This window comes from Physcomitrium patens, chromosome 11, assembly GCF_059467195.1.
Source record: "Physcomitrium patens ecotype Gransden chromosome 11, ASM5946719v1, whole genome shotgun sequence".
NCBI classification, from domain to species: Eukaryota; Viridiplantae; Streptophyta; class Bryopsida; order Funariales; family Funariaceae; genus Physcomitrium; species Physcomitrium patens.
This window is the reverse complement of record NC_143420.1, coordinates 15100421-15244599: the sequence shown is the minus strand read 5'-3', so window position 1 is coordinate 15244599 and position 144179 is coordinate 15100421. Positions and strand designations below refer to the sequence as shown.

General features: G+C 35.1%; 8 protein-coding genes, 1 long non-coding RNA gene and 1 pseudogene across 14 annotated transcripts; 2 read left to right on the top strand and 8 right to left on the bottom strand.

Annotated features, from left to right (window-relative positions):
- Positions 1-11260: 11260 nt before the first annotated feature.
- On the bottom strand, positions 11261-20888 carry LOC112288963 (exocyst complex component SEC3A). Of its 2 annotated transcripts, XM_024533760.3 has the most exons (23): positions 20276-20888; positions 19446-19519; positions 19098-19178; positions 18596-18663; positions 18112-18214; positions 17718-17860; positions 17402-17519; positions 17002-17106; positions 16246-16347; positions 15892-16029; positions 15344-15472; positions 15126-15206; positions 14908-14982; positions 14564-14740; positions 14134-14263; positions 13799-14037; positions 13560-13639; positions 13176-13257; positions 12881-12978; positions 12560-12668; positions 12320-12454; positions 11996-12085; positions 11261-11663 (listed from the first exon to the last, which is right to left on the bottom strand). In XM_024533760.3, exons 1-23 carry the CDS (start codon positions 20469-20471, stop codon positions 11544-11546), a joined length of 2673 nt encoding a protein of 890 aa, XP_024389528.1. In that variant the 5' UTR covers positions 20472-20888; the 3' UTR covers positions 11261-11543. The 2 variants fall into 2 exon arrangements, with proteins under 2 accessions (XP_024389528.1, XP_090110525.1); XM_090254399.1 differs by lacking the exons at positions 18112-18214; positions 18596-18663; positions 19098-19178; positions 19446-19519; positions 20276-20888 and adding an exon at positions 17967-18023.
- Positions 20889-38265: 17377 nt separating this feature from the next.
- Positions 38266-40501, bottom strand: LOC112289106 (metal tolerance protein 7-like; annotated as a pseudogene). The gene is made up of 2 exons (XR_016505608.1): positions 39964-40501; positions 38266-39578 (listed from the first exon to the last, which is right to left on the bottom strand). The product of XR_016505608.1 is annotated as a metal tolerance protein 7-like (transcript).
- A 136-nt stretch (positions 40502-40637) lies between these two features.
- LOC141044462 (uncharacterized) lies at positions 40638-43588 on the bottom strand. Of its 2 annotated transcripts, none has more exons than XR_012218589.2 (3): positions 41851-43588; positions 41427-41539; positions 40638-41177 (listed from the first exon to the last, which is right to left on the bottom strand). It is a non-coding gene; the product is annotated as an uncharacterized LOC141044462 (long non-coding RNA). The 2 variants fall into 2 exon arrangements; XR_012218588.2 differs by having other exon boundaries at positions 41449-41539.
- A 1000-nt stretch (positions 43589-44588) lies between these two features.
- Positions 44589-50179, bottom strand: LOC112288225 (condensin complex subunit 2). The gene is made up of 13 exons (XM_024532210.3): positions 49799-50179; positions 49078-49179; positions 48690-48804; positions 48446-48525; positions 48193-48256; positions 47814-48020; positions 47328-47668; positions 46824-46971; positions 46187-46434; positions 46012-46042; positions 45738-45910; positions 45521-45631; positions 44589-45253 (listed from the first exon to the last, which is right to left on the bottom strand). The coding sequence occupies exons 1-13, from the start codon at positions 50045-50047 to the stop codon at positions 45056-45058; spliced, it is 2067 nt and encodes a 688-aa protein (XP_024387978.1). The 5' UTR covers positions 50048-50179; the 3' UTR covers positions 44589-45055.
- A 2748-nt stretch (positions 50180-52927) lies between these two features.
- On the bottom strand, positions 52928-62527 carry LOC112288838 (K(+) efflux antiporter 2, chloroplastic). 2 transcript variants are annotated; one of them, XM_024533474.3, is made up of 22 exons: positions 61175-62527; positions 59522-60612; positions 59033-59406; positions 58725-58890; positions 58430-58520; positions 57770-57906; positions 57493-57552; positions 57210-57329; positions 57042-57110; positions 56710-56775; positions 56375-56464; positions 56061-56165; positions 55813-55941; positions 55405-55614; positions 54902-55051; positions 54755-54808; positions 54558-54616; positions 54272-54338; positions 53949-54125; positions 53736-53792; positions 53431-53505; positions 52928-53320 (listed from the first exon to the last, which is right to left on the bottom strand). In XM_024533474.3, exons 1-22 carry the CDS (start codon positions 61824-61826, stop codon positions 53174-53176), a joined length of 4146 nt encoding a protein of 1381 aa, XP_024389242.1. In that variant the 5' UTR covers positions 61827-62527; the 3' UTR covers positions 52928-53173. The 2 variants fall into 2 exon arrangements, with proteins under 2 accessions (XP_024389242.1, XP_073393167.1); XM_073537066.2 differs by having other exon boundaries at positions 59033-59385; positions 61175-62504.
- Positions 62528-66461: 3934 nt separating this feature from the next.
- On the bottom strand, positions 66462-73352 carry LOC112288839 (sodium/hydrogen exchanger 1). The gene is made up of 15 exons (XM_073537067.2): positions 73016-73352; positions 72046-72351; positions 70942-71047; positions 70666-70763; positions 70293-70352; positions 70128-70174; positions 69727-69921; positions 69331-69377; positions 69105-69171; positions 68827-68927; positions 68432-68533; positions 68156-68294; positions 67870-67932; positions 67579-67662; positions 66462-67277 (listed from the first exon to the last, which is right to left on the bottom strand). The coding sequence occupies exons 1-15, from the start codon at positions 73350-73352 to the stop codon at positions 66912-66914; spliced, it is 2118 nt and encodes a 705-aa protein (XP_073393168.1). The 3' UTR covers positions 66462-66911.
- A 1468-nt stretch (positions 73353-74820) lies between these two features.
- On the top strand, positions 74821-82437 carry LOC112288246 (uncharacterized). Its single transcript, XM_024532250.3, has 14 exons — positions 74821-76465; positions 76991-77100; positions 77265-77436; positions 77560-77663; positions 77862-77934; positions 78187-78325; positions 78485-78645; positions 78739-78863; positions 79012-79203; positions 79345-80331; positions 80461-80724; positions 80935-81063; positions 81185-81457; positions 81557-82437. Exons 1-14 carry the CDS (start codon positions 75541-75543, stop codon positions 81836-81838), a joined length of 3936 nt encoding a protein of 1311 aa, XP_024388018.1. The 5' UTR covers positions 74821-75540; the 3' UTR covers positions 81839-82437.
- An 11508-nt stretch (positions 82438-93945) lies between these two features.
- Positions 93946-97323, bottom strand: LOC112288433 (uncharacterized). Its single transcript, XM_024532588.3, has 5 exons — positions 96540-97323; positions 96043-96410; positions 95285-95631; positions 94643-95078; positions 93946-94488 (listed from the first exon to the last, which is right to left on the bottom strand). The coding sequence occupies exons 1-5, from the start codon at positions 97043-97045 to the stop codon at positions 94397-94399; spliced, it is 1749 nt and encodes a 582-aa protein (XP_024388356.1). The 5' UTR covers positions 97046-97323; the 3' UTR covers positions 93946-94396.
- A 13952-nt stretch (positions 97324-111275) lies between these two features.
- Positions 111276-113203, bottom strand: LOC112288467 (early nodulin-like protein 14). Of its 2 annotated transcripts, none has more exons than XM_073537162.2 (3): positions 112792-113203; positions 112089-112299; positions 111276-111903 (listed from the first exon to the last, which is right to left on the bottom strand). In XM_073537162.2, the coding sequence occupies exons 2-3, from the start codon at positions 112294-112296 to the stop codon at positions 111392-111394; spliced, it is 720 nt and encodes a 239-aa protein (XP_073393263.1). In that variant the 5' UTR covers positions 112297-112299; positions 112792-113203; the 3' UTR covers positions 111276-111391. The 2 variants fall into 2 exon arrangements, with proteins under 2 accessions (XP_073393263.1, XP_024388430.1); XM_024532662.3 differs by having other exon boundaries at positions 112759-113199.
- A 1932-nt stretch (positions 113204-115135) lies between these two features.
- Positions 115136-135356, top strand: LOC112288993 (auxin transport protein BIG). Its single transcript, XM_024533846.3, has 18 exons — positions 115136-115381; positions 115660-115838; positions 116422-116602; positions 117008-123222; positions 123379-124002; positions 124267-124447; positions 124623-124866; positions 125137-126878; positions 127008-128995; positions 129239-130107; positions 130360-130573; positions 130818-131090; positions 131382-131510; positions 131612-131755; positions 132031-132640; positions 133040-133416; positions 133579-134082; positions 134285-135356. Exons 1-18 carry the CDS (start codon positions 115147-115149, stop codon positions 135173-135175), a joined length of 15600 nt encoding a protein of 5199 aa, XP_024389614.1. The 5' UTR covers positions 115136-115146; the 3' UTR covers positions 135176-135356.
- Positions 135357-144179: the final 8823 nt, after the last annotated feature.

Below are 144179 nucleotides of genomic sequence, written 5' to 3'. Positions count from 1 at the left end.
ATTTTATTGATTGTAATACAAATTACATCATATTTTTCATATATGGATCAATACTTTGTTAAAAAAGTTTCAAAATTATCTAATATTAGATCAAATTATTCAAAAAAAGATAAAAATTATAATAAAATATATCTTAAAAATAATACATCATTAAATCTAACCTGTAATTCCAAAATTTGATAGTTTTAAAGTTGAAATTTAAACACCAATTTTACTTCATTGATGAATCTTCAAAAAAAATATTTTCTATCAATATATTTTTTATGCAAGGCAACTTTTAGTTTTCAAGGACTTCAACAATATTCAATTATAAAAGAAATAATATAATTTAATACAAATATTGAAGTATCTCCAATTATTCCTATATCTTCACTTATCAATCTTATTACTCCTTGTGGTAGTTAATTGAGTTGATATATTAGAAGTATTAATTCTTTCATTTTCTCTATAATTTATATTATTGTAGGTTTTATTTTAACAATCTTTGCCAAGATAATATCACTCAAAAAAAATAAAAGACATGACTTAAGAATTAAAAAAATATCAATTTAGAAGTGGATAATGCACTTCTAATATGCTTATGTTTTATTAAAAAAAATCCACTTTTAATGAAGAAGAGTTAAAGCTCTCATGAGTGAGTGTATTTAGAAGTGAGTATATTCTTGTCAATTTACCAAAGTCAAGTAATTGAAGAATATAAATTATCAAATAAAATATACCTAAAAATAGATGATAAAAAAAGAAATAAATATGGATATTTAAAAAGAAATTGCAATAGTTGTTGTCAAAGATTAGAAAGCTAAAGTCTCTTGAAATTAGATTAAAAAAAAAAAAGTTGATAAGAAAAAAAAAAAAAAAAAAAAAAGCCTTACTCTTGCCTTTGTATATACTATCTAACTAAGAACTTTGTGGCAACGTTCTTTAAAACCTCTAATATGTGTCTAACTTGCATAACATATGTCTAATTTACAAGATAAGTTTCTTATGTGTATGCAATATGGACAATTTGTACCATAAGTAGTATTCATATGCAACACATGGCCAATTTGTTGGCTAATTTTAAATCTATTAATCACCTACATACACATATAAAGACAAATCTACATTTATGAAGTTTCTAAGAAGCTTTTTTACAAGATATTATTAAATTTATCTACTTTTATATATTTCTATTTATTCATATTATATAAATAAATATTAGAATAAATATATATGTCCATGATATAAACTAAATCTTAAGTTGCATCTTTCTTAATATTTTAAAAGATTCATTCAAATTGGATTCATTAATATATTTATACTTGGAAGTATTTTTTTATTTTTATTTTTATCTTTCATGAAAAAAGATTTACAACTTCTAAATTCATTCTTAGAAGTGTTTATGGCCATAATTAGAAAAAATAATCAAAAAATTATAGAAAATATTAAATTTCTATCTTTACAATAAAGACCATGTTTAGCTACTATATATGATGTTAAATTCCAAAATCTTACTTGCAACATAAATTGAAATGATAAAGCCTTTATCAATTTTGATATGAATTAAAAGATAATATCAAAGATTTATTATTGATAATTTTGAAAGCTAACTCATTGAAATAATTTATTGCTTAAGCCATTGCATGTGATAATTGACTTTCTAAAAGACTTTAAGAACAAAGATTTAGTTGAAAAAGAATAAGTCAAGTTATTACAACAATTTCTATGTTTTTAAAATTTTATTTATTAAGGCTTGAACTTGTGGAAATTGATATTATAATTTTTAAATCTTTCATTGAGCAAAAAAAAGTTTGACGTTGTTAAAAAGGATTGTGCTTAAATTGTGGAGATTCTAAATACATTGCATAACATAGTCCAAAGAAGTAGTACAATCACAAAACAAGGAATATGATTACCTAAGAAGACAACATATCAAAAACAAAATTTTTTCAACTATAATAAAAATCATATAGCTGAAATCACATGCAATACTTGATAAAGGACTTATTTTTTTTCAAATATGTCACCTTGCTTTATAATAAATATTTGTTTAAGGCCAAAATTTACAAAGTCTTTGACTTATTAGATTCAAGATCCTCACCTTATTTTATTAAAGAAGACTTTATTAAAAAATAGAAAATATCCTTAATTAAAAATATTAAGTTTATACATATAAAAGTTATGGATGGCTTGTTTTCTTTCAGAGATGTTGTCAATGAAATTATTTCTATAGAAGTAAAAACTAATGATCATAATAGAATATTAATAATTAATATTATTAGATCTTCTTTTAATTTAGCTTTTTTAGGTATATTAATATTAAAGAAGTATGATCTTTAAATAGAGAGGATTTTTTGTATTTTTTTAATATTTTTCTATAATATAACCTAGAAATTTGTTATTAAAGTAGAAAATATTAAGTTTTATACATCCAAATCTTTTTTGGTAAATGTAAGAAAATTTATGTATGTTACAAAAAAATGAACATCTTTTGTTATTTATGTCACATCTATTTTGAATGATTAATAGATTTCAAGTAGCATTTCAAGTTTATATCAAGCTTATTGAGACTTTTTTTAAAAAAAATAGATATATATTTTCAAAGCATTGTCTTTAGAATTATTCAATTAATCTTCAAAAAAAAACTAAACTATCATTTTGACCATTTTATAGCTTATCTCAAAAAAAATTAGATATACTCAAGAAATATATTAATAAAAATTTGGCCAAGAATTATTTTATACCATTTGAAATCTCTAGCAAGATCTTTTCTCTTATTTGTAAAGAAAAAAGATGGATCATTATGGATATGTTTAGATTATTAAAAATTAAATAAGATCACTATCAAAAATAGGTATTTCCTACTTTTAATATCAAGTCTTCTTAATCAATTGAATTAAGAAAAATCTCATAAAAAATATATGATTTGATATGCATCAAAGAAGGAGATGAAAAAAGATTGCATTATGAACCAAGTACAAGCATTTTGAATATAATATTATACCTTTTGGACTAATGAATATACTAATTTCTTTTTAATATCTAATAAATGATGTTTTTTGAGAATTTTAGATGATTTTATTGTTTTTTATCTATATAATAGTTTAATTTATTCTAAAAACAAAAAATATATATAAAATTTATTTTTGTTGTGTATTACAAAAACTTAATGGTAGACTATATGCCAAGATGGTGAAGTGTGTATTTTACACAACTTAGGATATATCATTTCAAATGTTGACCTTCTCATGGATCCTAAAAAAATTCAAACTATCATAAATTAAAAGTTTATAAGTATAATAAGAGATGTCCAATATTTTTTGAGATTTATCAATTATTGTTAGATCTTTATTAAGAATTTTTTTCAAATTATAGCTCTACTTACATGTTTGATTTATAATAAAAAAAACTTAAGTAAAATAAATTAACTAAAGTAGCATTTGAAGTTCTAAAGAAATCTTTTAATTTTCTATCAATCTTGTATTATATTAAATTTTTTATAGTATTTTTTTATTAAAAAAATAGAATTTACTTTAGATATAATATTTTTACCAATTGGAGTAAATAACAAACTGCATCTACTAGCTTTACATTCAAGAAATGTTTTAGCAATCAAGTTCAACTATAAGATGCATAATAAAGAATTTTTTATAATTTTTTATTTATTTAAAAATATTTCCATTATCTAAAAAGTGCTTTTAGTTTAATGATTTTATTTATAAATCACAAAAATCTTATTTATTTTATATCAACATATGTTAGATTTAGTAGATTAAAACCATTTCTATTTATAAATATATCAATTCAATTGCATATCAATTATATCTACTATAGTCTATTAAAATCTATCTTATATTTTAAATATATCTCCTTTAGCTATGTAAGATAGTGGATATATTGAAAACATGACTAATGCCATCTTTTTCTACAAAAGTAGACAATAATTAAGCTTTTGAAATTAAAAAATTTAGACTCAAGGTAGCACCAAAATAAATTGAAATATCTTGTATATTGGCATGGATATGAAATTAATGAATGCATATAAGAGCTTACAAAGAAACTTATAAATGCAGCAATGAAGATGGATATTTTTTATTGATAATATCTATCAAATTTTTTTTAAAAAAAAATGAAGATATAATCACTACTTATTGTGAAACTTGTCTTTAAAAAGGGAGGTAATGTCACAAATATAATCAATACTTATAGTTATCTGGATAAGTAGAGTTAAATAAAAATAGATAAAAGTAGATAAATTTGATAATATCTTGTGGAATAGCTTCTTAGAAGCTTCATAGATGCGGATTTGATTTTATAGGTGTTTGTAGGTGATTGGTAAGTTGAAAACTTGGCCACATGTTGCACATGTTGGCAACTTGTGGTACAAGTTGACAATGTGGTATATACATATAAAACTTGTTTTGTAAGTTAGATACATGCCAAAGATCCTATAGAATGCCACTATGTAGCTTTTAGTTAGATAGTATATATGGATGCAAGAATAAAACTTCCTTCATTCTTATCAACACATTTCTTATTCTTAGTCTTATTTCAAGAGTCTCTGGTCTATTTGTCTTTAGTAATAGTTATTCTAATTTTAATATTATACTATTTTTGAGTAAATATTTACTTTTTCAAATAATAGAAGAGTATATTGATATTTTGATTGTTTAAAATTCATGTCCTCAATAATTGTACATTTCAATTCAATAGCATAAAGATAATTTGAAATCTTGTATAATTTGTACTATACTCAATTTTTGTAAGATAAAATTTACTATTTATATATATTGAATTATAATAATTTATAATTTTTTTTGCTTATAATCTTATATAATCATTTTGAATATAATATTAATTTTATAAAAAAATTAGGACTTTAATATATATTTTGATGTAAAATAAATTATATCCTTATATTTTTGTTATCCATATAAAATTATATGTATATATTTTAAAAAATTCTTAAAAAAACTTATATACATACATGTACACATAGACACAAAAACATATATATATATATATATATATATATATATCCACATTAAATTAATATTAACTACTACATCCACATTTATTCAATCATTAGAATTTAATTTTAATATAAAAATATCATATAAAATACGATTTATAAAATTTTAACATTAAAATTTTAAAAAATAGCTATATATATATATATATATATATATATATATCTGTGTGTGTGTGTGTATATGTAATACTTCAAAATATTACAAAAATTTATTTTTTGTATAATTTATATATTTTAATTTCTTATTAATATATTAATTCTAATATTATAATAAACAACGATGTTCTTTATTTTAAAAATGAAAATCATTGTTTATTAAAGAAAACCATTGTTTATAAAAGAAAATCATTTTTTATTAAAAAAAATCATTGTTTATTTAGACAATTAAATTCATTTTTTATTAAAAAAAAATTGGACTTTTATAAAAGTATTCAAAAGATTATTTAAAAAGAATTGGAATTTTTGGATTGAATTTCCAGAGATAATTGGTTCAAAAGCCTTATCCAATAAAAAGCAAGATATCAAATTTTATTTATTTACCTATGTATGTGGCTTTTGCAAAAGTTGAAATTACTTTTAGATTTTAAAATATAAATTTATGATTTTATAAAATTAAAAACTAAGATATTTCATGTTTATATGATTCAAGTTATGAAATGTGATTGTGTTTAATATGAATTGATTAAAAAATTTGAAGATCAATGCATACACAAAATATGACTTATAAAATTTAACATTCTAATTTACATTAATAATATAATAAATTTATTTAAAATTTTAAGTATTTTTGAATATTCATAATTAGTTAAAAAAATATAAAAAACAAGTCCATAATCTTTTGGTTTGATTCTTTTTATTTTTAAAATTAAAGCACAATAATCATATTAAATAATTTTAATTAGATAAAAAATAATATAAATGTGGATTTACGTTTTAAAATTAACTTGAGAATATAGACTTATATATATATATATATATATATATATACACTAAAAAGGATTGTGTAGACAAATTATGCAATAGTTGATATGTTGATAAATTAGAGGTAAAACAGTACTCATAATATCAATTGAGTAACTATAAATTTTGATCTTTTTACATTTTACAAATTAACTCTCATGGAAATAATAAATCCTTACCATTTAAAACCTAAGCCCAAAATGTATCTTTAAAATGATCAAACGAGTTTATTTTAACAAAAGATTTTAGTATGTCTTAATTCTATATTAACCAATTTATTTTATCAACTAATATCTTTAAAAAAATCTCTTTAAACTATATTTATATTTACGAATTTAGCTTAGTTTTTTAACTGAAAGTAATAATTTTAATGTCTCTAATTTAAAATGCAAAACTAATTAATTTTATTAATATATAAAAAATAATAATCTTAAATCTCCAACCTTGTCAAAAATGCATGTATTTGACTCTACTAAAAAATTATGTTATTTATGGATATATTTAAAGTTATCAAATTTAAATTATTTTATTTATGGATATTCCCTCATTAAACAGATATTTTGTTTTTTAAGAAATTATTATATATTTATCTGTTTGAAGTTCAATGTTTCATGCATTTCCATAAATGTTATGTTTCTAACTTGAAGTGGTTTCATTACCACACTGAATGAAAATCTTGAGATTGTGGATCATGGGTTGATAAGGTTAGTTATAATGTAGTTACTAGCCAGTTCATAGTTAATTCAACCTTCTCAATTTGCCCATCTACAGTTTTATAAGTATCACCACAGAATTTCGTTAGTAAGCTCATCCATTTGGAATCGAAAATAGAGTTTACTGGAGTTTACTGGAGCTGGTTACACAACTCCAGTAAACTCTATTTGTTCCGACCTTTTGATAAAATTCACCGAAAGAGGAAAAAAGAAAACAAATTAAAAGAAAAATGCTGCACTGTAAACCAACCCCATCACTAAACAACTGAAAAAACCCATTTCATATGGAGTTTTGCTTGAGATCTGGAGTCTAGCAGACTGCGTTTCTACACCGTCATTTGCCTTCTTCACGCAATAAGTGACCCTATTTGAAATGTTTGCATGCTTTCTGAGCAATGTGTGATATGAAAATGCTTGGTCCACTATAGCAATACACTTTAACGTGGATACACATTCTGTGCACTTTGTTGCACTCGTTTAGATGTACTGTGAACTCTTCATATTGGAAATGGCATCGAATTACGATTTCACATCCACACTGTTATTACAGCATTACTGCTTTCAGTCCTGCAGCACCACACCATCTCACGTCGCAGCATTGTCGCCCACAAGTTTTATAAATTATTACCAACATAATCTCATCGGATAACCATGTGAAAATCATATTGGAGTGACCGACTTCCAGAAAAAAGGTAACACTGTAACCAAATCCTTTCTGGTCGCTTGTGAAGATCGTAAACAAGCAAAGACTCTACGACACTTGTGAGTGTGTAGAGGTAAGTCAGGCCATATATCGATTCCTGTTGCACTGAAAGCGAATTTAATACGTTGTTTGTGTGTCCGAAGTTGCTGACTGATCCAACTGAACCCACTTCCTACCGACTTGAACCTTCTTTCAATTTTCCCGCCTGGTTCGGTAACTCTCCCACACGCGTTACAATCAATGGACTTGATTCTCTTACTCGTCGTTACCATCACACCAATCTGCACATTTGAATCATACAACAGTTATATGCCCGACCAGTATAATGAGATCACACATGTTCAGAAACTGTGCATAGTGTCATCAACTAGAACGCTGGTCACGGTTCTATCACTGACATCTGGATCCTCATGCTGCTTGAGAAGAAACAAGAAAAAAAAACATTGAGCTCAAATGTGCAGCTTTGCTCATTGAGAATTACTAATTCTAGACTGTTGTTGACACTAGATTGAAGTACAACGGCCTATTCTTTCTATTCAATGTAATGTGCACCACTGAAAACAGTCGAAAGTGAGGCGTGAGAAGTGAACCCAAAAAGTCTATCATTGACAAGTGAAGCAAACACTAATTTAGACGTGGATCTCACATATTGTAATGGCGTCCACTTCTGTAATCCTGGAGGAGACCCCACTGGAAGTGAAACAGGCATTATAACTTCTAAGCGGGAAACCTGAGATTATTTCTCAAGATCTTGATATCACACGCAAGTGGTGGTTAATTAACGCCATTGTGGACACTAATTGAGAAGACATACTATGTCTACTTGGAATTACCGACAAATCTGTCTCCGAAATAGTATCTATGTCTAGTTGCTAAACCAAAAATGTATCCCTCTCCACCCTCAGTAATAGAAATTGTAGGACTTAAGGTCTTTTTGGTTTTCTTCTCATTTTCATTGATTAAGCAGCTTTTGTTCAACAAATCAGCTCTTCCAAAAATAATTCTAAAATCTGTCACAACTGTTTTTCTACCTTGCACAATGTGAAGTGAAGTAAATGTCGTGCAAATGAATAAAATTAGATCACTATTGTGTACTTGTAAAAAAATGACAAATATAAAATCTGAATCTTTTCATAAGATTCCAATAAATAAATATTATACAATTACTAAAATCATTAAAAATACATTAATTTAATTATCTTAAAACTAATTAAACTCTATTTTATATATATATATATATATATATAGTGTCACATATGTTTGTTGCAATTAAGCTTTTATTTTTGGCATTAAAAAGTTTAATATTAATCTTGAAAGTTAACAAAATAATTAATTATTTTCACTACTATATGCAACTTTAAAAATCGTTTGCATAAAACAAATCATTTTTGGATGTTATAATCAATTAATATATAGTAACAGTTAATTTTATAACATCTTATCATGGATTTGATCTTTGTACATCAACTTTGCAACAACAACTAAAATGCTATAGTATTTGAATCTAAATCATATACAAGACAACAATATCTTATATAGACACAGTTTTTGGCTTTTATTTACATCATTTGGAGTTTCTAAAATTACCATAAAAAATCTATAAGAAAAAGAGATGCAAATTACTTTGCATTATAAGTAGAAAGTGATTTGTTAAGAAGAAGTGCTGTTTATGTATTAAGAAAATTGAGTAATATAAAAAAATTGCATTTAATTCCATTTTTTTTATACCGCTTTAATAAAATACAATGAGAAAGTAAAAAAAAATTATAATCAAAATATTATAAAAACAGTTGCATATTATATAATACAAAGTTTTAGCAACAGTTGGAAACAAAGATATAATAAAAACATCTTTGCAATGGCTATACATTGTTAAAGAAGAATATTAGCTAATATCAAATTGAAACTTTACAAAAAAATAGTTGGAGGTGTATATTGTTAAGTTATTAAAAACAACAATTGTAATAGAAACTAGAGCATTAAATTGTATAATTGTTTTAGTAATACAATATCTTTTTAATAGGTGGATTAAAAATCTATGCTATAATCTTAGAGAGATGGATATTTTATGCCACTGATGTCACATTTTAATTTATTACTTTGAAGTATCATTTCTAAGACAAAAGATTTTAATAAAAATTAATGATTGATTATGGGATGTTTATTCACATGATTTACTAACATTAAAAAAAGTTAGTAGAATTATTTTTTTTAAACTAATTGGATTCAGGTTCTTCTAAATTAGACACTATTCTAAAATTAAATATTAATTAATTTACATATATTTTAGAGATTTAGTTTTAGTGTTTTTTTAATTTATTAAGTTGGTTTTGTTTAGTTGAGAAAAAACTGATGGCATTTTCATGTTCCAATGAATAGATTAGAATGAAATTGTATTGTTATATTATTTTTATTTTTATTTTTTAAAAAGAAGCTATTCATAGATCTAAATAAGCAAAAAATATATATATATATATATATATATATATATATTATGCATATATCCTATGATTGAGAGAAAATAAAAGTTGGTTGCTACAAGAAAATCAATTTTAAAATTTTAGAAATAAGAATATATATATATATACAAATTGTATGTTATATTCTTACATGCAACAATTCTTTTGATTTAGATAATTATTTACTTCAAAATTATATGTCCAATAAAGTTACACTTAAAGAAACATATTAAACATGTTTTTTGTCACACCTATCTAATCAAATAATTTTAAATAAAACTACATTGTTGTCTTTCTTCATCTAGATTTAGTCATAGGCTTCATAGACATTATGTTTTTCAGTCACTTAAACACTCTAAACACTCATGTAAGCCACTTAGACTTTTTTGTGTGGAACATACAAAGTCAAACTCAAATGTATAGTTTGTCTTCAAAACAACACCTAAATTTAAAACAAGACCATTTATTGTCATAAGCAAAAAATAAATTATATATAATGTTCATTATTTTAAAACAAGTAATTGAATTATTAAATCAATCCCATTACTCATTGAAATTCAAATCAAAAACTGTTTTATTTATTTATTATAGATACTATTTTTAAACGAATATACAAGAATATACACACCAAATACCATCATCTAATATTAAGATTATGACTAAATTTTATTCTAGGTAATTTCCACTAAAAAGGTTGACTTAATACAAAGAGTCTACATCCCACATAAAGTTTCACACACTCCAAATAATATCATAAATCTCCTCAGCACCTTCTTACTTTACTTAGGTTATAAGCAGAGGGCAAACAAGCATCCTAACGTATGTGTATGTATACATATATGTACACATAATTCTTGCATTAATATAGTTATTGTGTATATACATACATAAATCATGTATTACACTCTGTTAATTAACTATATATACAAAAACGTTTGAGTAGATGGATGACGATGTATTGTTGTATGTTACATGCCATGCTATCATATGGACTGATTACATGAGTATCCACACGTCAGTTGGATCTAGGCAAATGAACTAGTAATTAATGGGGTTACAGGAAAGAATCCATGTCAGTATACCATGATTTGTGTCTCAAGAAATTTAAAGCAAAGGATGCATCCAAGTAGTTAATTAGATTGAATTGCACTTACTTAAATAGTGAATCTAGACGTATCTGTGTCATCAAGCTTTTAGCTTGGCAATACACTTCTTCATATTTTCTTGCATGGAACTCAATAGAAGTTGAACACTACCGGCAGCCATCGAGGTAAGATGCGTTGAGCCGTGTGTAAGTAGTACTGTTCGGAAAATGTACACTTGTTTTAGGTAATCAAAGGAGAGGTTGTGACTTACTACATCAGTGGACCAAAACACACTTGTTCAAGGCGTCCACAGGTGAGAAAAGCAAGTGTGCTGATGAAGTGAAAAAATTATTGAAACTAGATTCTGTACATATTACAAAATCTCTGCGTTCAGGTCAACCTAGATTACACTATCAAGTTTCTCACTTCACTCCAGAGCCACTAAAAATCTGTAGAAACACTATGATGCAAATGCATTTAGTAACCTCCAAATGAAGGTGGCATTTTTAATTCACGCTGACCAGACTCAAAGAATCTTGGATTGAGAAAGATAAATGAACCGTTGCTACAAGTGCTTAAGTCTGAAATGACCATCATTCTACAACCTACCCCTTAGAAAATGAAGTTCTTGAAGATTTCTTTCATCTCAGCTGATGAAGGGGTCAGTGGTTCGGTTGGGTAGCACTTCGCTAATAATCCTTCTACCGACTCGTATTTGTCCATGAAATCTTCCTGGGTAATATTCCAAAACATGCTCATGTGAGTGCCAACGTGGTGAATAACAGTATGGATACTTTTTTCTGCTTAACATGCTTACTTTTTTCTATCCAGGTATTTCATGCAACCTCGATGCTGCTAAGAAAAACAAATCACAAAAAATATCCTACGAAATGTAGCTGCCACTCTAAAAGAATCATGTTTAACACAAATTTCTAGATTTGAGCACACTAAAACTTTAAGCATGCTAGCATTTTGGTAGTCAACGTGCACTAAATGGCAACATGACCCACAACGCAGAAAAAAGCATAAATGTCTCATCATGACAGTATGACAACGCTACGAACCTTAAACTTCTCCCACAGAGATGGAAGTAATTCCTCAGAGGTAAGATGCTTCTGCATACGCTTATACATCGCTGGTAAGGCCTTCTCTACCTGTAAAATTGCCATTGATTCCAGTTGAGTAAGCACTCAACACTCAGGGTCGAAGGCCAGGTTATTCTCAACGTCGTCAACAGGGTGACTGTTAAATACATAGACACCATGAGCTAGGATAGAAAAAAGGCTTTCGAAACAAATATGTTATTCGGAGCTGTTAAAGCAACTATTTCATATGCACTTTATGTAGACTAGTTGAAAATGCTTCAAGAACAACGTCAGCGTACGTACCCCAGAAAGACTAGCCTTCAATGTCTTTCGCAAGTCCATCTTTGTATATCCAATTTGAATCGGAACATCCTCGGGACTGATGGTATAAAGCAAAGTCTCCACTTTTTGAGCGAATTGAAACAATCTTTCGAATTGCTGTACATGAAAAACATTTGAGTAAGCAATAAATAGAGAAACTGTGTATTACAATACATCAAAATAATTCAATCAGCAAATTTGACTTCAGCACTTCAAACGTACGTAGTTAATGATTGAGTTGATATATCGAGTGCAAGCTTGTTCGTAGGCCTCGCTAGCTTGTTGATAGTAGCGAGCCAAAGTCGGAACCACATTTGCAAGGTCAAACATACTGCACCATAACCGAATTTGTAAAACCATTAGGTGCAACAATCCAACAGAATAGAAACATCAAATATACTAGGCAACGGCAATTAACTTTTACACGTCTGCAATATGATTTACACAATGATTTTTACCTCTAGGATTCAAGTCGATTGCTAAATTTTTAAGGTGGATCATAATAAGAAATGAGTCCCTCTTGAAAAAGCAAATGAAACTAACCTATTTTGAAAAGCTGCATAATTCTCCAACAGAAGAACATCTTGATACTTGGGATCAACTTGAGCAATCCGTTCCAATACAGCAAACATGGTATTCACCTAAAATCCATCCAAAACATCAGAAGTACCTTTTGCATAGCAGAATCCATAAAGAAACACATCGTGTACTAAGATATTCCAACTATAAATAGTCAGGTCATGAAGTATTCCAAAAAAGTTCAATTTGAATGCTGTCCAAGGATGGGCACGAAACTGAAGATCCCAAATTTAACTTGTAAAATGTGCGTCCAACTTACCAGCTTCATATAGGCCTGATCAACCACATCTCTCGAATTGCCTTGAATAAGATTCTCCATTCGACCTGCAAGGGCTGCAAACCTAATCCAACCAACAAATGAAACACATTTGCATGTCAATTTCAAGCGTTGTCCCTACAGCTCGGTTTGATACATAATCGATTAACAAGACTACCTCCATGTTCTTTTACCAAACAACTCTCAAAGTGAAAATTGAACAAAGTTGGACCAAAGCATTAATCTCACTGGTTAAAACACAAGTTCAATGCTAATAACACAGGGAATGCAGGCACTGATCTTCCAAAAAGCTATAAAGCTTACGAGTAGACAATCTTCAGGACATGAATGACAATTCATCAATGTGCAGAAATGGCTGAGTTTTACCTGGGGATGTACGAAAGAACGCCCATCTGCTTTACATTGCGATCATGTTTCTCAATTTGAAGATTTGCTTCATCTACAAACTATGACAATCAAACATGGTAATGTTAATCTCAGGCTGGAGCTACTTCAGTACAACGGAAACTTCGTATCAAGAAATATTTATGTCAATCTGAGAAATAGGAGTAATCGATGTTGAGCACTGAAAGTAAATAGTGGTTGCTTCAGGACAGCGAACATACTCGATTGAATTGTAAACTGATGCGGGATTGGAGATCAGCAAGCAAGCGCCTCACAAAGCCTGCAGCATCGGCTTTTTGGGCAGAAAGGTATCTTTCTGTCACACCCTGCATAGAGATGCACCGCAGAGGATCAATCTTGTACGCCCAATCCACCACTGCATAAAAGTCTTCCTGGATACCATCCAGAAGCTCTTGAAGGGATAGATTCAGTGACTCCAACTCTGCTGGATTTTGCTCGGCTGCATGCAAAAGTAAGTGGTCAGAAATCTTCAGAAGCAAGTAAATGCTAAGAGCTTGGAATTCAGGCATTGTAGCTGAGATTCGGATTTTCTTACTGGACTTTGTATCCGACCCGTTCGTCTCGGCAGCACTACCGCCATCTCCATCTTCGTCCTTGTCCTCATCAGCCCCATGAGGATTCAAAGGTAGTACCTCAAAACACATGAAGGAAGCGAAAAAAGAACTCTACACAAAAGAAGAAATGAGCCTTAGTCATTATAGATCAACATGAACCCTTAAAAAACAGCACAGAGGGGTAAAAGAGAGAGACATCGCTGTTTGACTTTGCTCTGTTACATGTAACAGATAGTGGATTTAATTGACACGGGGTTAATACATAATTAAATAAGTTCCAGTACGGTTACTAATTGAGAAGTTTGATAAATTGGAGAGAAGCAGAAATAATAGTTCACTTAAAAAGACAGATAAACTGCTACGTACAAATGAAACACGAAATAGATACATCTTCATAAAGAATTTTCGTACCTCATCTACTAGAAGTGGAATAAAGATCCGGAGCATTTTAGCATATGCATCAGACACTGTGGAGGTATCTGCACCCCCAGTGCCTTGTGCCACACCACCTTGTGAACTCTCCAGCCATGCCCCTGTGCTCCGTGATACTTTGGTACTAGCTCTAAGCTCATTTGCAAACTCTCGAGCCTGATCGTGAAAACATCACTTTTTAATTTCCTATATAACTTGAAGAATCGTAAAGCGATGAATTGCAACACAACCGGAAAGAGCAATACGATAAAGGAAGATACAAGTATTATAGCTGCACAGGTTCTTCATTTGAAGTGGATGCAGCATAATGACACATCACGCACCTCACGACGTAGTAAAAGGTTGAGCGAATGACAATATGCTTTGCGTAACGGTCCAAGCGAGCTCTTATCTAAATTCTGCAGATAAAAATACAGCCTAGTTGTCACTAAAGGCATATGACCTCAAGAGTGGTTCATGATATCCAGATAAGCGACGGGATTGAGTCTCCGCAGCCAGTAAAATGTAAAGGATAGTGTCTTAGTGTACATCAAGCAATTACCTTCAAATGCTGTAACATTCGAGCATAAGTTCGACATTTAAATCTCAAATCAGCATGATCCGGCCGTTTTAACTGTCCCCTCTGTATCATCCATCACTGGCATATTCGTTATACTCTGCAGTTAAGTTATGGACTTCTCCATAATAGCATCAGGATTTCAAATTTCCTACCAGTTACTGAAAATGCTTATAAACGGTGATTGTGCTGTAGAGTTAAACCTGTGAGAAATAAGTCTTGTCACTGATCATGAAATCAACCACGCTCGAAAAGTATTTTCTCAGAAAATCAGATGCTCTTCGCACAAAAGTAGCTTTAAGTTTTTCAAGCTCCAACCGTTTCTCCTTGACCTACATGCACGTAGATTCAGAGCTTAGATTCAGCTGCTGCAAAAAAAAAGAGAAAGCACGATGGTATTGAAGGAAATATGATTTTTTAGGTTTTTTTAATAACGATCACACAGAAAGAATGATTAGATAGGACAGCATTATTTTATCGATAATCTACGTCGACCATATTCTTGAGTAAAATCTATTGTAACATATTCCTCCTTAGTAAATGATTAACTACTTAGAACAGCTGAAAGGAGCATTTTACTGCCAAATGATAATTCATTCACCTTGTGGATTTGTTAATTATGTACATCAATTATTCTACAGTATTAAATCAGAGGTTTATTTAGACAATATATAAATGCACAATTTCAAGTCTAGTACCATTCCCAAGAAGGAATTCAAATAGCTATACTTTCAAGCATTAAGGAACTTACAGCACGCATGTTGACGTAATTAGCATCCAGATACGGTGCCTCAAGGCTTCTCAAAGAAGAAGCTAACCAATCACAAGCTTCTAAATTCTGAGGCATCCGTGCATCTTCAAAAGTTCCACTCTGCAGAACTGCTGCAAACTGCCATCCAAAATTTAATCAGCGAATCTAATGAAGGGTGAAAAATAAATAAATACAAGTGCACTTTATTCTGAAGTGAATGACTGAAGTCTACAAATAGTGATTAGATTCTACATTATAAAGAGCTACTAGAGGCAGGGTCATTAGTGTGCATGGAAACGATACAATTCTATGCACATCTTCAATCGAAATTATGAAGGTTAATCAATCCCGTACCTCAGGAGGGATGGACAACTTCTCCAGCAGCGAGTTCAATTCCTCTACTAAAGATGCATTGTTCTGAGCCTGCAACTCCAATTTGTTGTTCCTAGCTTCAATCTGCCACGCGAAGATAAATCAGGTGAAATCTTCTTAACTAAACTGGCCACATAAGAGTATCAAAACCATTTGGCGTTGGTAATAAGTCACCTAGCCAAACAGATCATCACAAACGCTAACTGGATGTCAATTAACCCCCAAAGCTCTGTTTACGGTCTATTGGAAACTTCGCAGCATACCTCTCGACTGAAGTTGCAGGCAATTATGAAACTGATTTGAAATTATTATTTTCTTAATTTGAAAAAAGTACATGTAGAAGTGAAAATTCTAAAGTTCTTAACCGTTCTATGCAATACACGATCTCAACGAATCATACCAAATCAAACATTCTAAAAGTAACATAACTGCTTCAAGCAAAACTTAGTAGTTTGAACTTATTAGTTGATTTGAAAATATAGATGATAATATTTCAACATGTCACCAGGTAATTTAACACCATCAAGTTTCACCTCTTTCTGTTTGAAGAAAACATTAAAAAGTAAAGTAAAATAATACAGATCTTCTAATTTGCAGAAAAATTGAAACTTTAGGGGTTAAATTAGGTCGATGCAAAACTCACTAAATATGCACTCAAAAATGAAGATAACCAGCAGATGTGAGTCTCCTACACGAGGCTTAATAAAAAGAGAAATAGGATTCTGAAAATATACGTACTGATTCAATATCTTCTCGCATGTGACGCAGCTTTACATTGAAAATACCAAGCCATTCGTCCATGTCTTCAACACTTCCTTGAGCAGCATCTAGCTGTTGCAGAACCTGATGACACATAAAACTTGGCACATGTTAAAGTGCTTAATTCGTCATTTAAGTTCTGGCGTTGTTCTCTGTTTAGTAAAACAAATCTCCTTAGCTATCTGCACCGCGCTATCCAATTTCTATTTCCTAAAACCAGTCACTTCTTTTTGCATGCATAATTATTTTGGTAAAAAATGATTCCATGACCATCATGTAGAATCCCTCCAAATATAGTCAGTAACCACATAGTCCAAACCAAGAAAGATTCCAATATAACATGGACTTCCTATGACAAAGCAACGAGATCTAAGCGCACCTCCTCTACAAGAGGCTGACTCTCTAGAATGGCATGAACATTCGCAGCTTCCAAAGCAGTAAGTTCCCGTTTCAGCCGCTCAGAGAATGCCTCTGCCTCATCTATACCAAGAACATATCTGTAAAGCCATTTTATACAGATGTCATGTGAACAATCGTACGAGGTCATACAGTCAAATTAGATGTGCAAAGAGAGCATACTCACGTGTGAACAGAATCCACTTGAGCATTAGGACAACTTACACAAACATTCGAATAGTAAAGATTTCACACAAGAGATGACAACATCGTGAAGACAAGAGAAAGAAGAGGCATACGTTCCAAGCAAGGCCTCCATATCTTCTTCTTCAGCTTTCGAAACAAGTTCACTTTCCACACTGACCTTTCCACCCTTCTCCACACCAGTATCAACAGAACCTTTTTCAACCCGTCCCTCACTTGGAAGGGTTTTCGCGTTTGCCTACAAAAATACAGAGGTAAAACGTAAATAAACGACCGTATAAAAACAAAGAAACACTCAAAAACTATTAATTAGTCAAACGTCTATTTTAGTCTATAATTAGTACCTTGAGGTGGAAAATGAATACCCTGGACCAGCACCAGCTCATCCCTGAAGTGTAAGAAAGCCAAGCTGAATGTAAGCGCAATGAGCTGAGCTATTCCTACAGGCAACTAAGTTATGCAGCCCATCCAAGGGATGAAGACCAATACCTGGGCCCAGAGCGCCATCTCCACTACGTCCATGCCAACAATCTTAGGCACCCGCCCAAGGTTCTCCTTACAGAGTTTCAAAATACCTGTAAGAAGGTGGTTTCTGAAATGCAGGAAAATTCATGATTCACATAAACTGTTTTCTTTGGTAATAAAATAATTGGCAGAAGCAAGTACCCCTACCGGAAGTTAAACATGAGATTCGAAGACGACTGCCATATTAGCAAAAGACGAAAAGAAATCATTCATAGATTACGAATTGACATAGTAGTTATAATTGATAACAAGAAACTGCTGCTATTACATACTATCCAAAAGTTCCGACGAGACAAAAATAAAATAATCATACATTAAAATTAAATATTTTAAAATGCAGGAGTAACATGGTTAACCTCTTCAAAAAATTAAATATCTTGCAGAAAACAAAACGAAAAATGAAAAAGATTCCAAAATATCCGCCTGAAAATGATGATGGGGAGTTCACCTATCATCACGTGTGCGCAAAGTCCATTGAGGAGGAGCAACTGGTTTGTTCTTCAAATTGTCGAAGCCCTAACATCACCACACACGCAAATTTATCACATGCAATACTTCAAAGCCGCTCTGAGAGGTTGAGAACATTGGTAATCAGTAATTTAAATTTAAAGACATCTACCACTCCTACATCCTCAAGAATAAGATGGTCCTCGAAATTCCAGAAAATGACTACAATATACGATTTTCGAGAAAACACAATTCATGAGGTCATTGCAATTGGCACAGCAGTCCAGCTCAAAGCGATAGGTGAAAAGAAGTTATTTCCAAACAGGACATCCACAGAAACATCTTGGGCATTTCAACTATGCGCTGCGAATTCTTGTACGTAGAAACAGCTAGACACTCCAAGACAGAGAACCGCAGCTTACGTCACGGAATTCAAGTATCTGAGAGGCTAAATATAAACTTCAGTTTCTTCAGAAGAGTGTGACAGAAGACAAGTTGCGAACCAGAACGAATGTACAGCCACTGTTGTCACTAGACACCGCTTCCACTTTGTTCAAGTTCTTCAGCTTATATATTTTTGCAGACTGCACATTTAACAAGAGAAACACATCAGTTGATCATTTGATTTAAAAGCCATAAGCGAACTAGCATTTATTATGTTACTCGTTACTCTATCTATCCTCTTTTAAACCGTATGTCAGGGTCCCGTAGGACCCACCAGCCCAAGGATGAACACTAGTTGTCATGTCAGAACAAGCACGCTGGCACTCTGCCCAGGGAAAGCTAAAACCAAGGGAAGAATGCGAGCGTCGTCTCGGATGGGATTGCTGCAGGGAACAGCTTTTTCATACCTGCATACCAGTTGGAGTCTGCTTCAAAACATGTAGTTTAACTTTGAACTTCTGCGTAGCTGCTGATCGCATTACTGCACAAAATTCAGTGTTCATAAACGAAAAGAGCATCAGTTCCAATCTCATGAACCATGAAGTCATCCAAAAGATAACCGGACAACTAGATGGAGCTTGAAAAGCCTTCCGAATTGTAATTAAAAGTCTGCGGGTAAAGCTTGGGTTTCTTTTTAAGAATTTACTGAGTTGGACGTTGCCAAATTTGGCAGGTGAAAAAACTAGAAAATTGGAATTAAAATTCACAAGGTTGACCACCCCAGGTCAGTCAAAACCGTGATCGAATTTTCCTTCAGCTCAGTTCTGAAAACATATTCAACTGGAGCTATTACATTTCACTCGCCAAAATAGGTCGCCTTCGTTACGGTATCCAGAACGCTATCGGCATTTACTACAGAAATGTACGTATTTGGTCGAGACGAACTTTCTACAGCAAAATATTTAGCAGCAGGTCCTTACATGAAGAGACTCACAGGACGGAGCGAGCTCCGACCTGAACTAAATCTCCGCGGAACGGATATGAGCAAGGTGGTAATATTAAAATGCTTCATAGCAACGCTTCTTCTGACGGCGAGAGATATCTAACGTTGTGTCAATAGAAGACCGAGAGCCACATTATTCTCTGAGACTTCATTGCAGGGTACTAAATGCCATATCGGCGTTCACCAGCATTGCAAAACCTACGATCCTAATCAAAATTTCGAGTAAAATCAGCGTGAAGCGTAATAAAAAAGAGAAACTTCGATCGATCGTGAGAAATCGACCACATTTCACACCTGTCAGCGCAAGAACACGCGGCTTAGTGCTATGGCGCGTCCGTCGCCCCGCCACGCTCCACGAGGCTTGACTCTTGGCCACACGGAACGCCATAACCACAGCATCCTCTGTATCAGAGAAGAACGCCTCCACAGCTTGCAGCAAGTCTCCGCCATCCTCCCCGCCCCCGCCGCCACCACCACCATTCGCTGCCATCGCTCAAACCTGTTCAAACCTGCTCAAACCGAGCTCCAGATCTCGCAGCACAGCACTCGTAACCCGCTCCTACTAAACCCTAACTCCCACACACAGCATGGCCACCTCGGCACAGAAACCAAATTCGAACACACTTCTCTCTCTCTCTCTCTCTCTCTCTCTCTGTGTGTGTGAGTCTCTATCTGTCTGTCTGTCCAGGTGCACAAAGTCCCGAGGGGGGCGTAGATCTATCTAGTTGGTGCTGCTCCTCCTCCTCCGCATGAATCTCCTCCTCCTCGGCCCTGCAGCAGAATGCAGTATCATAACATAATGTAATATAATATGTGTATATAATCCTGTGAGGGAGGAGAGAAGGTAGAAAACACACCAACGAAGTGAAGGGGAGGGGACTGTGAAGGGAAGAGAGGAAGGGTAGCGTCGCGGAGGAGCTGCGAGATGGGTCCTGGTCCTCCATCGTATCCCCCCCCCCCCAGGGAGCCCACCTCCCCCCCTCCTCCTCCTCCCCCCGTGTGAACGCAACCCCACCAACTCGTTGGACTCCGTGTCCTGCAGATCCATGTGATTGTTCCAGGTTCCCTTTTCCAGATTCCCATTCTAGGTCCATGTCCAGTTCCCTTTCAGGTTCCGTCTGATGTTCTTTTCTAGATTCTTTTTCAGATTCCCATTGTCAAAATTATATATATATATATATATATATAGGGAAATAAACATATATATATATGGGGAAATATTAAAATGATCCAGGGTTTTACTACATTTACTCATCCATCATCACAAAGCATATAGAATGTCAGCCTCATTTGCATCATCATTACTTCCATCTGCATTTGGATTGAAATAATAATAGTTTTTCTAAAATGGAATTAATACAATGATGGTCATATTATTAGCAATAATAACTAACTATCAATGGCTATAATTAATAGTCTCTTCCCTTTATCCTATATTATTAAAGGTATATCTTCTTATGTATTATGCTGGTTTGTTGCTAACTTTGCATTACACTATTGTAACATCTTTGACATTGTATCTAGTGTTTAAAAAGAAAGAGAGAGTGAAGTCTACTCTTAGGTTATTTGGATTTTATAATAGATATTGTATTGCATATATCTCTTCTAGTAGAAGGGATTTTTTATTCTTTTAAAGATATGAAAGAAAATATAGGTGAATTTGTCTATACTCATGGTTATGTCATTTCCAAACCACAATTTAACACAAATTGCATTGATTTTAAATGAGACAAAGAATAAGATTTATTGAGCAAAATAATCTTGTTTGTCAACAAAATATTGTAAGTGGATTAATTGGGTGTCCATTTGTATTGCATGCATAGTATATCCAAAATACTATACAATGGCATTTAATAGTACAAAATGGTGGATATAATTACAACTCTTCAATATCTCTTATAAAATATTTGATTGCACAAGAACTCCTACTAGCAATAAAAGAATTGACAACTTAGATGTTTGTAATAAGGGTACCACCAAAAAACCATTATGATTACTATATGTAAGAAAAATCTTAAAAGTCAAGTTATTACATTTATCATATACAATAAAATACCAACAATTGCATCAAAGTGTTCTTGATAGTCTTGCTACTATTGTTTCACTTATAAAAACTCTAAGAGATGGCATATATCAATTTACTTATTAATGTAATGATGAGAATAATATAAATTCTTTTTTGTTTTATAAATGTAAAATATGTTGAATTAGCAAAGAGATTTTTTTCTATTTTTATAGATTATATATAAAAAATAAATTTATTTAAAATGCCTATATTGCATATAGTAGAAACAACCAATTTTAATATCTCTTTTATAATTATAATTATTTTTTTTGAAGAAGAAACAACATTGTGCTTTTATTGGGCCTTAATTCAACTTATTCAATTATATAAAAATATCCAATCCATCTACATTGGATTTGATAAAGATTTTGGATTAATAAATATTTTTGAAAATATTTCTTATATTTCTATGGTCTTATTTTGCATATGGCTTATTCAAAAAATATATCTTGACAAACTACAAGAAGTATTTTGTAATTAAATAGGAAATAGGTTGGTATTTATTTCTTGCAGATTAAACCAATATAATAAATATTCCTTTTGAGGTACTTTATAATAAAGAATAGACTATCCTTTCTATTAAGTATACTCCTATAACTATCTATGTAGCTCTTGGATATTTGCAAAATACCTAGATATGACAAAAAAAACATGTTTTGTTGAAGCTTGGACAAATAATTATCTTCATTTTAAAAATGTGACTATATCTCAAATTAAGGATCAACATTCAACTCTAAAATTGCATCTATAAGTTTCCACCAAAAGTTTATAAGAGGTACAAATTTGTCTCTCTTATTATTTTGAAAATGCAACAAGAGAGATTAATGCACATAAAAGTTCAAAAAGAACTTATGTAATATTATCAATATATCATTTTTTTTTCAAAAATATTGTAAAAGAAGTATATGTATACACTCAGCCTTATTTTTGAATAGTTTAAATGTACAAAAGAGTTATTTTTTATTAATCCATACACAAGCACATTGATAAAGACATTAGAAATATCATGGAAGCATAAGATTCAAACTATGATACATAAGAAAGGTATTTTGAAAGTAGAAGATTTTTATCTTCAATATTATTTGGTAAATAATGTTACATTAAAACCTCCATTAGTACCACAAAACAAATTTGCATGTTTTAAAGACCATCATCTTATCTTCAATGTTGTTGGTCAAACATTTGAATTTTTATTTCCCTCCTTTTTCTCCCTTCCATCAACAAAAAAGAGCTTGTACTTAATTATTGAAGATGTAATGATATCTATGATATTAGAAGATCTAACAATTAGTTTTCCAAAGAGCCTACCATGTGGAGCACCTAATTGTACAAGCTAATTCGGTATCAAATCATCTACACAATGTATATCCTTACAATTTAAAGTTGTTGAAGTGGCAACAAATGTTTGGCTTTCCAAAATTGCAAAGAGCATTATCACAATATAAATATTTTTCCAACTTGAATTATTATGCATTCACAACTATCTATAAGTGCATTATAGATATAATAAAGTATATATGCTATGTACAGATGTTCATTTAATAAGAAGATTAGCTAGTATGTGAGTGGTGAGAAATAATTTTGTTGGATGATGTAAAAGGGGATTCATAATCATGATTGTGTAAGATATCTTCTTCCAGCTCTTGCACAAGTTTACAGATGTCTATATTTATTTGGAAAATTTAAATTTATTTGATGATTTTTATTATTTATTTCTTAAATACAATAAAATACAATATCAATCAATATGTCACCTTTAATGTCTATTGATTTTTATATGAATTTCACAACAATAAAAGTTAAAATATATATATAAAAGAAAAAAAAAACTTCTTATGTCAAATTATATGTTGGACATAAGATTATTACATTGTGTATAAAAAGATACAAGAACAAAATCAAGAAGCCACAAATATTATTGGTGAAAAGAGAGGTTTAGGAGCTTTAAAATATTTTAAATCAATCTTAATTATCCTCCTACCAGATAATTGCATTAAAAAGAAATCAAACACATAATATATCGAACTTAATGTAAGATAGTTGCAGTAAAAGATATGAGTTTATTGAAGATTCTAAGATTACTTTATATAATAAAGCTTCTCTTTAATCTCCATAACTATCTCAAAATCTATTGTCTTATTGAATGTATACTTAGAAATTATCAATAATAATTATCAAAATCCATTTAGATTTTTGATTGTATAATAGGACCACATTCATATAAAATAATACAAACTAGCTTCAAAAAAAAAAAAAAAAAAAAAACAAATCAAAAAAAAAAAATTATAAATTATTTCAAAAATAGTATTTCTATTCATCCATCAATATTCAAGAAAATAAGATCCATATGTGCCAAAGTATGAGATTGATGTAATGAGGGAATAAATATCTATCTATAACATAAAAATTAACATGATACCTTATAATATTAAATTGATTGATGTAATGAGGGAATAAATATCTATCTATTACCAATACTTATCTATGACATCACCAAGGTATTTGAATGAAAGTTAGTAAAATGAAAATTAAAATATGCTTAGAAAATAGTGTCACAAAAGACTTATCCAAATATGATTCATTTTAAAAACAAGTTGGGATATAGAATAAAACTGCACATCTTTGTCCTAAATAAATGAAGTGAAGTGAAATTAAAGTCTACCACATGCATAATGCCATTGCCGGAATTGACAACCAAGTTGACCAACAACCTTAGTATCAAAGCAATTTAAAGACATTTAATGATCAATATATACTTAATAAAGATCATTTTTACTTAAAAAATATCACAAAATCCAACACAAATATCAATACAATTGAATGGAAATTAGACATATTCCAATTATAAACTTGCCTTCTATGACTCCAAGTTCATTTTTAATTCATCATAATGTATATCTAGAACATCATGCTTCTTCTTAAATAAATAGTTGGATTGATACAAAGCTTCAATGGCACATACTTTTGCCTAAGACTTTAGCTCTTATTTGATTGCTATCATTTACAAACTTGCATCCATAACATATATAAGAATAATAAAGTTTTTCAAAATAAAATAATAATTGAATAACTTATAAAATATTCAATCAAAATTTTGAATGAAATCTTAAAATGTTGGAAAAGTTATATGTGTATATATATATCAATTGAAGAATTTACATGGCTCATAAGTAAGTAGATTATAGGGTTGAAAGTTATACCAATCCAACCCATTTCTATAAGCACTTATGTTGTATTAATAAACTTGGACGTTAATAGATAGAGACAAAATAAGTGCTAAAGGTATTGAGCAAGCATAATAAAATTCAATGCCTTTTTTGTCTTTAGTGCTCGAATTGAACTATTTTCATGGACATATATTTACTATAATTATTACCTAAGTGATATGAATAGGTAGAAGTAGATAAAGTAGATTAATTTCATAATATCTTCAAAAAAAAGCTTCCTAGAAGCTTTATAGATGCTACTTTGACTTTACATGTGTTTATACTTGATTGGTAAGTTAGAAACTTGGTTAACAAGTTAACCATGTACCACAAATATTGGTAGTTTATAAAACAAGCTAATTATGTGGCATCTACATAGAAAACTTGCCTTGCAAGTTAAGATACGTGTTGTGCAAAGTCAATATGTTTTTTGAGGTCCTATGGAACATCGCCACATAGCTCATAGGTAGATAGTATATATAGAGGCAAGAATGAAGCCTTCTTCACTCTTATCAACTCCTTTCTTGTTTCTAGTCTAGTTTCAAGGATCTCTAGTTTTTTTGTCTTTTGGCAATAGCCATTCCAGTTTCTTTCTTAATATACATATTTAGTTATTTCTATTTTGTCATCTTCCTTTGAAAAAAGTCTCACTTATTTATTTATTTTTATCAAATTCTTGTCATTGACAGATTGACAAGAGTACACTTATAATATCAGAGCTTTGTCTAGTTTTGATTAAAAGTAGATTATCATTTCTTTTAATAAGACATAAGCATATTAGAAGTTACAGATTACTCTTTTTCTTGAAAAGACATAAGCATATTATTCTCTTCTAAACTGATATTGTTCTTAGTATTCTCTTTGTTCTCGAGTCCTCTCTTTTATTTGTCTTGAGCGATATGGGACATCTTCTCTTTTTTAAGTGTTATCATGGTAGAACAAGCTGAAATGAAGAGTGCAATGGCACAAATATAAGAACAATTGAGGAAATTAATACTTGCAATGCATCAACTCAATTTACCACTATAAAAAATAATAAGATTGGCAAGAAGTGAAGACATAGAAATGATTGGAGCTGCTTCAACATTTGCACCAAATCATATCCCTTCTCCTACAGTGGAACACCCTCGAAGTGTTAGAAAACCAAGAATTGCTCTACCCAAGGAGTTTGATGAGACCAGTTCAAAGTTTAGAGGATTTATCAATCAAGTACAACTTGTGATTGAACTTCAATCCCAAAGCTATCTAACTCCAAGATTCCAAGTTAGATTCATTGGTACGCTTCTTTCACATTCAACATTATCATAGTTTTCATCTTTTCTTGAAAACGAGATCCAATATTGGATAATTTAGAGGCTTTTTTGGTAGAGTTTCGATCCATGTATGGAAAACATGATGTAATTCGTGTTGCAACCAACAAGATCCATATTTTATGATAAGGCAATCGATTAATAACGTTGTATGCTTCACAGTTTTGACAACTTACAATTAATATTAAGTAGGATGATGTTGCACTTATTAGCCAATTTCTCTAAAGATTACAATATGAGGTAAAAAAATTAATGCTCAAGTTACTTGATTCTCAAACATTGAGTCCAGCAATTGACTTTGCTGTGAAGTGTGACAATCGTCTTTTTAAATTTTGATCTAAAAACCACACAAGTAAACTTCAATATTACTATAATTCAATGGCAACACTAACATCTCTTTAAAAAATACATTCGAAAGTAGAGGATATATAAATTAATGTGGTATATTTCAAATCTCTTAATGAGCAAGAAAAGACTCGTCGTTGTCAAGAAGGATTGTGCTTATATTATGGAGAACCTAAATACATTGCTCAACATCGTTGAAAGAAGCAACGCAATCATAAAATGAGGAGTACGACTATCAAAGAAGATAGTATGTTAAAAAATGAATTTATCCAATTACAATAGGGATCTTGCGGCTAGAACCTTGTACAACACATAGTGAAGGTCATATACTTTCCCTAGAATCTTTTCTTTGCTTTACGATAAATGTTATTTTAGGACTTAAACATTACAAAGCCTCTCCTTGTCAAGGACAAGAACTCGATGAAAAAACAATTCAGACAAGTGAGCCTTCACTCAAAGAAAGATAACAAAATATAAATAAACAAGTATATATATTGAAAGAGAAACTAAAATCGCTATTGCCAAAAGACAAGAAAACTAGAGACCCTTGAAACTAGACTGAAAGCAAGAAATGAGTTGACAAGAGTGAAGAAGCCTTCACTCTTATCTCTATATATACTATCTAACTAGGGGCTACGTGGCGATGTTCTATAGGACCTCCAATATGTGTTGACTTTGTATAATACATGCCTTGACTTACAAGGCAAGTTTTTCTACGTGTGGGCCATATAGTTAGCTTGATCTTCAAGCTAACAACATGTGTGGCACATGGCCAACTTGTTCACCACATTTCTAATCCAAAAAGTCAATTAAAGACACCTATGAAGTCAAAGCATCGTCTATAAAGCTTCTAGGAAGCTTCCATATTAAATACTATAGAATTAACTTACTTTTACCTACTTTTACTTATTTCTACCTATTTGAATATGTAATTACTAGCTTACATGATTATGTCCGTGACATTACCTTCCATTCTAAGGATGAGTTCCATGAGGAGCGGTCATCATATGTTGAAGAAATCTATGATGCGACGAATTATATTTGCCACATACTCTAATCTTTGTTCTCTTCGAAGATGATTGATAGGGCCTCTCAACCATCGGTAGTATCCCATACCAGGGTGGGAAGACCACCCAGTTATTTGATCATTGTTGAGGCCTTCGTAACTTCCTTCGAATAGAATATTTAAAACACTATCAGGAGTTGTTCCTACCTCTAGAAAAATCACCAAACATCGGGAGTCCCTTTCCAAATCGTGATACCAAACGCATTATATCTCACCACCTATTCGAGGAAGAACGTGTCGTTCTTGAAGATCTTCATCTCGATTGCGTCGTCTTGAAGGTTATGACAATCGTAATGTCTCGTCCAGTAGATCAGCAAATGGAGGCTCTTGAGTTGAATCCGTTGGTTGTTGGTTCTCCATCTCCTGAGCGCCATTACTACAACGAAGCTATGAACAAGAATTGAAAGTAGAATGTTATCTTGCCTAGATGTTGTTTCTTTTATAAATAAGGTTTTCATCTTAATTTTCATGGATGTCGTCGATGAAAAGCCTCCACCGCCGTTGCTGTATTTGCAAGATTTTTTATTGGATCCCATGTGCATTCACTAATACCATATCCGTGCCAATGGACAAGATATTCTAATTTATTTCGTCGTCGCCTTGAATCTAAGACTTCTTCTACTTCAAACTCTTCATTATTGTCCACTTCTATAGAAGGAGGTGGAGTTTGTCGTCTTCTTGGTATATCCACTGTCTTGTATGATTCAAGAAGAGACACGTGGAATACTGGATGGATTTTCATTGACTCTTGTAGATGTAAACGATATGCAATTGGATTGATTTGGGCAGAAATAGAAAATGGTCCCAGCCTTCGATAGTCCAACTTGTTACAAGGATGAGTGGTCTTGATATTGTGATGAAGTAGCCATACCTTATCACCCAAGACGAATGATGGTTGTTCCTTTCGATAGACATCCGCATTGGCCTTTTGTTGTTCTTGAGCCTCTTTTAACTATGCCTTCATCGTTGCATGTAGCTCTGATAAATGAATTGCCAAATCTTTCGCAGCAGGATTATCAACTTTTGAAAAGTCAAAAGTATCAAGTCGTGGATGATAACCATAATTAGCAAAGAAAGGTGTTTTTTTTGTAGAAGAGTGTACCGTGTTATTGTAAGCAAACTTTGCCAATGGCAAAAGAGTTGTCCAATCATCTTATTGATAATTAATGGTACATCTTAAATATTGCTCCAAAACTTGATTAACACGCTCCATTTGTTCATCAGTTTGAGGATGGAATGCCGAAGATAGTTTTATATCCACTTTAAGAATCTTGAAAAGAGTCCGCCAAAATCTTGATACAAATTGAGTTCCCCTATCTGATATAATATCCTTGGGTAATCCATGATAGCGATAGATATTGTCAAGAAAAAGCTTAGCTATTTCTTCACATGTGATAGATTTTGTACATGGTACAAAATGTACCATCTTGGTAAAATGATCTACTATCACGAATATAGAGTCATAAGAACCTGAGATTGGAAGATCCGTGATGAAGTCCATAGAAACAGAAGACCATGGTTGTTTTGGAATGGATAATGGCTGAAGAAGACCAAAAGGTCGATGACGAGGAGTTTTCGATCTTGAGCAAACATCACATGATTGTACAAAGTCTTTAACTGCCTGCCACATTTGAGGCCACCAAAAATCCTTAGATATCACCTCTAAAGTCTTATTATATCCAAAATGTCCTGCTGCTGGGAAGTCGTGACGAGCTTGAAGAATACGTAAATGTGTTTCTCCTTCTGAAACATATAGGCGTCCTTCGAAATAGAGTAGGTTGTTCTTGATATCAAATTTAGAGGGATCATGAGATTTAGAAGAATTATTCTTGATATCATGAACAAGAGGATCTAAAGACATACTTAACTGGACTTGCTTAAGAAAAGTTAAATCAACAATCAATGTTGATTTTATTTCTCGAAGATGAAATTATTCTGGCTTCAAGAGAACCATTCTTTGTTGCTCAAAAGCTACATCTCCTTCTTTTGGTGCAAGATAAGAACATCTAGACAAGGCATCGGACAAACCTTGTTGTTTTCCTGGCCGATAAGTGATGATGAACTTGAATCTTGATAAAGACATACTCCAACGAGCTTGGCGACGATTTAATATATGTGTTGACATAAAATATTTGATGTTCTTGTGATCCGTATACACGGTGATTGGACTGGAAGCACCTTCTAGATAATGACGTCATTCTTGAAAAGAATCCACAATTGCAAGAAGTTCTTTGTCGTGGATCTCATAATTGATTTCTGCTGCTGAGAATTTTCTTGAATGAAAGGCTGCTGGATGAAGTTTGTCATCTGTTCCTATTTGTGATAAAATCGCATCCAAAGCAAAGTCCGATGCATCTGTTTCCATAAAGAATGCTTTGGAAAAATCAACACGATACAAGTTTGGTGCAGAAACAAACGCTGTCTTCAAAGATTCAAAAGCAACTTCCACTTCTTGATTCCATTGGAGTTTGTCTTTACAAGTAAATCGTGTACATGGAGCTGCAACTCGAGAGAAGTCTTTGATGAAGATCCGATAGTATTTGGCAAATTCCAAAAAACATTGGACATCTCTTACCGTTTTTGGGATCTTCCAATCTATAATAGTTTGAACTTTCTTAGGATCTATCATAAGTCCATCATTTGAAATGATGTAACCTAAGAAATCGACTTGAGTAGTGTGGAATACACACTTTTTTATCTTGGCATAGAGTCCTGTATCTCTTAATTTTTGTAACACATGACGAACATGAAGTTCATATTCTTCTAGATTCTTAGAATAGATCAAGATGTCGTCTAGATAACATACCACAAAATTGTCCAAAAACTCTCGAAAAACATCATTCATTAGATGTTGAAAAGCTGCTGGTGCATTTGTAAGTCCAAAAGGCATGACGTTGTATTCAAAATATCCATACCTAGTTTGAAACGCAGTCTTCCATTCATCTCCTTCTTTGATGCGTACTAGATTGTATGCTCTCCAAAGATCTATTTTTGTATAGATCTTAGCTTGATTCAGCTGATCAAGAAGTCCGGATATTAAAGATAGTGGATACCTGTTCTTGATGGTAATCTTATTGAGTCTTCGATAATCAACACACATCCGCAACGATCCATCTTTTTTCTTCACAAATAGAATAAGAGCTCCTGCTGGAGATTTAGAATGGCATATGAAATTCTTGGCTAGATTTTCTTCAATATACTCCTTGAGTTCAGCCAACTCATTTTGTGATAAACTATAGATTGGCCGAATAGCGGTTGTGCTCCTTCTTGAAGGTCAATTGAGCAATCATAGGAACGATGTTCTAGGAGTATATCCGCATTCTTTTTTTCAAATACATCTTGAAATTCTAGATATTGGCTTGGAATGCCACTTGAAGTCTTTTCACCAGTAGAAACGAGTGTGGCATAAATAATATATGGTGATTCTTTCATAGCAGCATGCAAGAAAGCTTTTACACCTATAAATACGAGTTTAATTGAATTGGACTTATGACTCTCTACTTGATTAACTACACTGTTAGTTATACTTTTAGAGAAAGTAAGAGTTCGAGAAATCCAATCTATTTGAGGGTTGTATTTTTTTAACCACTATAAACCTAAAATGACTGGATTAGAGGGAGATCTAATGATATTAAATACTACAAAACTATTATGACCATTGATTATTACTTCTATAGGAAGGATTTTGTGAGTAATATCTCCAGAAGACAATGGACGACCATCTATGACTTCTATATGAACAGTTTTGGTTTTCTTTACTAAAGATATGCTATGTCTTTTAGTAAATTCTTCATCTAAAAAACACGCTGAGGCTCCTGAATCTAACAAGGCAGAGACTTTGTAATGTTTAGGTCCTAAAATAACATTTAATGTAAAACAAGGAGAGGGCTCTAAGGAGAGAATAGGACCTTTACTAGATGTTGTGCAAGGTTCCAACCGCACGATCCCTATTATAGCTGGACAAACTCGTTTTTTGACATATTATCTTCTTTCACAGCCATACTCCTCATTTTGTGATTGCATCATTTCTTTGGACAATGTTGAACAGTGTGCTTTGGTTCTCCACAATATAAACATAATCCTTCTTGACGACGACGAGTCTTTTCTTGCTCAGTAAGAGGTTTGAAACATACTACATCAATTTACATATCCTCTACTTCCGAATGTATGTATTGAAGAGGTATTGGTATTGCCATTGAATTATAGTAACGTTGAGGTCGACTTGTATGGTTCTCAGATCGAAATTCAAAAAGGCGATTGTCACACTTCACAGCAAAGTCAATTGCTTGACTCAATGTTTGAGGATCAGGTAAGTTGAGCATTAATTTTTTAACCTCATATTGTAATCCGTAGAGAAATTGGCTAATAAGTGCAACATCATCCCACTTGATATCAGTTGCAAGTTGTCAAAATTATGAAGCGTATAATGTTACTGATTGATTGTCTTGTCGTAAAATAAGGATCTTATTGGTTACAACACAAATTGCATCATGTTCTCCATACATGGATCAAAACTCTACCAAAGAAGCCTCTAGATTATCTAATATTGGATCTCGTCATTCAAGAAAAGATGAAAACCACAATAGTACTGAACTTGAAAGAAGCGTACCAATAAATCTAACTTGTGATCCTGGAGTTGGATAGCTTTGGGGTTGAAGCTCAATCACAAGTTGCACTTGATTGATAAATCCTCGAAACTTGGATCTGGTGCCATCAAACTTCTTGGGTAGGGCCATTCTTGGTTCTTTAACATTTGAAGGGCGTTCCACTATAGGAGAAAGGACATGGTTTAGTGTAGATGTTGAAGCAGCTCCAACCATTTCTATATCTTCACTTCCTACCAATCTTGTTGCTCCTTGTGGTGGTAAATTGAATTGATGCATCGCAAGCATTAATTCCTTCAATTGCTCTTGTATTTGTGCCATTGCATTCTTTATTTCAACAAGTTCTACCATGATAACACTTAGAAGAGAGAAGATGTCTAATATCGCTCAAGATAAATAGAAGAGAGGACTTGAGAACAAAGAAAATACTAAAGACAATATCAATTTAGAAGAGGGTAATCCACAACTTCTAATATGCTTATATCTTATCAAGAAAAAGGGATAATCCACTCTTAATCAAGATTAGACAAAGCTCTGATATTATAGGTGTACTCTTGTCAATCTGTCAAGGACAAGAACTCGATGAAAAAACATTTCAGACAAGTGAGCCTTCACTCAAAGAAAGATAACAAAATATAAATAAACAAGTATATATATTGAAAGAGAAACTAAAATGGCTATTGCCAAAAGACAAGAAAACTAGAGACCCTTGAAACTAGACTGAAAGCAAGAAATGAGTTGACAAGAATGAAGAAGCCTTCACTCTTGTCTCTATATATACTATCTAACTAGGGGCTACGTGGCGATGTTCTATAGGACCTCCAATATGTATTGACTTTGTATAATACATGCTTTGACTTATAAGGCAAGTTTTTCTACGTGTGGGCCATATAGTTAGCTTGATCTTCAAGCTAACAACATGTGTGGCACATGGCCAACTTGTTCACCACATTTCTAATCCAAAAAGTCAATTAAAGACACCTATGAAGTCAAAGCATCGTCTATAAAGCTTCTAGGAAGCTTCCATATTAAATACTATAGAATTAACTTACTTTTACCTACTTTTACTTATTTCTACCTATTTGAATATGTAATTACTAGCTTACACGATTATGTCCGTGACACTGCCTTATTAGATTCAAGAGCCTCAGCATACTTCTTAGATGAAGAATTTGCTAAAATACATAGGATATTTTTAGTGAAGAAAACTAAATCTGTTCATGTAGAAATCATAGATGGTCGTCCATTGTTGTAGAATAGATATTAATTTGTTTTTGAAAGATATTGGTAGAATATATTAATAGTCCATATAATAGGAAATTCAGGAGGATGGATGAGTGATTTAGTTATTAAAAGTGGTTAATTACAGAATTACGGTTAGAATCTGGAGAATGAGGGAAAAATATATAGGAGTTGTAGAAGTTAATTAACGTGCCATCGCTGTGATAGTGTGAGCCGAGGTAAGCTTAGTGCTACCTCTTTTCTTTTGTTTGTTATTTTCTTTAAATAAGAGGATTGAGAGGTTCTGAATATTGTGAAGTGAAGTATAGAATGGAAATGTGATTGGTATTATTTGAGAAGAAGAAAGATTGAATGCTGAAATCTGATTGTAGTTGAGTAGAAAGAATGAGTCTGTGTTTGTGTGAAATATTGTAATATGAATGGCAGTTCTGTGTGAAGAATTCAGTGATTGGAACAAGGATAATTGTGTGATAAAAGCTGTGAGGGCGAAGTATTACAGTTGGAGATTATGAGGGTGAATATATTGGTAAAAATAGCAGTTATTGGTATACCTGAAGTGCTGTAACAAAGAGATCGATAAGGTGAAGGAGGAGATTATAGTTTCCTTGTGTGTTCAGATATTAGAAATAGAGACGATACATTCAAGAGGTAATTGATTGTGTGACCTTAACGTGAAGACTTAAGTAACTAGTCATTCCCCGTATTCGAATCTCCCTATATAAGTTTATGCTGGGAGGTTTCTTCCGAAATATGTAAAACGAGCAATCACAATTATCTTTACGAGATGTTATTCATGAAACTCTTCCTATAGAAGTAACAACTAATGATCACAGTAGCTTTGTATTATTTAATATTATTAGATCTTCTTCTAATCCAGTCATCTTAGGTTTATCATGGTTAGAAAAATATAACCCAAAAATAGATTGGACTTCTGATAGCCTTTACTTTTTTAAAAGTATAATTAAAGATGTGGTTAATCAAGTAGAGGGTCATAAGTCTAGTACAAGTAAACTTCTATTTGTGCAAGAGCTTTCTTGCATACTGCAAAAGAAAGATCACCTTGTGTCATTTATGTCATACATGTTTCTATTGGTGGAAAGACTTCAAGTGGCATTCCAAGCCAATATCAAGATTTTCAAGATGTATTTGAAGAAAAAAATGCAGATACTCTTCTGGAACATCATTCCTATGATTGTTCAATTGACCTTCAAGAAGGAGCACAACCGCCATTTGGACCAATCTACAATTTATCACAAAATGAGTTGGCTGAATTCAAGGAGTACATTAAAGAAAATTTGGCCAAAAACTTCATACGCCATTCCAAATCTCCAGCAAGAGCTCCAATTTTATTTGTAAAGAAAAAAGATGGATCAATGCAGATGTATGTCGATTATCAAGGACTCAACAAAATCACCATCAAAAACAGGTATCTACTATCTTTGATATCTAGACTCTTTGATCAGTTGAATCAAATTAAGATCTATACAAAAATAGATCTATGAGGAGCGTACAATCTGGTATACATCAAAGAAGGAAATGAATAGAAGTCTGCATTTTGAACAAGGTATGGACATTTCAAATTCAACATCATGCCTTTTGGACTTACAAATGAACTAGTAGCATTCCAACAACTAATGAATGATGTCTTTTGGGAGTTTTAAGATGATTTTATTGTTTGTTATCTAATCGACATCTTAATTTATTCTAAGAATACAAAAGAACTTGAACTTCATGTTTGTCTTGTGTTACAAAAACTAAGAGATGCGGGACTCTATGCCAAGATAGAAAAGTATGTATTCACACTACTCAAGTTCTTTGCATACATCATTTCAAATAGTGGACTTATGATGGATATTAAGAAAGTTTAAGATATTATAGATTGAAAGATCCCAAAAATGGTAAGAGATGTCTGATGCTTTTTGGGATTTGCCAACTACTATTGGATCTTCATCAAAGACTTCTCTCAAGTTGCAGCTCCACTTACACGATTGACTTGTAAAAACAAACTTCAATGGAATCAAGAAGTGGAGTAGCATTTGAAGCATTGAAGATAGCCTTTGTTTCTGCACCAATCTTGTATCACATTGATTTTTTTAAGCCATTTTTTTATGGAAACAGATCCATCAGATTTGAGTATCATGTATCACAAATCTTGTATCACATTTGTTTTGAGTGTTGTATTGTCACAAATGGGAACAGATGATAAACTTCATACAGTAGCTTTTCATTCTAGAAATTTTTTAGTAGCTGAGATCAATTACGAGATCTATGACAAAGAACTTCTTACAATCATGGATTTATTTCAAGAATGGTGCCATTATCTAGAAGGTGCTCCTAATCCAGTCACCGTATATACAAATCACAAGAACCTTGAATATTTTATGACAATACGTGTTTTGAATTGTTGCTAAGCCCGTTGGAGTATATCTTTGTTAAGATTTGAATTCAAGATGACTTATTGATAAAAAAACAACAAGGTTTGTCATATGCACTCTCTAGATAATCTTACCTTGTACCAAAAGAAGGAGATGTTACTTTTGATCAGCAATAGATAATTCTCTTGAAGCCAAAGCATCTTCATCTTCGAGCAATGAAATCAATACTAACTATTGATTCAACTTTTATTAACCAAATTCAGTCAAGTATATCTCCTAATCTTCTTATTCATGATATTAAGGAAAATCCTTCAAAGTCTGATGATACTTCTAACTTTGAATTCAAAAAAAATCTACTATATTTTGAGGGACGCATATATATTCCAAAAAGTGAAGCTCGATTATGTATTTTTCAAGCTTGTCATGACTTTCTAGTAGCATGATATTTTAGATATAATTAAATTTTAGAACTAATATCCAAAGATTTTTGGTGGCCTCAAATGTAGAAGGCAGTCAAAGATTTTGTACAATCTTGTGATGTTTGCTCAAGATCAAAAACTCCTTGTCATCAATCTTACAAACTTCTTCAGCCATTATCTATTCCAGAACAACCACAGTCTTCTGTTTCTATGGATTTCATCATGGATCTTCCAATCTCATGTTCTTATGACTCTATATTCATGATACTAGACTGTTTTACAAAGATGGCACATTTTGTACCATGTACAAAATCTATCACAGGTGAAGAAATAGCTAAGTTCTTTCTTGACAATATCTATCACTATTATGGATTACCCAAGGATATTATATCAGATAGGGGAACTATCTTCGGCATTCCATCCTCAAATTGATGGACAAACGAAGCGTGTTAATTAAGTTTTAGAGCAATATTTAAGATGTACCATCAACTACTAACAAGATGATTGGACAACTCTTTTGTCATTGGCAGAGTTAGCTTATAATAATACAATACATTCTTCTATAAAATAAACATTTTTTTTTTTACCAATTCTGGTTATCATCCACGACTTGATACTTTTGACTTTTCAAAAGTTGATAATCCTACGGCAAAAGATTTGGCAATTCATTTGTTAGAGCTACATGCAACAATGAAGGCGTATGTAAAAGAAGCTCAAGAATAACAAAAGATTAATGCGGATGTCTATATAAAGGAACAACCACCATTCTACATGGGTGATAAGGTATGGTTACTTCATCACAATTTTAAGACCACTCATCCTTACAATAAGTTGGACTATTGAAGGCTTCGACCATTTCTTATTTCTGTACAAATAAATCCAGTTGTATATCGTTTACACCTACTCGAGTCAATAAAAATCCATCTAGTATTTCACATGTCACTTCTTGAACCATACAAGACCATGGACATACCAAGAAGAAGACAAGCTCCACCTCATCCTATAGAAGTGGACAATAATGAAGAATTCGAAGAAGAAGAAGTTATAGTTTCAACGCGGCACCAACATAAATTGGAATATCTTGTCCATTCGTGCGGATATGATATTAGAGAATGCACATGGAAACTAGTAAAGAATCTTGCAAATGTACCAAAGGCGGTAGAGGCTTTTTATCAACAACATCCATCAAAATCGAGATAAAAACCTTCCTTATAAAAGAAAAAAGATCTAGGCAAGATAACATTCTATTTTCAATCTTTGTTTGTATCTTCTTTATAGTTGTGACATTGAGGAGATGGAAAACCAACAATTAGCGGATTTTACTCAAAAGCCTTGGTTTGTTGACCTGTCGGACAAGACATTATGATTGTCACAACCTTCAAGACGACGTGATCGAGATGAAGATCCTTAAGAACGACATGTTTTTCTTCAAATAGATGGCGAGATATAACGCATTTGATATCACGACCTTGGAAGGAACTCTCGATATTTAGTGATTTTACTAGAGGTAGGAACAATTCCTAATGGTATTTCGAATGTTTTGTTTGAAAGAAGTTATGAAGGCCTCAATAATGATCAAATAACTAGGTAGTCTTTCTGTCTTGGTATGGGACACTATCGATGGTTGAAAGGCCCTATGAATCATCTTTGAAGAGAATAAAGATTAGAGTATGTGGCAAGCACAATTTGTTGCATCTTAGACTTCCTCGACATGTGATCACTACTCCTCCTCAAACTTATCCATAGAAGGAGGGAGTAATGTCACGGACATATATTTACTGTAATTATTAACTAGGTGATATAAATAGGTTGAAATAGATAAAAGTAGATTAATTTCATAATATCTTTTAAAAAAGCTTCTTAGAAGCTTTATAGACGCTCCTTTGACTTTACATGTGTTTATACTTGATTGGTAGGTTAGAAACTTGATGAAGAAGTTAACCATGTCCCACACATATTAGTAGCTTGCAAAACAAGCTAACTTTGTGGCATCCACATAGAAAACTTGCCTTACAAGTTATGATACGTGTTGTGCAAAGTCAATACTATAAGACATCGCTCCATGTAGAACCACCATTTTACATGGATGACAGAACAGCAATGAGTTTGGATATTGTTTTCAATACATTCAAAATGTAGTGTTACTTTCAATTTTAACAATCAAATTCATATATTAATGTGTATTTAAATAAGTCAAAATCATGAATTATTAGATTTTTACTCACACAATCAAAAAATCTTGTTACTTTATAATGTGATGTAATTAGTAAGATTTTGTATTAACTTCAAAATCTTTCTTGTAATGTATAAATACAAGTCTTGTTTTATAATTATGTTTATTTTACTCTTGTATAATAATATTCAAACTAGTACAAATTTGAATATTTTAACAAATTTTGAGCTCAAAATCTTTCACATAGTACCTTTTTTTAAACAAAATCTAAAATAAGGTAAAAATAAAAAAGCTTATAAAACTTTGTGAAAGTAAAATAATAATTCAATTTTGTAAATAAATCAAGCATATCAATAAATTCATGCCATGATTGTATCCACTTGTGTTCATTTCAAAAAAATAAAACATACATCTATTAAAACTCAAATAAAAGACATAAATTCAATAATCCAAATATCCTAAATGTTCCATTATATTTTTTTCATCATAATGGAGATGAACAAATGCACGTTCAATCTCGGGTAATGTTTCAACTTAGTTTTGTAGTAATTCTCCAATATCATGTGCTTTCCATAATAGCATGTCTTTTGACAATACAATATCTATTTTTGCAAAATAATAATCTCCCAATGTGTAGGCATATATGGTCTTTATTTTGATGATGGCTCTATCATGGTTCCATACAAGATACGTCAATTTAGCTAAAAAATTAGAAGGAGCGCTTGTGCTCGATAAAGATTGAGCATTTTCAATTATCGTTCCGGCCCATATGTATATAGTGTAAAATGCAAGCTACAATTAATTGGATTATTAAAATTAGTACAACATGTAAAATCAATGCATATTCTAACTTATTAGTTGGTGTAAAATCCAAAAACTCATTCAAAATATATAATCTATGTATGAAAAAATCTATGTTTAAAGTTTTAAAAAATAATTCTAAAATTATTCATGTATATATATATATATATATATATATATATATATATATATTTGTAAATATGCTTTAATTGATCATGTATATTTTAAGAAAAAATGATAGAAGTATAAAATAAAATAAAAAAATCTATATAGAATTCAAGCATTGATATATTTGAATTTGAATTAAGGACGTAGCAAAATAAAAATTAAAGTCTTGTTTTATTAATTGTATTTGTAACTATATTGGGTGGCTTACCAAAATGGCACCAATAGGATCAAGCCACCAAACATAGGCTTTGGCAAGCAAAGTGGCACCTAGACTAACAAAATTAGTTATAACATCAAAGAAATGGTCTTGTGCATATGCTTTAACAATTTTATTATCAAATTGACGGCAAAATATAAACAATAGAAATTTGATGCCCGTGACTGTAAGCATGATGCCAACCACCCACAACCTTTTTGAGCCACTTTCAATGTCAAATACATGATCTTGCAAAACTTTCATTTTGGATGTGAAAACACAATTTTATAATTTAAATGATTGAAAATCTCTTAAATTTTATAAACTTAGTATAGGACTTTTAGAAATCTCAATTGAATTCTGGTGTTTTTTTAATAAAAAATAAAATATTTTATTTATTTGAAATATGAAATATTGTTGATTTTTTTTTTTTGAAAATTACTGATGATGACAGTTTGTAAGATGATTCAATGATTATTTCTAATCCCAACATGGTCATTACACAAGCAAATATCATGATTTCCTATACTACCAAATTAATATCATCACTATCAATACACACACATATATATATATATATATATATATCCATGAACAAGTCTTCTTACTTAACTTTAAAGACTAACTATCATAATTTTTAATATGAGATTTTATTTTTAAAATATATATATATATATATATATATATTTAGAGAAAAAAAAAAAAAAAAAAAAAAAAAAAAAAAAACTTTACAATTATTCTTGGATGACTAAATATTAATGTGACATGAATAATTTTAAGGGACGATTCAAATTAATTGTATTGGTATAATTTAGCTCAATGTATAATCAATGTTTTGATAATATATTTGTTTTGTAAAAAGATTGAATAAATGGCAACAAAACGCTTTAGTTAAGAAAAGATACATTAAGCCTAGATTTTTTTATATAATAAAACAACTCAAACTCTAAATGAAGATGGCTTATACATAATTTTCATACCAAAGGTTGTCTTCGTTTTTTACCAATAGGATATATGTATTTGTTCACTCTTTTCATGGACATAGCCGCCCACCATATAATAATTCCTGACAACAAATCAAGTAAAGAGTCCATAGTAGAGGCAATAATAGCAAGTGATAGGCTCACATAAGAAGCGTAAATCTTACTCAAAAGCAACACTACATTAGCAATGTTGGATAAACTAATTGCCCATTGCTCTCTTTGCCTTGTAAAATCTCTTTCTTCCTACACAAAATCAATTCAACTATATATTTCCTATAAATACTTTTTTTTGTTAAAACGTGTGAGTGTTTTATAATTTTATAATATAGAATATGAAAGAAGATAAAGATATATATATATATATATATATATATATACTAATTTTTAAGTATGACATTTGTAGGATTATGTTTGTTTACATGTATAAAGAACAATAGTGTCATTGTGATTTGTATACAAAATCTTATTAAACAAACAATTTAGAAGAATTACTTGAGACGAAGTTGGAATATACCCTTCATGTTTATTTACACCATCCATATCATAATACAACTGCAACAGTTCATATTGTTTGTTGTAATAATCATTAATTGGGTCCTTATATCCTAAAAAGTTTATACGTATCTTTGTCAGTAACAAATATTATTCTACAAAATATTATTATAAAATTAATATCAACCGAAATAAGCTATATATATATATATATATATATATATACACACACATATTCATATTCAAACATTCTTTTGTTACCTATAAATGTAAGTTCTGAGTTTGAGAAGTGGTATATAAGTTGAATACAAATCTCAACAACAATTCAGAAAGAGATTTATGATTTCTCTACAGATTTTTTATTATTTTTTTTATTTTAACATGAAATTATTAACTTGAGTTTAAAATGAAGATGAATTGTAACCTAAAAATTTCTTCAATTTTTACATGCGGTCTCTCATTTGAATGAGAGCATTAAGTCTAAAAGTAGAAGCCTTCAATTGCCAAGATTGGGTTTCTGACATATCCATTAATGGCATATTCCACTGAATAATTGAAGACGATGGTAGTTGATTTCTTTCAAAAAATCAATTGTTTTATAATTTTTTCAATATATATTTTTAATTCCATTTATTTTGATAAATATTGTTGAAAATTTGGCACAGATCCAATATAACTATTCCAGCAGAAAATTATGTATCATTTGTCAAAGTTTTCATTACGTTTCTCAAATGTATATATTGATATTTTTGCTTCAGTTTTGTAAAATAAAATAAAAAGTTAAAATAAATTGAAATTCAATACAAATTTAAATTTCTAAAAAACAAACTAAGAATATTTCACAGCTTAACAGCTCGCATTGGAGGCCCTTGCTTTGGTTCTTGAGGAATATATTAAAGCATGTTATTGGTATGAATTAATAAACAATACCAAAATGTATCACAATGCAAATTGTGTAATAAACAATTAAACAGCTCTATTTCATTAATGTCATGCAAATCAACTGTGAAAAATGATAAAAACTGATATACACAATTAAGGAAATCAACTAGATAGTATTATTATTTTTTTTTATTTTATTTTTTGCTAGTGAATGGAAGATAAAGGTAAAAATCTCCTAGGAAACAAATATAAATAAAACAACATTAATCTTCTAATTCTGAGTTGTATTGTGTTTTAAAGTTTTGTGACCGTAGTTCCTATTTTCAATTTTACCATCAATATTATAATGAGATGTCATAAATAATTCCAAAAAATACTTTTAATGAAATTTTATTTTTATTTGCAAATATCCATTTTTTTGAAATAATGAATCTTTTTATATAGAATAATATATCATTAATACAAAAAAATATAAATATAGATTTTTTATGAATAAAGTGAATGTTTATTTTTTTTCTTTTTTAATAATATTTTTGCTAATAAGACCATATCTTCCTTTGAAGTTTTGAAGATTTAAATTTCAAAGTAATTTTTGCAAGGGTTTGTTAATATCAAGATTCTAGAATTTAAACTAAAATATTATATTTGTGAGTCAACTTTTAGGACACTAAATAATGTTAAATTTGATATAAAATACTTTGTTATTGATAATGAGATAGTTATCCATTTCATAAATTTATTATTATAAATATGATTTTTTCAAATTTGGAAAGAAAATTCAATCATTAATAAACTTATACTTTAACATAACTACAAACAATTATCTAAATTATAGATTTCCTCTAGAAAGCTTTTTAATGATTTGAACAATAGATACCATATATTATTCTTTTAACAACATCTAAATTGTTGCTGAATTTATTTTCAGTTCAAATAAGGTGACATGAAAGTTGTTAAACTTTAAGCAAACTTAGATAACAACAAATATAAAATTTATTCAGATTTTAGATTTTTTTAATTATTTTAAATTTCTAAATATAATTATAAATGCCTTAACAAGTTCATCTAAGTAAAAAAATTCACATGAATTGTTTTCAATAAAAAGTCAAGACTACATAAAATAATACCAAGTCAAAAAACGTGTACAAATTTTATTCCAATGATGCCTGTAAATAACATAAAGAAGATTGAATCATATTAAAAAACTACAACATTTTTATTGATATTTTAATCAATGGTTTCTTGCATGCCACAGTTTGGTTTATTTGCATATGTTTCAAGATATCTTTAATATATATATTTTTTATTTGACTCATGAAATTTGCTTGTCTAGGTTATTGAACTTGTTGGCATAGATTTCATATTATATTATTAATTTTTTTAAATGATTTGGTGGTTTGTCTTTTAGTGTTACAAATTTTAAAACATAAGAAAATTATGTCAATAACATGTAAATTATATTCTTAGACTTGAAGATATTACAATTCTATTTGTCACTTGTTTCTTGTTGTAATAAGCAAATACAATTTTTAATACAAGAGTATGTTTACAATAATTTAAAATTAAAATTAACAATATCTACAAAGATCAGGAATAAAACACTAAAATTTAATTACAGAAGAACGAAATAATTCTGATTCAAATAACTTATTTATTTAGATAAAAAAAACACAAGATTTAATTATATAGTCAAATATTGATACGCCATTAAAATTCATTACTTCGTTTGTTACTAGTTATCTTTCAATTTCAAACTTTTTACAATTGAGTTTTACAATAGATTCATCTCTAAATATTTATTAGACAATTTGTTTGTACAAACAGATTGTCTACTTATCTAGTGTTTTTTCGTTCAATCCCAATTTTTTTGACTGTAATAAAACCTTTCCAATAATACTTGAAATCAAAAAAACCATTCCAGCTATAATGCAGTACTTTTCACCTGTGAAATTCTAATCTAAAAATACATGAATTTTGTTTGTTTTCTTCAGGTTCAACAACAGAAGTTAGACTAACCGAAAAGAAAGATTTCTTATAGAGGTTTTAGAATTGTTGATGAAAATTTCAGTTAAAATGTGAAAATCTATATGGAAATCAGAAAATGCTTTATTGTACAAATGACATACTAATAACAATATCAAAGAAGCAAGCGTTATTAGAAACTTAAATGATAACACCCTATGATAACACCATTAGTTTAGAAAATATGTTATAATTTCGAGGTATTCAAAACTAAATTGAACATAGATGAATTTTTTGAACATTAATACAACGAACAAATCCTTCACAAATCAAAGTTTTATTTTGTATTGTTTTATTACATTTCTCAGATAATTAAATAAAAATTTACAATTGTAAGTCTACCAAGTTCTGTTCGAGGCGATTACCATCACAGTGCAGTTTGGGAGATGCTTAATTAACTACTACCTTAAGAAAACAAGTTAATACTTTCGAGACCATAATACTCTCGCAATTTATTTCTGTTAACTAGAAACAAAATCAGTGTCAGGAGGAAGATTTTCCTAAACCTTAACATTAAAAACACTGCAGTGAGAAAGCGTACACATGGTACGCTTCAAGTTGGATGGTGGACTGCATCCAAATCCTATGAAAATTACACCATAATGAACATTTGCGAAAATCAGGGGTGTGTAGGGGATCACGAACACCTGATGCTCTGTACAGCTAAAAGTATCTGACAATTTGACACCCAATTTTAGAAGCACTCCTGAAAGCATGGCTCCGACTTAGGCTTGAAAAATCTGCAGATCGTCCATTGTAGGGCAATCCACGATGCGCAGATTATGCTCGTTTGCCAAGTGGAGAAGGCAAATGAAACACAATTGCACAGAAATATCCTCGCGCTCAGCAGCAGCACAGTCTTCAGGGATGACGTTCAGCAGATTTTGGAAAGGAACACCAGCGGGTTCCTTTTCAGGCTCATCCTGGTATTTACACAAATATAGAAAGCGTCAGCATCAGTTTCGTTCCTGAAAATTACCACCTCTGAAAACAGAACTTTCAAATTCGTCAGTTTCAGGTCGATGGTCTGCTGAAATTGTTCAAGCAGAGACCACGAGCTTCTAGCTACACTGTCTACCACAGAATTATAACCTTGGTCACCATAACACCATATGTATCAAAATCAATAGAAAGCCTTCAATAACACATAATGGAAACATTCTCATGTTCAAGCAATTCCAAGGACATACTTCGTCAGTGGCAGCCTGAATATCCTGAAGATGGGACCAAAGTGATTCTTTCAAAATACGCACGTCGACTTGTTTTGATGTTTTGTCGTAATTCACATCAACTTTCTGAATCTGTAACACGGAGCGGAGAGTATCAGTGTCTTTCTTGTAGCATAACATACAGGGTACAAAACTTAATTTCTACATTCTCAAATGTAACCGCATGTGAAAATTATACCTTGCGCGGAACAGCAACCAGATCAGTGCCAAACGGGTCCTCGACATCACCATCACCATCACCATCGTCACCAGGCCAGTCACCATGAAAACCGTCCATTCCACAGTCATTTCCAGAATCATATCCATAGTCCTGCCCGGACAGACCAGAAAGATCACTCTGTTTGTGTCCATCTGCACAGAAGATTCAAGTCAATGGTACTGCAAAACGGATATCGAGGAAATTGAACACAACAGCATTCAAGATATCACAAGCAGCGACAGGAAAAAATCACCTGTAATTTGATTTTCTCTCTTCCAGATACACTGCATAAACACAGTATTGCCTTCAGTATACATTTCACAAGCACAAGCACGCCTGCCGTACATTTTGAGTTCGAAAAAGTCCATACACAGATGAAAAGTTCATTATGATTTGATTAGCAAGGATACAGCAGAAATATCACTTACCAAAATAGAAGGGCGAAGAAAAAGGTGTACAAGATTCAAAGCTTCATAATGGACATCCTCTGGGAGAAGGCCATTGAAAGCAACACCGCGTTGCACGAGAAGCGTAGAACGAAGGTCCTGAGCACGATTGAAAAGTGACATGTCTATCTCCGGAGGATTCTCGAAATCAAGCACGAAAGGTTGGCGTTTCTTTCTTTTCACTTTAGTTGAGCTCGGATTTTCATCTCCAGTCTGTCCACGATGGCCGTCTGAAACCCACAAAGAGGCCAGACACTTTAAGATGCCGCAGGGTTAACTAGGATGTGGTTTGATTAGACACTTACTAACCATGTCATGTTAACAAGGAACCAAACATCACCACAGAATTATCAAAACGAATATCGACCTATTACTGAGCTGGATCAAAACCAACACAAGATACTGAAGCGTGAGTATGCTTACCTCATAGAAATGACTTACTTTTAAAAGGACGCAATAGCTTAAATTGCTAGGTTTAAAGGTCTAACCATAAATCCTCTTAGAATTTGCTTTGAAAACCATTTTTTAATGCCACCTAAATTTGTATCTACATGTAAGCAACAACTAACAGAAGACTACCAAACTTCAGGTTTATTCAGTTGTGAGGGATGTCGTGTACCTCGAGGGTTCCTGTATTTCCAATGATCAGGTCCGGCCCAAGCATTGGACTTGTCTAATAAGCCGAAGCCAGCGTTCATCCAATCAACAGCTGAGTGGCTGACGACATTCCCATCCTCAGTGTACTCCATTTCTCCTCCCGCAACTCCCTATAAATAGTTTCAAAACAACAAAAAGGTGAATTAGCTGAAAACACATTGAGTTGCTCAGGGAATGTATTCGAAGAAAAGATCTCAATAAAACTCATAGCGAAAACAGCGAGTGGATATCAGTCTAAACTGAGCACTAGTGGTTGACATGATGATCACATGTTTGGATCAGGTGCAAGTTAAAAAAAAACGATTCTTTTAGCTGGAAAACATAGTATCACACCAAGTCCAGGAAGAGATAAACTGTAAATAATATAACGTCTGATGGCGGTGGAGTTTATGAAGACAAAAACAAAGAGGATGATGTTGACGGGAAACTATTTGGGACATGCACTAAATAGGAGAATTGTGCTTACCTCCTCGTCTTCCAAGTCAGGACCTAACCCAGGCATTGGATCCACGCCAATGTCATCATCCACTGCATCAAACGCTCCATCCAGATAATTTCCTTCTTGGTACCCGTTAGAACCTCCAAGGTCAAAAGCTTCCTCAGCGTCGTTGTCATAATCTTCCCCGGCATCTCCATATTGCCAAGGTGAGTTTATTTCTTCATCCTCAGAAAAATCAGAGGACTGCTTGGAAGCTTCAGCCAGGGTTGACGTCCGATAGGGATCGTTTAACATTTTGACGATATCGTCTAAAGACGGCGAGATCTCTTTCTCCTCGAGTAAACGCTCCAGCATCGCATCAATACTATCTGTGAACCATGAAGTGTAGTACGGTTAAGGCATGAACAGATGAATGCATCGATTGGCACCAGAGAGCAACTTTAAGCAAAGTTCACTAGCACACAGACCTCGCAATGCAAAGACATGTCTCTTGTAAGGCACGGAACGACCTACCTTTCATGAACGATAGGTTTACAGAAGCGTGCCGCTCAGAATCATTCTTAGCTTGAGCCAACATGCTTTTCTCAGGTACCTCCCAAGAATCAAACACGATCTCACATCCTTGATACACGGAAAGTGTATTAAGAAGAAGACCTTTCGCTCCACCTTCATCAAATTGCGCTGATGTTTGCTGAAATAATGGGTCCACAGTAAAAGCCACTGCAAAAATCAATTAGGCAATTCACATAAGGCGGCTCTCTTGGCGACAAGCTGCATAACTTGGAAGAGCATTGAGATCAACATAACAACCCTACACCCTAGCCTACGCATATCAGCAACATTAAATCACGACACGTCATCCTAGGTCTGGAGAGCAGGAATAACTTCTTACCATCGAATTTCTTGATGTTGAGAGAATCAAATGATGCCTCCAACGTACTGGAATGGCTTCCACTCTAGAAAACCAACGTCGACCATTAACTTATACTGCAAAATATAATCTAATGTAAAATCTGGTAACGACGCAGCCTGAACCTGACTAACAGCAATGTACGAATTCACACCAATTAGCATCTTCACATCACTGAAATCTTTCTAGAAATCAGTAAATGCAGTGTCCAAGTACAAATAAGGTCTGTGTTTACTTTCTTGCTGGAACCCTTTCTGGGCTCCTCTCCGTTGTTTGCAGCTTGTTGACCATCTACATTCCCATCCTCAGCTTGACCTGTGGTACAAGATGTTTTGTAACAAAATCTTAGGTTTTGATTACCATGTCCACCTCGAGTCCAGCTTGATAACACTTACTATATTAGACGTACTTGAGTGTCTGTGAGGGTGAGAGAAAAAGACGAAATCATCAAACACAAAATGATATATGATCATGATTACCGTTATCATCTCCAGATGTACGGTTAAGACCACCCAGCACTTTGTATGTCTCGGAATGCACCGAATCCACTCTCGTAGAATAAATTTTGACACCTGCTTCCAACGTGCAGCTCGCCTGCAACAGTATCCAGGAATCACCTGTCAAAGCCTTATTCAGACTGTAATAGTAACATCACGTACATTGACCACTTGTTAAATATTTAAAATGCAAAGACAGGAATACAATTCCATAATGGACAAGTTATCACACTGGAGGGTCTGCTTCAAGTTAAGTTTAAGATCACCAACATCCCAATGCTCTCGACGAAAAGGTTAGAAATGCATTTTCTACACGCATCTCAAAATCATTGCAAAGAACGAAATGAAATTGTAAATGAGAAGAACTTGCCTTCTGAAAGTTGGTTTGATCATCTTCATCATCATCTCCTTGAACAAGAGCACTAAGGTGATCGATCAACTTCAGATCCCAGGTATTGCGCTGCGTGATTTTCTGCACGCATCCAAAAATCCAAACACCGGTTACCGGTGCTTAGTCGCCTCAGACCCAAAACAAGCAAAGGGTTGCCAATAATCTAATTAAATTCAACTCACACAACCTTGATCGCATAGCAACACACCGTTCAGGTCGGACCAAGCACCTGCCAAACTAATATCTCACACGCCCAAGAGAAAAAAAAATAATAATAATAAAATAAATAAATAAATAACATCACAAAGTAAACATGGGTGTGGCACTTCCTATATGCAGCTATAAGTGATTCCGTCAAAAAAGGCAACAACGGCCTCCACAATACGCACATCTGCTCTGAGGCAAATATCTAAGCATCAAAATAAAGACTAATCATTAACATGAAACTTTCCATTAAATATCAAGTTCATATACAAGCATAAAATAGTCCTAGAAGACATGATAGAGGTAATCCAGCAGAAAAACCAAACAGACCGACTTTTTAATTGATTTCCCCAGGCAGACACACATTGTGCGCGGCAGACTGAAGGCTCCGGTAGTGAAGCTTCAAGACGTGCTCTTAAAGAAGCGCATTGCAGGCACCATAATCAAACGGACAAATTTAACAGGACGACGGTGCATTTCACCAGGGGTTACATACATTCTCCGCGGCGAGCTTGATACAATTGTTGTGGAGCTCCAGGATATGCTCCCGACTGAGCACACTGGACTCCTCGGGTGCGGCCACGGAGGAGAAGGCCGCCAAGATGTCACCGCCGATGCCGGACTTGCGACGCAGCGCGGCTGCTCTGGCTCTGCGCACCTGCGCACGCTCCTCCTCATCGTCGTTGGGCGTGAGCAAAAGGGCGTACCCGGGCGACTGCACCCGATCCTTCAAAGGAGTCCTCATGGTGACCTCGCGCTTGAGCTCTTGTGCGCATTCAATCGTAAAGGGGATGATGCCCCAGCACACTGCGAGACGTTGGAATCGAAGCAAAAACGAAGCAGAGCAAATTCGAAGTCCAAAAAGCTCCACTCCCGCCTCTCGCTTTGCCGAAGCTGGCCCTGCTCCGGCGATGGCGGGCACTCTCCCCCCCCCAGTTTGAATTTCCCCGAACCTGAGGCTCGGTAAGGGAGGGCTACCGACCCTACGTGGCACCTAATGAAGGATGGTGAAGATGTTGCTACATCTACTCTTGTCGTAGATTCACATTTCTGGTGGAATGCTTCTCTGTGCCTGTGTTACGTTACTTTGCATACTTTGTGTGTTTTATTTTGGAGATATTCATTACTCAATAACTTTGTTGATAGAAGTCTAAATTGGTTATTATTTTATTTTATCTTATCATTAGCCCTTCTAATTAAAGACATCTTTAAAACAACATATATTTATTTTCTTCATAATGTCATTAAAAAATGTGTCCTATGTTATGGCAGTTAAGTTATGGTATGATAAGTTAATGTTCATTTCATATGTCAAGTTGAGATGTGTTCATGTACATGTTAGAATTTTTAAAATTATTATAAATATTATAGTCATATCTTATTTTTATTAATATTAATATTTTGAAATGATTATATTAATATTATAATATCATGTTCAACTTACTTATTAATATGTTGATATATTAATAGTAATAAGGATATGAGTAAAGCTAACTTATGATATTTAAGTTATGAACACAATTTCTCCTTGATAAGCTATTAATGAGACAAGACTACTGAAGTCCAACAAATTTCTTACTGGAGGCGGTGTAGCACTCCAAACAATATCATTGGCTTCAAAAAGCTTTTTGAATAGGAAACTACACATCTTCAATAGGAAAAAACATAAATTTTACTTTGCTATATTTTAACTTACCAAGTTTAAATGCATTGATTTTTACTTGTATGTTTAATAACTTTTATTAGTATATTTTTTTGGATACTTGATTAGTTAATATAAGACAAATACATGGGCGCCATACATTAAAAAAGCATATGTATTGATAAACTAAATGTGTGCGTGTATGTATATATATATATATATATATACTTTTTAATACACATGATATTTTTTAGCAACAAAAATATGTTTTTGTTCAATATATATCATTATTTTAACATAGTTTTAAACTTACAAGAACTTTGTGAAAAATCCGTTGTAATAGAATAGTTGTATATGAAAGAGGCCGATGTAAATTAGAAAAATAAATTTGGGAATATAATAAGTTGATTCTTTATAAATTTTAAATTTTATATTGATCATTTGTTAGATTTTTTAATAAAAATTACTCAATGAAAAAATATTGATTGATCAACTTACAAATAAATAAATAATTATTTGCTACTATATTTTTTAACTAAATAATAATGATAATTGAATCTAAAATTTGATTTAACTTATTAAATTTGGTTTTTTGTTTTTTTATAAAATTTATATATATATATATATATATATATATATTCATATTTTTTTACACATTCATTTAATAAATTTATTATTTAAATTTATTTTATCTTCAAATAAGTATGTAGCTAGTTTAATAAAACTATCCTTAGATTTATAATTTGTAGATAAATATTATCCAATGGATTATTATCTATTTGATGACATTTAGACAAACCACTACTTGTTTGTTTAATGAGTTTGAGAGATAATAAGCAATGTTAGAGTCTTTCTTTACATATTATATTAATAAAATTGGGGAGCATAACACAACATGGAGACTATTGCAAGAAACATGGGAGAGATTCTTACTATAGATGCCGATTTGGATTTGAATTAATATGGCAATATTGGTCAAGGCATTATAGCAAGCATCACATATCTAATCTCATTTTAAGGTAAAAATATGTAAACAAGCTCATTAGTTTTAGGCTACTAGAGTAAATAGGCTAAAACATTTGGAACTTATTTAAAGTCTTGAATTGTATAAACATATGTTATCTATATTCATCCTTCCCAAGTATAGTCATTATTGTGTAAAATGATATACCTATTATTGTTTTAAATTCCAACTAAAGTTTAATAAAATTTTCACAAATATATATTTTAAATTATTTTAAATCAGCTAAAACATGGTACAATGCTTGACTAAAATATGCAAATTAGAACTTATCTGAATAAATAATAAAATAATTAGAAAAAATTACACGCACACTTAGTTTTAGCTCAAATTGGTTATTTAAATTCTAAAAATTTATACAAAAAACGTAATGAATTTTTTCTCAGTAAAAAAAATCTCAAAAAATATAAAACATATCTAAAAGTCATACTTATCTATTTCACTAAAAAAAATGAAGAATAAAATTTAATATGGCACAAAAAATGCACAAATTAGATATAATATGATTTTTTAGGAAGTTCATACTTCACTTATCACATAATTTGTTAACACACAAGTTCTTAGAACAATTATTGTAGTTAATTAGCAATCTTCAATGATAGATTATAAAGACAAGCTAAATGTGTGTAATGTACAATAATTATGTGTATAGAACCAATTGTGAATATATTATTCAAAATGTATACCAAATTGTTGTACCTCAGCTAATTAAAAAAAATAATTATATATATATATATATATATAAACTTAAACATCATTTAATTTTTGCGATGCAACTTACTCATAATGTTAGTTAACTTTAGGCAGTTAAAAGTGCTTTGTGGTATGTAAGATTCAATAGATCAATTATGTCAATACAAGGCTCCTGCTAGTAGCCGATTCGTGAGATTTGTATTCGACATCATGATAAGTAGCACTTCATAATACACAGGCAATTGATAGAGCACAAAACACATAACGAATTTGAGGAGATATTGACTCATGTTATATGGCTGTAGACATCACCGTTGCATTTCTTATGGTGCACAGATCGTGGCAGAATATTCCTAGTCATATCATCTGTTGAATTACTTTGAAATAATTGGAAGGGTGAGATTTAACTCGAAAATTGAGCTCCTGTCTAATGGTACATTCTTAGGCCTGATGTAAAAAAAATTGTAATCATGATTCTAAGGTAATGGTCGAGGTCTAGACCTGTCGAAATTTTCTCATGGCAAAACACTACCCTCAGGTCTCCAGTCGCTTACTCCATCGTCTATCCCAAGTCTGGTTTGTACTTCAGGTGGCTGAATCTTACTTTTCATCATGATTCGAGAAAACCCATACCCTAGGGAGGTTCCCCTAGTCTCTGACAGCTGTTGAAATACATGAGCACAAATCATCAGCTTACGCACAAAGCACGTGATTTGTTTCCGCTTGATTAGAGGTCTCTGTTTGAGAGTAAAAGCAAGTAAAAGAAACACACCTCACTAAGTTCTGACAAGTGGTTGGACCGGAATTCGTCGATGGCTGCAGCGATTTCTGCGGCTGGCAACTTCACCTGCAAAGCCGTGCAGATGTTTAAAACCTCAGAATAAATTTAGATTGTGGAAATGGGGAGTCAAGTCCTGAAACTGCTAACAGATTTTCAATACACTGAATCGTCTTACATAGCTCACTCCATCAAGGAACAGCATCCACAAAATACACTTCAAATGAGGAAAAATGATCGAGTTTAAAATTAGAACAAGTAAAACATTTAGTTTTACAGCTGGATCCATGAATCAGCACCTGTGAAAGAACAGCAGCTGCAAGTTGTAAGCTGGGCTCCAAGGTTTCAGGAACAACCTGAAGCGCACAACCAGTGGTTTCAGTGAACCAACTTCGACATATCGTAACATAAATTGGAACGAAATTATAAGATCCACAACCTGGCAACTGCAAATCCTGAATAACAGAACTCTTCAGCTGCATAATGACTTTCGAAAGCTTTCAGCAACTTACCGCTGTAGCACCAGCCTTCTCAAGATTGAGTCCGTGCTCTACATCATGGGCACGTACGAAAGTTTTCACATGTGGAAAGTTCTTGGTCAATGCAAATACAGTTCGATAATTCGCTCCTGGAGTATCTAACGTAAGGACTGCGGCTGCAGCTCTTTCTGCACCGACTTTGTGTAAGACCTGCAGGCCAGAGTCCTCAGTAAGATATTTCCTTGGAGCAGAAAACGCAACTAAACAAACTTCAACACTTGTTACTAATTGTAAGAACGATCTTTCAAGCATCAAAATAGCTCTTTATCTCAGCCACACAAGAATCGAATTTGAACCTCTTTACTGCCGGCATCACCGAAGTACACGGGTAGATCGAGTGCACGCCCAACACTAACTCGTTCACTGCGCAGCAAAGCCACTTCACCAATATATGAGAGATTTCCAACCAAATCGTACGCAAAAATCAAACCCTAGTGTTGAGACCCAAAGCTACTATAATCCTGAACATGTTAAGAACACAAAGATTAATGATTCTAATTAAAACATTACTTCGTCTTTGTTCATTAATGGGACAAACTTTTGTGAAGAATCATCGACAAACAATTAGTCATTGAAATGCACCTTCGCACATCTAGAGCTACAAAAGGAATTAACCGTTCGGACAACAGCTGAGCAATAATCTGCAACACACAAAAAACAGAGAATGTGTAAATAGAACACATGTCAAAGGTGACCGTAATCCATCCAAGGTACCCAGAATATTTAATACAATTACGTTAGTCAACCTTGAAAACACCAGTGAAGTTCTCGTAATATACCTGACCAACCCGCCCGAATCCGCAAATGAGAATGTGACCTTGCAGATCATCCGTCTGCAAGCAACAAACGTTGGACATGTTAACAATGAACGTGCTATTAAATAATGTAGTTAAGGGTACGTAAATTTGAGAATTTGAGTAACCCACCTCACTCTCAGCTGGCAACAAACTACGAACATCTTGTTGATCAAACCGGGATGCAAGAAGCTGTCCACCAGCAGCTAACCATGGAGTGATGGCCATGGACAGACCCACGACTAGAAAGAGCAACGAAGATAGTTGATTACTCATGATACCCTGGAGAAAAACCAGAGATACTTCAGTTCCAGGAAATCACTGTTGATCCCATTCACATTCCAATACATAACAAAACCTCGAGATATGAGCTGAGATGACACCGTACAATTTGCTCAAATATATGTCGAGCATTCAACAAACAGACAGACACACACACACACACACATATATATATATATATATATATATATATATATGATCTGTTACAACAGTGAACAAGTTCAAACACTTGTAGAACAGGATGCGGATAACTGCAGAGAAAAAACGAACGATACTATCTTCAAAACGAAGTAGGTTGTACAAGAAAATTCATTTATGAATACAAGATTTAATTCCAGATTGCACAAACTTGCCTGATTCACAGCTTCTCCAAATGCTACAAACGCAAATTCACCACCTGGAGCAAGAAGCAACCCAGCCCTTGCAGCTGCTACAGTTGACAGTCCGAAAAATCGTCCGACACCAGTGACCAACAGTGTCTTGCCTCCTATAAGCAGCATAAGTGACCCTAAAATTGTTGGAAATCTGTTGATAAAGAGTTGTGAATCTATAGACATTCCAACCTGCAAAAGGTAGGTAGGCACTTGAGCTCTAGTGTTGCCATAACACTGCAGATACGGGTTAGATACTTGAAATAAGATGAATCCGGCCGATCGTTTAATTGCACGTGTTACCATATGTACTTAGAAGAAAAGACAAGAAACAGGAAATGAAACTCTCCATTCCTCTACTACCTCTACGTGCACCATGAGCATACTAACCGTCATAAAGAAGAGACCCAATAACAAGCCTCTATAAGGCGCAATGTCCGACTCCACTTGTAATGCAAATTCAGTTTCTGCCAGGAGTAAGCCCGCAAGGAAAGCCCCCAAAGCCATAGACAACCCAGCCTGCTCATGGAGAAAAGATTAGCATTGAATCAAAACCACACTGAATGAACATCACGAAAACGCTTTATGTGCCCTTGTGAACAAATTAACAAGCTAAGAAAGAAAACGTTGAAGTGTACCCGAGCTGTCATGACACTTGTGCCCAGCACCACCAAAAGAGTGTTGGCGGCAAATATTTCTGCATTGTGATTTTCTGCCATACGCTTATAAACGGGACGCAGCAGCTGCAATTTTCAAGAGGGACCACTGATCATGCCATGTACTAGTTCGCATTCAGTTTAAAACAATGATGCATGGGAAGCAGGGAGGCATTGATTTCTTGACAATCAAGAACTTCATGACTAAATTCAGATAATAGAAGGGAAGTCAAATGACATTAAAAACACAAAAATGCAAAAACGCAATCCCAATGGAAAGTATTATGTACACATACCAGGCGCCCACCAGCAATAATACCAGTGATAGCCACAACAGCCTTTACTGCTGCAATTCCTAAAGCCTCAGCAATAGCTTGGATGCCCACCTGCAACAAATCATAAACTGGTTAAGCCCTGTTGTATTTTGGGAACACAATACATGTTTAATCATATCAGAAGCATTCGAAAGGCCAGATGTAGATGTTCGCACAAACACAACGGTATTTTGAGAAATTGCGTGCAGGGAGACAAAAGGCGCTAACATTTCCCAGTTTGTTGAAATAAAAAACTTTGTTGACGCATATGATTAAAAATAACAGAAATTTATGTTTTAGAAAATGCTGACACTCACCCCTCCTTTAGAAGAGTTCGGTGACAGGAGAGGAATCAAGATGAGAAGAACCACCACCGCAAGGTCCTGTACAGTACAAAATCCATACTTAACGTCCAAGAGGAGGGGCATCAAACTCGAAATGACCAAATTCGTTAGAGCTGGAGCTCGAAATTGTGTTCACCAATTAGGAGCGTGGTAAAAAGAAACCTAAAATAACCATTTCAGCGATAAAAATTAAATATATCAAGTTGATGTTCTGTTAAATGAAACAGCTTGTTCAGCAAGCATCAACCTACAATGTACCGAGAAAATTTCAGACATTAAGTTCCATGAAGAAAAGAAATACGAACCTGGAAAAGTAGAACGGAGAAAGTAGCTCGTCCATGTCGAGATGTGTTCTCTCCTCGTTCTTGCAAAACCTAAACATCATACCACAAGGAGAATTAATCTTCCGTAAATGAGTACACATCCTTCATACCACACATTGAAAAGTTGATGGCTGAGTAAGGGTGTCAAACCTGAAGCACTACTGCTGTAGATGAGAGAGCCAAACCATTGCCAATGACTATTGCAGCTGGCCCTGAAAAACCACAAGCAACATGTGCGAAAGCTCCAATAACCAAAGCTGTAACCAGCACCTGTTTACATGTGAAGTGTCTCAACTTAGATTTGTTCGAGTTGAAACATCAAGTCATAGAATACAGAAATGGATAAAATACAAAACAGAGATTAGTGTCGCGATATGGTGTAGCAAAATCATAATCTCTCAGTGAAGGTAAAACAATAGGTATGGATGCTAACCTGGATAGATCCAAAACCAAAGACGTATTTCTTCATTGAAGTCAATCTCTCCACAGACAGCTGCATTTGATAGGTGAATAGTTAGAAACATATGCACCAAACATGAGCGCATGTACTTCTGCTGAAATTCCATCACTGAGGAGGCAACTTCAACCTCTACTTAGCTGACAATTCACAGTGGGTAGCTGGAATTTTCAAATAAAGCACCCAAAAAAATGCAAAAGACTTTAAATCACTTAAACATCGTGCAAACTTTGAGAAATGATAACATTAGTACCTCAAGCCCTATATTGAAGAGTAGGAACACAACTCCAAACTCGGCTATCATCCTTGTGCCGTGAATATTTTTGATGATCGACAGAGCATATGGTCCAATTAATACCCCAGCAGCAAGGTAACCAAGCACAGGACTACCTGCACTACCCAAATGCCGAGAAACGCTCAACAGCAAACAATAAAGTACGAATCTTTGTGCAAGTACTTCTAGGCTAATTTTCACTAAATAAGCATGGATATTTGTGCACAGGTAAAACTCATTAATGCATTCAACTAAGACTACTACCAACCTATCAGAATGCAATCTGAGGAGAAAGGATTTCACAAATCCGATGCTCTTGATGCTAAGCGGACTGAAAAGATCCTCTGGAATCCTTTTTGTGAGAGGAAGCATTCAGAAAAAAATGACCACAACTTCAGCAAGGATGAACAGACACCTAAGTCCTAATCCACATTGGATTTATTCCAACATCAGGACTGCGGCAAGAATAGTAATAATAGCAAACTAGTTCTCTAATCATATACCGATTACACAAGTATAAATCCCGCATCAAATCGCGAATATACATAACATGAACCAATCATGACGTTCTAACTAAAGTTTATGGTGATTCGTGATAGAGCATGAGGAGAATGAAGCTGTTGGAGGAACTCATCCCACCTCCTGGAAGTCTCTGGAAAATAGGTACAAATACAACACTCGCTAGGAGCAGCCACAGAACATCGAACAATGAAGCCTCATCCTCATTTACCTACAGCCAATTCAGTACAATGTCAACATCTCCTAGAAAACCCAGGGCCGTCACCATCTCCATATGTAGCGGTTAAAATGATCTTGAAACAAAGTACATGATTACTGGAGAGATTGAGGTGATGCTGAGTGTTCAAAGTCGTGTCCTTATGCACAAAGTGGGGATAATGAAGGGCGTGTAAACAATAACAAAACCATTATTCACCTCTTGATGAGGCAGTTTCAGTATCACTTGCTTCACTCGCCGAGAAATTTTCCGAATCTCAGAAACTAGAGGCTTCGTAGTTGTTTTGAGTTCTTGGGTGCTGGTTACTTCTGGTGGTTGCATCAGCAGCGCTCGCTTTTCCAATTGATTATTGAGATAGTATCCCCTGCGAGAGACAGCAAGGATAGCTGTAGTACTTCACGAATGCTTGACTATAACATGCCAATGGAAAGATGAAAAGAAGTCAGTGCGCTTGAACTTTCACAACATGGCAACAAATGAGGTAAATTTCAAAATTATATGCATACCCAGCAATCAGTAAAGCCATCCCAATCGTTACTTTCACAAGCTGTTCCTTCAACGCAGCCGCGAAATTAGAGAAGACCATCGATGGAGAAAACTCCGCTTCGTCACCAGAAGAAAAATAGGAAGCTGGAAAAAAACGGGAAGATTTCTTTGTTAAAGACTTTGGCCCCGAGGATTCATTGGTTGTGCTCTCTGCTCTTTTAGTTGGTGAAGATTTCGGTTCCTCATGTTTGGGATTCACATCGACCAACATTTGATCGGGTTGAGGTTCTTTGTCCAATTTTTCCGATTCAATGGAAGACTCCATTGCATTCTCTCGCTTCAAGAAGTCAGTCCCTGCGTCTGTATCTCCCATCTGGTCTGACACCTCCACAAACTGTAAACAGAGTGGAGCATCTTAATATAAAAATAAGAACTTGTAAACGAAGTCAAATCCAAAATATTGATGCAAGTGGCAAGGATTATGAATGCATGCACTTGTGGAGGCCCACCTCTTCTCCTGATTTCTCTGGAGCTATTTTCTCTTCTTCTACACTGATCCAGGATTCCGATGTAACGGACGTTTCATCGTTTGCCTGAGCAACTTGAAAATCAAGCTGTTCAGTTCCAGCAGCTGCAAGTTCAGGCGTCTGCGAAGCCTCTTCGCCTGACGTTTCTGCGTTCTGATGTGTTTTAAAAACTTCTTCTCCCGACGCTTCGGTCTTGGTAAGTGCCCTAGCAGCTTCTTCTGCAAACGCCTCTACCTTACGAAGGACGATCTCAGCATCACTCACACGTTTTAAGGCTTCCATCTCCAAAGCAACGGCTTCTTCTGCACTAGTCATAGCAGAAGCCACATCTTCATCTGCTAATACTGCAGCATCTTCAGCCACTTGGGATAGCTCACTTCTACGCAATGCTTCTTTTTGAAGCTCCATCTTCACTGTCTGAATTTGGGCAAGCTCTGCTTCACATTCGGCAAGGGCAGCTTCACTAGCGACAAAGTCCATCCTTGCAGACTCCATGGCTAGATATTCTTTGCGAGCGTCAGTCTCCCTCACACTTTTACCTTTGTTGTTACCCTCTCTCGGTTTCTTCTCATCACCTTCACAGCTAACTAGCTTAGAATTCTCGAGCAGTTCAGCTTCCGATGAAGCAGAACTTGCTTGATCATTCACTTCATCATTAGTGGGTTCTACTTGCAGCTGCAAATACTCCTCTGGAATCTCTAAAGACAAGTCGTCAAGAGAGGTACCTGGCGGCTCGAGCTTCCAACGAGCCACTTGGAAAGCCTTCTCTGCTCTTGTGAACTTTTCTTGAGCGGCAAGAACCCTAGCCCCAGCAGCTGCGACATTTTCCTCTGCTTTTAATTCCCTCTCAAGAACACTTTGAATGGAGGCCAAAGTAGAAACTGCAGCCAACCTTGCAGAAGTTGCTTGGTCATGCAAAGCCAGCGCCTTCTCAGCACACTCTTGAGCTTTTGCTTCGAGCGTTTTACTACTAGCTCGAGCAAATTCTAATTGATCCTTTGCAATCCTTAACGAATCCTTTAATGCTGCAATTGGAGAGTCGTTTTCCGCCACTGGGCTTCTACCGTCATCGCCTGCATGAATGTAATGACAGAAGGAAAGTTGTCACATGATAGTAAGGGTACGAAAAAAATCACCGATTCCCTGTTTTCCTCGAGGATGTAGATGTGGCCAATGTTATAAGTTCTCAATAGAAACCACTCCATCAAGACGTGTTGACAACGCAGTGTTGACAGACTAACGTATCTCGAGTTACAGCAGGGAGAATCCAATCTATACCCTACACAAGCGACGGGAATAGCTAACCGCCTTCTAGATTGTGAAACTCAAGTAACATTATTTAATTAACACCCATCTGCAGTTCTGTTAATTTATCTGTAAACACTAATACCATTGGTCATATGAAAACTAACGCACTTCGTACACTGTAAAGAGAACGTCAGAGGCATAGAGGTAACACTAATTACTTCGAAGGATTCCGTCATGCTTCACATACCAGGAAAGGCACACCAAAATGGGACAGTGAGAAGAACGGGATGACAAGGTGATCAACAACCATCAACATGTAACACTCAAAACACGAAGGACTACCAGCTCAAAAATTCTCAAGTTTGAGAGACAGAGTTGTCTACAAACCTTCGTTGATTTGTGGCCTCCTGTTGCCGTCATCGACATTACTACCCAAGAGAGAATTTTCAAGTGAGATTTGAGACATACTCTCTGCCCCAGCTCCATCGACTCCTCCTTCGCCGAGAGCTACCCCAGCCTCATCGTACAAGATAGCATCACGTATGAAACCGTTTGCGGCAGCATGATCACTCTCACACCTCACTTCAAAATTCCCCCTCACTCTCGGTTTCGAATGTCTTCTCGAGCTTGGGAGTTGCTTGGAAAAACTCGACAAAATGCAGCATTGACCTGAAAGAGGCCAGCTGCTTGGATCTCCCCTTCCCAAACCTTCAACTCGAGGAATAACCCTGTCATAATTGATCCGACCTCGTCGAGCAATGCACCGGTTGCCAAGAGTCCCACACCTATTCTGGCACGAAGTGCAGCACTTCAAACTTGCAGTAACCTCTGAGTCTCGAGTTTTTGTACCCCTGAAGCGGCTTCTCTCTGAATTGGTAAGATGAAGAGCTCGGGGGAGATTCTGGAGGAAAGAAGCAGCATTGGAGGAGGCAGGCACTTGCCCAGCGCTGCAACGAGAGCGAAATTCCGGCTTCAACACAGGCGAAGGTGGAACATGAGAAGATACATGTGGAACGTCCACCATTCCAAGCCAAGCCATAACAAGCCCTCGTAGTGATTGCACCAAACGGATACAGAATCAACTAGCAACTGGAACCGCCATTAAACCTCCGTGCCACAAGTCACAACTACCACGTCCAGAGCGACCACCTCACCCCTGCGATTCCACGCTGCATGACTCTAATTACACCAAATTCCACAACGGAACCTAAATTCAAACCCTGCGTCGGACAAAACACTCCCAAAGCCAGGCAACTCACAACCTAGAACGAAACCCCGCGCCTCTCACGACTCGACTGGCTCAAGATTCTCATCACAACAAATTCCCTTCATCCTTCTCCTCCACACACCAGTTCCCAAAAACGTGTGCGCAATCACTACGAGCTCCGCCGGTGGTCAACACACGGCTTCGGTTGTAATTCATCGTGAGGTTCGCGAAACGAAAACAGAGAGCGCGTCATGGTCGTGATGGAATTCACGCAATCCCGAGTCCTTCTCAGCTGCTGAATGCACGCCCCTTCCACACAAGCTCCAGGTATGAAGCTCTTCTCCTCCTTCTTCTTCTTCACCTCCGCTCCGTCTTCTTCTCCCTCTGCTTCTTCTTTTTCTTCTTCGGCTTCCTCGTGGTGGTGGTGGCGATTGCGATATTCCTCCTTCTGCTGCGACCAAGAGCATGGTCTTGGAGCTCGGGACCAACGAGAGGGGGGAACGAGAGGGAGCAATTTAGGGCTAGCGGGCTTCCAGAAGAGTCCCAGGAAAACGTTTGAAAGCCAGTAGGGCCACACAATGCCCCCCGCTCTATTCCCTTTTGCTTTCTCGCCCAAAGTACCTTTCGCCTTTTTCAACCCCCCCCCCCCTTTCTCAAGGACAATTTCGTGTGTTCACACGGTGTGAATGGGTGAGGGTGTTGGTGGTGCACATGCATTCCGTGATTGGGCACTTCGATTGTGAAATGCCTCTTTCTTACATTTATATGTATTTTATATATGTGATGAAGATGTTTAAGTTTTTAATATGTCAAAAAATAATTTGGATGTAAATCTTATATATTGTAAATGCAACTAAAAATTTGACTCAATAAAAAAAAAATTGCCCAAAGTTATCATTATATTTATAGTATATAAGATTTACATTGTATTTAGATATATATAGATAGAGATGGGCCCTTTTTTGGCTTTGTGAGGAACATCTTAATGCAAATCATTGAAGAGATCTTTTACATTTAGATGTTCAATTTAAAAGACTATGATTTAAAAGTTATATAAAGATCTTCTCCTTGATGAAAATATTATCTTCTTTTAGAAGCTTTGGAGTTTAAATACATTGTAATTTAAAAATTATTCATGTAATAGATAAATTTATTATTCAATATAATAGATACAAACATGTTAATTTATATCCTGATTCTAACATTTATGGAAAAAAATAATATTAATAATAAAACTAACAAATAGTTGTAATTAATGGTTTATTTTTATTATTGGTAATGATAATAATAATAAAAATAAACATATTCTTAAATTTTTTTTTAATCAATATCTTGAGATAAGTCTAACAAAAATTCTAAAAGACAAAAATAATTATGTTATAGAAAAACATTGAATTCTAGGTTACCTTTCTTCTTAGGATTTTTAGGCTCATTTAGAAATTATATAAGAATTATATATATTAAAAATTAAAAAAATATAAATTTCAATATATATATATAGATATATATTTGAAATTTTTTAAAAAACTTATCAACTCTTTATAAGATATTAACTATGATTTCTTTTTAAATAATATATTGTGATTTTTTCCAAAAACTTATGTGTTTAAATAAGATATTTTTTAATAATTTAAAAATATCTTTGATAATTATATTATTACTAAAAATATTTAAAATATCAATATTATAATAATAATGTAATATAATATTAGATATATCTTGTATCACCTTAAATGAAGTTGTAATTAAATCCTATACTTAGTAAGTGTAATAAAAATATAATAAGATATATATATATATATATATATATATATATGTACATATAATTCTAAAAATATTGTAAGATTTGAAACACTTATTTTTTTCAACAAAAAGAAAATCAAATGTTTCCACCTTGGATTCATTGAAGCAATGTTAATTAGAGTTCACAATGTGTATTAAAGGACTTTTCTGTACAAGTATATTTTCTTGACTAACTAGAATAACTTTTCTTTTGCCGTAGCATGATAGAAGTTTTGCACGGCCAACTCAAGATGCATAGAAAGAGGAACTCTATATGAGCAAATGTTGTTGTCTATAGATATAACAATAATATTTGTGTCTCTCATGAATGGTGATATGTTTGTCTTAACTCATTGAAGGCCATTGTTTGAATCTTGAGCCGAGTATTCTACTTCAAAACAATAGAATCTAACTATCACATTAATAGAAGAGGTTGTAAATAACACAAATATGTGCTTTTGTATATGGCTTTAGAAATATACTTCAATTGAAAGATGATAGAGAGAGGCTTTGTTGTAAATCAAAGTGAACTTATTTAAAACAAGTAATATATATGAATTTGAGAATTGAAAATAAATAACTCTATTAGGAAACTTAAACTCTATGCATTTTAAAATTTCATAAATATATATATATACATATATATATAGAACTATAATTTTTGTATTTTAAAAATATATTAACCTAAAAATATGATAAAATAACAAAAAAAAAATAAAAAAAAAATACTAAATCATCATATAATTTTGCTTTAAGTTGTGAAAATTTGATTCAATATTTTCTTGGTATCATATATTTGAAATAATGATGAAAATGAACCTAATTAGAAGATTTACTTTACATTTAAAAAATAAACACATTTTTTACTTTAAACATATTATTCTAAGTATATGATAAGCTTGATTATTATTTATTTTGTTTTATTTTTAGAACCTTATCTTTTAATGCAAATATTTATGTATAGGACCAAATCTACATAACAAAGAACTTCTTTCTTTCTTTTAATATTCTATTTTTTAAATCTAATTCACTAAATAATTTGTATTGGTCAAAATAAGATGAAATTCAAGTAATACTTTAAAATTGATATATCTAATTAGAGCTATAGGGTTTGGAAGGATGTATTAATTAAATACAACAAATCCATGCAACAAAGTAATCTTTGCTCTAACATATCAGATTAGACGACAAAAGAAAAATTGTAAAATATGTTATGGATGAAGTAGAAGCGTTTGGAAAATCTCTCTAAAACCAACTTACTACTATATTCTTTTACTTTCTTTTTTTAAAAAAGTAAATGATATCAAGATTTCTTAGTAAATTTTTAATTGTTCTATACTACAAAAAAGAATAAAAATCTTTTGGATCTTCTATATGTCCAACATTAAGAAGTTTGTATTTCATATAAGTAACCAATTATGCTACCAAATGAATTAAAACAAATAATAGAAGTTGTAAAGCAACATACAATAAATTTTGTTCCTTGATTGAAGATAAAATTTATTTAATTTAAATTAGTTAATTGAAAAAAATAGTTTATCAAATTTAAATACAAGATTATGAACATCTTTGAAAAATTGGTTTGTATTAAAGTGGCACATATCAAACAATAAATTTCATTTTTTTCCTTAAAAACTTAAAAACATTAATTCTTGTCCTAAAAACTTTAAAGCATCAATTTGCAACCTGTTGGGCAGCCTAATTTTAGAAGTTATAAAATAAGAAATTAAATGGTTATTGACAAATCTAGCTAAACAAAAATTTGTAAAACCAAACAATATCAGTTGTATCAATAGACAAGTTATAAAATTATTTCTTTTCTTTCTTTGGAAGTTTAATTTATGTAGGGATAAATTACAAACAAATAAATGGTTCCACAACACATTTGGTAAATCTTATTCAACAACACAATTTTATTTATTGTCTTAGAAATGGTTGACCTAATACAATTATAATTAACTTGAATAGATTGATGTAAGTACTCTTAAATTTGAATAACTTGAATGGTAACAAGAATGATTATAATAAAATTTATACAATATTTTGAAGCATGATATAACAAATTTGAAACTTGGGTATTACAGCAATGAACATAATGACCAAAGTGTTGTGAATTCATCATTACGATGGCAATCATGTTTACTTTTTCAATTTAGTGTTGATTTTTGGAGTTAATGATTTTACTTGTCTCTAAAAATAAACTTAGCTATTTACTTTTAATTTGACAAACAAATGATGGGTTTATTTTTTCTTTAAAAACACCATGTTTAAGTATTGTTAAATTTACAGAATGTGCACGCTAGTATGAAAAATAAAGGATTTTAAGAATCATTCTAATAAATGTATATGTGTAACAACAAATTCACAGAGAACAGAAATATGAATAGGAAAATAAATAGTAAAAAAAGAACCAAAACGAAAAGCTTGGAAAAGCAACTTCCAATTCAAAGTCACCTCAACAATTTTAAACACGGAACCCAATTTGACTTCGTACAATAACAGAGCCATATTCCAATTCTGTTAAATTTTAATCTCCTTTCTGCAGAGGAAAGAAACTACTCACATGAAATGGCTATAATTTTCAATTGAATCAAGTTCAAATGAACCATACAAACATGATTCTCACATAATCAAATTTGAATCCCGAAAACTTCTATACTAAAGGATAAGAGATACACCTCAATAAAGAGTGAAAACCAACTTCCATGTAATTTAAATAGATAAAAGTACAATCGCAAACTAGCTCATACAACCTGTACAATCATAAATGTCTAACTACTTTTCTACTTACAGAATCGCTTCAAATATTGTTTTAAAATTTTACCAAGCTGAACTAAACCTCTTGCTTTTATAGGCACTACCTCCGGAAACACAATGTTGACAAGCTGAAAACATGTCTCTAAGATATACGAATTCCCACTCACAAAGAATGATATAAAGTCATATGTTCAAATCATGTTGAAATAGATACTGCTCCTACGTGTTTCAAAATATGTTTCAACAATTACTAGTTTCAAACAATCAACTCAGCAACAACACAATTGGGAATGTGCTTCATATCCCTCCATGATCAGATGAGAGCGATACGCAAATGAGGAAGGGCTAAACCACCGAATTCACACCACGTCAAGCAAATTAAGAGCGACTGTGAAAGGGGGAGTGAAATGGATACGCCGCATCATCCTCCGCGTTTGTTAGGACGTCGGTGTTGTAGGGTACAAAACCTCGGCCACCAAACAAAGGTCGCATATAGCCATCATCAAAGGATCTCCATCCATCGTGAATGATGTTACTGGGAGCAGACAGAAGCACAGCCAACGAGCTTCTTCGTGGGCCGGGATGGGGGCTCCCAGTTTGCTGGCTGGATCCCAACAGTAGAGGAACATGGAAATCAGCAAAAGCGAAATCCTTGGGGGTGTTTGGCTCAGATTCGCCTAATTCTGATCTTGAAGTCGGAAGGAGCACCCAGTGCATCAATGGCTTTGTGGCCGTCCCGAAGACCTGGAACAAAACTAATAGTGAGTAATTACATCATCAGACAGGATATGAGAAAAGCGCTGCACGAAAACTTCTCAAAAATGCAAATTAAAGCAGTTTTAAAACGCTGCTGTACTTGAAGTGAAACATAGTAGCTATTATCCCGGTGTTTCAAAACCACACTTCAAGGTCCATGTAATCCTTAGGTTCACACTATTTTAGTGTTGTGCATAAAAGCTAAATGTCTTCAATGTGCGATTTGGTATGAATAGAAACAGCATAAGGTATATCCGCTGAAAGAGCCATGAGTTAAAGCATGTGTTACCGTCAGGCTAAACAGAACAATGCCGATTGTGATGGTGATGGCTGCCGCATACTCTGGACTCTTTGCATCTCCAGAACTCGTAAACTGTTAAAGGAGTACATCACAAAACAGAACTCCAGATATTAGCATAAGAGCAATAAAATCATCGTGAAAGCATTTTGTCCAAGAGAATCTGACGTTTCTGCGATTATAAACACACTAAGAGTATCAAGTTACAGTTAACACAAGCTTCAAGTGCGGGACTCGCATGTAGGGCACCGCTTGCTACCAAAGAATTAAAGAAATACGAACCTGATTAAATGCCAAGGCAATGGACACTGCTCCTCTCATCAATCCAGCCCACCAGATCATAATCTGTAGAATGGCGGTCCACAAATAGATAAACTCAGCACTTTCAGGTAGCCAAATTACACCATAGAGAAATGCAATAAGCTTGGTTTGAACATGAGCAACTACAGCATCGACGGTACCGACAAACAAAGTCACTGCACTAGACAAGTCACGATGAGGTCCAGCATAAGGCGAAAACCTAGTCGGAAAAATCTTAACACATTACATTGTACGAAGAGGAAATTACCTGCTGTCGGAAAGTTATCTTCGTATCACTGCTCTTGCGCATATAGTTGGAGAGTGCAGACAGCGGGAACACAAAAGCAGCTCGACCGACCAAGATTAAAACTATGAGAGTCATAAAGAGGCCGAAGTAATTTCCTGCACTGAATGTCCAAAATAAAATGAGGAAGTGATTAGCAAAATCTCGAAAAACGAAAAAACATACAAAACCGACAAAAATAACGAATAGAATATTAAGTGAACCAAAACCAGTAGATAAAAGCCAAAGAAATCGGCTCACGTTATTTGAACCATATTCCATTTATCCACGTCCAACGCATCCATTCCCACGTATAAGAAGATGAACGTCTCTGCAATAAAAGACATGGTTGCAAATCCATGCCTGTCGGTACCCCCAGCACTGAGTCAGTACCACGACTTCCAAAAATGCAAGAAGGATCTTTAACCAAATTACACAACTAATACTAACTGTTTTAAGATGGCCTTGTTTGTCTAAGTCAAATTATCAGTGGCAAATAAATCTGATATGCCGTGACCATGGATGAAATTACATAACTACTCAGATGCTTCGTGCGCAAATAGACTAAATCTTGAGCTGCTTGTACGTGGCCTATTCAACAGATAAAAATTCTGTTAGATGAAAAGGACATCCCAACTGAAAGAAGAGATGCCTACTTGGTAGTTACTCGTGAGCTTTCAGTGACGTTATGCCAGGTGTAGTGTGACATTACAATGCCACAAAAGAAGACGGTAAGAATTCCACTCAGGTAGAAAAGCTGCATGCAATACACAGAAAACACGAAATGAGTTCATCGTGCAGGGAATAAAATAATAGACATCAGCGACTAAATTTCAACAACGCTGCTGAAATAGAATTGAAATTAAAAAGAAACTAATAGACTCTTTAATCCAAACAATGCATATAGTCGAGAGAGAGAGAGAGGAAGGGGGACCTCGGCCAAGATGTATGACAGATAAGCCATGATTGTCATTAGTGCAATTTCACGGTCGGTAGAATGCCTGCAGCAAAATGCACCGGTAGTCTTTGATCAAATAAACAGGTAACAAGGTGAAGACCTTAGACTAGTTCTGCTCTAGTAAGAACTTTAGGGCACATATCAGAGAGGTACTAAGGTTGTCAAATTCAGCTAAAGACGACTACCCAAGAACAGCAGAGACCTTGCAAGATAAAGAGTCTTGATAATGTAAGCACTTAATAATCCAATCTGCGAAAAAACAACAAAGGGACACTTGTCAGGAATTTAAAGATTTCAGGGAACAGATTAACTGGCTACGTATCTAACAAAGTATCAACTTAATAGACGGCAAACGACATGGGTACATCGACCTGTGTCAAAACTACATCCCGGCGAACAACATTCAATGCTGTTGCCCCCCAACAGGTCGAAATTAACCACTATTGAACTGGGAATCAACCCAATTGAGTCATTTACGGACAGCTCAAGCTTTGGGATGATGTTTCTCATTCAGAAATCGCCAATCGACATTTAACACGCATAATCAAATCAGGAACGCAGAATGTGCGACATAATCAATAAAGAAATATACACTCACCGCAACACCCAGGACAGTACTGGAGAAGAAGAGCTGCAAGAAGCTTCCACAAATTTGAAGCACCTCCATACCCGTGAAATGTTTCAAAGCTAATTTCTGCACAGCCCGGAATAAGACTACCGAGGTAGCATCGTTCACAACTCCTTCTCCGAACACAAGACTATACAGCAGAGGTGAATCGTCTTGATTAAGAACCTGCATGAAAAAATAAGACGTCAACAAGGCCAGCTCAACACCTCATAGCTACCAAGAAATCAGAAGAATACTTATTTGTAAATTTCTGCAATGCAATACCTCCATCAATTCATGAAAAATTGGCGACTCCTCAATCACTTTCTAACAGATATCCATGAACTTCGCAAAGAACAGCTCCAATGAGGGTGATAAAGAAAGCAACCCACTTGCAGGACGCAAACTGAGTCCGTTGCAGAGAAAATGGTCCCAAGAGCTGCAATAGTAACATTAGTCGAATCAGTCCTCGTGATGTAAGGTGAAGGAAGGCTCAGAAAACATTTTTGTGCAGCAAGACTTCAAGAGAGTCTGATTAGCAAGGAAGATGTTCATACCAAGGTAATCGCCGATCACCAGTTTCTCCAGTCCTAACTTCGGAAACATGAACTTGCAACCTGCACACGAAAAGGAAGATTGATTTCAATACACCATGACTCGGACTGTTCTCCTTGCCGTTTACATGACCTACCAAAGCATGGCATATGCATGACTGCCCAACGAATGCCGCAACTGACACAACAAACGCAAATCGGATGCAAACAAAACAGACAACAAAATCAGATTTCTACCGAACGTAGACACATTATAAAATCCATGCAGAACACAGCTGCCTCCAAATTGAGCATGCATGAGCAAAGCCTCCTTCCAAAAACTCTTGTAAAGGGTAAACCTCGCTCAACTTATGCTACAGAGGTATTAACTACCTACCCGCTGTAATAATAGCAACAGAGATAAAAACTCCAATTACTCCAAAAAGCATAATGGCAACAAAGTTCCGGAAGAACGACTTCTTCTTGACCTGGAAACTGTACACGCAATCACGTGTTCAGCAGTAGAACATGGGGAGGGAATAATAGCGTCATCCTATATATGCAGACACACACACACACACCGCAAGAAACCTAGTCATTGAAAACATGTACTACTCAAGAGAAGTTCGGTGAATTCAAAGGCAAATCTGAACTCCGACGGGGCAAAACGTACCCAGCATTGAAAATAATAGGAGGTAGTAAATATATAAAAAACAGCTCCTCATTAAATTGAAGAACGTGAGAGCTCGCTCCACTGCTTGTGACCAGCACAACGATCCCTGTACAGAAACCCTGCAGCATTGATGAATACTTGTTTAAATAGAAAACGACAAGTGTCTTCTTTGGTCCTACCAAGTTATCTACACCTTGGGAACAAAGAACCGAAGAATGCAGGTAAAGTCATCGATAGCAACAAAAGCATCTCTTACATCAAAGTTCCAAGCGCACGACAAGCCTTTCAAAACTGAAATCCTCCCTGAGAAGAATCTACAAAGAATTCTAATGCACATCAAAACAAAACTCAATTGCATATACAGGCAGCAAAAACCTTTTCAGATAATAAAAATGGAGAGGCAGACTATGATAGTCCTTAATATCACTTCGCCGGGTACAAATGGAAAACGCCTGATCAGTTGAAAAGCATGTGATGAAGCGATGTCTTTCTCATAGCAAGTACTACTGCTGAATTTAAGCTCTGAAATGAAGTACGAGCAGTTTAAGGAGAAGCACTAAGCGCTTGATGAGCACCTCATTCGATAAGGAAACCCTTCTCTACAAAAGGCTAATTTCATGATCAGCGACAACAGGCGTTTCTGTGGGAAATATATTACTGCGGAGAACTAGAGAAAGACTGTAGAATATGAGTGGTGTAGAGAGGACAGCTGAAAGGGCCGGATAATGCAGATTTACGATTCAATCATCCCACATGTCCATGAATACTACAGAACCTGAAGGTGATTACTTGATGTATATAAAAGTATTAACCTTTACAGGTTACCGCCGGTGAAGAAAAAATTGCGTCGCAGACGTGATCATAAACCACTCGATGGAGGGCCTTTAGACGTTCGCTAGTTTCTATGCTATTTCGTGATTTAGGGCAGAAAATGCAATCGTAGTTCGGGTGCGAATCATAATAGCTGAACATATGATTACCGAAATAGATTTCCACACTTCGATATAACCTACCTCGGAAGGATAGTACAATGAAGGCTGCAAGCTCAACAATAAGCTCAACAGATCAACAGAATTGGCATCCACATCTTGCTAGTAATCTTACAAGAAAGATGGCGGTGACTGATTCGCTGATATACTGAAACTCCTCCATCATGTGACCCAGCACAATGCAAGCGCAGAGCAAGGTCACGAACAAGGAAACGGCGACCACAGCCATATGGTTTCCGGAGTCGACTATCCCAACTGCTGCCATAATAGAGTGCAGGGAGCCCACGGGGAGCGCCCTCATCGCCATATTGCTCCAATTGCGTTTCAGAGTCTTGCAAATTACAGGGTGAAGAGACAACCCGTCTCAAACGAAAATAAGAGAGTAACAGACGACTCCTCCACTTCCACACATTTGACTCCCCTGCTCAAGGAAGTCCTTTATGTTAGTCATTGTTACCAGTAAGAGGGTAAGTATAGAAATATAAGGAATTGCCATGCCATAAGCATACGGACACATACGCGACACTTCCTTGGATGCTACAGAGCAACACACAGATTTAAAACTGCTAAATTGCAAAAAAAATCATACTCTCCGGTTAGGTTACAGAATACTAGCCAATTCGACATCAACAAAAAAACCGTTGAGGTATAATTCACGACATCTAAGAAACAACCCCTAACTCTCTAAGACGACTTACAACAAGATCGAACAAAACTGGACCTTCAACACACAACGTAAAAAAACATGCAACATCACAACCTCAACTAACTTTCACGACACAATCTACAATTGATGCAAAGCTTTGCTGCCTAATCGAAAGGAAGCACAACAGATTCTAACAGTAACACAAGAAGCGCTGCTACGCTCCTCACACCAGTCACCCCTTACAGAAACCAAAATCAAAACCATCAAACGAATTGGCACCATCGAATGATCTGAACGGCAAGAACGCGAAGAAAAAGCCTAGTTCCAAATTCAGAAAAAAAAAAAAAAAAAACAAAAACAAAAACAAAACAAAACAAAACAAACAAACAAACAAACAAACAAACAAACAAAATCGAAACCAATAATCACCGTCACAAACCTCCGATTGACCGCCAAGACAAAGATTCTCGCAGCGTCTCGTCGCAGAAACCTTGACTCACACCATCCTGCACACCCCCACGCGACCCCAAAATCCGGTCGTCACCAGATTTGAAATTCAAAAAGGGAGAGAGAGCGGGGCGAGTCCGGGAGATGGAATTCGACGTCGATATGTGTGAGGGGGACCTGGTCCGGGTCCTTGTCTCCGAATTTGAACCCAAGTGAGAGCTTGCTTTGGCACACAGCCAGCGCCGCAACGCAGCGTCACAATACGGCAGCAATAGAAACACTGGCCACTGCCTATTCTTCCCTTCCTTCCGCCCCTCCGCCGCCCCCATACCCGTGCCCCTATAGCCGTGCCTTGAACTCTTCGCCGACCCCCGCCTACCTGACCACCTCCCTGCCACGCAAGCGCTGCCGGACTACATGTAGTTGGACTTCCGAAGCACATCCCTCCCGTTCGTGAATGGACGCTGGCGATGTCGTGAAACGGACGTCGTCGAATGGATTTTCATCCGGTTAATGGGATGAAATAAAAATAGATGATATCCATTCGTGAAATAACTGCGTTCATCCGACAACGAACGGTGTCGATGAATGGATACTAAATATCTCACGCGCATAACTTGTCCTTTGTTTTTTTTATCAGAAAGTTAGATACAGTATCAATTCAAAAAAGTTGGTTGAAGAAGTTTTCTCATGTATGAATAATTTAATCATAAAGTTTCGTTTTATTTTTCTCATCTCTTTGGATTTGTATGGCAGATTTTAATAATATTCTTATCAATGTTATTATTTTGGCATAGGCAAAGCAAATTGGTATAATTTTTTAATATATTTTTCACTCCAAATCTATAATTTGGTCAAAAGTTGTACAACTACAAAATAAAACATTAGTTCGACTAAAGATAAATTATGTGTAAAAAATCCAAAAAGGATTTTAAAAAATATATGTGTGTAAAAATTTAAAACCAGAACTAATCAGCAATGGATATAATAACACACCCTTAGAATTTTAAACATTGTACCATTTAAAGAGTTTTCGAAAAAAATTAAGTTTCAAAAGTTATAATTACAAATTAGGAGAAAAATCCAGTAAAACCAAGAATAAAAATACTGCCCAAACAGGCCTTGATTTGAATGAGCAAAGATACCTTTCATAGATTTAGATCTTCACATTACTAACTTAATTCTCGCATACCAATAAGTATTTTTGGGAAAAAATTGTAACAAAAGCCCACATTCCACTCTATTATCAGTTCCTCACAACTTATCACCCATATCTACCTATTTTTGAGTCGATAATTTTCTCATTACAAACCAACTAATTCACGAAGCACCCTTTGAAAGTTTCAAATATTAAAAATGTGACGAATAGGCCCCAAAGCCGCGAACGGGATGAATGATCATCCATCGACTCACCAATACTTTGAATACGTAATTGTTCATCCGGAGAACTCATCATTCATCCGAAAACATATAATTCGTCCGGAATCTTATCATTCATATAATCGACGCATTCATCCGCCCCTTGGTCCCCTTTCCCCCCACTGAGACACAACCTCGATGGCGGCGACTCAGCTTAGATGGAGAGTCACGCTTGGTTCCAGTCAGAGCCCAACAATAGGAAAGTCCCTCTCAGTGGAGAAGCGGGCTGCCGCGTGAGGTGGGAGGCCGCGCGGGCGCGGGCGCCGGGAGCGCGAAGCAGTTGATGAGACCCGGAAAACAGTGTCGCGACAATTCCATGACATAGGGCTTTGTACTGTTGACTTGAATTCCTCACCCCGCTACCCCTCCTCCTCGTTTCCCTTCCGTCGCATGCGGAACGCCGTTGGGGAGGGGAGAGACCCTGCAACTGCAATGCGCGATGGCGGAGGGTATTCTTTTCAATTGTCGCGCCAAACTCAGGGTCTCTGGGGGCTCAGTCGGGGGCACTTTCGAGAGAATAATGGTGTAGCTTGAGCGCGCGTGTCCGAGACAGAGAGCTAGTAGTTATAAACTATTCAGTCGGGTTTTTGGCGGATCCGTTGTTGTCTAGTTGGAGCGAGCGCATTGAGATTGAGTTTCGGGTCAGAAGTATAATGTGATGGTTTCGGTGAAGATACGTTTGGAACGGGTGGATTGGTGACGCAGATCGGAGACGAGGAGGGAGAGGAAGAAGATGTAGTGGCTGTGGTGAGCTCGACGTCCGGGTTTGATCGATTAGGTGCGGAGAGGAGACTGCATTCACAGATGCATTATGCCTATGCTGTTTTACATGAGTCGGATCTATTCCTGCATGGACTCGTGTCGAAGCATCGTGTATGAGAAGGTTTACGACATTCAACAAGCCAAAGGGTTCAGGGTGTGAGGAGCGATAGTGGAGGTGGCGGTATGAGAAACTAATCCGGAAGGTTGTCCGAGTTTAGCGTCGTTGAGAGATCGGGGGAATGGTGAGGAGGTGGTAGTGAACGTTGGCATTTGGGACTAGAGTGCCATACTTAGGCTGAGGAACTTGAGGTTGAGAGATGCTGAACATCTAGTATCATGGTCGCGAAGCCCATGTCGCTGTTGTCGAAGAGTGTTGGTCATGGGGATCGGGTATTGCCAAGCAGGGACAGGGACGGGAGTATCGGCAACGGCGCGCGGGCGCCGTTGGTTAGGAAGACGCGGTCTTTGAAGGCCCGGAGTCCGGAGCGAGGAGAATCTGAACGAGCGCCGGGTAATTTGAGTAGCACCCCTACTCCGAGAATCCGTAACGTTACCCGTCACATTACGTTGGAACACCAGCAGTTGAGTAGGTTGAGAGATGCAGACACAGGGGAGAATGTGGGCCGCCATACTACGCTGGAATATTCACAGTTGAATCGGACGAAAGATGTGGAGGCAGGGGTGAAATTTGAGGGCCGCCAAACCATCTCAGAATTCTCACAGCTGAGTCGGAACCTTAAAGATGTGGATTCTTCAGGAGGGAAATTCGAGGCCCGGTATGTTTCTGCGGAACATCAATCACCGAGTCGGAACTCAAGAGACTCGAGAGAATCAGTGGATTCAACAGGGAACAGATTTGAGAGCCGGCATACTCATGCAGAACATCAGCAGTCGAATCGGAACTCAAGAGAATCCGTCGATTCAACACGAGGTAAAATCGAGGGGCGGCATATTCCTTTGGAACACCAGCATCCAAGTCGAGTCCTGAAGGTTATGGATTCAGCAGGAGAGAAATTCGAGGGCGAGGACACGGCGCCGAAGATCGTGAACACACCCTGGGAAGATGGGGTGCATGATCCCAGCCTGCATTCACGGATGATACTGAGCCTGGGCGGAGGCGTGCAAATGAAGTGGACGGCTACGCAGCACTTGGATCTGCAGCCGGCACAGCGGTCCGGCACCCCAGCTGCGCAGCCTCATTGTGCTGCGTTTCATCCCACATTGCCGTTGATTGCCGTAGCCGTGGGCAGGAATATCATAGGTGAGGTATCTTCCTCTTTGCAACAATGTCCTTTAGCCTAGAAATGCACAGGCTGACGTGCAAACTATGTTCCAACATTTGAGAGCGTATTGCGCATTTAAAGCATCCAGCACCGAAGTTACCTAGCGTTGGTTTCCTAATTAGGCTCCGAATTTATGTTAGCTGTAACTTGGGATACCCGCAGTCTCCTTGTTGAAGTTTGGATGTAAGCATGGATATGCTCGTCAATCGTACTGAATCACAAGATTTGACGTAGATTTGTAGACGTAGATTTTGCTGTTTAGATTCTGAGGGACACCCAATCAGTCATCTTGTTTGGATAGTCCTGAGACAGGCTATCGGGTCCGTTGCATTGAACACATAATGTCTTGTAATTCTGTGAGCGAAGCGAGCACGTGAACGTATCATGATTAAAAAAAACTAGATTCTCAGTTTCCTCTTAAAAACGGTTTTGAACACAACATAACACATTTCTTACTGCTGGAAGTGCAAACTCGGTTGAAAACGAATGCTTTTTTTTTGCAGAGTTTGATGCACTGACCGGAAGCAGGTTGTCAAGCATGAATATAGGGGCAGCGGTGGTGCGATTGGCTTACAGTCCCGCTGGAGGTCATGTCATTGTTGCAGTACTTGAGGTGAGCTCAACCATAACTGTTCTGCTTTTCTCACGCCTGGCTTGCAAGTCGGTGCAGGAATGCTTTCTAACTCTTCAGGATCGAGTTCGTGAGTTATTTTTTTAATTACAATGCTTGGAATGACTTCTGAAAGGCGTTCCGGTAAAATTGCTTTGGCGGTGTAGGATTGGACTATCAAATCATGGGACCTGGACACAGAACGAACTCACATACTCTACCCGTCAGCAGATAGAAAATCTGAGAATGCAAATGGAGGCTTTTCTGAAGTTCACATAGCACTTACACCTGTCAAACCTTGGTTGTTTTTCGTTGCTCATCGCCGATTGAGTGTTAGCGGTATGCTTTTCCGTGCACCAGAATTGCTCATACTTTTTGGTCATTGTGCCTGTAAAAGTTATTTCAATTAACTCATCGTTTTGGCTGTGAAGCTGATTTTTCTGGTGGTTTTGTATGGAGCAGTTGTTGGCATAGACATTGAAAACGTCAAGTCCCCTACCAAAGTGAAGATGGACTTGAAGAAGCCTATAACGCAGCTTGCTTGTCACCCTCGGCACCCAGTACTGGTATTTCTTTCTTCACGTGGACAATCCCAATTTTACGTTGGAATAAGCAAATTCAACCCAACCTTAAGTCAATTTGTACCTTTGTAGAATTGCTTCTTGATCTGCCAAACCCATCCAAAAGTGTCTACGCTTTGAAGTCTAACTTTATTGACAAACAGAACCGAAAACTGATTCTTTGGTTTAATTTTGCGTTTACAGTATGTGGCATACTCGGATGGGATAGTCCTAGCGTACAACATTCAAAATTTTGCTGTCTTATACACCTTGCAAAGTAAGTTTAGATATCTCTGTTGGGTATGCCTCACATCATCCGTGAGCTCGTCTTTACAGGAAGCCTCTAAGTCAATTATTTGTGATGAATTTGTACTTTCTGTCTAAGCTTTTGCAAGTCTTCTTCGGTTCACATCTATTTAATTTGATGAGTAGCGGAGTTTTTCACTTGACACGCGTCCCGGCCTCGATTGTTTCGCAAGCTCTGGCGAGTTCACTGGTATTGTATTGAGTTCCTTTCTTGGTCATGCAGTTGATCCTACCGTGAAGTTATCAGGAGCAGGAGCATTTGCATTCCATCCAACATTAGACTGGGTCTTTGTTGGTGAGCGAAGTGGATCTCTCTTGGCGTGGGATGTCTCAGCTCCAAGTCGGCCAAGTTTGATTGGCATGTAAGATATCCCTGAAGTTGATGTCTACCTCTCGAAATTCAACCTGCTCACTATTCTGTTCTGCAAGATTTATATCTCGAATTCTAACAGTTTTGGTTCACGAAAGTTCTTGACTAATCAGAGGTTTTCGAACCACTAATCCATTTGGGTGTTGGACAGCATCTCAACAGGCACAAGTCCTATCATTTCAGTCTCTTGGCTCTCAATGCTCAACATGGTGATTACGCTCAATAAGGAAGGAACGGTTCAAGCATGGCGTGCTCGGGTGGCCCCCAATCCAAGTAAACCGCACATGCGTGCTAACTTTTTGGAATCTGCAGGTAATTTCTGTCCATTTATAAAAGTTGGTATGGGTTTTCGCTGAAGTATGAATGCATGAATTAACATCTCTGATGTGGTGGAATACGATGCAGGAGTAGATCCTTTGGATATTACCACAATCCTGATCCAAGGTGGCGGGGGTACTATTTACCCGCTCCCTAGAATTATAGATCTTCTGGTTCACCCCAAGTTGAATCTTACGTCACTACTTTTTGCGGTAAATCTAAACTTCAAGTTACCTCAATGTAACTGTTTGCTGTTCTAGATAATCATGTGATCAAATTTCATGATCAAGAGATTTCTAGTTACATTTATGAACCTGTTTTGTTGATCTAGAGAATTAATCGAGTAGGTGCCCTGTGTAGAATGCTGCAGCTAACCCTGAGGAAACAAGGCGAAGAGGAGGTGATCGCGCATCACGCGAGTCTAGAAGACAACTTATCACGGTTCTCCAGGCTGCTCCAGCATCAATGATCTGCGTGTGCAAGCTTGCTGCCACAGAGCTCCAAAGTAATTTATTGGTGGAAGTGGCTGACTTTCGATTTCACCTGCACAAGGTGATTTTCATGTATTGTTTACATGTAGGATTGATGAGCGCATGTCGTCGTTTTTAATAAGTCGGGATTCTGAACTGTGCGGACCTACCATTCCTGGAGATGGCCTAATGCATTTGTATTATTCATCAACCTCTTTCTCAGTTTCCTCTACTATCTCGGAGCGGACGACTCAATCGCTTGGTCTTCGAGTCGCGAGACATAAACAAAGACCACATCAAGCTACCGCAAATGCCAGGCGGAGCAGAAGCATTTGAGCTTTGCATGAAATTCTGCTATGGAAAGCTGGCGGAGCTGACCCCGCACAACTTGGCTGCGCTCCGATGCGCAGCCGAGTATCTGGAGATGACGGAGAGTTTGGAGAAGGGAAATCTTGTCTCGAGGACTGAACAGTATCTAAGTTACGTCATCTTAGCATCGTGGAAAGACTCCATTACGGTGTTGCAGTCATGTCAGAGATTGCTCCCATGGGCTGAAGAGACGGAGCTTGTGAAACGGCTTAGTGAAAGTGTGGCATGGAAGGCTTACACCGATCAGCAAGGGATCAAGCATTCGTTCACGAGCACCTCCTATGTGCCGACGACGACGCAGCACGTCCCTCATGACTGGTGGGTAGAGGACGTGATTCAGCTAAATTTCAGTGCCTTTAGGAAAGTAATAAGCGCTATGACAGCCAAAGGTATGGCGTATACACTGGTGGGCTCGGCAATTGCACAGTATGGCACTCGATGGATTCCTGGAGTTGGAAAGAAAAACCGGAAGCATCATCAAGAGCCGAACAGGGACATTCCAGGACATCATCTGACTGGGAAGGAAATTGTACTTCGAGACGAACAGAATTATTGGCAGAGCCTGGACCAAGCCGAAAATCGAGCATTGGTGGAAGGCGTGGCGTCCATATTGCCGCCGCAGCAGGACGCCGTTTCCTGCAGCTTTTTGTTGAGGTTGCTGCGAGCAGCATGTGAGTTTGGCGCTCGTGCTCCCTGCCGAGAAGATCTAGAGAGACGTGTGGGTTTGCAGCTGGAGCATGCATCATTTAGCGATCTTCTCATTCCTTCTTCTCATCCAGCTAGTCTGACGATGTATGATCTCGATGTTGTCCAACGCATTCTCGAGCAATTCCTGCTCAAGGTCTGTTGCTATTCTTTGAACTCCACCCCCAAGTTTTAAGTCGTGTCCGTATCATGTCTAACGAATCGTTCACATTATGAGAAAATTCCGAACGAATCGCCCTGTTGATCAGATCATGTTCTACTTCAGGACCAGACTGGTGTGGCCAGTCCGAAGGCAAGCGTGAAGTATGACAAGCAACTTTCCATCTTCGAGAATGTCGTCAGTAAACCGCCGCCAACTCCGAATATAAGCAAAAGCAAAGTTGCTAAGCTTATGGACGCGTACCTCGCCGAAGTCGCAAGGGACGCGAACCTTCCACTGGCGAGATTTCAGAACTTCGCAGAGTCAGTGCCCCAATTCTCGCGGTCGACAGATGATGGATTGTATAGAGCGGTTGATACATATCTTAAGGCATGCCCTACTATTGCTCTACCTTTCACTGCTCTGATGGAAATACTGTGTTTTCATTGTCAACCTTGCTGGGCACTGCCAAGGTACATTGTGGCCTTAACGTCACAACAATATCAACTGTGGGCAGATGATGGTTGCGTAGAAATGCAGTCTACCAGAAGGTATAGGGTATGCTCTTCATTAACTTCTCCTTTTTCCGTGTTTGTACAGGCCCATCCCACCATGACAGAGCACGAGCGCAAGAAACTGTGTCGTGTGATGGATTGTCAGCGACTTTCCCTGGAAGCGTGTCTGCACGCTGCACAGAATGAACGTCTTCCTCTTCGGGTCGTTGTTCAGGTATAACTCCTTTTACTGCAGCGTTCTGATTATCTGATTTCTATTTAGAATCATGTAAGGCTAGCTGCTCTGCTTTCGATGCTGTCCACAATGCTGAGTGGCCCTGCGGTGTCGCCTCCAGGTATTGTTCAGTGAACAAATCAAGCTTCGTAACTCAATCACAGGAAACACTCCTAAGAAATCACACGATGGTAGCGGGCATCCTTCCATTTCAGATTTCCAGGTCGGGGAGAAAAGCATGGGTGGCAGGCTGTACGATTCAGATGCCGTAGATGGGCTTTCTCTTCACGAGAGCTGGCTCGCCGCTCGACAGGACATCAAGTACCTCAAACAAGACATGGAGAGGATGAAAGCCAAATACGCCGATCTCGAACACGGTTTCCTGCTCCAACAGGTGAGCACTCCGTCTACATCTTCTAATTTTGGCATCAGTTCTGAGACATTGCAACGAAACCCATACCGATACTCCCTGCACTGGTGGGATCATGCGCAGGTCGAAAGGAAGCCGAAACCAAAACCATCCTCTTCTTCGGCGTGGACATCAGGGTGGCGAAAGATGAGCAGCTCTCTGAAGCGTCCCAACCTGTTTCACTCTTCCAAACAGGAGTATGAGTATCATCACAAGGACGACGGATCCACCGCACCCACCAACCTAGAATTCGGCGATGGTACCCGCGAGTCCTCTTTTCCTTCCAGGTCCATTCCTGGTGCCGATCAGCGCAGGCGGTCACATTCGCTGACGTCGGTTCAAAGATGGAGGAACTCCATCTCATAACACCAGTTGACACCAGTAGCGTGCTTCTCTGCACAGAGCTGGTGGTCCTGCGGATTGATTGACTCACAAACAGACAGGCACACTGACAGACAGACGCAGTCTGACTGTCAACTTACAGACTCGACTGATCTGGTGGCTGCGAGTGCTCAGGTGTAGATCACAGTCTCGGCGAATTGTAGCAACTGGCGACGGCCAGACTTCGACTACAGTGCTACCACACCATTGACTGCAGCTGCTCGGCTCCGCGAGCTGCAACAATCCAAGAGTTCCTGTCGAGACAGTCGGGTTATTTCAGTGTATATTATTGAGTTTGGCTGGCAGACAGGGAAGCTGGCATGCTGCTGTATTGCAGGAACCGAATCGAAGTATCAGCACAAACATCCCCAGCAGCTTCCGGATGCCGCTTGCTGTGTACTCACCCTGATATAGTGATCGTCACTTTCCGGATCCATGGACAATAGTGAAGACAAACAGTTTCGGCGTTTTTCTCAGCTGGTGACTGTACTGGTGAGGTTGAAAGGAGCGAACTGGGAGGTCATTGCGCATAATAAACCAATCATGTAATGTGTTCTTGCATGATTCATTACTTTTTTATTTGATATTGCACGTGTCCGCTGATTTGGTTTGTACAATGTCAATGCTGTGCGGTGCAGTTTGCTACTTTGAACCACTGAAACCACTATGATTGAAATTTGGATTGGTTGGTGATGTGAGAGGAAACACTATTCTTTTGACTATAATATGAGGCTATAATAATTGGTGTGTGTAAGTCAGAAACATCTTACTACGCTTTAGTTGGATGTGAATATGATATTTCAAACGACTTTCAGTAATGAAAATTTTGATTCTTAGTAATGGATATCAAGAATAAATCTGGCGTAGTTTGAAAAAGAGTCAATGAATGGATATATCTGGAATAGTTGTCCCAACTCTTGCATATACTTCTTACCAAATATAGAAAGGTTTACAATTATACAAATCTTGCACAAATCACTCATGAAGAGAAGTAGTGTCGAATGCATATCCTAGAATATCCATAACACCAAATAGACTATGAAAGCTTCATGAATAAAACAAAGGAAAGTTTTATGAGTAAAATCTTGTGGAAACAATTGAGGACAAGCCTCACATTCACTACAATACCTTATTGAAAGTTAATTTTAGAAGGAATAACTTTTATTTTCACAAAATCAAAATATTTTATTTGAAAGTGGAAGAATAATAATAGGTCTGAATACATGTAGTAATTAAAAATAATGTCACAACTATATATTTTTTGAAAATATAAATAATCACATTATTTGTGGAATTTATTAACTAAGTGATTTAATACATATACTTATTGAGGAAATAAAAACTAGAATAACATTAAACAATGTACAACTTAGAGATGTCTGTATGGCTGTGAAGAATGTTAATTTTCATATTGATGTTTTAGATAAAAAAAATTAAATTAAATATCAACACTATATAAATTTTAATATCCAAGCTATCTAATGATAAAAAAACCTGGCTAATTATTTGAGAAAATATAAGTTATTGTTAAATTTAAATATATAAGTTTTGACATTAATGCATTATATATATATATATATATATATATATATAGAATAGCAATGCTATATAGCCAGAAGTTACTTTCTAAACTACAATAATAATTATATTATATTATATTATATTATTTTTTATTTTTAATTAACTTTTGAAAGTGAACTTCATTAGTTTAAGTATCTTATTAGTTACTTAGATGGCAATAATATTACAAGAATCCTTAATATGTCTTATATTTTTATTATATATATATATATATATATATATATATATTTAAGTAGAACTCTTAAAATCTTGAGTTTAGAGTGTAATTATATTGAACATATTATATATACCAATGACAACATCAAGCAAAGAAGTATTAAAATCAAGTAAGTTCTTTATAATCTTTCACTTTACAATAAATAATTTCATATTAGATTTTGAAGTTTTTTAAAAGTGACATTAATTTTTTTTTGCATATACGTCTTCAATTCTTATGAAAATATTATGATATGGATGGTATTAGTAGGTTGCAAAATAATCCATACTATAAGAGTAACAACTTTGATAATGCCAAAAGATGTTTTTGTGCACATGATTGTTGAATTTTCCAATGTTGTATCACACCTATGTTTTACAGTTATAAGTGAATTATGTAGTGAATTGCCATATTATTTTACAAAATATGATTTCTTCATTGTTATTCATAGATATTAGTTTAAAACTTAGAATTTATGTTTGTAGAGAGTTCAATTGATTATTTCTCATGTAATGTACAAAATTTACTAAAAATTATATTTTTTGTATAGAAAAGCAGAAAAAAGAATGAAAAAAAGAGATTATTATTTTATCAATTAGTACCAGTGTGGTGATGGTATTGATAATGCTATTGGTGGTCGAAAAAATCTTTTTTAAAAACAAGAAGTACAAATAGTATTTGCAACTAGAGTTTCATCTTAGTAAGTTCAACAAATCAAAATATTTTTATTTAAAAAATACTTAAAATTAATCATTATATATATATATATATTCTAATTCAATAATATGAGTGTGTATTTTAGAATTTAAAAACCTTGACATTGAGCCCACTATCTATTTATACAATGAATTAAAAATTGCCACACAAGACTTCCATCCAGACAATAATTACAGAGTGGTCTACAAATTCAAGTGGTTAAGACTTGTGAATGCAAAAAGAAGATGGATGTTGGATTTGATGTTCTATTTATCAAAGATGTGATTATTCTAGCAAGTTTAAGCCATCTTAATTTAATAAAATATTATTTTAATATAAATAGTTATAATAATGTGAATGAAAAATGTTATGCACCTAAGGAAAAAAAGAAAATATTTGTATTTAGAGATATAATTGATGCAACTAAGTTTAAGCGAGATTTTAGGAGAAAGTATATACTTACATTTTTTTTTATTAATATCACATATTAAATTTCAAAAGGTACATGTTACTTAAATAACATGCATATTATATATTGTGATTTAAAGCATGATAATATTTTGCTTAATATCATTGAAGAGAAAGTCATAATTGAGATCAGAAAATATGCTATTGTATGAGTGATTGATTTTGAAACATTTAAGATTGAAATTGAGAACAATCCAAAAGCTATAACGGATAAGCATATTTATGGTAGTAAAAATTACACAGCACCCAAGGCATTAGAGAGCAAATTCTAAACAATTATAATATGTCTATTTAAAATAGATGTGTATTTATTTGCATGCATTTGTATGTATTAAGATTCTCTCTTAAAAAGATCTGTTTGATGGTATTTAGGAAAAAAAGATATTAAAAAAAAATGTAAAAGACTAAAGTTACCTTCAAATTATAATGGATTAACTATGATTATTGGAGAATGTTGGAGCTTATATTTTTTGCAATGGCCAAGCTTTGCAAATATTTGTGAAAGACTAATTGTGATTAAAAAAACATATTTGGTAGAGTTTTTGTAGCAAATCAAAGTTAAAATATTAAAAATTAATATATAAAAGATAATTTATGTATATATCATAAATATATTTTATGTTTCATATAAATAGATGATTTAATTTGTACTTATAAATTGACATACTTAATGAAGAAAATTTTGGTATAGTACAATATTTATTGTAAATATGAAAAAAATATACAAATAAGGTGCAAACATTGTATCATGTTGGAATGGGTGAAATAAATAAGATTACTCTAACAAAGGCCACATTGAACAATATGAAGCATACATATGTTGTCTCATACTTTGTTGAGTACATTGAAAGTAATAGTAATTATTATAAAATTCCTTAAAACATGTTAGATCGATTTGTAGTAAAAGAAAAGCCAAAGGATATGAAGGAAGTTCAAAAATATTTGGAATTACTCTTAACAAAAAACAAAGTAATATTAGTTATTCACAATGTGAAGAATCATAGTTAAATTAAAGATATTGTGCATATGGATATTTTAATTGGAAGTATTAGTAGCACATTAATTAAAAAAACTTGAAGTTAAAAAATCACAATGCATTGTGGTATAGAAATGCACAAAATAAATAATAAATAACTTAATGAAGAAATAAATTTAAGGTTGTTTATGCCTCATTCTTGTAATTATGAAGGCAAGTTACTTAATGAACTCTTTGATGTTGCCAAAAAGATTGAAAAAACTTGTAATAGTCTATCATTAAGCTTCAAGGTTATAAATGCATATTTAAAATAAAATAAAATAAAATAAAATAGAGGTATTTGAAGCAAGTTTTACAAAGATTAAAAAGAGAAAGGGATTTGAATGGAAACAAAAAAGAATAGTAACCACAAGATATGGAACATATTGAGTTTTGACAACTTAAAATTATAATTGGATTTTGAGATGTAAGTTGATGGAAATTTATTTATTTAATATTTTTGTAGAATTTTTATGCTTATAAGATGAAATACAATTGCAAAATATCTAGTTCTTTTATACATTTGAATTTTTTTTTGCTTTGTAATTCGAGAGATTATGTTACAACAATAGAAGTAATAAACTATTTTATGAATTTAGTAATTTTCTACTTTCTATGCAATACAATTCTTCTTATTTTTCTAACAAATGCTTTGTTAATCTATTGTTTTAAAAATAATCTTTTCTTTGCATGATCTAAGTTCTATAAAAGATGTCTATCATCACCTTTTATTTTATTATTGATTGCAACATCAAAAGTAGCAATTGAATTGTTATTTTAATTGTAGAGATATTACTTTATAAGCATATCAATTATTATATCACAACAATATATGAAATCTCAAAGTAATTTTCTAAATGTCTCCTTATTCTTGAATTAAGAGATAGTTGCTTTGTAATATATTGGTTTTCTACAATTCTTTATTAATATATAAGCTTTGTATAACACAACATATAACATATTTGGTAGAAGCCCATATTCCAATATATCATTATTACATGTTATCAAATAATAAAATACTTTTATAACATAATCAGTATTCTTACATAGTTTCACACATTGATTTCTATTCAATATGTTGTCCTTTTTTAATATAACCTTCAATGCTCTACTATAGATTTTACATTTTTTCAAACATCTTTACCAACACCTTGGATATTTGATATTGTGCTATTATTTTATAAATAATTTTTGTATTAGTTTATGTCAATTAAAAATCTTTGTTTCTAAATTCAGAATAAAGTATTCTATGACATTCATGAATATTTGTTGGATAATTCTAAAAGATATACCATGCTAAATTATCTACAAAAATTCCAAGTACATTGTTACAACCCATTTACAACTATACATTAGATTTACTATATTTTTCAAACTAATTATTCCACACTCTATTTACATTGCTACACCAAGTATATACTTTTATATCATCTATATTAAATTCATATTCTTAAGAATAAACAAAACTTAAATCTTATTTCTAACATATATTCTAATCATCTAATTTCAAATTTATATTGTTACACAAATATTACTTATTGCGCATGTTAATTCCACTTCAATCTTAAGATGCAACCTTATTTATATATCTAGCAAACAAATGTCTACTGCTCTAAATAATATGCTTTTTAAACTCAAATAGAACACCAATAAGAAGTCTCTTATCAAGAGATAAGCATGCTTTTTATTATAACAAACTTTGCATTACTTTGATATTTTAAAAATCACATATTTACATTACAATAAAATCCTAATCAACCAACCCTAAACCCTATTCCTTACAAACCCTTAGCAAATGTAGCTATCTCTAATTTAAAATAACCCTCATTCTAACTTTTATGACATCTCTTGATTATTTAAAAAAATTAAATACATTCAAATGAATAACCACTATCAAAAGTTAGATCATCTTGCCACCCCCACAAACAAACAAAATAATAATAATAATAATAAATACTAGTTTCTTTATTAGTTTTTTTCATTGTTAAAATCAACCCCGTACCTCACACTCCACATTGCCAACGTTGATACAATAGCCCCAGCTTGAGGACCTCCACTCCAGCAGTTCCGATCTCTTACATACTCTGATCTAGACCATCTTTAGCTTGTTGAAACCAGAGTTTGATACGCTTCAGCAATACAAAAATTCACTGCAATCCAACTGTGCAGCACTGACAGCTGCTCGTCCGAAGTTTAGTGCTCCAAGCTGCCTAATCGATTGGACCGCCTGTCACTTGAATCATTGCCGACATTTCGTCTTGCCTCCGAGTTCGACGATCCGATGCCTGTCCAGAAGCTAGCATCAAGCGGCCTCTACGTTACAAAAATTCCACCGCAAAAATTCACATATCCAAGAGACTGATCCAAGATAATCTAGGGCCCTCCAACCATGAATCGACTCACCCTCGATGGCGTATTCTGCCTTTAGTGGGCACTCGTGCAAATCGTATCGAGGCTCTGGAGAACAACAACCAGCGTTCACATCAAGGGTTCATATCAAGGGCCCAGAAGGTAGTCTACTCACGCAGCAAATTCACAATATCCAATTCACAACATTCAGCTTGTTGCAATGCACGGATTCAATGCTGATCCAACGAGCACATGCGTAGTACCTTTAGAATCATGTGTGTCGGGGCTTCCAAAGGACACAAGAACCACGGCCGCCGCTCACAACTGATCTATAAAACATTTCTTAGCCACTGCGCAGTCCTCGCCTACCACCTGCTCAATCCTGTCATTCTACCCCTCTACTCCAATCTCGCCCCGACGACAAAACCAAAATCCTGTAGAGTGAGCCCCCTCGCGCTGCTGCAGTGGCTGTCGACACCGCTGCTGTCGAGCTGCATCATCCATATCCCTCAGAGACCTCGCTCACAGCCCTTCTATATCATCGATACGCCTCACAGATCTCTTTCACTGATATAATGATCTGTGTGTAGAGTACCGCCAGGATTTATGTGGAGTGCGGATGTCGTGATTGAATATCAGTGCAATTTGCAGAAGCGTTGTATTTCCTTAGTGATTGGACATGATGCGGGTCAGGTACAGAAAATGTGATAACAGTATCAAGCAGGGCCAGTATTGTATTTGTGTTTTAACAGCAATGCATGTGCATGGATTGGGTACAATAGCAAATCAGGAAAAGGCTTGCAGAACAAAGACCACGACTTCGGGGTCAGTTTGTGCGGCAAGCGATGTATGATCCGTGTGCAGGTGACGCAGAATAGAATATGTCTCACTTCATTAGATTTGTTTCTCTTTGATATTTCACCATCGCAGTGGACTTCCATGATGGGAATACTCTACTTGGGTTCCAAATCTTGTTTGCTTATTGTTGTTGTTTGTTTCTGACATCGTACGCATGAGGCTTTTGCCCCTCCTGTCTAGTAATATGGTTTTCATTGTGAAGACTGAATCGAGGGGTTTATGAAATGGAGGACATTGCATCTCTAGAAAAATAGTGCGACTGTTGTAAACGGAGTGTTTCGTTCTTGTATTCTGTGGCCTGCCTGACGAGCGCTTGTATCTCGTCATGGAATACTGCAACTGGCGAGCTGTGGTGCATGAATTTGAGAAAGTTTGAACTAATCAAACATCACATGTTAATTAATCTGTTGAGCTGTAAAGAAATTCTAGGTTTTTACTTTTTGTTTTTATAGATTTCGTCTCATCGTCATCTATAAGCTTTTTTTAAAATATGAAACTAAATTAAATCTCATTAATCACTTAATTAAATACTTAATTGGTATTTTGGTGGTTTTCATTTGCTTTGAAATTTATAATAATCAGGAAAATCTTTTTATATTTGTATATTTGGAAAATCAAATTCATCCATGAGAAGAAAAAAAGTAGTAACATACCAAAATAAATTTGTAAGGTGTATTAATAATAGTTTATACAAATATTTCATCTCTATTTTAAAATATTATAAATTAATTTGCAATATTTTTTTACATTACATGAAAACACAATACTTTCTTATAATTACTTTTGAAAATAATTCTAAGGCTTAGCAATTCTAATACTTGTTAATAAAATGGTTTACTTAATATTTGATTTTAGATAATATTAGAATATCATGTTGCAGTTTCTATCATCAAAAATAGTCTTTTTTTTAGTTATTAGATAATTTTATTATTTAATTATTAATTAAATACAACAATACTTATAAACATCATTATTTAACATCTTGATGCAATAAGAACATCTATTGAGTCAAAATTCTTAATTTAACTACTATTAAATAATACATTTGAATCTCTATCATAAACTAAAATTTCTAATATTAATACAACAATAATGGAATTTATCATTATCCACACAAAATCTAATTCTCCATCAAAAGACTTTGCTATTTTGTGAGCTTGATTTTATTTTATGCCTAAGATATTATCCAAAGTTAGTATAGATAATCTAATAAAGAATCTTTATAGTATGTATGTGTATATATATATATATATTATTAATTGAATATATTTAATCCATATCATTATAATTTATGTTTATATTTGATAGAGAGTCTAACCTACTTCTAATAGAATTTTATAGTCTTACATAACATTGAATTAATGCTATTAAATATACAACATTTTATTATACATTAGTTCTTTTTATCAAAAGTACTTAATTGTGGTGTTGCTTTGCATGTAAAAATATCTTGAATAATATTCATAGATTTTTTTTTATGTAATAAATTAAATATAGTTATTAATCAATAATAAATCTATTATGATTTTTGTTGTCTAATATATTATATAAATTGTGATGCAAATTATTATTCTATTGTGAAGTATAGTCACTTAAAACAATGCTAAATGCTTAAAGATCAATGTGGTATTAAGGAAATATAAGAGTTTATTTTTGTTTAATGTCACAAATTTTGTTAATTAATATTAATTAATTACAATAATAAAGTAAAGTACATTATATGTTGTATCTTTTTTTAGAATTTCTTCTATACAAGTAAAAGACCTACTTATATAGAATTAAAAATGAGCTAAAATGTAGCTTATATTGTGTGAAAAAAATATTATTTATTTTCCAATATACAATGCAATAGCTAATTATCATCAATATTATTTCAATTTTAAGTAATATTATATCAATTATTATGATTAACAAAAGATTAAACATAATTACAAATTCTTTAAAATTTTAACCAAAAAACTAGTATTTTTGAATAATATATGTTTTTGAATGTGAATGTGTTTTATTATTATCAATAACTCAACAAAGCAATATTGTAAGGTCCTTTTTAATAAGTCCAATCAAGACAAGGTTTTAAAGAAACAATATCCCTTATGCTCTATTATTATTAATTAGAGAATATTTAATTCAAATTGAATGTAACAAGCTTTATTGCTTTTTTATCTTTGAAATATTAAACACTATAATAACATAAAACAAGCCAATTTCTCAATTAAAAACCTTCATATTGTTTTTCTAACAATTTTTTTCTAACAAAATATACATTGGTAAGCTTCTTTAAAGGATCAAATATCTTTTTTGAATAAGTTTTGGTCACTATGTTCTATTTTATTGTAATCAGCTAACGAGTAACATTTGCAGACATTATTAATGTAATAAAGTCTTCTAATCATGTAGTCATATAAAATCTACTTAGTTAAAAAATTAAATTTTTACTAAGTAGGTTGATTATTCCAAAACTTATCTAGTATTAATATATATTTTTTAATATTATACATGATCTATATTTTTTTCATATTAAGGCTAGTAATGATAGAGAATTTATTTTCCAGGTTTGCAACAACTTTAGTTCACCATTGTTCCAATAGAATTTTGGATATTTCTTTTGGATTAATCTTTTTAAAGCACTTGAAATTTAGACTGCAATCAATATGCGCATAATATTAATTTTAAAAGTTAGAGAAGTACATTTTAATAAACTTAATAAATGATTAGACAAAAATATCTTATCCTATAGCTAATTTGCACAAAAGATTAAATTTTGCTAATCCAGAAAATAAATACAATGACCACATAATGACATAAATTATTTTCAAAAGCACTAGATAGACAATCCTTTTTACCACATAAACACTTTTGTGCCACACCTTCTTACATATACACCTCACAAAAAATAACTAGTTTAGTTTTAAATGAGATATTTGAAATTGATGTACATAAACAATATTAAAGCATACTGTTTTATATTTTATTATCCTAAAACAATTTATAAAGGTTTGCATGAATAAAAACAATTGAAGGTTGAGAAAATGTGGAGCCATAGAATACATTTAAAGAGGATGCAACAAAAATTGGTATTAAAGTAATAAATATAACAAGAATCATGATTCAAAATCAAAACTAATTTTTTGGGGTGTATGGCACATGAACTGTCCATGTAATAAAATAAAAAGAAATTATAACCCCTACTTGTTTTCATTATGATTAGGATAGACATCAATCTTTATTTTCTTTAATCTATGTAATAAATCACAGTTAATTTTTTTTTGTTACTTATGATTTAGAATTTTGTACTTTGATTTGGTTTGACTATTTTTAGTTTATAAAATACATATTTAGGTAAAACTATGTTTTAGACAATTTATTCATATTAAGATTTGGTTTCAGAATTGCATTAAACAAATTAAACCACCTCGATTCATACTTGCACTAGAATCTAATTGTAGGATTTTTATTTTTTTATTTAAAAAAAAAAAAGTAGTTTATAAATAAGACTATTAAAGACATAATCTTTGTTTAAAATTTACCGCAAAATAATTTTAATTGAAATATGATTCTTAATTATTATTTTTTTAAACTATATATTTATCAATGAACATATAGAGTAAAAAAAAATGTATTAAATGAAATATACACTTTATATAGATTTAAATAATAATATTTACAGATATAGGAAAGATTTGTTTTAACAGTATTGGTGTTTAATATATTGGTTTATGATAATATAACTTTGATGTTCATATTATAATATAAATATCATAATGTCAATTTAAAATTGTGAAGATGATATTTTTATAAAAGATTGCATGATAAATATTAACAAGTTTTTAATTTTATTTTTATTTTTTTGCATTAAACAAAACACTCTACATTATTTATGTTGTCATTTTTATTTCTATTCTAATTATTTTAAACATAAATATATTATTAATAGATTAAAATAGTTAGGTGATATTGTTGCCTATTGTTGCCTATTGTTCAACAAGGCTCCTACTTATGCCACTCTAAACAAATCATTTACATCCAATTATTTGCTCTTGTTGTGGTGTTGCATATTGTAGTCACCTTCCCTTGCAATCCAAATGTTATCAAGTTTTGGGTTACATCTAAAATCATTGCACTTCCATCCTTGCAATAAGATAAACTTTGTATTATTTATTCAACCTTTCCATAACTACTTTCTAATATTTATTTCTCCAATGTACTTTAGTTTGTGAAATACACATATTCCATATTTGCACATATTTTCATATATTAGAGTGTGTTGCTGATATTATGTTTATGACTATTATAAAAAATAAATTTAAATGTAAAAAACAGTTCTAAAATAGGCTTTTGCAACCATTCTGCATTATTGTGATTTTAAAATTTAATTGAATGTTGCTTTTGGATTTTAACACAAAATATGTAATTTAATTAAACATATATATATATATATATATATATTATAAATTGATCATTTTTGTTAATAAAAGATGTGCAAATGTATCTACAAATACAATTGTGTTGTGGATCTTTTTATATATTTTTTGCTTTCCTTTCATAAGAAAATAACATATGCAACAAATCTTTGCAGTGATGACACTTCAATTTATGTTGATTTTTTACTCTCAACTTAATATCAATATTTCAAATCAATATTAACAAAAAAAAAAAAAAAAAAAAAAAAATCCAAATCTGGATGTTTCAAATTTATCAAAAAATTTCTCTACTTTTGGCAAAATTTCTATCCAGTTGAATGTAGATTTTGAGGTTTGGGTTTGAGATATATCTTTACAATTTGATATATTTAAAATTTAAACTCATATTCTTTGGAATATTTTACAGTAGAAATTTTGAATTGCAATATTTAGATTATGGCATTGCATACGATTTTTAGTTTTGTCAAAGATGAGTTCAAATCACAGTCGGTTGAAATTTGATCACATATTTAAAGACAAGAACATAAATTAAAAATCAGGTTTTCCATACTTACAATCTACACCTCATTTTGAAATTATGTTTGAATACTTGTGCATATTTTCTATATATATCTATATACATATATTAATATAAGCATACAAATAGTTTTTACCCTCATAGTAAATCTATTTAGGAATGCCATATTCAGAAGTTTCATTGAAGAAAGTTCTGAATATCAAAATCAATCCCTCAGGATTTTCAACTGATAGCTTTAATTCTTCTTAAACAATTTTTTTTCTTAGTATTAGTTGGCTTTCTTCTTCTTCTTCTTCTTCTTCTTTTTTTTTTTTTTTTTTTTTTTTTTTGGATCAGGAAGCGTATTTGGGCCCAACAATGATCTCCATAGACTTATTAGAATTGTTGCAATGTAAAAAAATTTGAAGAAAACAACTAGTGAAGAATAGAATCCATTGTTGCCTCATTTGCTTGGGTCTTCAGACAAGCTAGGCTGCCTTTTCCACTTCTGCTTGCTATTGTGTATCCAATATTTCAATGTCTTCGGCTCAATGCCTGTAACAAAAAAATACACAAAAACGCGGTTTCAGAGTCCAATAATCGGTTAATTTTCCTGGATTTCCAGGGTGTGTGAGATTTGTCGGTGACATGTTCGGAGTTGACTTTTTGCGGGTGTCGGTGTGTCGGTAATGGTTCGACAACAGTTTACCTATGTACTGGCATGTAGCGTCGATGGTTTCCTTGCGTTGGCCAACGACAGTCCATCCAGCCTTCTCGGCAAACGCATTCAGCTTCTCCCGTTGCTCCAAGCTGATACGCGTTCTTGTCCTCTTCAATTTGTGGCTGACTCGCTCCAACGGCAGCTTCCTTGGCATGCCGAGATTGCAATTGCGAATGCCGCATGATTCCGAGATGATCAAAGTCGGCGAGCCTCCGATGGCATCTTCACGGAACTGGCGCCCCGGCGAAGGTGGAACCAGTAATGAGATGGCCCCATTCTCCACAGTGATCACGGGGCTCGCGTCCGTGGAGAAAGGCCCGCCTTCATGAGGACATGACTTCGATTTGTTCACATCCTTGTCTCGAGGATTTACCGACTTCCGCTTTCGTAGCAGCGTCAAACATTCAGTGGTGGAGCTTATCACCTGCATCGTAATCAAGTAATTAAGCAGAGTTTGTAGATTGGTCGACCAGCGTCGGTTTCTGAATCATACGCCAATCTCGACAACTTTCCTTGAGGTATCCGATGGCCTTGTTGATCAGCTTTGGGACACACTTGACTGTTCAAAGTTCGTGTCAACAGTTTGTTAGAATTCTTGAATAGGGATGAGGGAAGAAGGGACTTAACAACCTTGGTAATGTGGTCGAGATTCTCGAGCGAGATTTTGGCAATGATCGTGTGCTCTTCAACAGAGTAAACGCCGTTTTCTGGGAGTCCTCGTCCTTCGCCGTGGCAAATCGAGTCTTGAGCGAGGGCGAGAGCTTCGTTTGCTACAGCCATAAGCTCATGCGCAACACGGTCAATGTTGCAGTGGTCGACGAAGGATGAGAAGTAGTTGCCAGAATTCAGCTTCTCTCTCTTGGCTTTCACCGTGAGCTCCTCTTCTTCCCCCTCTTCACAAGCATCCACCACGCGTTGGTGAAAATTTCTATGACATCCACATGGGGGACATGTGAGTGCAAGCTTTTCGTCTTTCCCTGCATCGAGCGGGAGGACAACTAAGTGAGCCTTTCCAGTTATGTTTGCACGATTATTTCTCCAAACTTTGATGAAATCGATCCAGTAGTTGTAAATTAAAGTCTGACCGAAAACTTTTCAGACTTTGCTAATGCTATCAGTTCATGGATTTTGATAGCTTGAAAACCGTTTTCATCTCGCTCACTCCATCCCAAAAGGACTCAAGTGGGAAATCATGTTTCTCTGAAACTCAAATTTGTTCCAAGCGATGCAGACAGTGTGCAAGATTATCTCGTACTTGAATGGTTTTCAAAGTAGTAATCACGTATATTCCCTGTGTATTTTTTTGTGTCAACGGCGTAGGACGAACAGTGTGGGAAAAGCTGTTCAGCAGCACAAGATCTGAAGTTAACCCTCGAGTGCACACTAACCTGACGATAGAAATTTTGTAAACCGATCAACTGAAGAAGGTCCACGAGCAACACAGGTGTTCTTCTGGCACTGTGCGTAAGGGTCGCAATCACGTGAGACTCCTTTGAGGCCTGCCTCCCTCAAATCCAGTCCATCCAGATCCTCCGGGTGATTTCTCCGCCGCAAGTCGATCCCCACCATGTTGCACTCGTCGATCATATCCCGGCTGAATTCCTGCAACCGGTGCTCATTACTACGGTCCCCCTGACTGCAAAGATCGTTCACTCGGTTAGATAACTCCTCTTCCTGCACAACATTGAATTGTGCATGAGGGTCGCCTTCATTCTGCGAGGTTGCTGCCTCCTCCCACCTACCAAGACCAGCCTCGCTGCCATCAAATCACCACCACTCATCAATATAAAGTTCCTTTAAATGAAAATGAAGAGAATTCGGCGGCTATGTTCACATGAATCTGTCATGAGTTACAATGAGAGGTATTTAATCCACACATGCATACCCCTGTCGGCCTTCAACGGATCCGTCGACATCTTCACTCTCCCCCACGCCAATTCTGAAGCTTTTCCCAAGAAGATACGACGAACCTTTGAAATCGTTCATCATAGCAGAATCGCAGGGGCAGCTCATGTGATGACCCAATCTTCCACCAATCACTCCCCTGCGAAATGCTTTGCTCTCAGAGTTGGTGCGACTGGCGCCCGTCAGATCTCTCCAACTCCGCACGTCGCCCGCCTTCGGAAACTGCAACATCTGATCCAGCGCGTCGTTACCATGAATCACAGATCCACACAGGTCGATTCCGCCCTCCACGCAATGTTTGTTTGCATGGTCCGCGACACCCACCCCCGGGGGCCAGAACTCCATCCGCCCCGCGACGTCGCCACCCTGCTGATCCGCCCCACTGTCGCTGCTCACCGTAGGCAGCATCCCATCCTGAACCTTATACGCTTTAACCTCATTGGTGTGCACTTCGCAGTGGTTATACCTCGAGATGTCCATGCCCATGAGAAGAAGCGCGCTGGGCTCCTATCCCTATTGCTAGAAACAAAATCGATCGCGAGATCGGTCATCTACGGGATTCCGATTCGACGGCGTCCCCGCAGACTGATTTCTGCGAAACCAGGGTCACCGAGTAGCCATCGATGCGGGATCCTTTTGCGATGAAAGCGGCGAAATGAAGAGGCGAAGCCGTCAGTAAGGGATCGATTGGGCATGGATGGGGATTGCGATGGCGGGGGCGTGGCGATTGTGCCAGTGGATCTCAATGTCAGCCGGACTCGTCGCCGCCAACTGTCAACGAAGTCGGCCGAACTGACCCAACTGTCAATACGCCGCCTTTAGGATGAATGTCATACCCTTAATACATCATCCATATATTGTGCAGTATTCATTCATTGATTCCCTTTTATTCATCCATTTTTCGTGCGAGCTTCATTCATCTGAAGTTTGACGGTCCTCGCCTACACTTTAGCTTTGTTTCACTTTTACATCGTTATTCCATATTTTGAAAAACTTTAAAGGATGTGACTCATTCTCTTGGATACATGCATTTGTTGATTGGTGGGATGTTTTCCTTTCTTCTTCTTATTATGTAACAAAAAAAATAAAATAAAAATAAAATTAAAATTGGTTATTCATGTTCTATGCAGTGTTGAATGTGTATTTAAATGATGGATTTTTATTGCTTGCAGAAATGCAGTTAAATTTTAATTAGAGAAATTAAACTGACTTCATTAAGTTAGATTGATGCATTTTTAAACATGTAATTAATGAATAAATTGACTTTTTTAAAGTTATATTTGAAGGTAGAAACTATGCATGAATTTAAATTTATAAATATTTACAAAAAATATTCAACATTGTAGTCTGATTATTAAATTTTTTTTGCAATAGTCTGTATATGAATGTGTGTATATACATCTATATCTATATACCTATATAATACATTATTCATTTATTATTGTAAATAATTTTCAAAATTTGTTACATTATTTGAATACGATTTCCTAATGTGTGTATATGTATGTGTGTGTTTATGTTAAATATATTGTGTATTTATCTATTTTTTAAAAAATTATTATAAATTTATTGTATAAATTTAGAAAAATACTTAACTTGCACAATTTATTATGATTATTATTAAATATTAAATTTAATTTTTGTAAACAAACCTTGAACATAAATGTGCATAAAAAAACATCAACAATGAAATTGAATCATAAATATGAATAATTGTATAGATTATAGAATATATAATGCTATTTTGTTATATAATATGTAATATTATGTAGATTAATCTAAACTATAGATACATAATATTTATATTAGTCTATATAAATCAAATTATTTTTTAAAAAATACAAAACTATAAATACAATATATATATATATATATATATATATATATATAAATATTCAATATACAAAAATAAGCTTTGTATGATAAAAGATATTCAATTTGATATCTTAATATAATAAATAATTTATTTTAAATAAAAATATATTATAAAATTAATTCTAATTAAATCACAATATTATATAAATAATTTTAAAACGTCTTCATATTGATTTAAATAGCTATCAAATTTATAATCTAGAACATGATCAAATAAGCCTTAATTAAATCTATCATATTATTCCTTATCTACCATCTATAACCTACAAATTTTACAATCAATGGCTAACTAGAGTATGATAAATTGTATTCAATTAAGTAAAATTAATATTCAACTTCAATAATGTGGTACAAGAATACAAAATATCAAACTATAATTTGATGTAAATTTTAGATGATATTTTTTGTGTTTTAAATATAATAAATCAAATTCTAGTTTTTTTTTTTGTAAAATATATTACAAATTTAATGTAAATTATAAAATTAAGATATTTCATAATGTTCTAATTAGATTAGATTTTTTGATTATTAAAATGTATTAAATGTATCATTATAAAAAATAAATCTACATAAAAATCAAATAAAAACATATCCACCAATTTATTTTAAAAACATAGTTAATTTACTATATATATATATATATATATATATATATAGAGAGAGAGAGAGAGAGAGAGATAGATAGATAATAAAATAATACAAAAGAGCATGGATACATATATAATCTATATGTAATAGAACATGGATAAGATAATTGTACTGTTGACGCATAGAAATAGGTAATTGAGGCCATTTTTTAAAAGTTTTTAGAAGTTTTTAGAATTCGGACTAAGTTAGTGGTTTACATTGGATCCACTACAGAATATCTTAGAAGAATTAATGGCAATTATCTAGATAGAACCAACCTCTAGAATCTTCTAAAAAGGTGGTTATTTTGGTGGGGCCTACTATTAGTAATATTCTAAAAAGTTCAAAGATAGTTAGATAAAATATACATGGAACTGACCAAAGCTATTTGAGACATTTGATTAGATATAGCTTTGATTTTTTTCTCTCAATAAAATTTAAATTATATTTATTGTTTTGTTTTGTTTTATTTCTTTTTGCTTTGTTGCAGTGATGACACTTTTATGTTATATTCTATATAGTTTTGTTCAGTTTTGTTCTGATTCATGTTGCCTTATTTTGTGATAAGATTTATGTTGTTGTAGACTAAAAGGGTTTTAGATCTTTATGAAAATTTAGTCTTATTCTTATAGTATCAGAGCAAGTATTAATTTGTTCTTTCATAGTGTATTGATAGCTACTGTTCAGTTAGAGGTCGATTGTTGTGGTCACATTGGTTATTGTTTTGGAGCTACCACAAACTACTTTTAAAAAGTCAATTGGAAGGATAAAAGATGTTACGATAATAAAGTTTGGCAAAGAAATTGCAGCATAGGTGATATAGTAGAGCCATATTGGATGTAGGCCTAGGTACTATACCTTCTAGATATCTACTCTGTAAGAATAAATAAAAGTTTCTAGGATAAGAAAGTTAACATCTACTAGATTGAAATTAAACAAGCCCGAATCATATTTTGGAACTTCAAGACAAGAAGATGTATGCCAATAGCTCTTCAAGGAGTGACTATATTTCCAATTATCTAAGATAAGCACTACTCAAAGAATTATATATACAGCTAGCTATTTGAAAGATGTGACAACCATTTAGTAGTGACATTGAGCTCAAAACTATAGAGCTCAAGGTAGATTTTGTAACTGAAAGGAGTTTGAGATCAAACTTAGGAATAATATTTGGTCTATCAATGCGAAGAAGTTAGCACATTATCAATTAGCTAACATTCTACAATATATGTTAGTGCAACATTATGTCTCTCAATTTAAGTCCCTATATCTTCAAATTGAAAATATTTCAAAAATAGAGATGATGGATTGATTTGTACAAGGCTTGAAAGCTAAAGTTCAGAGAAAGGTAGAATTAAGGGATTTGCAAACATTTGAGGAGGTAATTAGGATTGCAAAAAGAATTGATGCTATAAATTTCAAAAATCGTAGAGCACAACATGTAGGACAAAATCCTATGCTACTATCTAATATTATAGTACAAGAACCAATGCCAATGGATATTGATGCCTTATAAGGACCATTGATACAATAGAGATGACAAATATTGGCACAAAAGGAATTGTCTTATTACTGTTGGAAGTCAATCTATTAAATTAGAAATTGTTCGAAGTGTCAGAATTCAAGTACCAACAAATCAAGGTGGATTCACAATCTCAAGGTTCACCTAGATGATATATAAGTAGAGCAAAGAAACAAGACTCTTCTATAAAAGCACCAAAGATTAATACTGGGGATAATTGTTGTCTCTCAAAGAGAAATGGCATGACCTTCGATAGCTATCAAAAAGGTCGATTGGTATATTTAACGGATTGACTTAGAGAACAAACATATCAATACTTATAGATTATGGCTCTATAAAAAATTGCATCTTGACTGAGATTGCTGATTGACTTGGAATTAAAACCAAGGTGATCAAAAGAAGAAGTATACATCTATTTGATGACTAAGAGAACATATTAAATAAAACATGTGAAGAAGAAATCTTGAGATTGAATGATACTTCTACCTTGAGAGAGAAGTTTAAGAAAACAAAGCTTAGATATGTCGTTATCTTTGGCATGCCATGGCTAAAAGTTAAAAATAAGTAAGTTGATTGGCTAACAAGGACGATTTCCTTCAAAGATAATAGACGCAAGGTGATTCTTTGTGCCTTTACATCAAGTGGAGTAACAAAATAATTTGTGACTAAAAGCTTATTTTTAAGAATATTTTTTATGAAGAAAAAAAAACAACATTAGTAATCATTACATATGGTGGTTCCAAATCTGGTCTTCATGGTAGGAAAGACAGTCAAAGGAGTATAATAGGTAGAGCAATTCATATATGGATATGGAGATGTTTTTTGAATTGACTTACTTAATGGCATGCTACTTGATCGAGGTACCTCCTTTCAAATAGAATTATTGCCTAGGACTAAATTGGAAAGTTGGCTAATTTATTACCTAATATCAAATGAACTTAAACATTTGCAAAGGATATTAGAAGAATTTTTAGAAAAGGATCTTATTTGAGAAAGTACATCACCATTGGGAACACATGTATTCTTTGCATCCAAAAAGGATGGTGGACTTCAGCTTTATATTGATTATTGAGGCCTCAATAAGTAGACTGTTAAGAATACATATCCACTTTCATGTTTAGATGATCTTTTTGACCAACTTTGAGGTGCAACCGTTTTAGCAAATTGGATCTTTGAAGTGGCTATTGGCAAGTACCTATTGCTAAGGAGGATAAAAAAAAAAGATGGTATTTTTTATGTGCTATGGACATTTTGAATGGCTTATTTTATCTTTTGGAATCACCAATACTCCAATCTCTTTTAAAATTCACATGAACAGATTGATTTGGGACCTTTTGAATAAGTATGTAGTTATCTTCATTAATGATATCCTAGCCTATAGTAAAATCCTTAAAGAGCATGAAAAATACTTATGGAAAGTGTTGCATCAGCTATGAAATAGTCTCTCTTATTACAAGCAATCAAAATATGAACTTTGAAAGTCAAAGATCATCTTTTAGGGCATTTAGTGTCCTTCAAGGATTTATACATAGAGTAGGATAAGGTGAGAGTAATGGTAGATTGGCCAATCCACAAAGATGTTATTGAAGTTTGTTCATTTTTAGGCCTTGTCAAATATTATTGCAATTTTGTTTGGCAATTTGCATATATTGTTGTCTCAATGACAAGTCTATTTTAGAAGTATGATCCATTTGAATGGAAATGGAGCAGCAAAATGCCTTTGATAAGTTGAAGGAGGCATTCATTACTGCTTTAATATTGCAACCGTATAACTCCAACCTCTTTGCATATTTAATATTGATATTTCTAACTTTATTATTAGATGGGTCCTTCAAGAAGTTTTTGGTAGGAGCCTTCAATTCATGGCATATGAATCATACAAGCTCAAAAGGACACATCGCAATTATACTATATGTAATCGAGAGCAATTAACAATTGTACATGCTATAAATGTATGGCAATACTTTATGTTAGGACAGCTATTATTTGGACTGACCATCAATCCTTCATACACAATTTACATCTAGAAAATATGAAATCATCACATCATTGTTGAGAAGAATAATTACAACTTTTTGATATTTAGCTTGAATAGAAGCAAGGGCGATAACATAGTGTGTTGGATAGCTTATCGCAAAGATCAAACTTGAACACCAAACCAAGAGATAAGGCAAAAATCACTATAATTAGTAGTGTCATTTCAAACCTAATCAAAGAGGGAAAATTGAAGGAAGCTATGCATTTAGATGTTTATTTTAAGATGATTAGCAATTGAATGAAAGTAGGCAATGTACAGTATCAAGATTACAATCTTAATGTTGGCTTGCTTTATTTCAAAAAGTAGATTTATGTACCTAATAATGCTATATTTTAGATGTACATACTTCAAAACGGATACGATATTCCGATATTTGGGTATCTAGGGCATGAAAAGATTTTAGAAGAAATCTCAAAGACATGATTTTTACTAGGTTTGAATTGTGATATTTGATCTTTTGTACACTCTTGCAAATCATGTCAATATAACAAACTATACAATGTGACATTTCTTAAGCTATCAAAGCTAATTCTACTATCTATACCACATTGAAAGTAAGTGACTATAGGCCTCATTACGTATTTGCCACAAATGCCTCATAATTACACTATGGATGCTGTCTTCATGGATTGATTCTTAAAGCAACTTCTTTTTGTTGCAATGCAATGTAATATTAATACTTCAATACTTATACAAGTCTTCTTTAACACTATCTTTTGTCACTATGGATTATCTTATGTTATTATTTTAGATTGAGATCTATACTTTATAGGGAATTTTTGGCATGCATTATTCAAACTATAAGATACACAACTTGTCATATCCATGGCCTTCCATATTCAAACAAATGGACAAATAGTATGTATAAATCAGACCTAAGAGGATATGCTATACACATTTGTGATGGTTTACTATAATAATTATGATGAATATTTGATGCCCTTGGAGTTTGCTTAGAATGATAGTATTTAAGCAAGTATTGATCATTCACTATTCTTTCTTAACACTGATCAACATCCAATTATGCCAACAACTTTCCATCATTTCATGAACATCAATAATCCAACAATGGAAGAGTTTATACAATGGCTTACAATTGCCTTGTAGGAAATACAATATTATTTTTTTACTGCACAAAATCAATAAAAGCAATATGTAGATAATCACTAGCAATATAAGACTTTTAAAAAGAGTGACCATGTATTATTTTCTAACGCCAACTTTCTACTTTCTACATCAACCAAAGTCCATAAGTTGGTACATTAGTGGCTTGGACTTTTTTGCATTTCTGTTATGATTTTTGATATTGTATATTGCCTTGAGTTTGTGCCACATATTTGGGTCCATTTGATCTTCCATGTTTTGAAGTTGAAGGAGTTTCATACCAAACCAAGGCACTTCTCAAATTGACACTAACCTCTACTACCACTAGTTGTGATTGATGACCAACAAGAATATGAAGTAGATAGCATTTTGGAGCATTTCTACTTTTGTCATAGCAATGGACATCCATAACTTCAATACAAGGTCCTCTGAAAAGGCTATCCTATCTATGATGCAACGTACAAACTTATATAAAATCTCACATATTGTCAAGAAATAATTTGGAGATACCATCTACAATAAAATTATGATTTTTTATATTAATAGAGAGAGATTATCTATAATGGGACATAGATAAGATAATTATATTATTAATGCATAGAGATAGATAATTGAGAATTTTTTTGAGAAGATTACAAAAGTTTTTAGAATTGAGGCTAAGTTGGTGGTTTATGTGGAGCCTATCATAGAATATCCTAGAAGAATTAATGGCAATTATTTAGGTAGAGTCCATCTCTAGAATCTTCTAAAAAGATAGTTATTATGGTAGAACCTACTTTTAGAATCTTTTAAAAGGGTGGTTATTTTGATGGAATCCACTATTAAGGAAATTTTAGAATGTTCTAGGATGATTGGACAAAGTATAAATATGATTGACTGAGGCCATTTGGAATATTCAATTAGATATGGCTTTGGTTTTTTTTATTAAAGTAAATAAATAAAAATAAAAGTAGAATAAGTTATTTTGAAAAAGATATTGCTTTAGGTAAGTTATTAATGGTCAAAGAATTGACTCTTGGTGGTTAAAATAGGCATCTTATAGATATAAGATGAAATCAAGGATAAAAAATCAAAGTCAAGAAAATAAAATATGAACTAAGAAATATCCAAAGACTAGGTAAGAGTAATTAGTGTTTGGCCTAGGATATCTTCATGATTAATAAGATGCCAAAGGATCCTAGGACCATGTGTGTAAAAGTCAAAGAGTGGAAGTTGTCTTCTTAGGCAACAACAACTACCTATAAGTATTGAATGTTAGAAGTGAGAGATATCTTACTCCATATTTTTTTTGTGTGCAACCTTGCTAATGCTAAGTATTGTGATTTCATAGTGCTTCTTCTTCAATACTTTTTTTTAGTAAAGTTTGGATTAGATTTTTTGTTTTATTTTGCTCTATATTCTTTTGCTCTATTTTATCTTTCATGTTGTATTCTATTTAGTTCTATTTAGTTTAGTTTTGATTTATATTTTCCTACTTTGTGATGGAATTTATGTTGCTATAGACTAGAAGGATTTTAGATCTTTAAGAGAATTTAGTCCCATTCTACTATTTTTGATATGTATTATCTTAATAAATATTAAAAATACATATATTAAGAAAAATTTTGCTTCTTAAAAAATCTAAAAAGATATTAGTAAGTGTTAATTATTAATTGTGAATTTTTAAGAAAATTCAAAAAAATTATGATCTTATTTTCAATGACTTTATTTTAATAAGTATTAATTTGAATGAAAGTAAAATTATGAAATTTTGTAACTTAGATAAAATTGAATTAAATCCATCATGTATAGATCATATTTTGGATTGTATTTATATTATTGTATATAACTTACATTATCTTCATGTATTATTTATTCTACATTATATACTTTAGATTCTATATTATGTAGATTTTATTAGCCACAAGCTTCATTATTGTTTTTGGGATTTAATGTTAAAGCTTTTTTGCCTTAACTTCTTTGTATTCTAATATTTTATAATTTAAAAATTTAACAATATTATGATGTTGTAAAAAATTTATAGTTTGATGATTTAGAAAGATTAGAAGTTTAAATTTATAATAAAAAATGGTTTTAAATTTACTTTAAGACAAAGAAAAGATTTTCTACTATCATTAGTAATTAATATCTAATAGGCAGATGTTATCAATAGGGCTTTGATTGCACAAGCTAATTCTATTTATCATGCCTCAGGTTTTTGAGATGAGTATTTATAAATTACTAAAGATAAGAGATATATTAGATATTTATGTTGAATGTCTAGTTGTTTCAAAGTACATTAAGAAAGCTTAATGTCCTCAAATATAACAAACTACCTTCACCTACTTTAAGTTCATAGAAGATTGTAATGCTTTATTTGATAATCTTATAGTTACTTTTGCAAAGAGATTTAATGACAAGATATCCAAATAGGAAGGTAAAAAAGAGCTTTATTTTTCACATGGATGGATAGATAGATTTAAGAAGAAATTTTATATTAAAGAATGTATAGATCATAAAAATGATGCATCTGATGATATTTCTCTAAAAACCTTGTAGAAGATGGAAGAAATCAAATTTCTTGTATGTTCTTTCTCACATATTTAATATAAATAAGACATGTTTCTTTTATAGGATTAGACCAAATTGCATACTTATAATAAAGATACTATTTAGAAAGAAGATAGAGAAAGAATATTATACTGTTATATTTATTGCAAATATTGATAGTGTCATAGATATATTATATAAGAGACCAAACAAGAACTTGAATGAAAGAGTTTCAACAAGAAAGCTAATAAGAATTTGATTAAATAAAATGAGTATAAGATTAACATCCAAAGATATCAGCTAAAGCTCTAAAAGATGTGTTGTTGAGATTGATGATCATGTCAACCTCCACTCTAATATATATTAGGTATTAAGAATCTTCTTAAAAAGTTTTTATGTTGCTTAAAGATGAAGCAACCTTAGAAAGCTTCTTAAGAAGTTTCTATGGTGCTTGAAGATGAAGAAATCCAAAAAAGCTTCTCAGATAACTTCTTTAATCCTCCTATTATTTTTATATTCTACTAAAATATTTTTAAAATATTCTTAAAATCATCTTATTATATGTCTATAACATCACATCCCTTTTTAATTTTGAATTCTATAAAGAAAATTAATTTTATATCTACTTTCTTTATTATATATAGTATCTTAGGAGTACTTTTTATAGAAAAGTCATTTTAAAATAGGCTTAGATTTTTGAGGATAGCGTTGATGAAACTCCTATATCTTTTGCAATACATTAATTATATTTTTTTATTTCTATTTATGCTTATTCATATTGTAGCGATGCCAATGAATATAATATTTCAACTTAATTCTTTTTTGTTGAGAAGCAAGTATCTTTTCTACCTCATATTTTATATATTAATTTATTTCAATGCAAGGCAATGATAATTGTATTTTCCTTGAAATAATTAATTCTAAATAAAAATCTAAGACAAAAACATAGAAGACTCAATTTATCTTTATAAATGTATGTAATTCCAACTAATAAGCCATTAGATTGATTTACTTTTGAATATCAAGTGGCTCTAATCTTTGGTAGTCCAAATTATTGTAAGGCCTATTAATCTTGACATTTTATTAAAAAAGCCATACTTTATTTTTAATTTAAAAAGCATGTGATTCTTTTTTAAATTTGTCTAAAGATATTTTATAAGAATCTTGAGTTGCTTATAACTAGAGCTTCAAAGTTGTCTAGAATTGTGACAATTATTTTGCAAGATCTTTAGCTGCTGAATTTGCATCTTTTGATGTATTTAAGCTTTAGATGGTAACCATAAATAGCGTAAAATAGTATTTATGAGTTAAAACATGAAGAATACTATTGCAAGCAAACTCTGCTAAAGATAAATACAAGGTCCAACCATCTTGTTGATAGTTGATAGTATATTGTAAATACTACTCCAAAACTTAATTGACTTGTTTTATTTGACCATTTGTTTGAAGATAGAAGGTAAAAAAAAAGTTTGATATCTACTTGCAATATCTCAAAAAAAATATTTTTTAAATTTTGATATAAATTGAGATCTTTAATTAAAAATGATATTAGATAGGCCATAATATTGATATGCATTATCAAAAAAGAGCCTTGCTATTTTTTTGCAATTTTTTTGCAATTTTTTTTTTCTAGGACAAAATGTGCCATCTTTATAAGTTTATCTACAACAACGTAAATAGTATCAAATGTAATTAATGGCATGTGATCAATGATAAAATCCATTGATATTAAAGACCATGATTACTTTACAATTGGTAGTGGCTATAGAAGTCCATAAGAATGATGCTAAGAATTCTTAGATCTTAAACAAATATTAAACAAGAAGACAAAGTCTTTTATAGTCTTCTACATTTGAGGCCATTAGAAATCTTGAGAGATAAGCTCCAATATTTTGTTAAATCCAAAATATCCTATAAATAGAAAGTTATGGTAGTATTGAAGAGCATGAAGTCATATTGGTTTTTCTAGAATATATAAATAATCTTCAATATACAAAAGATCTTCCACAAACTTGAACTTATCATTATCAAGGCATTGTTTGATATTACAAATTAAGAAGTCTTTAGCTGATACTATATGAATTTGTTTAAGAAAATTTAAATTAATAGATGTAACCATAGAAGTAGCACAAAGACAAAATTATTTTGGCTTTAAAAAAGTAGTATATTGCTGATGAAATATTGCTTCTTCAATTTTTAGAGCAAGATATGATATCCTTGATAAAGCATTTCAAAGTCATTACTTCTTTCTTAGTTGATATGTAATTACAAAATCAAAATGAAATAATAATACATTCTAATGAACATAGTGGTAAATCAAAACCCAAACTAATATGAAATACTCCAAATTTTTGTGATCTATACATACAGTCACAAGATGTGTAGCGCCTTTCAACAAGTGATATTATTCTTGAAAAGAGTCTACAATTACAAAAAAACTCTTTATTATGAATCTCATAATTGATCTCTAAATGCCTCTACAAATACTTTTAAAAAAACTTCAAAATTACTCAAGATTAGAGATCTCTTTTCAAATTAAAAGAGAAAATTAAGAAAAGACTTGTTCTTTGAGCAAGGTTCTAACTAAATTAACTTATAATTCTTTTGTTGAATAGTGCTCAAGTTGCAGAAAAGTTATCAATTGAATTTATTTTACAAATCCTTAGAACTTTGAGCATATGTCATCAAACTTTTTTGGAAGACTAATCCAAGGCTCTTTACATTGTTAAATAAGCGATTTTTTTTGTTGATGCCTAGATGCAATATGGAATATAAAAGCTTAAAAAGGTAATTGTATTACATGCTCACCTGCTTCAAGTCTTACATCACCATGAAATCTTGCATAAAATTCTTCAATTTCAGCAATTCTATAAGCGAAACCATTTAGTGTATTCATAATAATATCTAACATGGACTTGAGAGATTCAACTAGACCAACATCTTCATCTCCAACTATATAGTAAGAAAATAAAAGGAATTTCTAAACAATTTTAATTTAGTGGAGAGTACTTTGCAACCTCTAAAGTACTTAGATACCTTCAAAAAGAGAGATAATCCACTCTCTATCAAGAAGGATCAAGCTCTAATATTGATAAGAGGGCAGTCTTGACAAATTGTCATGGATATATAATATAAAAGACTAAACAAAAAGTTGAATGGAAGAATTTCAATAAAAAAGCTAATAAGAATTTAATTAAATCAGATAAGTATAAGATCAAAAGCTCTAAAAGACTTAGGATCCTTTCAGTGTCAATTCCAATATATACTAGATATTAGAAAGTTTCTTGAGAAGTCCTCATATTGCTTAAAGATGAAGCAACCTTAAAAAGCTTCTTGAAAAGTTTTTATGTTGCTTAAAGATGAAGCAATCTTAGGAAGCTTCTTGAGAAGTTTTCATATTCCTTAAAGATAAAGTAACTTTAAGATGCTTCTTGAGAAATTTCCATATTACTTAAAGATGAAGCAACCTTAGAAAGATTCTTCAACAACTTCCTTAATCCTTTTAAATATTTTAAAAATGTATTAAAATATTCTAAAAATCTTATAAAATCTAATAGAGAATTATAAAAATATTCTTAAAATCTTTTTGTTGAATGTCTATAATAGATATTACCATAAAACTTCCTCCTCTAATCATCAATAAATATATAAAGCTTCAAGCATTTTTACATAAGTATATTCACAATCCAAATAACCTTAGGATTAAGTAGTTTGTATATAAGAAAGCTTGGATGACTATAAGTATGTTTGAAGAATTTATATTTGATTTTGAAAAGAAGATGGTTTTTAAATATAAAGATATCACTATTGATAGATAATTTTTCAAGTTACCAAATATCTAATATAGGTGGGTAATTGATAGTGACTAAACTTGAATTCTTTCCTCTAAATACTACAAGTGGATTCCAACTCATAGATGCAAAAATTATTCAATCATTTGAAGCTCAATACTACAAGTATTTGATTCAATATTAGATAGATTTTTTTATAGAAAAGAAGAGCAAAGATATTGATGTGTATCAATATGTAACAATGCTAGAGAATGCTAGGTACATTGGAATTGTTGAAAATAAATAGATGTTTTTTTGGTTCTTTTTTACAATCTTAATATAAACGAGGTAATATGAAAGATAGAAAAGCTTAAGAAGCAATATAGAAGAAAGATTTGAAAAAAGTTATTATCTTACTGAAACAATTAGCATTGGTATCTCTAAATAGTGAAACTGGATCCATCATAAACACACATATGTTAAATAATTATGAAATGAAATTTCATCCCAACAATCATTATATTACTACTAAGGAAAAAATTATAAATATACTTGATAAAAGAGATGATATTATTGACAATGAATCCTTTAACAAAGTTAATAATGTACAAATTAGTGATGTGGTCATCAGCAAAGTAGAGTTCAAGGATATTGAAAGTGCATTAGTCACCTTGAAACATTTTTTGGAATAAATATCTATTAATGCTATATCTTTTATCTAATGCATTTAAACACTTCAAAAAGATAAAAATCTTGGTATGCACAAAAATCTCATCAAATTACTTTAGAGTTGTTCTTCTATTGTGCTTAGATTTATGATAATATTCATATCTTATGTATTTTCATCTTTTATTTATATAAGTATTATTGATTTTAATTCCAAAAAACACAAGTGCTATTTATATAAGTGTTACAAATTGTCTATGCTACCCTCAATAAGTGTTAGAGTATCAAAACTACATAAGTACTATAAGTTTACTTGCTCCAAAATATTAACACGTATTGAGGATTATATATATATATATACCTACATATATATATATATATATATATCTATAAATATAATATTAAGTCATACACTTCTAATATAGTAACAATCAAAAAAATTACAATCAAACAACATGATGCACATTTTTTAACATAGCACTTAGAAATTGTAAACTAGGAAAATAATTTGCATTACGAACACACTAGCATCAATCCAATCTTTAGTAAGAACATAAAACCTGAGAACTAGAATGCCAAAACACATAGAATCCATAAATGGAAACCAAAACTTTAGTAATTCAATAGTATGAAATAGGAACACAGGGTCACAACATGTCAATCAAGATCATGAAACTTCATATTCGATGGAGTACCACAAATCAAGAAACATTGTGCAAACGCTTATGTCCGTGAACGTTGACCTCGTTGATTCCTACACCGACTATGAACTCCAGGGCTGCAGCACCGACACTCCACAGAACCGCCATCCCACTAAGGCTCTTCGGCTTGGCCGAGATCTGTGCCGCGGAGTGACCTGCAGTAGAAATGGGTGGGATCGCTGGGGAATTTGCATGGTCACCACCCCGACGAGCCAATCCGCTAGTGCTGGAAGCCCCTGTCTGTGGGGTGCTCGCTTGGGGCAAAGGCAGACTCCCTGCAGGTGCCGCTGAATTGAGAGAATCATCGGCGACCACCGTGACTTTCATACGCATGCCGCCCTCAGTGCAGTGGCCCAGGACTCCGCAGATGTAGTAATGGGTGCCTTGTTTGGGAAGCGTGACGATGTCGTTACCTGATTGGTATTCCGTGATGGGGTTCATGCTATTGCAAGCAGCATAGTCAGCCTCTGTCACTTCTTGCACGTTGTGCGCAGTCGGCATATACTTGAACACTGTTCGCAGACGATGGAAGGAGGAGGAGGAGTAGGAAGATGGAAGCTTAGTCCGGGCCATGGTTCATAATGCCGAGACTCATGAGCAGTTTCTGAAGTTTGCTTACATTTTAATTGTGGAAGTTGGTAGGAATATATCGGATTGTATGGCATTCGAGTGTTGCAAGGGATTCGGAATACCGTACCAATCTTGTCACCAGGGACGATTCTGAGTTTGTTGGACCACTCGGAGTAGAAGGACGTCGTGGGTGCGTAGTCCCAGCCAGTGGTGCCGCCCACTGTGTACTCCTTAGCGGAAGCGGTGTCGGTAACTGATGCTACGAGCATGAGCACAGCCACCGCCGCTGCCGCACTGTTCATGTTTGCGTTGCTGCGTTTTACCGTTTTGGCCATTCTCTTTTGCGTCCCCATAGGCCAGCAACATCCCAGCACGTGACTTTAGCAAGTCCTGGCTTCGAAGTAAACATCTCACATCGCTTTCAAGCCAATGTGACTACGTTTTTACATGAGCTTGGTTGAGTTTGTGATTTGACGCGATGTAACTTGACAGTTCCGACCTTAAAATTAAAATAAAACTATTACATTCCATGAAATTCGCCCGTTGAGGAGGTAATTAAGATCTCTAGTCTGGAGGATATGCATGCACATGCCAGGCAACAAGTTGGTGAAGGAACCAACCTCTCGATTCAGACATCACCCCAACTAGGTTCTTCCTCAACGCAACCAACACACTTACAACGCACTTAAGTCCTTTTCTATGTAATCCCAAATTCCCTTACCAACAACGTGATGTGTGAAGTTCCCGCCTCGCCATCAACGAAACCATCCAACACCACAACCCCGCAAATAACTTACCCGCAAATAATCACACAAAAGCGTCATACGTACGGCGTTGTATCATTCACAAAACAATGTGGGTGGTCACGATCTCCACAGCCTGGAGTCAACCCACACGGTTCGGAAACCTCAACCGAGCGGTTCCAAGCTCACAACCACCACGCTGTCCAACGTCAATATGCCTCGAAAAGTCCTTGCACTGCAGCTGATCAGGAACAACAGCAACCAGCGCCAGGGTTGACGACAACAGTCACAACATCTCCTCTCAAGACACAAGGAAAGAACCAGAAAACCATACAGTTCTTGGAGCGTGAGTAAGACGTTCTTGGGAGTTGAGGCAGCAATTGAGGTTGAATTTTTGTCCCCAAACTGACATTCGATCCCCACCGAGAGTTGTGAAGATTGGATGATAAGATCCATGTTGTCGTCGAAGTAGCAACGACGCTGACTCCGCAACATGAGTGAGATTTTTCTTACATCTTGTGGGTCTAATCTGCTCACAAAACCTCGTTCTAAGCTGTTGTCCGAAATTGAATAAATTGTTCGAACTTATAATCTGCAATTTACTCAAATTTGTCCGACAGATAGAATGAATTGTTCTAAGTTCACAGCTTACTTGTATTTTTTAAAACACATTTGCTTTCATTTATATATGTGTATATATATATATATATAGATATAGATTCTCTAGATTGGTAAAAAACCATTGAAAAAATGGTTGGATCCTCAACCAATGATGACGGATGGGTTGATTTACTAAATGCATGGGTGAATTTAATAATTCTAAATATATATATATATATATATATATGTTAATTCTCATTCATACATACTATAGAATATTAATTATAATTAATATAAATATAAATTATATATTTAATTTTGTGTATCAAAATTGAATGTTTCATAAAATCTTATCATTTTGATATCAACTGACACCATATGTGGTTTTAAACAAGATCATTTTTTGAAATACATTTTTATGTTACACGATTACTTGTTGCTGTCAAAAAAATGTTTTTTTTTGTTAATTTATAGTTTAACAACTTTTTTCTTAGTGCTACATTGAAAATAATCAAAATTCAGTATTAGTCTTCTTTAAGATTAAAATAAGCTAACTTGAATTATTAATGCTCATAACTATATGTCATTTAAGCAAATTTCAGCAAATTTTAAGCAAAGTGAATTATTTTTTACTTGTAATCATGACTTATGAACAATTTAAACCATCTTTGTAAATCATATTCTTTCCTCAAGAATTTGAATAAATATTAAAAATAAAACTATACCACATCATTAAAACTTGTTCATAAATTTGAACATAAGATTTGTATACATATTTTTTAAAAGCATGTTTCAATTGTATGCTCATAGAATAAAGTTAAACATTAAATATTTATTTTCGAAAAAAAACTCAAATATATATTTTTTCATACCTGAATTCCCACTGTGTATATTATTGAGGATCGTAATTAGATGGGCAGGGGGGGCAGGGGTAGGGGCAGGGCGGGCAGGACGGGCAGAGGGTGAGGAAAACTTTGAGAGGTCTTTTCCTTCGTTGTTAAGCATCCGGTCTTTCAATTTTCGGTGGAAGGAGTAGTTCCCCGTCTGTGCCCGCCCTCCCCACGGTCACCCAAGCCCACACCTGGAAAGAGAACGGATATCATTTGTCGAAGGAGGGGATGGATGTATAGACATAATGGTAAATGTGGTAGGGGAGGAAGAAGTTGGCCAGGTGTGAGGGTCGCCACCTCAGCACATTCCAGAAGCGGACGGAGAAGGCCACCGCCCCAAGGGAGAAACACCAAGAGGCAGCGGTGGGGAGGGAGGCAAGGTTCCAGGTCAGAACGGTCGTAGAGAAAGGGGGGGGGCGTCCGATGGGAAGGCAGTTGAACGAGGGAGGCCCCATTAACTACTACTACAACAACCACACCAGACCACGGCCCTAAGGGATTTATTTGTATTGTCACTCGGTACAGTATCATCGTAGCTGGCTGGCTGGCTCGTGGCTATGGCCGCTCCGAGCTTATGAATATTGCCACCCACTCTCGCCTCTCCCCTGCGGCAACAAAGCTTCTTTAGGGTTTCCCCTCGTAGCTTGCATTGTAAACATCGTGTGCATATCTCCCACACTCCGTCGGTCGGTCTGGAGTGTAGTGACATCGGTGTTGGAATCGGCATCTCGTTTATTTTTATTTTTATTTTTGTGTCGTGTGCTTGATTGGTTTAGTTGGTGCTTGGAAGGCGCGGAGTGGCGGAGAGAGGTGAGCGGATTCGCGTGGATTGTTCCGAGGGTGCGTTAGTTTAGAGGAAAGGGATAATCGAATCCCCAAGGCTTTGGGGTGGATGGTGTGACGGAAAGCGGTGGAGGTTGGGGGAACGGGAGGGGAGCGGGGGGCATGAGGGATGGGGACGCTGAAGAAGTTGGTAGAGGTGTTGCAGCTGCCCGGGGGGTTGTTGCAAGAGCGGTTGAAGGACGAGGAGGTGCAGGCAGGGTTAGTGGAGCTTCTGGCTGTGTTGAGGCTAGGGTTGAATGTGGATGTGCAAGGGGCAGGGTTGTGGCAGTGGAATAAGGAGCAGGTGGATTATGTTTTGGCAATCGCCGATGCCGTGCTGTGTGCTTCGTGTGATTGGATCGCAGGTCGGTGACTAGGGACTATGCATGGTCAATGATTTTGGTTGCGATTGATATTTGTTTTTTCGATTTTTGATGTTTGATTCGGGTCCAATAGATTATTGAAATTACAATTGATTGTGAATGAAAGCATTTCAATTACAGGGAAAATTGAATTGAACAGTATGGTGGCCTTACAGTATCAAGTGTGATACTTTGGAGTATGATGTACCGAAGGTTTGTTGTGGTGGTCAAAATTGATAACGAACGTGACGCGGTAAGTCTTTCTCTGCGTGTCCTTGCAGATGGAGGAGACAAAGCGCTCGTAGAGCAGTTCTACAGAGCTACTGTTCAGTTCTGTTTGCAGGAGCTTGAGTACAGCGTGTCGAAGCTCCATGGAAACACTCATGATTTTCTATTGTTGCACTCCGAGGAGACTGATGCCGACAAGTTGTCCAGAACTGGTGGTTCTGCGTACCCCGAGGTGCGGGCCTCTCAAATTGTGTGATTTTTGGTCGGCGTTTTCTAATCCGGGTGCACTTTGAGTTCTTTTTGTTGTAGTTGGCATTATAGCTTGTGAGAACAACCACGACCGTTCAGTCATCACCGGTTATCCTGTCCTGACTTGAAACTCGCTAACATTCCAACAAGTTTGTTGGCATTGATGATTATTTGGAGTCGTTGCTGAGGAAATCATTTGATGTATTATCTGCTTGTTCTTCTCTGGACAGTTAATACGATGGCGGCAGGTTGATAACTGATTTTCTGGTTCTATCATATTTTAGGGTTCCAGGATGGAAGCTTGAGATAGTCTGCTCACTTGTTCGAACTGTTGTTGCATTGGTAGATTTTGTTTTTCTTTTGATAAGTCTGTGAATCTTCAGTAGTAACAACGATCTGTTGTCATTGGCTTCGTGTATTCCAGAGTGGATTACCTGATATACATATGTTTAATACAGTACATCCATTTTTGTAAACTTGTGGTTGTCTCATTGTTGGCAGTTTACAATTTAACCTTCTTTATGGTGTCGAAAGTTGAAGAGTGACAATTCGGTTCATCGCTGCAGGTGCAACAGAGGCTACTTTTACTCCTGGAGACCGCCGTAGTTGAAGGAAAGGCAAAGGAGCGTAATTCGCATGTATCCCGATCGCTGGACAATGCTACCACCGAAGTACCTTTCTTTGATCTACCTATTCCTAGTTTCTCTGGAAATAGCTCAACCTATGTCATGGAGCAACCCTCTGGAGGTAGGACTTTTTGTGCTAAAGCCTTCTTGTCTGAATGACTCCTGTTGTTGCTTGGAAAGACAAGTGTCGTTCCCAGGGATCTCATAATTACTTGTGGTATGAAATCTTTAACACAATTCTGTTACAGTATCCATTTAAATACATTTTTTTTTTTTTTTTTTTTTTTTTTTTTTTTCTTTCTTATACCCAGAAAAATAAGTAGAACGTATAGTTTACCGAGGAATGTGAATGCAACATGGGCTTACAGTAATAGCGGGGAGCTCCTGTGAGCACACTTACAATGTCGCGCAACCTTTGCTTGTCATTCTTGGGTTTGTGTTTAAAAGTGTTTGCTAGCCTCGTATGCATTACTACTGCCGATGAGTTTTGATAACAAGGTGCGCACTGTCTCCATTTTATGTACAGAAGGGGATCTTTCTGGAGACCAGAAGGCGGTAGGCCCATCGCAGAATATACTTTCATTGTTGGCTAGCGAGCATGAGCTGAGCAGAAGTTCTCAGGCTGAGCATTCACAAGTTTTGTTCAAGACAGGGACTAGCATGGTGGCTGCAGCGCAGCTGTATGCTTTTGGGCAGGCTAGATGCATTCCACGCTTGTTGGAGGTGTGTCAAGAATTGCTGTTGGATTGTGGGAAGGTTTCCAACGAAGAGGGTGACAGGTTATTGCAGGGCAGGATAGCTCTTGTGTCTAGTATAGCAAATCTTTTGTTAAATCTTCTCAGAGGTTACGGTGGAGGTTTTTGGGACGCGGAGGTTGGCACTAAGTTAGTGAATTATGCTTCAACTTTGCGAGTTTTTTTCCAGCATACTTATGAACTGAGTAGCTCGGAGCCTGAGATGATGCTGGATTCCAATCAAGGCAGTTCGCTTCCTTCTTTGATAGATAGTTTGCTCCAGCTTTCTGAAGTAATTTTCCCAGATGAGATTGTCCTGCGAAATTTCAAGATATTTATCGTGGCATCGTTGCTCGACATTCTTGAAGTTAGTCGTTTTAAGCAGCATGGTTCTCTTTCCGGGCAACAACTACCATTGGCGTTCACTCCACATGTAATTAGCCACTTACTAGGTCTTCTTCAAGGTATTCCAACCCACTCCTTTGGCATGTTTTACCAGCAACCAAGACCACCTGCAGTGAATCTCATCCAAGGTCGAAGTGGAAGATTTATCCAAGGTTTACCTATCTGTGAGCTTCATAACAAAAAATTCGACTTTAATCAGATGCTTAGTCCGCAAGAGCAGTTGCAGGTTGTGTTTCCAAGTGAAGGTCAGTGGCTGGACAACCTAGTGGCTGTGACAGCCTTGTTTCACGCCCAAGGTCTGAAAGAGGGATCAGTCATGGAAACTGCTTCGTCCGTGCACAGTGAAGAGGATTCTGCAGTGGGATCAGTGGATTCTGTTACTGTCGCAAGCGAAGATGACGCGCTGTTTGGTGATCTTTTCTCTGAATCTGGAAGGCATTCGATCACTTCAGAGGGACTTGCGCAAACTTGTGCCTCAACGAAGAAGTTAGATGCCCTTCACAGTACTCCATTGCAAGTGGCGAATTTGTTGTTGAGCTTTTTGAAAGATTGTATCTTCTGTCCCGAGTGGCACCAACCAACATTTGCTGTCGCGTGTAAGATGCTGTCGAAGGAACATTTGGATGTTTTCCTGCAGATTTATCTTTCCCAATCTAGTCTGGTGAACTGCAACGCACTTGATTTCGACATGGTGGACTCTGAAGATATTGCTTCTGATTTATTGGCTCAGTTATACAAGGGATCATTTGATCTACTTTGTACCCTCGTGGTCAGGCATGCTCTAAACGATGCATTGGAGTTGCATCTTGCCACTCAGATATTGAGGGGAGGCGATGCATCTATTGCTCTTTCAGCCAAGAGCTGCAGTTTGTTTGGAAAACTACTTGTTCAGCGATCAATTCAAAGAGGTTCTGTTGTCCAGAACGATCCCCTAGCCTTTGAGTTTTGGAAGACATTTCTGGATTATGTTCTTTTTAGAACTCGGAGCATCAGATCTGGTGATTTTAATATCACTAAGGCCTTGCCTTCCTTTTTCCATATGGAACTTCTCTTTATGGCCTTCCATTCGCTGGATAATTCTGGAAGATCTCTTATATTACGAAACTTAGTGGTTGCCTTAAGGTCTCTTCGGAACACTGAGAGGCATCTATCTCCTGGTATACCATTTTTAATGTGGTCCCTGCTAGTGTCAAGGTTGATGTTGGCATTGCGTTATTTGGTTCTCCATTTTGACTCCTACCCTCGGTGGCTGGTGGTGCACTTGCGTCGGAAGGTGCACGGTAATCTTTCAGGTACTAGCTCGATTGGAGCTGGAGATGATAATCCTCAACAGTCATGGGTAGGTCTTGTTGCGCGAAATATATTTGAAGATTACGGCGCCGGGGAGGAGCGTGTGATGGATGACTTCTGTATACAACAGCTTGTCGATATAAATGGGCTTTTGAACGTCGATGCGTTTCAAGTTACAGATTTGGATATGAACGAAGTCGGCCAAGTGATTAGTGATATTTTGGGTATGTGGAAGGGCAGGTCCTTCAAAATCGTTGAAGAGCTGATGATTGAAAGGTATGTGTATGTAATTGGTTGGAGCACAATATGCTGCTTAAGCCCTCTACTGAAGCGTGTTGCAGCAGTGGAGTTGAACGCGGATCATTTAGGATCGGAGGTTTTACTGAACCTACCCAGAAGCCTACCCATAGCAGGTGTTGGTGGAATAAATTTTGTTGCAGATCAGTGGGCGGGATTTTTGACACGCAGCCTGAGTGCTATGCGGACCCTTCTCTGTGAAGGACAGGTTAAACTTCTATCGTGGGATTTACTGAGACACAGTTCTTCGTTGACTGTGCTGCTGTCACTACTGCAAGCCGGAGGGACAACTTCAATAGAAAGTAATGCCTCAGAGGATAAGGCCTCTAAAGAGTCCGAGCTACCGACCTTTTTCGAACAGGCAACGGACTTCCTGTCAAAAGATGGTCATATAGGCAACCTCTTGAAAACCCTGTCTGTTTTGCTGGATTGGTACGCGAATGTTCTGCGAGATGCAGTGTCACACATTCTACTGGAGCAGCAATTGGGCAAGGTATCTCTGTTCTCGGCTGATTTGCTCTTGCAAGGAGGGTTGTCAAGGAGTGAGCAACAGGATCTTCTAGGGGCTTTGGGTGTTAATGTCACAATTTCGCATATTCTTCCTAAATGGAGTGCAGAAAATACGTGGATATCTGAGCCTCTGACACTCTCCTTGGGACCCATCATGGAGAAATCGAAGGGTTTTAAAACGATTTTTTCCCTCCCTCTACATCATGGGTTTCCATTATCTTCTCGGCCAGGCAGCGCTGCTGTTCTGTCCGCGATGTTATGTATTGAGGAGATTTTGGGCTCAATTCAAGTACTCATTCATGCTGGGAACCGTGGTGGAGGTTCCGATGAAATTTTTTCGCTGGACGGGGTCTTGGATGGACTGTTGAATACACTTTTGAAAATGAAAATTGACAGCACTTTTGAAAATATGCAAAGCAAGTGTGCCGTTTTACTGGATGCCCTAGTGCCCGTTAAAGAAGAACAAGCTTTGTGCAGTGACTTGAATGAGCTGAAGCATGCACAGAAACTCCTACAACTCCTTTGCAAGAGGAAAGACGAAGTCAATGACACTGTTTGGGAGGCCCTTGTTCTGCATGTGCTTGAAGTTCATAACAACATTCGCAGTGATCCTTCCAGACTCGAGGCGTTACTTCTATTTTACTGCAAACCGCAATCAGTCGGCGCCGAGGAGGAAAAGTTCAAGACTTTGCGTAATTGCAGAGCTCTTGTGGGTTCAGGAGATGCGTCACTCCTTATAGATATTCTGGATGGCTGTATCTCTGAAAGAGTGAACGTTAAATCATTACAACTTCTTGTTGTCTTACTTGGATATGACCTCAGGTGTAAGATGGATGTGCAGCAAAAGTTTGCGCAGATGGATACCGTCAGGTTAGCTGGGTGGTTAGAACAAAGGCTCCTCGGCTGGATTGGGAGTGCCGCTGAGGACAAGACAGTGAGGTTGACAGCACCTTCTGGTGTTAGGGATCTGGCTTCCAGTTTTATACAATCTCTTGTGGCTATTTCACCTGACGCGCAGGGACAAAGACTACGTTCTCATTTGCTCACAGCTATGCTGATGAACCTGGAAAAGGCCTTCGTGACCTTCGATGTTGTGGCTGCAAAGTCATACTTTGGACTGATGGTTCAATTGGCTCAAGGAGATTTGTCTTTAAAGCGACTACTGCAAAGCGTGGTGGAACTTGTGGGGAAGTTGCCTGTAAATAGCTCAAATGTGGAAGGCTTGAAGTCTATAGTTGCCTTCCTTATCTCTATCTTAAGCGCTTGCGGTGCCAGCAAAAATGAGTTGCTCACTGAGCGTGGGGGGAGTAAAGACAGTTTTGGTAATTCCAGCTCAGGTGTACGAATGAAGCCGTCAGTATTTCAGAAAAACTCAGAGCAACTTCCGCCAACTGCTCTAGAGCCACGCGAGGAAGCTCCTGATTGTGATGCAATGTCAGCCGAGGATGACGACGACGCAACCTCGGATGGCGAAATTGCGAGTCTGGACCGTGACGATGACGACAGTGGCAGCAGCAGTGAACGCGCGCTGGCTTCTCGTGTTTGCACATTCACTTCCAGTGGTAGCAATTTCATGGAGCAGCATTGGTATTTCTGTTACACCTGCGACTTGACTGTCTCCAAGGGCTGCTGTTCTATGTGTGCCAGGGTCTGTCATAGAGGACACAAGGTTGTGTACTCTCGACTCAGCCGGTTCTTTTGTGACTGTGGGGCTGGAGGTGTCAGAGGCAGCAGTTGCCTCTGTTTGAAACCTCGGAAGTACGTTTCGTCTTCGAGCGCTAATATTTCAACAGGAACTGCCACAACAGAAAACTTTTTACCACTCAGCAGCCACAGAAGTCAGCTTCCTCTTTCGGACAGTGATTCTGATATTGAAGATGAGGATCATGTTCCTGAGGAAGATTCTTTCAACATCTCAGTTGTGGAAGGTGAAGAAAAGCACATTTTGACTGTTCTGTCAGAGTTGAATGTTGAAGGCCAGGTGCTATCCTTGTGCAAAAGGTTGCTTGGTAATTTAAATTTAGATCACAGGTTGGCCAGCCAGAATGAAGAGAAAATATCGTTGTCCAAGGACAGAGCTTTGAATTTTAAGACTGATCTTCTCCAGCTCAGGAGAGCTTACAAGAGCGGATCATTGGACATGAAAATCAAGACAGAGTACCCTAACGCACGGGAACTTAAGTCTCATTTGGCTAGCGGTCTACTCGTGAAGTCATTACTCACGATCAGCAGCCGAGGCAGGTTAGCGGCTGGAGAAGGTGATAAAGTAACCATCTTTGACGTTGGGCAACTTATTGGCCAACTGACTACGATTCCCGTTACCGTTGACAAGACAACAGTCAAGCCTTTATCCAAGAATATGGTACGCTTTGAAGTGGTGCAGCTCGTATTCAACATTGCAAACGAAAGTAACTTGGCGGTTGCGGGGTATGAAGACTGCCAAGTTTTTACTGTCAACCCTCGAGGAGAAGTAACCGATCGTTTGGCCGTAGAGCTAGCTCTTCAAGATGCATACATACGTCGAATTTCCTGGGTTCCTGGTTCGCAAGTTGAATTGATGGTTGTTACTAATAGGTTTGTTAAGATATATGACCTCTCCCAGGATAAAATCAGTCCAACCCACTATTTTACTGTTCTCGAGGACTCTATAGCAGATGCCTGTCTGGTTTCTACAGGTCAGCGACAGCTAATTGCTCTTGTCCTTTCTCAGCAAGGCATTTTATACAGCCAGAGAGTTGCTGGTGGCAACGCTGGGGCCCGAATTCTGACAGAAAACATTCAAATTCCTGGAGGTCACAAGTCTCTAAAGGGCGTGTCGTTGCATTATTCTGCTGCCTTGAAATTACTTTTTTTGTCACACAGTGACAATCGTACTTTAATTGCTCGAATGGATCCTGATTTTACCAGTCTTTCCGAGGTGGCTAGTGTAGTGGAAGTTCAAGATGGTAAAATCAGGGCTTCGGGATTGCATCATTGGAAGGAGATGTTCGAAGGCAATGATTTGTTTATGTGCTTGTCAAGTCAAAGATCCAATACAGCAGTGGCTATAAAACTTGGAGCTAGCGAGACTTACTCTCAGCTTTTAAGGATAACTGGTAATTCATCATCTCTACGTATTGATGGTGTTGCATCATATCGGTCCATGAGCAAAGAAAGAAACAGTGTGTTGGTGCTTCACGATGACGGAAGCTTGCAAGTGTTTTCTTACGTATCAGTGGTGCCCGAGGCTAGTAATGGTCTAAGTGGTGGTGATAGCCAGAAACAACCTGGAAGCTTGGAAGCCGAGCAAGTGAAGAAGCTTGGAGCTGCCCTTTTAGGCAGTCGAGCAAATCTTTGTGGTTCTGTCCCTGTATTTCCGTTGGACTTTTTTGAAAGAACTACGTGTATTACAGCAGATGTAAAGCTGGGAGGGGACATTCTTCGGAATAGTGATTCAGAAGGTGCGAAGTTGTGCCTGCAAGCTGAAGAAGGATTTTTAGAAGCTCCCAGTGTATCTGGGTTTAAGGTACTTTCGAACTGCAATTGCTTTGTGAACATAGCAGCCGAAAGCATTTCGATCTATATTTTCTTCCTAAACTTATTATAGCATTCTTGTGTGTCTCGCACAGTGCTGTTGTTTTTGTCTTAATATGCTTATCATTTCATGCTCTTGCTCGTGCAGATTCTTGTGTTCAATTCCAACCCGGACCTTGTGATGGTAGGTTGTCGAGTGCATGTTGGAAACACCTCTGCAAGCCATATTCCATCAGAACTCTGTGTTTTTCAAAGATCCATAAAGCTTGAGGAAGGCGTTCGTTGCTGGTATGATATTCCGTTCACTGATTCGGAAGCATTGCTGGCTGACGAAGAGTTCACTATTTTTATCGGGCCCACTTTTAGTGGATCTTCTCTTCCGAGAATAGACTACCTAGAGATTTACGGCCGTTCTAAAGAGGACTTTGGATGGAAGGAGAAGTTAGACGCTGTTTTGGACTCAGAACCTGCAGGGCATGCAGGGACAAACCTCACCCAGTCTGGCTTAAGCAGAACTAAACACAAGTTGGCGCAGAACGCGTCTCCATTGGAACAATTGTTTTCAGACAGTCTGCTGCTCCTTCAGAGTTATTATTTGGCATGTCGGGCCCAGTTTATGGCAGAATCCACACCCAATAGACTAGAAGAAAGTCGGAAACATTGTATGCCAGTTCTGGAAGTTGTTTTCGAAAATGACAGACAACCACTGCCACAGTCATCAGCTAGGCATGTTCTACGAGCTTTATATCCTGCGAAGGATGCTTACAATCAGGTTTCACATTTAGTCTTCAACTCACTGTTTTTCCTTTCCTTTTATTTGATTTATTCCTCGTCGTCTGGAGAGTATGAATTGTCAAATGATTGTGGCAGAAGTTCCGTACTGGCGGGTACTTTACGGTCAGTTAAATGTTTACGTGTTTCTTGTGTTTCATGATATAGTGGTTTTCGAAGGGAATCAGTTGAACGGAATGTGTAACGTTGAGCTTTCACGAGCTATATGGACCAAATTCCGATGCATATTGTTCTCTACTTGCAGGCTAAGGATTATATGCGTTTGTCTGCGGTTACTCGAAGTTGCCCATTTTTAATATCAAGATTAGCTGTTGGAGGATCTGCGACATCGTGGGCTGTTCAGGAGTTCTCAGCTCAAATGCGTGCTGTGTGTAAAATCGCAGTGCATCGTCAGTCTAATTTGGCCAGTTTTCTGACCCAGCACGGTACGTCTGTTTTCACGAAACTGTTTCTGATTTGTAAGTTTTATTTTAATTAGTTCCGCGATCTTCTAGTTGCTTGATATGTGGGGCTGCCTTGTGAGCAGATATCACTCCCACCCCAATCCTCCTTTCTTTCTGTGTTTGTTTTTGGACTCACGTATCCTTCTTGCAATAGCAGGAGCCTCAGTTGTGGAAGATCTTGTGAAAGTGCTTTGGGAAATATTGTCAAGAGAGCAGCTTGACGCTCAATCGATTAATAATCTTGTGATACCCATGGTGGATATCATTTATGGATATGCGGAGTGTCTTTCGTTGCAGCAGGCTCATGATGTTGGGGATCCTCAACGGGCTTTAGCCCCAGCAGTCTCTCTCCTTAGGAAACTGCTATTTGCACCTTATGAACCTGTGCGAACATCTTGCAGGTGTGTATCATTTTCATTTGACGTGCATGCTGTTTTCCACTGGTTAGACAAGGCTCGTAGTCTCTTTGTTTAATTGGAATCTTCTTTTCATACAGCAGCTGAGCATATATTCCTTGTTCGGCCTGTGCGTCCTGGAATGAGACTCATTATAAATACACTGAACATATGCGAGGCTTACTTTTGACCAATTTTTTACTTCTCTTAAAATTAAATCATGCTCGCTACATCTGTGCTGAACTTACTGTGGGCTTTGGTTTTTGCTGGTTGCAGCTTGGCTATGTCGGCAAGATTGTTGCAGGTCCCACTCCCGAAACAGACAATGCTGGCTATGGATGATGTAGCTGAAAATCAGAGGACACCGGCCATCACTCCAGAAGTTGGAAGTGGCAATGCCGGTGCTGCACAGGGTATGATGGATGAGGACACCAATACTGCCTCTGTTCAGTATTGTTGTGATGGATGTTCCACTGTTCCCATATTGAGAAGACGCTGGCACTGCAACGTGTGCCCCGACTTTGACCTTTGTGAGAGTTGTTATGAGGTCATGGATGCTGACCAGCTTCCTCCACCTCACAGCAGGGAACATTCCATGTCGGCCATTGCTATTGAGGTGGACTTAGCTGGTGGGGAAGGAAATGAATTGCAATTTTCCTCGATAGATGAAATGAGTGATGAGAGCTTGCTTCAGATGGCTACGGAACTCAGTTTACAGGCAAGTGCTGTACCGCCCATAGAATCACATGACAGCCGCGATGTGATTGAATCGGTGATAATTGAGGAGCCGAAGAGTGTGGAGATTTCAGCGTCCAAAAGCGCCGTGAATTTATTGATTTTGCAGCAGCTCATTACTGATATTAAAGGATGGATGCACTTGCACTCTGGTGCACAAGCAGTACCTGTTATGCAGTTGTTTTATAGGTTGGCTTCTGCTCCATCAGGTCCACTGGTTGACAGATCACCTAACGGAGGATATTTAGACTTGGAGCAGTTTGTCAAGCTAATGCTGCAGGAATTGGATCTTAGCAGGGCTCTGCAAGTGAAAACTCGGTCAAACCTGGGAGAAGTTTGCATTCTCGTTTTTATGTTCTTTACGTTTGTTTTGCGTAATTGGCATCAACCAGGTTCTGAACAATCTCAAACAAGGCCAAGCACAGCTAGCACAGGTCCGACTGCGTCCGCTAGCAGCCCTTTATCTGCATCACGACCTAATGAAACTCAAGTTGGACCTGAGGGGAGCTCTCAACTTGTGAAAGCTTGTGCAGCATTACGACAGCAGCCTTTACTCACTTACTTGCACAACATAATACAGCAGTTGATGCAGTTGTTCAAGGCTTCTTCGAGAGGTGCTGATGTGATTCCGCCTAGCACAACCACCGCAGCTTGTGGGGCACTTTTGACAGTAAGACGGGAGTTTGCTTCAGGGAGCTTCACACCGTTTTTCTCGGATTCATATGCCAAGGCTCACAGAGGGGATTTGTTCGGTGACTACCACCGACTGCTAGTGGAGAGTGCTTTTAAGCTGACTTACAGTCTTGTGCACCCCGAGAAGCCTGAAAAGGTGGGAGACAAAGATCAGCCAGTGTACAGGAGTTCAAATAGCCTGGACTTGAAACTGGATGGTTGGCAAGACGTTTTATGCAGCTACATGAACAATCCGCATACCACCTTCATTAGGAAATATGCCAGGAGACTCTTGCTGCATGTATGTGGTACAAAAGGCCATTATTACAATGTCAGGGATGCATGGCAGCTTAGCCGAGAAGTGAAGAGATTGTACAAGCTTGCTCAAAAGACAGATGGATTTCAAGCACCTCTACCATATGAAATGAGCGTCAAATTGGTGAAATGCTTGTCCGTTATTGTTGAAGTTGCACAGGCGAGGCCGCGGAACTGGCAGAAGCATTGCTCTAGACATATTGATGTGGTTTTGTTTCTCTTGAAGGGCGCATTCTCGTTTGGAGAAGAGTCAGTGGTACAAACCATGAAGCTGTTAATGCTCCTTTTCTACTCAGGTATTGTGTACTTAAGACTTTCACTTTCTTTAATCAATTATCTCTCGCTATCTATGAGTGTGTTGGATTAGAAGTATTGATAGTTAATTCGTCGACAGAGCTCTTATATATCTTTTGCTCATCGTACAGGTAAAGAAGGAGGCAGTTCAGGAAAGGGATCCTCTGAACAAGCTGAAGCTAGTGGTTGCAATTCGTCTGGTCCAACTCGGTCTGGGACTCCTACATTAGAGGCAAAGAAAAAGAAGCGGAGTAGTGTTGATGAAACAAATGGTTATGATAAAGTTCCCATGGATATGGACATGGCAGTTGAGCAGTTCGCTCTGGAAGACGGGAAGATTTTGAAGAACTTCATTGACATGTTCTTATTAGAGTGGAATGCTACGTCTGTTCGGTTTGAAGCCAAGGCTGTGCTGCATGGTACATGGAATCATGGGAAGCAGCCCTTCCGGGTTCTTTTACTTACATGTTTGCTCGACAAAATTCCTGTCCTACCATCTTATGGGCACAATATAGTGGAGTACACTGACTTATTAACCTGGTTACTTGCGAAAGGTGATAAAGGGAATGATGGAAAGTCTAATTCCGAGGAAGCAAGTACTGTTCGAAGCTGCTTGACTGGAGATGTGGTGAAGCGCATATTTGGAGCTTTATGTGCTGAGAATGAGCTTCTTGCGAACCATCCGAATTCCCGTATTTATAACACACTTACAAGCCTTGTGGAGTTTGACGGTTATTATTTGGAGAGTGAGCCTTGTTTGGCATGTAGCAGTCCAGAAGTGCCGTATACGCGCATGAAATTGGATAACATCAAGGCAGAAACGAAGTTTACAGATAACCGAATATTGGTGAAGTGTGTTGGGAGTCATACTATTCAGAGTGTGATAATGAACGTACATGATGCACGTCGCTCGAAGTCGGTCAAGATTCTGAATCTTTATTATAACAACCGGGCCGTTGCCGATCTTTCAGAGCTTAAAAATAATTGGTCATTGTGGAAGCGGGCCCGGAGCTGTCACCTTGCTTTCAATCAGACTGAATTGAAAGTGGAGTTTTCAATCCCCATAACAGCCTGCAACTTTATGATTGAGCTTGACACATTTTACGAGAATCTTCAAGCAGCATCGTTGGAATCACTTCAGTGCCCTCGCTGCAGCCGCTATGTTACTGATAAGCATGGCATATGTGGAAATTGCCATGAAAACGCTTATCAATGTCGACAATGCCGCAACATCAACTATGAAAACCTGAATTCCTTTCTTTGCAATGAATGTGGGTACAGCAAGTATGGACGCTTCGAGTTTAATTTTATGGCAAAACCCAGCTTCACGTTCGACCCAATGGAAAATGACGATGACATGAAAAAGGGATTGTCAGCTATTGAATCGGAATCAGAGAATGCTCACAGGAAGTATCAACAACTCATTAGTTTCAAGAAGCCCTTGTTAAAGCTTGTGTCAAGCATTGGTGAAACTGAGACCGACTCTCAACAGAAGGACTCTGTTCAACAAATGATGGTGTCTTTGCCTGGGTCGTCTTCTTTCAAGATCAACAGAAAGATTGCCATTCTCGGGGTTTTGTATGCCGAAAAGTGCAAAACGGCGTTTGATTCTGTGAGCAGAAGTGTGCAGACCCTGCAAGGCTTACGTCGTGTACTGATGGCTTATTTAGAACGGAAGAGGTCATCTGGTTCTAGTGCATTACCTATGGCCCCACGTCCAACTAATAAGTGCTTCGGTTGTGCGAACACATTCGTTTGCCAATGCCTCGAATGGTTACAGGTTCTCTCTAAGCAGGCTAACGTTCGAGAACAGTTGGTCGGTGCTGGCATTCTAAGGGAGCTTTTTGAAAATAACATTCATCAGGGTCCGAAAGCAGCTCGCGTTCAGGCTCGAGCAGTTCTTTGTGCCTTCACTGAGGGTGACTCTGCAGCTGTTCAGGAGCTCAACCATCTAATCAAGGAGAAAACATTGTACTGCTTGGACCATCATCGCTCCATGGACATTTCTTCGTGTGTTCGGGATGAGCTTCAGTTGCTCTCTGAGACATGCTCGTTGAGTGATGAATTTTGGGAAGCTCGTTTGCGGGTTGTGTTCCAGATTTTGTTTCGATCTATTCAGGTGGGTTCAATACGCAATTATGGAAATCGATCATAACTAATGAAGATTAATATAGTAACGTTTTAATCCTATATATTTTAATTTGATATTCTTCTGAATATCCGCTCAAGCATCTGTTTATATAATCATTGAGGTGATTATCATTGTCTCGTCGTTTCTTCAGTGACTTTTAGGGGGAATCTGAAGTCGCATATTCTTGTGGTGCAATTTCTACATATTCCTGAGTTGGTTGCGTTTTCGCAGGTTGGAGCACGCCATCCAATGATTGCAGAGCACATCATCCTTCCATGCTTGCGCATTGTGGTTCAAGCATGTACACCACCAAAACCAGACAGCAATTCAGAAAATGACGCTGCTTTGGCTGTTCCGTCAGTCCCTCAAACAAGTTCATCAGAAGATTTTTTGAAATTTGGTTATTCCGGGTCCAATGGGACCAGAAAATCGAATCCATCTGCTCTCCTTGAGAAAGAGTCAAACCAAGAATCAGATAGCCAAGACACGCCTTTAATAAACTACTCAGAGTGGAGAAACGGTACAACATATCTGGACTTTGTTAGAAGACAATTTATTGGCTCTCGGACTCTCAAAAGCGCTGTGCAACAGAAGTCTCGTAAGGACCCAAAGCACGCGGATTATCTTGCGCTTAAGTACACACTTCTATGGCGGCGGAAGGCGTGCAAAGTGTCTGTTACGGATGAGTTGGCAGCATTTGAAGAGAGCTCTTGGGTGCAAGAGCTTGTTCTTAGTGCATGCTCTCAGGCCTTGCGGTTGGAAATGTGTGGACTTATTGAGGTTTTATGTTCCCAGAGCCCAGTGCGACGATCACGGTTTCTGAACTTGCTTATGAACCTCTTACCAGCGACCCGTGCTGCTGGAGAGAGTGCAGCTGATTATTTTGAACTTTTGTTCAAGATGGTAGAACCTGAAGACTCTCGCTTATACCTTACTGTGCGTGGGTTCCTGCACACTACTTGTGCTTTGATCACTGACGAAGTAAGTAGAATTGAGGCTCAAGAAAGGAGCTCGCTCACAGATATTTCGCAAGGATACATCCTTAACAAGCTCATTGAACTTCTGAGCAAGTTCCTGCAGCTGCCCAATATCCGAGCAAAGTAATTGTCGTTTCTGAATCTTTGAACCTTACTGCAAACTTTTCATGTGAAGCTTATGTTCTCTATTGAATGCGTAGTAGATGAGGCTTACATTCTTTTCAAAGAATAATCTGCTTTCAAGATACCCTTGGTTCCAAATGCCGTCCGTGATCAGTATGGATCATGTGAGTTGTCTTGCAGATAAGGCGTGTGTGCTGTCTATTTGATGAGCTCCAGTAAATTGATTGGCATGTGCCGCTTGTCTTGTAACAGGTTTATGAAGGAGGAGTTGCTCGCCCAACTATTGGAAGCACTTTTGGCAATCAGGGGCTTAATAGTGCAGAAGACCAAGCTTATTGGTGACTGTGGGCGGCTTTTGCGAGAGCTGCTCGACAGCCTCCTTCAAGAAAGCTACGAAAACAAGCGTCATTTTATCCGTGCCTGTATCTCTGGCCTCAGCCGGGACAGGAATGGCCGCTCTCCAGTGGTAATTCCTTGTGCCAGAGAAGAGACTCGAAACTCACTCGATTTTTAATGCCCTAAATTTATCCAATCTGGTGAATTTAGTTGTATATGTTTTTTTTGTTTTTATTTTTTTATTTTTTGGGGAATAATCATCTCACAGCTCGTCTTTTTTCTTGCTGCTTGTAGTTTGTGATTTCTGTGTTTTAATTGCTTTTGTGAAAGCTTATATTCATGTATGAGAGCTAATACAACATTTGCTTCTGCAGTTTATTCTTGAGCAACTATGCAATATTATCTGCCCTACAAAACCTGAACCAGCCTACATGATGGTTCTCAATAAGGCGCACACCCAAGAGGAATTCATTCGTGGTTCCATGACCAAGAATCCATACTCCAGCCTCGAGATCGGTCCTCTTATGCGTGACGTAAAGAACAAAATTTGTCGTCAACTGGAGCTTATTGGCCTTATTGAGGATGATTATGGTATGGAGCTTCTGGTTGCTGGGAACATCATTCCCCTGGATCTGAGCGTAGCGCAGGTACTTATTTCTGGATTTTCTGCAGTTTTAAACTAAGTGGATGAAATTCCTGTTGGGTGTCTTTTAACATGGAATCATAGTCTGTTCATGGTGCTTTTGTTTACGCGCGTACTATTTTTTAGTGGTCCTCTTTTCTGAATGAAGTCTTCTAATTAATGTGTGCTTTTAACTATATTTTTCTATGTTGGAACTTACACCTAATAGAAATCATTGTCTGTCTCCATCTGGTTTGTGTAAGAATCCGGCAGTGGTTTAATCTTCTGTCTCAACCGATATGTTGCTTGTGTCTAGGTATATGAGCAGGTGTGGAAAAGAGCTCACAATCAAGCAGGGAGCTCTACTGTTGGTACAAGTTTGCTGAGTGCGGCTGCAGCTCTTGGAGGAGAGTGTCCACCAATGACTGTTACTTATCGACTACAGGTCTGTTGCCATTGCTTCTAAAAGGATTGCTATCTAGTTGGTGAAGAGTGGTTTTGGGCCTTGTTTGCAATCATATTGATAGTAGGAATGGTCGTGTTCAGGGATTAGACGGAGAAGCTACAGAACCGATGATCAAAGAACTGGAGGATGATCGTGAAGAAGTCCAAGACCCAGAAGTTGAGTTTGCGATTGCTGGAGTGATGCAAGAGTGTGGAGGTCTCGAAATCGTAGTCAGTATGGTTCAGGTATTTTTTCGTTTGCGAGTTTACTGGCGATTTTTAAAAAATTCGCCAACTGTTGAACGGAAGTTTATTTTCATTATTCGCCAACAAAGAATCTATGCATTTATCAGAATTTATTGACGGTTTTGTTGTTGCCGAGACAGCTCCTTAATCTGTATTATCATGTTTGTTTGTGATAGTGAATGTAATAGTTTACAGCCTTTTGAAGTGATGGAACCAATAAGTTTTGGATTGGCACTTGTGCGGTCACTCATGCATTCTCTGTTTGGCCCTTGCAGCAACTAAGTGACTCTGATATGAAATCTGGCCAAGAGGAGCTTACACTCGTGCTGAAGTTGCTTATGTATTGTTGCAAGATTCGTGCTAACCGGCAAGCTCTTCTTCGTTTTGGAGCATTAGCTGTGCTTTTAGAAACAGCCCGGCGAGCGTTTACAACAGATGCAGTTGAACCAGCTGAAGGACTCTTGCTCATAGTTGAGAGTTTAGTGTCTGAAGCCAATGAAACTGATGTGAATGCGGGGGTGAGTACGGAAGGCCAAGCTGCTGCTGCTGTGGAAATGTTTTTGGATCGTTTGACCCGCTCCACAGGAGCTAAGCAGCAACGGAATAATGATACAGTCGCCCGAATTCTCCCCTTTCTGACTTATGGGGACCAGACTGCTATGGAGGTTCTCGTGAACCACTTTTTACCGTACCTCCAGGATTGGGATGCCTATGATGATTTGCAGAAATTGCACTGTGAGAATGTCAAGGACGAGGGTATTAAGCAGAAAGCAACTGAGCATCAGCGCGCACTCGAAAATTTTGTTCGAGTCACAGAATCCATCAAGCTTAACAGCAATGGGGAAAGACTCAAGAGCCTTGTTTTTTATAAAGGAATTATTGCAGGTTCGACTTGGTTTACATTCTCATGTTGCACTTACCGCATGCTTGGAACTGTCTTCTTTTTTCCTTTTTTTTTTTCATTGTAAATCTGGCACTTCTATCTTAGCATGTCACAGTAACCACGCCGGAGATTTTGCTGTCAAATGATTTCACGACATTTAGTGAAACAGTGGATTTGTAGAACGCTCATGCAAAGCCATATGTTTGTTTAAGTTAATATAGAAACGTTGACTTTATTGGGTACGTGGAGTGGATGAAACGAGTTATGTTCTTGGAGACTTCGCTGCTTTTCATTTAAAGTTCACGCGTTGATCTACTGTGTCTTTTGTGCATACATCGGTAAAATCTTAAACTGAGTTTGTATCTTACATTATCTTTCTCGTGCGTGTTTATTGCCAACAGCTGCTATTCAATATTTGAAGCGAGCCTTTCCTGTTCAAGAAAATGGTTTGAATCAAAAGGCGAGACCAGAATGGGTGCAGGCTCTTGAAATGCCATCTGTTCCCATCATTTTATCAATGTTGAGAGGGCTGTCTAGAGGTCACTTGGCGATTCAACAGTACTTAGATAATGAAGGGATTTTACCTCTTCTGCATGGACTTGAAGGGGTTTCGGGAGAGAACGAAATAGGTGCCAGAGCTGAAAACTTGTTGGATACGCTTGCGGACAAAGAAGGAAATAATGAAGGATTTTTACTAGAGAAGATTCTACATCTCCGGAACTCTACTCGCGATGAGATGAGACGACGTGCTCTACGCCGACGGGAAGAGCTGCTTGAGGTGTGTTTGTATGCTGTTAGCAAACAGTCTTTGATGTTGTTTGTTTATTTGATGAAAAATATTCCTTTCAAAGTGCAGTGACTTGTTTTCTCAAATATTTACAAAATCAATTACAACTAGTGCGTAAGGTTGCTATACTAAGTTTATTTCTCTGTTCCACAGGGCTTAGGCATGCGGCGTGAGGTGCGATCTGACGGTGGAGAGCGCATAGTGGTCTCGAAACCACATATTGAAGGCATGGATGAGGTGGAAGAGGAAGAAGCAGGGTTAGCATGCATGGTTTGTAGGGAAGGTTATCTATTGCGCCCAACAGACATGCTGGGAACTTACTGCTACAGCAAGCGTGTGAATGTAGGGCTGGGTGTTAGCAACCATAAGCGCAGTGAGTGGGTATACACAACCGTGAGCCACTTCAACGTTATTCACTTTCAGTGCCACCAGGAGGCCAAGCGAGCAGATGCATCCTTGAAAAATCCCAAGAAAGAGTGGGAGGGCGCAACATTGCGCAATAGTGAGACCCTTTGTAACAACATTTTTCCTCTCAGGGGTCCTTCCGTACCTCTGGCGCAGTACGCTCGCTGCGTAGATCATTATTGGGATAGTCTGAACGCTCTGGGTCGTGCAGACGGTAGTCGCTTACGGCTGCTTATGTTTGATATTGTTATGGTAGGTTCCACACCTGTCCCTCCCAGATATTTCCACTACTAATCTGCGAATGTTTTTATTTTGCATTTGACTAAATTTTTGTCGAAATTCTCTTGTGGAGGTTTTAAAGCTGTACTAGTGTTTTAGACTGCAAAAGTTACAGCGACTTAACGTGCATGTTTTGTACTTATTAATTAGAAGCACTGTTGGCTTTTGGAATCAGATGCTGGGTCGATTTGCTACCAACATGTCCTTCAGCGTGGACAGTAAGGGTGGAGGACGCGAAAGCAACTCCCGTTTGTTGCCTTTCATGATCCAAATGGCACGACACTTGCTGGACCAAGGAGGAGCCAGCCAACGTCGTATTCAGGCTAAATCTTTGGCTACATTTCTGTCTCCTACTTCATCATCTGAGCCTGTAGAAGGGGGTTCAGGATTGAAACCCAGCACTCCGACTACACCACAGCGAGGGTCAAGTTCAGAGGAAAGTGTCCAGTTTATGATGGTGCAGTCCCTTTTACTGCAATCCCTGGAAGAGTGGCAGCGATATCGCCGAACTTTTATCCAGCGTGGATTGGCTCATGCTTACTTACAGTACAAGCAAGGGCGATCTCTACTCCCTGCCTCCCCTTTACTTTCACCTCTGTCTGCGCTTGATTCTTCACCTTTTCATTCACCTACAATAGAACCTAAGACACCAGGTCCTAGTCAACAGGACAATAGTCAGAATGGGGCGTTGAGTCCCGAACAACTTTTCAGTATAGCTCACCCCATGCTTGTGTATGTTGGTTTAGTAGATCAATTACAGCACTTTTTAAAAAGCGGGACTAAAAAATCCCGAGAGTTGGAGGTAGATGCAGCTGAAAGTACCAAAGAAGAAACTACAGTTAGCCAGTTAGGTATGGAGCCTTGGGAAGTGATCATGAAAGAGAGAGTTCGGGACGTGAGTGCCATGCTTGGATTTTCGAAGGAAATTTTGGAGTGGCTTGAAGATGTGCAAGGCGCGGACGATGTACAAGAAGCACTTGACATCATGGGTGCTTTACCCGACGCTTTGACAGGGGGTTGCACATCCTGTGACGATTTTGTACGGGACGCTGTTTCTGGAAGATAACGACACGCTTACTCCCATCACTTCATCTGGTGTATAGAGTGCTTTCTTATCTCTGGTCCTTGCCACTGCTAGGCCAGGGGAGGATGGTATGTTTGTTTTGTTATTGAGCATGTAGGATACAGCCATGATTATGTAACTCCTCGTTTGTAATATATGTTTGGGTGGACTATTATTCAACTCACCGACTGTTTCAGCATGTATGTTTCATGCTTGCAACTTACTCTTTCGAGCTCCCAATCTCTACGAAGTATCTGTTCATTTCTCTAGTGCTAGATTTTCCAGTTGATATGTCAATATTTGTTGATGATGGGAATTCTCACACCCCAGGTTAGTCGTCCAGTTCTCATTTTGCATGTCTGTGACTGAACATTGAAATTGGTGCTTTCCTAGTTCACTTTGCCCAATTTCTCTGCACTTGGCTCCAGTTTGCTGCTTTTACTTCCACTTTTTTTAAGCTGGATATTTGTTTGTTTATTCAGTATGGCTTTTTTAAGTTATTTATGAACCATTTTTGTTTTATACAGGTCTCATGTAAAGTAATCCAATTACAAACTTACTTTGCCATCACCATATTTATCATAGACTTCAATGTTAAAGAACAATTTCAGTATATCATAATCAATAAACGTCATTAAACCTTCATAAAATTAAAACATAAAATTAAATTAAATCAAAATTTGGTTTGTTGTGTTATTGGAAGCACATAAAAATATAGAAGAGAAATTCTTTTGATTTAAATTCTTTTGATTCTTTGTATCTTGGGACTTTTATTTATTTATTTTGTTAGTTGAATCAAGAATAAAATCTACACTGAAAAAAAAAAAAAAAAAGATAAAAAAGATACAATTTAAACTATTAAATTGACAATTTACCTTTAATTCTTTCAAGTCATGGTTACTTAAAATATAATTAGTAACTTAATTACAACAAAAAAAATTATAAACCATGGTTTTTATATAATAATCAATATAGTAAGAAAAATGTTAAAATGACCCAAGCTTTTACTAAATTGACTCTACTTGTCAAAACCATCATTATACTTATTCATATCTATTCCCTCCATTCTTAGCCCTTGTCCACGTTTCCTATCTAAACCTCCTTGATTCAATTCCTAGCCCTTAGTTCTCCTTTTGGACCTCTCCAATCTTGATTCTAGCTTTCTATTTCAATAGGTCAACATTGCTTTGCAATAAAATCAAACAATCAAGATAAAAGCAAAGCAAAGCAAGTGGTTTGTATTATCTTTGAATGTGGTTTAAGTAAGATTTGTAAAAATCAACTATCTATGTTCCTAAACTTCTTGAGGTTTACTTGAGAAAGCATCAAGCACCTAGCTATGGAAGGTAACAATAGAACTTGCAACAACAAGGTCTTAACAACTCTAATAAAATATTAAACAAACTCTAATTAAATTGTAACAACATTGATCAATCTTTAATCAAATCTAAAAGAAATTTCAAAGAAACATAAAAAAAATCATAAATAAACCTTAAAGAAATATTTATAAGAAAAAATCCTAAAAAAATAATAAAATAAAAATTCTAAAGAATTATCAAAGAAATCTTTAAAAAAATATTAAAACTAAAAATTCTAAATAATTCCTAACCAAATCCTAATATAATCCTATAGAAATCCTAATGAAATCCTAAACCAATCTTAATTAAATCTTAATCAAATTTCAAATAATTTTAATAAAATCTTAATCAAATCCTAACCAAATTCCAAAAAAATCCTAAATCCTAAACAAATCCAAAAATCCTAAATAAATCCTAATCAGTTCCTATAATTGCTTTATAATCTCAATAACTATTAATCAAACCATTGATCCTAACTAAAATTTCATCTACATTTTAATTCACAAGCAAATAAAAAATATACAAAATTAGAAGAAAATCAAACTTGCCAACTAGAAAAAAAAAGTTTCTGAACCTCTTGAATGTTGCCTGCCCTCTTTTTCCAATGTGGATGTTGATCTTTCTGAAGAAATTTCTCCTTGCTAAATTATCCAATTGCTGTACAAGTTGGCTAATTTGTAGATAACTAGGTCAAAATTGTCTTCACCAAATTTGCTTCAATTAAACTAGCAAATATTTCAGAATTACAAAAATCTTTATTTATTCTAAATTTCAAATATCTAAGATCTAACTCCAATAAAACTCTTATAATGTTCAATTTGTTTTTTTGATTGACATCAAATTTTTCAAGTACATTTAAGACAAGTACAATAAAAAAAATCACAAAAATTCACTTATAAATTTGCTACAATACTTCCACATTCTTCAAATTTATAAAATTCTTTTTATTTCTTAAAATCTAAAATCCCTGAATATAATTTTTACTTTAAAATCCTCAAAAACTCAGTATACTTTCAAATCACATGAAAATAATGCTCAAATAGTTTTTTTTATAGTCTTTTCTCTAATTCCATTCTTTGATTAGTAAAAAAACTCCAAAGTTGTTATAGTTGGGTGGTTTTATGTCTAAGGATCTAATTTTGACCTTGGTTCACAACCGGTCTTTTTTAGATATTAATTTTTGGTATTTTGAGGTAATTTTTACTGAAATCTATTTTTAACTCTCTCCTAAAGATATCTATATTAATTATCTATTTTTATCTACTTTTATTTGGTTTAATTATTCTTCTACAAAGTAAATAGAAGTCTCTTCTATAAGAAGGTAATATTAGCACTTATTAATTTTTACTATCTCTTTATCTATTATCTATATTTTTAAGATAATTTTTTAAAATATTTTTATTTAAGCTCCTCTATAATATAATCTTTCTTTTCTTTTTTCTCCTAATGGCTGTATTAATTTACAATATTAGTAGGCAATGGTGGTTCATTGAAGAAAAAAGAGACTACAGAGTTTGATGATTAGCTATTGGAATTAGGACCACTTCTTACTAGTGCTAAAGTACAAAGGATAAGAACTTTTATTTATCACTATTGTAATTATTATTTTTTTAGCCTAGAAGACCTTCAAGGTTATAGAAGCAAATATATTCACATTTAGTTGGAAGATGATCATCCAATCTTTTGACAACCTTATAGACTTAATACCTTAGAGAAGATTGGCATCTAAGCTTATTCTTAAGAATTATTAGGTGTAGACTTGATTGAGATTTTCAATGGTAAGTATACTTATGCTATAGTTATAGCTTTAAAGAAGGTTGTTTATGGCAATTGGACAAAGAAGCAGATGTGTAGAAAACATTATCTAGTTAATTGTAAGATTAAATTTGATTGATATCTAATGCTAATGCTAGAAAAATTATTTGATATAATAGATTTTTTTTGAGTATTCAACCTTTTGGATTTAAGAATTGATTATCATCAATTACCATTACTTGTTTAAGATTGAATAAAGAAAATATTTTAGAAAGTTGATCAAGATAGTAAAAATTAATTTTATAATTAGAAGTTTCTTCTATTTGATCTCAAAAATATATTGACTAAGTTTTAAAGGATAATGGATTGGAAATTTTCTAGATGATATATTGATAATGTTATCATTTTTAGTAGCAACCTCCAAGATCATGTAAGACATTAATAACATTATTTGAGAATTATGGCAATGGAAATTACACTTACATTATGGCAAGTGTAAATTCTTCTATGAATAATTATCATATTTGAGTCACTGTTACAAATATATATACTTATTCTAATAATTACCTATATGATTACATAGAAGTATGTAAAAATAAATAAAAATAAATTAATTTCATATTATCTTCTACAGAAGATTTTTAGAAGCTTCATAGATATAGTTTTTACTTTATACATATTTATAGTTGACTTTTAGGTTAAAAACTTGGTCAATAAATTAGCCACGTATCATCCAAATGGATAGCTTATAGAATAAACTAATTATATGGCATACACATAAAAAACTTGTCTTATAAGTTAAAACATGTAGCTTACAAAGTCAACACATGTTAGAGGTCCTATAGAACATCGCCACATAGCTCCTAGATAGATAGTATATATAGAGACAAGAATGAAGCCTTCTTTACTCTTATCAATTCTTTTCTTATTTTAATTTAGATTCAAGAGTCTTAAATTTTCTTATCTTTTGGCAATAGTCATTTCAATTTTTTTTAATATACATGTTTTCTTGTTTCTATTCTATTATACTTCTTTGAAAAAAGTCTCATTTGATTATTTGCTTTCATTAGATTCTTATTCTTGTCAATTTGACAAGTCTATACTTACAATATCAAAGCTTTGAATTTTTCTAATTAAAAGTAGATTATTCCTATTTCTTCATAAGATATAAATATATTAGAAGTTGCAGATTACCTTCTTCTAAAATGATATTGTCCTTAATATTTTATTTTTTCTTAACTTCCCTCTTTGATTTGACTTGAACAATATTAGACAACTTCTCTTCTCTAAGAGTTATTATAACATAGCTTTTAAAAATAAAGAATGCAATGGCACAAATATAAGAATAATTGAAGGAGTTAATGCTTACATTGCATCAACTCAATTTATCACCACAAGAAGTAACAAGAACAACAAGGAATAAAGATATAGAAATGATTGGAGCTACTTCAACATCTGTACCAAATCATGATGTTTTTTCTATAGTTGAACATTCTTCTAGTATTAGAAAATCAAAGGTTGCAATGCCCAAGAAGTTTGATAGCATAAGATCCAAATTTTGAGAATTTATCAATGAAGTACAATTTGTGATTGAACTTCAATTTTAAATCTATCCAATTCTAAAAGTGTAAATTAGATTCATTGGTATATTTCTTTCAGATTCAACATTATTATAGTTTTCATCTTTTCTTGAACAACAAGATCTAGTATTGAATAATTTGAAGGTTTTTTTGAAAGAATTTTGATCTATATATAGAAAATATGATATAATTTATATTACAACCAATAAAATTCATGTATTTTGTAATAAGGTAATTAATATATAACATTATATACTTCATATTTTTGACAACTTGGAACTAATATCAAGTGGAATGGTGTTGGATTTGTTAGCCAATTTTTCTACAAATTAAAATATGAGGTAAAAAAAAGTTAATGCTCAATTTATTTGATCTTCAAACATTCATTCAAGAAATTAACTTTACTGTGAAGTATGATAATTGACTTTTTGAATTTGGATCAAAAAATCACAATTATTTTTCTTAAATGAAGAATTTGCTAACAAGTGATCCTTCTTGATTAGTTATATCAAGATAAGATTTATACAAAAATAGATCCACTAAGAGCATACAATTTGGTACACATCAAAGAAGGAGATGAATGGAAGACTGCATTTTGAACTAGGTATGGACATTTTAAAAACAAAGTTATGCCTTTTGAACTTACAAATGTATCAATAGCTTTCCAACATCAAATAAATGATGTCTTTTGAGAGTTTTTAGATGACTTTGTTATCTGTTACTTAGATGACACCTTAACATATTCTAAAAATATAAAAGAACATGAATTTTATTTTTTTTGTATTACAAAAATTAAGAGATATAAGATTCTATACTAAGATAGAAAAGTATATATTTTATACTATTCAAGTAGACTTCTTAAAATACATCATTTCAAATAATGGACTTATAATGGATCCTAAGAAAATTTAAATTATTATAGATTGAAAAATTCTAAAAATAGTAAAAAATAGTCTATGCTTTTTAAAATTTGTTAACTACTATCGGATCTTTATCAAGGACTTCTCTCAAATTACAGCTCTATTTAGACATTTGACTTCTAAAACAAACTTTAATGAAATCAAGAAGCAGAAGCAATATTTGAAGCTTTGAAAATAGTCTTTTTTTTTTGCACCAATCTTGTATTACGTTGATTTTTTTAAGCCATTTTATAAAAATAGATAAATTAGACTTTATTTTAGATATTATATTATTACAAATAGAAAAATATAATAAACTTAATCTAATAGCTTTTCATTCAAGAAAATTTCAATAGCCAAGGTGTCAAGGACAAGAACTCGATGAAAAAACAATTCAGTCAAGTGAGCCTTCACTCAAAGAGAGGTAACAAAATATATATAAACAAGTATATATATTGAAAGAGAAACTGGAATGGCTATTGCCAAAAGACAAGAAAACTAGAGACCCTTGAAACTAGACTAGAAGCAAGAAAGCAGTTGACAAGAGTGAAGAAGCCTTCACTCTTGTCTCTATATATATTATCTAACTAGGGGCTACATGGCGACGTTCTATAGGACCTCCAATATGTGTTGACTTTGTAGGACACATGCCTTGACTTACAAGGCAAGTTTTTCTACGTGTGGGCCACATAGTTAGCTTGATCTTCAAGCTAACAACATGTGTGGCACATGGCCAACTTGTTGACCACATTTCTAATCCAAAAAGTCAATTAAAGACACCTATGAAGTCAAAGTAGCGTCTAAGAAGCTTCTAAAAAGCTTCCATATTAAATATCATAGAATTAACTTACTTTTACCTACTTTTACTTACTTCTACCTATTTGTATATGTAATTACTAGCTTATATGATTATGGCCGTGACATTACCCCCCCTTCTAGAGATGAGTTCCATGAGGAGCAGTCATCATATGTTGAGGAAATCTATGATGCAATGAATTGTATTCGCCACATACTCTGATCTCTGTTCTCTTCGAAGATGATTGATAGGGCCTCTCAACCATCGGTAGTGTCCCATACCAGGGTGGGAAGACCACCCAATTATTTGATCATTGTTGAGGCCTTCGTAACTTCATTCGAATAGAATATTTAGAACACCATCAGGAGTTGTTCCTACTTCTAGCAAAATCACCAAACATCGGGAGTCCCTTCCCAAATCGTGATACCAAACGCGTTGTATCTCACCATCTATTCGAGGAAGAACATGTCGTTCTTGAAGATCTTCATCTCGATTGCGTCGTCTTGAAGGTTGTGACAATCGTAATGTCTCATCCGGCAGGTCAGCAAATGAAGGCTCTTGAGTTGAATCCGTTGGTTGTTGGTTCTCCATCTCTTGAGCGCCACTACTACAACAAAGCTACGAACAAGAATTGAAAGTAGATGTTATCTTGTCTAGATGTTGTTTCTTTTATAAAGAAGGTTTTCATCTTGATTTTGATGGATGTTGTCGATGAAAAGCCTCCACCGCCTTTGCTGCATTTTCAAGATTTTTTATTGGCTCCCATGTGCGTTCAAAAATACCATATCCGCCCCAATGGATAAGATATTCTAATTTATTTCAGCGTCGCCTTGAATCTAAGACTTCTTCTACTTCAAACTCTTCATTATTGTCCACTTCTATAGAAGCAGGTGGAGCTTGTCGTCTTCTTGGTATGTCCACTCTCTTGTATGGTTCAAGAAGAGACACGTGGAATACTGGATGGATTTTCATTGACTCTGGTAGATGTAAACGATATGCAATTGGATTGATTTGGGCAGAAATAGAAAATGGTCCCAACCTTCGATAGTCCAACTTATCACAAAGACGAGTGGTCTTGATATTGCGACAAAGTAGCCATACCTTATCACCCAAGATGAATGATGGTTGTTCCTTTCGATAGACATCCGCATTGGCCTTTTGTTGTTCTTGAGCCTCTTTTAACTGCGCCTTCATCGTTGCATGTAGCTCTGATAAATGAATTGCCAAATCTTTCGCAGCAGGATTATCAACTTTTGAAAAGTCAAAAGTATCAAGTCGTGGATGATAACCATAATTAGCAAAGAAAGGTGTTTGTTTTGTAGAAGAGTGTACCGTGTTATTGTAAGCAAAGTCTACCAATGGCAAAAGAGTTGTCCAATCATCTTGTTGGTAATTAATGGTACATCTTAAATATTGCTCCAAAACTTGATTAACACACTCCGTTTGTCCATCAGTTTGAGGATGGAATGCCGAAGATAGTTTTATATCCACTTTAAGAATCTTAAAAAGATTTCACCAAAATCTTGATACAAATTGAGTTTCCCTATCTGATATAATATCCTTAGGTAATCCATGATAGCGATAGATATTGTCAAGAAAGAGCTTAGCTGTTTCTTCACCTGTGATAGATTTTATACATGGTACAAAATGTACCATCTTGGTAAAATGATCTACTATCACGAATATAGAGTCATAAGAACCTGAGATTGGAAGATCCGTGATGAAGTCCATAGAAACAGAAGACCATGGTTGTTCTGGAATGGATAATGGCTGAAGAAGTCCAAAAGGTCGATGACGAGGAGTTTTCAATCTTGAGCAAACTTCACATGATTTTACAAAATCTTTAACTGCCTTCCACATTTGAGGCCACCAGAAATCCCTAGATATCAGCTCCAAAGTCTTATTATATCCAAAATGTCCTACTGCTGGGAAGTCGTGACGAGCTTGAAGAACACGTAAATGAGCTTCTCCTTCTGGAACATATAGGCATCCTTCGAAATAGAGTAGGTTGTTCTTGAATTCAAATTTAAATGGATCATGAGATTTAGAAGAATTGTTCTTGATATCATGAACAAGAGGGTCTGAAGACATACTTAATTGGGCTTGCTTAAGGAAAGTTAAATCAACAGTCAATGTTGATTTTATTTCTCGAAGATAAAATTATTCCGGCTTCAAGAGAACCGTTCTTTGTTGCTCAAAAGCTGCATCTCCTTCTTTTGGTGCAAGATAAGAACATCTAGACAAGGCATCGAATAAACCTTATTGTTTTCCTGGCCGATAAGTGATGATGAACTCGAATCTTGATAAAGACATGCTCCAACGAGCTTGGCAACGATTTAATATGCGTGCTGACATAAAATATTTGAGGTTCTTGTGATCCGTATACACGATGACTGGACTAGAAGCGCCTTCTAGATAATGATGCCATTCTTGAAAAGAATCCACAATTGCAAGAAGTTCTTTGTTGTGGATCTCATAATTGATTTCTGCTGCTGAGAATTTTCTTGAATGAAAGGCTACTGGATGAAGTTTGTCATCTGTTCCCATTTGTGATAAAACTGCACCCAGAGCAAAGTCCGATGCATCTGTTTCCATAAAGAATGCTTTGGAAAAATCAAC

What these genes read in the sequence shown, in the direction of transcription:
- LOC112288963 (XM_024533760.3), bottom strand. Translation starts at nt 20,471, where the DNA reads ATGGCAGCGAATGGTGGTGGTGGCGGCGGGGGCGGGGAGGATGGCGGA. An exon ending in GTCAGCCTCTTGTAGAGGAG is followed by an intron (nt 17,107 to 17,401) that starts GTGCGCTTAGAT and finishes ATGTGTCATCAG; the next exon opens with GTTCTGCAACAGCTAGATGC. An exon ending in GAATGTTACAGCATTTGAAG is followed by an intron (nt 14,983 to 15,125) that starts GTAATTGCTTGA and finishes TTTTATCTGCAG; the next exon opens with AATTTAGATAAGAGCTCGCT.
- LOC112288225 (XM_024532210.3), bottom strand. Translation starts at nt 50,047, where the DNA reads ATGAGGACTCCTTTGAAGGATCGGGTGCAGTCGCCCGGGTACGCCCTT. An exon ending in TTCTTCGCCCTTCTATTTTG is followed by an intron (nt 46,043 to 46,186) that starts GTAAGTGATATT and finishes GTGTTTATGCAG; the next exon opens with TGTATCTGGAAGAGAGAAAA. An exon ending in TGGTTGCTGTTCCGCGCAAG is followed by an intron (nt 45,632 to 45,737) that starts GTATAATTTTCA and finishes TCCGTGTTACAG; the next exon opens with ATTCAGAAAGTTGATGTGAA.
- LOC112288838 (XM_024533474.3), bottom strand. Translation starts at nt 61,826, where the DNA reads ATGGCTTGGCTTGGAATGGTGGACGTTCCACATGTATCTTCTCATGTT. An exon ending in TCTCCGTTCTACTTTTCCAG is followed by an intron (nt 56,776 to 57,041) that starts GTTCGTATTTCT and finishes TGTACTGTACAG; the next exon opens with GACCTTGCGGTGGTGGTTCT. An exon ending in AGAAGGCTGGTGCTACAGCG is followed by an intron (nt 53,793 to 53,948) that starts GTAAGTTGCTGA and finishes TGTGCGCTTCAG; the next exon opens with GTTGTTCCTGAAACCTTGGA.
- LOC112288839 (XM_073537067.2), bottom strand. Translation starts at nt 73,352, where the DNA reads ATGGGGGCGGCGGAGGGGCGGAAGGAAGGGAAGAATAGGCAGTGGCCA. An exon ending in GTCTTGGCGGTCAATCGGAG is followed by an intron (nt 72,352 to 73,015) that starts GTTTGTGACGGT and finishes TTCCTTGAGCAG; the next exon opens with GGGAGTCAAATGTGTGGAAG. An exon ending in TGTCATACATCTTGGCCGAG is followed by an intron (nt 68,928 to 69,104) that starts GTCCCCCTTCCT and finishes TATTGCATGCAG; the next exon opens with CTTTTCTACCTGAGTGGAAT.
- LOC112288246 (XM_024532250.3), top strand. Translation starts at nt 75,541, where the DNA reads ATGGTCGCGAAGCCCATGTCGCTGTTGTCGAAGAGTGTTGGTCATGGG. An exon ending in TAACTTTTTGGAATCTGCAG is followed by an intron (nt 78,646 to 78,738) that starts GTAATTTCTGTC and finishes AATACGATGCAG; the next exon opens with GAGTAGATCCTTTGGATATT. An exon ending in ACGGTTTCCTGCTCCAACAG is followed by an intron (nt 81,458 to 81,556) that starts GTGAGCACTCCG and finishes GATCATGCGCAG; the next exon opens with GTCGAAAGGAAGCCGAAACC.
- LOC112288433 (XM_024532588.3), bottom strand. Translation starts at nt 97,045, where the DNA reads ATGGGCATGGACATCTCGAGGTATAACCACTGCGAAGTGCACACCAAT. An exon ending in TCCGTTGAAGGCCGACAGGG is followed by an intron (nt 96,411 to 96,539) that starts GTATGCATGTGT and finishes ATTTGATGGCAG; the next exon opens with CGAGGCTGGTCTTGGTAGGT. An exon ending in CGCTACATGCCAGTACATAG is followed by an intron (nt 94,489 to 94,642) that starts GTAAACTGTTGT and finishes TTTTTGTTACAG; the next exon opens with GCATTGAGCCGAAGACATTG.
- LOC112288467 (XM_024532662.3), bottom strand. Translation starts at nt 112,785, where the DNA reads ATGACGCTTTTGTGTGATTATTTGCGG. An exon ending in TTTTGTGTGATTATTTGCGG is followed by an intron (nt 112,300 to 112,758) that starts GTAAGTTATTTG and finishes GGGACGCAAAAG; the next exon opens with AGAATGGCCAAAACGGTAAA. An exon ending in CGTCCCTGGTGACAAGATTG is followed by an intron (nt 111,904 to 112,088) that starts GTACGGTATTCC and finishes GTCTGCGAACAG; the next exon opens with TGTTCAAGTATATGCCGACT.
- LOC112288993 (XM_024533846.3), top strand. Translation starts at nt 115,147, where the DNA reads ATGGGGACGCTGAAGAAGTTGGTAGAGGTGTTGCAGCTGCCCGGGGGG. An exon ending in GACGGGAAGAGCTGCTTGAG is followed by an intron (nt 133,417 to 133,578) that starts GTGTGTTTGTAT and finishes TCTGTTCCACAG; the next exon opens with GGCTTAGGCATGCGGCGTGA. An exon ending in TTATGTTTGATATTGTTATG is followed by an intron (nt 134,083 to 134,284) that starts GTAGGTTCCACA and finishes TTTTGGAATCAG; the next exon opens with ATGCTGGGTCGATTTGCTAC.